The sequence below is a fragment of the Sinohyriopsis cumingii genome, chromosome 9 (assembly GCF_028554795.1).
Source record: "Sinohyriopsis cumingii isolate HCF-2022 chromosome 9, ASM2855479v2, whole genome shotgun sequence".
Taxonomy (NCBI): Eukaryota; Metazoa; Mollusca; class Bivalvia; order Unionida; family Unionidae; genus Sinohyriopsis; species Sinohyriopsis cumingii.
In genome coordinates, this window is record NC_142969.1 from 47,235,998 (window position 1) to 47,357,893 (window position 121,896).

General features: G+C 36.7%; 1 protein-coding gene across 3 annotated transcripts; it reads left to right on the forward strand.

Moving 5' to 3' along the window:
* The first annotated feature begins 61,104 nt into the window (after window positions 1-61,104).
* Window positions 61,105-120,416, forward strand: LOC149791752 (solute carrier family 23 member 2-like). Of its 3 annotated transcripts, none has more exons than XM_089970246.1 (10): window positions 61,105-61,615; window positions 72,185-72,342; window positions 79,879-80,062; window positions 80,606-80,787; window positions 85,865-85,985; window positions 94,854-95,010; window positions 99,184-99,437; window positions 101,818-102,091; window positions 112,412-112,507; window positions 119,631-120,416. In XM_089970246.1, the coding sequence occupies exons 1-10, from the start codon at window positions 61,361-61,363 to the stop codon at window positions 119,906-119,908; spliced, it is 1,959 nt and encodes a 652-aa protein (XP_089826372.1). In that variant the 5' UTR covers window positions 61,105-61,360; the 3' UTR covers window positions 119,909-120,416. The 3 variants fall into 3 exon arrangements, with proteins under 3 accessions (XP_089826372.1, XP_089826374.1, XP_089826373.1); XM_089970248.1 differs by lacking the exon at window positions 61,105-61,615 and adding an exon at window positions 66,294-66,422; XM_089970247.1 differs by lacking the exon at window positions 61,105-61,615 and adding an exon at window positions 70,665-71,273.
* Window positions 120,417-121,896: the final 1,480 nt, after the last annotated feature.

The following is a 121,896-nucleotide window of genomic DNA, read 5'->3' on the forward strand; positions in this document are numbered from 1 at the left end:
TTAAAATAGGTAATAAAAAAAGTGAGAAGCAACATGATTTGTAAAATTCAACAAATAATTTGTTTCCCAGCAATACAAAGTGACAATGTAAAAAAGGAACTTACGGTATTGCGAATTAAATCCCAAATAATCGTATAATTACAGACACAAGTCCTAATAATTGACATTCTGAATAAACTTAAAAAATGTGGTGGAAATCAAACGCTGAAGGTGATGATGCCAACATTCTTTTTATGGATCACAATAATACAATACAAGAATTAAATCCCTACTTGAAACTTCACTACAAATTCAAGTATTTGTTTCCAAGAATGTTATCTTTGAAGAGCACTATATATTTCCAGAAAAGAATCACTTGAAATAAATAATCTGAACAAGTAAAATTCCAAAAGAACTACTGAAATCAACAATAATACAATTGATTCTGCTTCAAGATCTTAATCACGAATGTGTAATTTTCAAATAAGCAAGATTATATTTTAAACTAAGACATAAAAAGAGACTGCGGATATGGGTCAATATTACATTGTTCTAGAATGATCATAGTTATAATTAGAAAGTCCTTTATGAAAACCACAATAAAATGTTCGACAATCATCACCTATAAAAAAAGTCCTTGACTCAACATAAGATAGTGATGCTCACTCAGAGAGGAAAAAACAATTTTTCTTACCAAAACTGTTATTAATTTTGAACCAGGACAGTTACACGATACACTGTTTCATTACCCTCAGCATATAATGTAATACACAATAAACAACCTGATTAACAAACAATGCAAATTAAATGTGTAAAACAACATTTAAAGATGCATCTTCATATAACATTGTTATATACAAGGAACATGTTTTGTTGGTTTTGAAGAATACGACAGATCAACAAAGAGCTGGTTCCTGGCCTTATATCAATGTTGCAACAAGAAGCAATCATTTAGTTCTTTGAGATTTGTACTAATATCAAAACATTTCACAACGATGTATTAAGACTCGTACTTCCTAGGTTAGATTCAATCAATATCATCTTGAGGGACTCAAAGTTGTGTTGTAATGGCTGGCGAGTTTCACTTAAAATATATAATGTACATACATAAATGCATGCATACATACATACATACATACAGACAGACAGACAAACAGACATACACACACACATACATACATACATACATACATGCATACATACATACATACATATGTACATACATACATACATACATACATACATACATACATACATACAAGACCTTTAAGTTAAAGTTCGTTTTCATATTATGCGTCACTCGAAATAATAATAATGCAGGAAAGGCATATGCGAAGACAGCACTGAGTGATCAATTCAAAGACAGATGTATGGTTTTGCTTATACTTATAACACTTGTTCTCAAGTTTGCTTACGTATTTCATCTATATTTAAAGACCACCTATCCAAAAAGGCAACGTTGAATAGCAGCTATAAGTGCCAACATCGGTGTTAAGTTCAATTTCCGGAAGGAAATAATTTCTAGTTTGATAGTGTGGTTCAGAGTCTTTTCCTGGAAACTCTACGCATATTAAATCATCAACTAGAGGCACATTGCAGCTGACAACATTTCCATTGGAGCTGGTGGTTTATAAAATGTGAATCGTAATTTTAAACATGTATTTTATCATTGAAAATGACCTAGAGAAATGTCTTTATTTCAGCTAGTAAAAGAGCTATAGCGTACAAAGTCGTTATTTTCACCTTCTGATTTGCTGACAATATGTGAGTATACAAATGAACTTAAAAGATCTTTTAAAGAATACGTTTTCTATTATTATATGTGTCATTATTACCCAGCATTGTATATCAAATATGTATAGTGTATATGTTGATTGAACAATTGAACAAATATTGACAATACATGCATTCAATCATTTGTTGTGATTTTGGCATGCTTTTTCAGTTTGTTATTTCCAAACTACCTGTTTTCTGATTTTAGAATCAATGATATAGAATTTTTTTTTGAGCTGACATAGGCTTCATTCTTCTTTATAGCGATCCGCTTTTGCCACCGTAAGAGTAAAACATCTAAGTGACGGTCTTATCGATGCAACAAAAAGACGGAGGTCATTTAATATTAGGTATTATGTTTCTTTCAACACAATGTAAATATGTTTGTTAAACATGCACAATACTGATAATAATTTACATTAGCTCCATGCTGATGGAAGCGTAAATCCTTCTTTCCTTAAAGAAAAATACTTGTTTCTTGTTGATTGCAAATGTCTTATTCCTGTTGTGACCGTGGGTTCACATCTTGTTATGAACTCTAAGAAATGAGAATCGATTGATTCTTTTTGCTCCTTTGTATATGGCTACAGCTGTAATTAGTTCTTTTCGTTAACCCATAATCTTGGCCAGAAGGCACCATTAATTGGCACTGCCATCGAAAGGAAAAAGAACTGTACGTTAATTACCCAGTGGATGATTTTGAACTTTAAAGCAACAGAATAAATTGTTGCTGATTTAATTTGTTTTATTGTAAATATTGGACTAAACAGGTTAGGATACAAATATAATAAATCAGTTCAAGCTATATCTTTCCCACCATAAAATGTTATCAAAGAACAGAGCGCGGTTTGTATTGCTGTTGAAAAGACAATTCGTTTCTGTCAACAATATGTTGTAATCCACATAGGTCAATCCATGGCTGTGCAAATTGTAACATAGTGGGAACAACCCAACTCATTAAGGACGTTTTCTACTTTTCACAGACTTTGCAGACATTAACTTTATCTGCACGCAGTCACGGGCATGTATATCACTGCTATTGGCATGTTCTCATGAACGTATTTTCCTATGTCGCAGATAATTTACATTTATGTTACCGGAACGCTTATGGAAAAATGAAAAATCAGAATGTTGATATTACATCTGAATGTTTACCATAAATATCGCATTGTGTGGATTAAAAACTAAATGAACAAGCTCATTTCTCAAAACTCCTTATTTTGTTTAAATATTTGCAAGCATTTTCTCTAAAAAAGAGAGTTGAACATTACTGTATATAAACATAAACCACATGAGATGGCAGGCAGCGAAAACTAAATTCTCGAAATATTACCTTTTATTAACCAAACAAGAAAAGTAAGAATTTTCTGCGAATTCAAACCTACAGTAGAACACAATAATGCATATACAAGGTATGGGGAGATCAATGATGAAAGAGTGAAGTCCCAAAATACTACTTTTTGAAATATGTTTACAGAAATGTCCCAAAACAATTGGCTACAGGAAAAATGTTAAACATCAGTGAGCATCTACATCAACCATGTATCCAGGTTTCAAGGTGTCAATATAATCTTCTTTCAATGTTAGACGAGAAAAAATCACACTTTTAGTCACTGACATACAGATTGCCCTATGAGGACACACTAAATTATTCCTCCGTTTGCATAAGGGGTGGGTGGGTAATAACTGTCATTTTCAAGCAGTAGAGGTTTTGATTTCTTTGTCTCTTTAAATAAGTAACTGTCAATATATCATGTAGAAATCAGAACTAAAAATATGTATGCTTATATCTAATTAGGACACCAGTTGGATAGGTTTTGTCAATGTTTTTGTTTCCACCACAAAATGCTATGTTGAATAAAAAAAGACCAATGGCTGAAAATCGAAACGCACGTCGTAAAGTTTACTATACGCTTCAAGTGAATGCTAATGCAAACGATGCTCATCGCAAATATATATTATTATTCCATCATCAATTTATGGAAATAATCTACCTGTCATTCATTGGTAAAGTAAGAAATGTATTGCGTTCCAACAAAGTAAGCTATACACATGTACACAGGACTGGATTATGCAAAATCTTAGGGGGTCCCAAATTTCAAAAACGGGCCCTGACTTTCCTCGAAAGGACACCAAAGCAAACGTCTATGTGCATATTTCCTCAAAATGTGCATAATACCAATAAACGTTCGCAAGAATATTGCGTGTGTCAAATTTAAGTGACAAGTGCTTGTTTCTTTATGTGTGTACGTTGTTTCAAGCCTGTGGTAGTCCTGAAAATAAAAACCTAAGTCCCCTTAGGGGTGGGGAGTTCTTCCACTTTAATGGACAATGGTAATTTTTCAATCACATGCACCGTTACTGGAGAAACACTTATGCCATGTATTCAAGTGATAGAATTTCTTAAGTTCCATTTAAAATGAGATTTGTATGCCATTGTAGACATTTTTGTGTTGATTTTACTTGTACGGCATAGGTGGAGATTTTCGAACAGAAAAAAGGTATGAAAGCTGAAGTATGGAATAAAATGTTTACTGTTTTCAGCATCTTGGCTTGTGCTTAAGACGATAATGCATAAAGGTGCGATTCAGTTGATTCCGAAAGGTCACTTGCCTAAAATAGGGCAGTCTCTCTACATCAGCACATATAACTAGCACACCTGCTTTCATTAAAAAAATGTAACACTATGAAGGAAATATTTAAGAAACAGAATAAATGTTGTAATTCCTTATGGATGTGGGGTGCCAATATGTATGAGCAAATATCTCAGGATGGTGTGTAATTTGATCTGCCGCAGTAGGTAAAATAGCTATCCTATGAGAATGAAAATTGCAATGAAACGTGTGTAAAACAGTATGCTCTAAATCTAAGATTATTTTATTATAAGAGCTAAATACGAATTTAATTATTCGTCAGGTTCCCGCGATCACCTCCGGGGAACTCGTGCAGCAGTTCATGTATCTGGGCGGTGAGTTCTATTACATGGCATATATCAAGTATGGTGTTGGACATACAGTGCGCTATTTCCCAATAATTGAAATAAGAACCAGATATATTATTCCACAACTGAGAAGGAATGTTTGGGTTTGATATTGGCACTGCAATACTTTGAAGTCTATATTAGTCAGCCCCTTCTCCGATTATTGTTTAGTGATCACAATACTTTATTTTCATTGGCAAGATGAAAAACAAAAATCAGAGATTATTAAAGTGGAAGTTGATGCTGCAGGAATAAAATATAGACAATAATGCACGTTAAGGTAAAATAACGCACTTTCAAGTGTATAGAAATAGTGCATTGTTTCATGTATACTTTGTGTCATTTCATAAGATTTCATCTGATGTAATTTTGTATAACATGTATATTTGACTAATATTAAGAAGAAAGCTTTGTTGTGTAACTCTTTCTTTTTCAATATGAGGGGAAGTGTTATATATATATATATATATATATATATATATATATATATATATATATATATATATATATATATATATATATATATATATATATATATATATATATATATATATATATATATATATACGCCTATATTTGCGTTGTTTGTTAGTGTTTGGGGGTATTTCATTATATGCTATTGTAAAGTAACATTTTATGTTGGACTTTACCTTGTCCAGAATCAAGCGTATTTTCGACCGGACCTGAATTATTGATTTTGCTTTTGTACACAACTAAAACATAGCTAAATTAAGCTCTATTTGTATAGATTTAATATTACTAATATTATTAATAGAAGTAAACATGTTTAAATGGGTCTGGATCTAGGCTATTGTGATTTCCTTGGCGTACCTGACATACTCTAGGTTATCTATTACAATTTTAGTGACAGACGTTCTAATTATAACTAACATTTGATTCTGTAAACATTAAGAAGTTTGCAAAATGTTATTTTTCTTTCGGTAAAGATTTTTGTTTACAAACAAAATGTAAATTGTGACCTATGGCCAAGTAGAAGTAGAGGACTAAATAATAACTGGAAGAATTATTAATTCGAGCTTCAATACGGCAGTATGAATATTGTATTATTGCAGTGCCCAAACGTTAATTTGTGCTGAAATTTCTTTCTTCTAGTTACTTAAAACTTTGATTTTTTTTTCTGGAAATGCAGAGTGCTCATAAAAAAAATGGACATAGACATTGACTGGGATTTATAGTGAATTCGAACCTGGAATTATATCACTGTGTTTCAACAAAAGAGTTTCGGCACAACAACACAATACAGGCCGGCACATATACTTCCACACCTTCAGCATTGGACTTAATTTGGATTTTCACTAAAGTTTATTTAGAAATTTTATTATTAGGACTTATGTCTGTTATTCAAGTATTATTTTATGATTTAATTCGCAATACTCAAGGTTATTTCATATTTCATTCTCATCCTGTGATCTAGGGAAATAAATTATTTCTTGAATTTGACAAAGCTGCTTGCTTTCCACTCTTTTCTGTTACTTTTATTAAGAGTATAGACTCGTAACAATGTTAATAACAAAACAATGTGGGTATAAAAAATAATCATTGTAAATTCTAATTAATTTATATTTGTATGACGTATTATTGTTTAAAATTTACAACAAAAACAATTTTAAAAAGTAAATATCTAGTCATTCGAAGACAGTCAATTTTAAAATATTCTGCTTAAATTGAGAAAAAACTGTATTTTTATTAAAACAATTACATGGACTAAATTGCTAAGTAGTTTCCATGTATAAATCTGAAACGCGAGCATAAGGCATACAAAAATGAGACCGGTGAAAATATTCCAATATACATTGATTTTTATTAAATAAATGTAACAGGCCAGAAAGCTTGATGTATGATAAATATGACAATTCCAAAGGATTCTACTTCGACCAGAGCTATAACTCTTCAAATCATCAAATGTTTACAATTCAATGTATTCACTTATTGATTTCAAGTTTACTATTTTCTTTGAAAATGTTCTTGCCTTTTGATTGTAGTATATATTCAAACCAGGTATAAATTAAGAGTTATTAAAAACGTGCATCAGCAACATAATTAGATATGTTTATTCCGACTTTTTTAATTTAGTATATCATATATAACATATTTTTAGTAGATAGTATATACCTAATAGGAGATAAATCGAGTCAAGATGATCATTACGTTTTTCAAAGTGGTATCTCTTCATCGGGGCCATCATCGTCATCTGCAACCAGTAGTGGGCGCGTTTGATAATGAATATTCGTCTTTTCAAGGGACGGTACCTGTACCTTGTTCCAGTTTTGTTCTTGCAATTGACTCACATTCATTTGTTGTGAGCTTATTTAAGTAGGAATACCCTTCGGACGCATTCTTTTGCGTACTACACTGTTTCACATGATTCACTTTTCTGTCTTTTTTTACTCATCACACGTAGGGAAACTTTCCAGGATGGTTGAATAATCGCCTGGTAAATCTTTAATGTCATCATAAACTTCTTCTATCGTTCCATAGTTTTCCTTTTTTCACTCCATTTCTTGCAAATGATCGTAAGCCATTTATCTTTTGTCATTTTTGTACTGAGCCCTGCAATGAAAGGTAAAATGACTCATTGTGGAGTGATATCAGTTTTATATCACACTCCAGCAATAGTACAGAAGCACATTGACTTCTATTAGTGAATAAAAGAAGTTGTGTGAATACAAAATGGAAAATTCTAACTGACAATAGGCATTGCCAATAATTACACTCACCCTTTCATCTTGGTGTTTACTGTTTTCTTCTGGGTTTTTACATGTAAACACGTCACGGGCACAGGCAAAAACTTGAGACAAAGGATAAACCGGCTCGAAATAAGTTTGCTTCATCCCTGTGAATACGGTATTATCTTACAAGTTGAAATCTTTAAAAGGAATCACAACCACAAGAAGTTAGTTGGAAAATTAAGCCTTGGGTTAGAAGTCCATGTTTCATTTTTATTTAAATACAAGCAAATCCGAAATATTTGGGATGAGATTATACCATATCACCTATCGATGTTCACAAAACAATATAATGATTCTGTTGGAAATAGTAATGGGAAATCGTAGAATGAATTGATCCTTTTAAGTGTATCATTAAAAAAAATGTAACAACCGTGTAATAAAAAGAGTTAATATGTTGTTGACAAAGGGTAATTATTGTTATAAAATTCGAATGGACAAGGAGAATGTGTTCATGGAGAATGAAAATAACGCAAATTAGAGGATTTGAAAGGTGGGATATTTATAATCGTTAATTACGAGACGGAACATTGTATCAATAGTAATATCGGAGTTGAAATGCTGCAACATTTAGAGTTTTTAGAATATAAGTTAAGGTTAAAGTTCTCAAAAGAAACTGTCGCAGGGAAAAATAGCCCAATATGCAGTTTAAGGAAGAGAAAGGAATCAAGTAGTCATTCTTTAGGATTGTTAAAAGAGCTGTGTAAACGTTTCTCCTGCGAACGCGTATGATCAAGGATAAGGAAACAATTAGAACTTACAACTAAAAAAAAAATTTAAGAAATGTAGGTGACGTGGCAAGGGAACGTGACACCGACGAAAACCGTTGGAGAGGAGAACAATGAAGAATGTATATATAAAATCAAAGCTCTCTTAGGGTACTCTCTAAAAGATATTTAGGCCGACATGGATGTAGTTTATTGATGCAATTATTCGCTATATGCTACAAATGCCTAGTCATCCAGTTGTACCTGACTCAGGAAGTGTTCTTGGATATTTGTACGCCTCCAAGATGTTTCCAAAAGTTGGTGAATACTACCAAACCATCCGTCCTTACCACGATATGAGATATCCATCAGCCCGTGACAACTTTCCGGTGCATTCATTCACAGCACAGGGAAACGTTCACGAAAAGAAAATATCCAAACTCTGCCACATTCTCCATGCAGCCCTGATTCAGCTATAACTTATTATAGAGCTGAGTTTGGTAATAAACGATTCGCTGACACACAAACAATTAAGAAGACTCTGTGCAGTTGGAAATGCGGTTTTCGAAGGTGTATGTGTATCGTGCGAAAATGCGAATGCAAAAAGGCATTACATAATAGCTTAATCAGACGGAGAACGTGTATGGAGCTTGGATTTTGCTCACTAACAAAGAATTTTCTTCTACAGCATTCTAACATTCAGAATTTGTTTTTATCCATCGTCATATAATTTGTAATTTCTAAATCTGCCTGATTAGTAAAATTATACATTTATCTTGGATTAATTTCTAGCAAGATACTACGCTAGAGGGGCTCCGAGTGGCCGGGTGGTCTAAAGCGCTCACGGTTCCGGATCACTGCCATCTCACTTCTGTCTGCGTGGGTTGGAGTCCAAGGCACGGCTAGCGTGGATACGTTGAAAAGCATGCCAATAGCTTCTCGTGGGTCGGTGGTTCTTCCCTGGGTTTTCCAGGGTTCTTCCTCCACCAGTTATACTGGCCGCCATGTATAGCCTATCTTGTGCTCAAAAATGGCGTTAAACCCTAGAACAACAACATCAATACTACGCTAGACTTTGACCGCTGATAGAGACATCTGAATTCGTAATATCTGCGCATATTTTAAAACGTTTCATGAGCGGCAATATTTGAATTATTAATATGCAAATCATGACCTAGTGACCCACCCACAAAGAAGAAAGTAAAAATTTCGCAAAACTTATTTAACCATTGCGTTTCACATTCATGCAATTACGCTCCTTCAACGTTCACCTTACGTTAAATCCCTCTTCAATAAAATCCCCACATAAGGCATCAACTACTAACAAGTTGATATTATTTCCAAATATCTCTCTGATGTTACCAACGGCGACCCTGTATCCTATAGCTAGTGTGTCAAGATCATCGAGGAACTGTATCGACCTCTTGTACCTGATATCTACAATATGACATGATACTTCTGCGGAATTTATCCACTCTGCTTCAAGGATAATGGAACTATCGTCATGGAATCTTGCCTCATTTTCCATTACCTAATATCAGACAATTCAAAGGCTTATATAATTATTAAAAAAAATTAAATGAAACTGATACGAGTTCGACAAATGCCATAGATGACCATTTCAAAACATATATGCTATCGTAAATTTATATCTTATATGCATGAATATGGGACATTAACATTTTGTCATTCGTTGGAAGTTTGAAAAGTCTCGTGTTTACCGTAAGATTATCTCAGTATAGCACTAGTTTCCTTCAAGACACAAATGAAACCATACACACACAAACACACACACATATATGTAAGAAGAGATGACTTGTCAACTGTATTATCTAACAACAGTAAACAGGACTGCAAGTATTGGTTTGATACAGATAGGATTGCCATAGCAAAACCAATTCTTTTCCACAGACCTGCTACCAAAATTCCCATCCAGTGTCCAAGCAATATGGTTGATTCGCAACGGCTGATTCCAATCAGATACTGGATTTAAGAATTCTGCTTCGGCTATTTGCATAGGTATGTGTCCTATCTCGATGATAAATCATTTACAAATGTGTGAGCACTTTGTACTGCTGATTAGGTCTCCCACAGAAATAGTCTGACAACAACATCTCCCTAACCCAGACACTTCGTGTTTGACTTTGACCTGAAAAATTGAAAGACGGCAGGACAGACTCTGGGACTGGGAAGTTTTCTCCAAGAACTGAGACGGGGTCACAACTTGTTTTGTGCAGATCGCTGACACCTATGTTTGGAATGCCGTATATTTTAGGTGATTTAGTCATGTCGACAGAGCAATCCACACTTCTATATCCTTTGTAGCAATGGCACTGACCTACCCATAATAAAATGGAATAAACATCATCACATTTGATATGATATTAGTCTTTTCGTTTTATTTCCTTTAGCTCCATCTGTCCATCGACACTTAAATGGCGTAAATGACTGCAGGTATTGGTTTATTTTTTTTAATTTCCAGAGACTATAAATTCATGTAATAAGAATAATATGGGTGTGTGTGTAATGTGTAAGTTTACCTTCCAATGCAAAGATTTCAATCTATTCATAACTTTATAAGTGACGAGATTAACACTCAACCCTTATGATGCTTACACCAGTTATATGTTTTGCCCTAATCCATTATTTTCAAGTTTCCATATTCTTAATGATACAATTCCAGTCCACAGCATTGTAATTTGTACATTGCTAAATTTGTACTCAGCGATAGCAAAACAGTTTATTTTAATCATGAGAAATCCGCAGTTAGAGATAAAATGATATATATCATTTTAGTCCGAATTGGTCTTACCTGCATTTAGTCTGTTCCCGATGATGCATTAACCTCGCTTAATATAATAATTAGGATTTTAATTCCAAACAATTTACGCGTTGTCAATACCCGGTTTTAGTGTATCCCATTTTCAACATGTTCTGAATATATCGATCTAATTAAATTTTCCACTATTTTGTCGGCAGAAAGGCAGGTCTAAGTTCTTTTAATCGCCTTAATATTTAGAATAATTGGTTTCGTAAAACTGGAACTAAGAACACTTTTGATCGCTAACAAACTTGACTAAAACAGAATAGTAATAATTCTGACCAAGAAGTTGCGATACAATTAATAGCTAGACACATACAGTATTTTCGTTTCGATACGTTAAAGACCCCTTCGTAACGAACGGCATAACTTTAGGTAAGATGGCAGGCCTGTGAGAACATTGATTTTGAGACAACTGTAGGCCGTGATGTTTTCTCAACTCAAAGAAATGAATGCAACTCTCAGTTAAGATAACGCTTCCAAGCTTTTATGTGGCGTTTGGGAATAGTTATTAGATATTTCGTATATTTTTATAATATGCAATGTTTCCATTGATTTAATACCAATAAGGAATACAATGGTCACATAACACCTGTCATAGTTACACGCGTGCTTTCATCAATACCTTAATATTACTGTTTGCATTATTTGAAATCTTTTCGGGCCGTTACAAAGCTTTACTTTATAAAACGTTTATGGTTAGGTATTTGTTTATAGCCCGAGGGACACAAGACTGGGGAGACATATTTGAATCAAGAAAGAGACTGCAAGTTGAGCGTTGTTAGAATTCAAAAATATGAGAAGAAATAATAACATACGCCATGATTGTTGCTGCTGGCCACTTTTAGTGACTTCGGTATATATTATACATAGAAATAAAGCATAATTCAAGTCAAATGGTATAAAAACGTACGTCTAAGTTACTGCTATAATGGCATAGCTTCTATATGCACTATTCATACATTATTTAGCCTTACTTTACATACATAATGAAGCCTGAGTGCTTGAAATTTTGGTCTCCGACCGCCCAAGACATAGTGCAACCATTTATGACCACAACATAAATATCACAATGAAAGAACAATAATGAAATACTAGTCAGCCAGGTGATTACATTAATGTACTGGTGAGTTATTTGACCTTTATAGGGATAGCAGCTGTGATCTGAGTGGATTCACTTACAAATTTGGCTTGGTTTTGACATGGCAGTGCCGACTGACTCGGGACATTTATAAGTAGCAGTACCTATCAGTGTTTCTCCAACCAACTCTGACATTGCCATCTCCCTGGCCTCGTCCACCACCTCAAGATTCCGCTGTTGTGACGTAGATGCTGCAAGTGACGGATTATCAGCTGGTTGATGTATATGTTGCATTGTGCTGAAAATGTTGGCCAATCGGTCATCCACGTGGGCCTTGATGGTGTCATTTGCCTCTCTTGTTGTCTTTTATCTCCTCAGCATCAAGGGATGAACAAGTGCCAGGAGCAGGAGCTGAGGAAGTTCTTCTATGCCTGACATGCCTGGTGTCCACCACCCGCTGTACCCAATTCGAAGCTTTTCGTCGCGTATGCGCTCTTTTGCGAGCAGTATTCATAGAGCCTACCATTTGTACCCCCTTGGAGGCTTTTCTCAGTGGAGTCATTCTGAAAATAAAAAGGGGAACAGAACGCAGCATTTCCCTATTGTGGGAGTAGGAGTGAAATTGTTACATGGTTTACAAACTGCATAAGTCATGGTGACTAACACCCTACAAAACTGTTGTCAACACGACCAACTAGATACGAGTTAGGAGACACACCATGTGCGTAGAATTTGTAGCACTGAGACTGAAGCCAGTTGCCAAAATTGAGAACTGAATCGCCCAGTAGATGCAAATGGAAAGAAATGAATATTAATGATACGATGCAGATGGAAAGACTAAAGTGGTCAGGAGCGACTTGATAACTGACAGAGTCAAGGAGAAGGACCCTCTTGGTAAGAAGTAACATTAGCATGTATAGTTGAGGTGGTTGACTCAAGTGATCACTGATCAACTTGATAACTGGTAGAGTGAAGTGGAAATGTCTACTTCATAACTTGTAAAAATAGATTTAAGTGATATATGATCCCCTTGACAACTGGTAACTTGAAAACTGGTATCCACCTGATAATTTGTATTAATAGAGTCAAGTTTCCTGCAGACAGCACTGCATGATCATATTCATTCAAAAGCAGACTAATAGCAATGTAGTAGATTTTAGGTCCTCGATAATTCCATTGTTCTTCATTATGAATAAAAGTAGAGATGGTGAAGTAATTAGGTTTAAAAGTTTGAAAAATATTTCTATAAAGACCCAACAAAACCATAAATAAGTTTTCAGAACATTCAGATAGAATTTTCAGCGGAATGTCCATTTTTGAACTCATTTGTTAAAAACCAATGGTATAAAAAACGAAAGAATTCTGTCTGGGGCAGTCAAAGCGCATTACGTATAGGATAAATGCCTTAGACACTGACATACTAGAGATTGGTATGATCGCTTTTGTAACAAAATAATAATCAAATGGTATAAATAAATTAACTAAATCTGTATTATCTGTGAATTTATCTTCAGGGACTTAATTAAACTTGAAACTGAATTTATTTACATCGGCATTTTAACTAACCAAGTCATTTACAGTGTCTGGTGTATACTGAACATGTCTGTGTTTCAATAAATAATTTAATACTCTGATTTCAAACGTAAAATTACCATTGTAATTTCTGACTGTTTTTGTAGGATTGATGGAAATATAAAAGGCAAATGTTAAAATGTCTTGAGGTAGAACAGTGCAGACAGATAAACAATAATCTATATATTTGAATCAGTTCTGAAACAAAGTCCTGATTTTTTTAAATATTTCTTTTAAAGTTTTCTTCTGGCCTTTGGAGCTAAACATTTTAACGTTCAACTAAAATGCAATTCTTCTGACTTTTTAAACAATGGAATAATATTTTCCTGGACGTAAGCAACATGAAGATAATTATCATTGGTGCATCAGTGTCTGGGGCAGGTCTTTTGGACCATATGTTTACACAATCTAACCACGAAAGTACTATTCCCTTACTAGCAATGTTAGAGAATATGCATGCTATATTTCATTGATCTTAGTCTAGATCACAATCTAGTTTATTTAAAATACAAGAGTAATCTGAAATGTGTTACAGAGGAAAACAATTTAAAACATATATTATATGATCCTCAAAGTACAATTTCTTTCACAGATACCAAACAATTATCTGGAACAAAGCAATCGTGATAAGAAGAAGCTAAAATACCTTGAACTGAAATTGTTAAGCAGAACAATATACATATGAAATAACCACGTTAGCGACAAATAATTTCCATGTTGAAAGTCACTTGGATGATAAGTGGTAAACATAAATCGTTGGCATGCGTGCATGATAATCAGTTAACAATGGATACAATTATATCTTGACTTTAAAATATATTTTGTCAAAATACGCTATAAAGGTGACAACTAAAATTGAGATGATATACATGATGATTGTTTATAAATATTTAATGAGCGAAAACCGGAAAAAAACACAGTTTAATGAATGGAAGTATTTTACAATCGAAAGAAAAAGGAGTTACTGAAGCAATACAAAAGTACACTGTTTATCATACCCACACAAAAGCCTGTGTTGAAAAGATGTGATAGAACTATAAAGATGAGAATTCGTTGCTCAAAGTTAAACCAAAAAGTGCATGCTATATTGCCTACCCATAATGAGGAATACAGTTAAATTGTCGCGGATGAAATGATATGCTACCAATCAACTCCATTTATTCTAAAAAAAAGTAAGTTGATACTATCAATTAACCTGTTTGGTTGGCTGGAAAATGATACCTATGGAACGCATATGCTAGCTAGGTTTGAAAGCTAGGATCTAAAATTGTACATCTTATTTGAAAACGACTGCCTTCTTAATTTCACGAAAGAAATATTATAATGAGGCAAGTAATTTTAGGTGATCCTACTATATATAAGGTTCCAAGATAACCACTGATACGTTAAGAAAATTTTAGATGATAATAATATTTCAATTATGTCCACAAATATTGGAATTTATACTTAGATATTAGCAAGTAGTCTTTGATTAACTGGGGAAACAACATTATACATACTTTGAGAACATAAACGCATTTCACAAGTTTACATTTTACAAATTTATTTTTAATTTAAACAAAATAACGGAAGCTCTAAAAATTATTGACGGTGATTATAAAATAATAAAAGCAATGACAGATACAGCTGTAAATATAAATCGATGAGAATAGTAGATGTAACAAATGTGTCAAAATAAGATTATTCTCCGACTGAAATGGTATATTGCATCTCAGTACATAATAGGTAAATAGGTGTAAAAATTGTGCAAATTATACTAAATCAAATTTCAGGTATCCAGAAGGAAATGAATCCGAGAATAATTCAAAAGAAATATTATGACGACAAAGTCGCAAAAATCATTTTTGGGTTCGTCCATCGAGTCGACAAGGACCACTTTCGCCATCCATTGTTTGAGGGGGATCGATTGGTCTGTGCTCCTGAATGATCTATGGCAGTGTGGATAGAAGATGGCAGCAACGCAGATCTTGGGGCAAATGGCTCAAAACTTCCTGGCCTGCCTCCGTTGTTCTGTTGCTGTTGTCCTGTTAACCTCGCAAGCTGCAGCACCTTTTCCGATGGAGGAGCACCGCACGCTCGTGTCATGTGCAGTCTATTCCCACGTGTCAGTGCTTGTCAAAGTCCTTCAACGACGTCTTCATGGTGTCCCTGTAGCGTTTCCTCTGGCCTCCTTTGGAGTGTTTTCCTTGCTCAAGCTCGCCAAAAGAGTTTTTCTGAAGCCGGTGGTCAGACATGAGAGCTATATGGCCTCTCCATGGCAACTATGATTGAATACTAGTCAGCCAGGTGATTACATTAATGTACTGGTGAGTTATTTGACCTTTATAGGGATAGCAGCTGTGATCTGAGTGGATTCACTTATAAATTTGGCTTGGTTTTGACATGGCAGTGCCGACTGACTCGGGACATTTATAAGTAGCAGTACCTATCAGTGTTTCTCCAACCAACTCTGACATTGCCATCTCCCTGGCCTCGTCCACCACCTCAAGATTCCGCTGTTGTGACGTAGATGCTGCAAGTGACGGATTATCAGCTGGTTGATGTATATGTTGCATTGTGCTGAAAATGTTGGCCAATCGGTCATCCACGTGGGCCTTGATGGTGTCATTTGCCTCTCTTGTTGTCTTTTATCTCCTCAGCATCAAGGGATGAACAAGTGCCAGGAGCAGGAGCTGAGGAAGTTCTTCTATGCCTGACATGCCTGGTGTCCACCACCCGCTGTACCCAATTCGAAGCTTTTCGTCGCGTATGCGCTCTTTTGCGAGCAGTATTCATAGAGCCTACCATTTGTACCCCCTTGGAGGCTTTTCTCAGTGGAGTCATTCTGAAAATAAAAAGGGGAACAGAACGCAGCATTTCCCTATTGTGGGAGTAGGAGTGAAATTGTTACATGGTTTACAAACTGCATAAGTCATGGTGACTAACACCCTACAAAACTGTTGTCAACACGACCAACTAGATACGAGTTAGGAGACACACCATGTGCGTAGAATTTGTAGCACTGAGACTGAAGCCAGTTGCCAAAATTGAGAACTGAATCGCCCAGTAGATGCAAATGGAAAGAAATGAATATTAATGATACGATGCAGATGGAAAGACTAAAGTGGTCAGGAGCGACTTGATAACTGACAGAGTCAAGGAGAAGGACCCTCTTGGTAAGAAGTAACATTAGCATGTATAGTTGAGGTGGTTGACTCAAGTGATCACTGATCAACTTGATAACTGGTAGAGTGAAGTGGAAATGTCTACTTCATAACTTGTAAAAATAGATTTAAGTGATATATGATCCCCTTGACAACTGGTAACTTGAAAACTGGTATCCACCTGATAATTTGTATTAATAGAGTCAAGTTTCCTGCAGACAGCACTGCATGATCATATTCATTCAAAAGCAGACTAATAGCATTGTAGTAGATTTTAGGTCCTCGATAATTCCATTGTTCTTCATTATGAATAAAAGTAGAGATGGTGAAGTAATTAGGTTTAAAAGTTTGAAAAATATTTCTATAAAGACCCAACAAAACCATAAATAAGTTTTCAGAACATTCAGATAGAATTTTCAGCGGAATGTCCATTTTTGAACTCATTTGTTAAAAACCAATGGTATAAAAAACGAAAGAATTCTGTCTGGGGCAGTCAAAGCGCATTACGTATAGGATAAATGCCTTAGACACTGACATACTAGAGATTGGTATGATCGCTTTTGTAACAAAATAATAATCAAATGGTATAAATAAATTAACTAAATCTGTATTATCTGTGAATTTATCTTCAGGGACTTAATTAAACTTGAAACTGAATTTATTTACATCGGCATTTTAACTAACCAAGTCATTTACAGTGTCTGGTGTATACTGAACATGTCTGTGTTTCAATAAATAATTTAATACTCTGATTTCAAACGTAAAATTACCATTGTAATTTCTGACTGTTTTTGTAGGATTGATGGAAATATAAAAGGCAAATGTTAAAATGTCTTGAGGTAGAACAGTGCAGACAGATAAACAATAATCTATATATTTGAATCAGTTCTGAAACAAAGTCCTGATTTTTTAAATATTTCTTTTAAAGTTTTCTTCTGGCCTTTGGAGCTAAACATTTTAACGTTCAACTAAAATGCAATTCTTCTGACTTTTTAAACAATGGAATAATATTTTCCTGGACGTAAGCAACATGAAGATAATTATCATTGGTGCATCAGTGTCTGGGGCAGGTCTTTTGGACCATATGTTTACACAATCTAACCACGAAAGTACTATTCCCTTACTAGCAATGTTAGAGAATATGCATGCTATATTTCATTGATCTTAGTCTAGATCACAATCTAGTTTATTTAAAATACAAGAGTAATCTGAAATGTGTTACAGAGGAAAACAATTTAAAACATATATTATATGATCCTCAAAGTACAATTTCTTTCACAGATACCAAACAATTATCTGGAACAAAGCAATCGTGATAAGAAGAAGCTAAAATACCTTGAACTGAAATTGTTAAGCAGAACAATATACATATAAAATAACCACGTTAGCGACAAATAATTTCCATGTTGAAAGTCACTTGGATGATAAGTGGTAAACATAAATCGTTGGCATGCGTGCATGATAATCAGTTAACAATGGATACAATTATATCTTGACTTTAAAATATATTTTGTCAAAATACGCTATAAAGGTGACAACTAAAATTGAGATGATATACATGATGATTGTTTATAAATATTTAATGAGCGAAAACCGGAAAAAAACACAGTTTAATGAATGGAAGTATTTTACAATCGAAAGAAAAAGGAGTTACTGAAGCAATACAAAAGTACACTGTTTATCATACCCACACAAAAGCCTGTGTTGAAAAGATGTGATAGAACTATAAAGATGAGAATTCGTTGCTCAAAGTTAAACCAAAAAGTGCATGCTATATTGCCTACCCATAATGAGGAATACAGTTAAATTGTCGCGGATGAAATGATATGCTACCAATCAACTCCATTTATTCTAAAAAAAAGTAAGTTGATACTATCAATTAACCTGTTTGGTTGGCTGGAAAATGATACCTATGGAACGCATATGCTAGCTAGGTTTGAAAGCTAGGATCTAAAATTGTACATCTTATTTGAAAACGACTGCCTTCTTAATTTCACGAAAGAAATATTATAATGAGGCAAGTAATTTTAGGTGATCCTACTATATATAAGGTTCCAAGATAACCACTGATACGTTAAGAAAATTTTAGATGATAATAATATTTCAATTATGTCCACAAATATTGGAATTTATACTTAGATATTAGCAAGTAGTCTTTGATTAACTGGGGAAACAACATTATACATACTTTGAGAACATAAACGCATTTCACAAGTTTACATTTTACAAATTTATTTTTAATTTAAACAAAATAACGGAAGCTCTAAAAATTATTGACGGTGATTATAAAATAATAAAAGCAATGACAGATACAGCTGTAAATATAAATCGATGAGAATAGTAGATGTAACAAATGTGTCAAAATAAGATTATTCTCCGACTGAAATGGTATATTGCATCTCAGTACATAATAGGTAAATAGGTGTAAAAATTGTGCAAATTATACTAAATCAAATTTCAGGTATCCAGAAGGAAATGAATCCGAGAATAATTCAAAAGAAATATTATGACGACAAAGTCGCAAAAATCATTTTTGGGTTCGTCCATCGAGTCGACAAGGACCACTTTCGCCATCCATTGTTTGAGGGGGATCGATTGGTCTGTGCTCCTGAATGATCTATGGCAGTGTGGATAGAAGATGGCAGCAACGCAGATCTTGGGGCAACTGGCTCAAAACTTCCTGGCCTGCCTCCGTTGTTCTGTTGCTGTTGTCCTGTTAACCTCGCAAGCTGCAGCACCTTTTCCGATGGAGGAGCACCGCACGCTCGTGTCATGTGCAGTCTATTCCCACGTGTCAGTGCTTGTCAAAGTCCTTCAACGACGTCTTCATGGTGTCCCTGTAGCGTTTCCTCTGGCCTCCTTTGGAGTGTTTTCCTTGCTCAAGCTCGCCAAAAGAGTTTTTCTGAAGCCGGTGGTCAGACATGAGAGCTATATGGCCTCTCCATGGCAACTATGATTGAATACTAGTCAGCCAGGTGATTACATTAATGTACTGGTGAGTTATTTGACCTTTATAGGGATAGCAGCTGTGATCTGAGTGGATTCACTTATAAATTTGGCTTGGTTTTGACATGGCAGTGCCGACTGACTCGGGACATTTATAAGTAGCAGTACCTATCAGTGTTTCTCCAACCAACTCTGACATTGCCATCTCCCTGGCCTCGTCCACCACCTCAAGATTCCGCTGTTGTGACGTAGATGCTGCAAGTGACGGATTATCAGCTGGTTGATGTATATGTTGCATTGTGCTGAAAATGTTGGCCAATCGGTCATCCACGTGGGCCTTGATGGTGTCATTTGCCTCTCTTGTTGTCTTTTATCTCCTCAGCATCAAGGGATGAACAAGTGCCAGGAGCAGGAGCTGAGGAAGTTCTTCTATGCCTGACATGCCTGGTGTCCACCACCCGCTGTACCCAATTCGAAGCTTTTCGTCGCGTATGCGCTCTTTTGCGAGCAGTATTCATAGAGCCTACCATTTGTACCCCCTTGGAGGCTTTTCTCAGTGGAGTCATTCTGAAAATAAAAAGGGGAACAGAACGCAGCATTTCCCTATTGTGGGAGTAGGAGTGAAATTGTTACATGGTTTACAAACTGCATAAGTCATGGTGACTAACACCCTACAAAACTGTTGTCAACACGACCAACTAGATACGAGTTAGGAGACACACCATGTGCGTAGAATTTGTAGCACTGAGACTGAAGCCAGTTGCCAAAATTGAGAACTGAATCGCCCAGTAGATGCAAATGGAAAGAAATGAATATTAATGATACGATGCAGATGGAAAGACTAAAGTGGTCAGGAGCGACTTGATAACTGACAGAGTCAAGGAGAAGGACCCTCTTGGTAAGAAGTAACATTAGCATGTATAGTTGAGGTGGTTGACTCAAGTGATCACTGATCAACTTGATAACTGGTAGAGTGAAGTGGAAATGTCTACTTCATAACTTGTAAAAATAGATTTAAGTGATATATGATCCCCTTGACAACTGGTAACTTGAAAACTGGTATCCACCTGATAATTTGTATTAATAGAGTCAAGTTTCCTGCAGACAGCACTGCATGATCATATTCATTCAAAAGCAGACTAATAGCATTGTAGTAGATTTTAGGTCCTCGATAATTCCATTGTTCTTCATTATGAATAAAAGTAGAGATGGTGAAGTAATTAGGTTTAAAAGTTTGAAAAATATTTCTATAAAGACCCAACAAAACCATAAATAAGTTTTCAGAACATTCAGATAGAATTTTCAGCGGAATGTCCATTTTTGAACTCATTTGTTAAAAACCAATGGTATAAAAAACGAAAGAATTCTGTCTGGGGCAGTCAAAGCGCATTACGTATAGGATAAATGCCTTAGACACTGACATACTAGAGATTGGTATGATCGCTTTTGTAACAAAATAATAATCAAATGGTATAAATAAATTAACTAAATCTGTATTATCTGTGAATTTATCTTCAGGGACTTAATTAAACTTGAAACTGAATTTATTTACATCGGCATTTTAACTAACCAAGTCATTTACAGTGTCTGGTGTATACTGAACATGTCTGTGTTTCAATAAATAATTTAATACTCTGATTTCAAACGTAAAATTACCATTGTAATTTCTGACTGTTTTTGTAGGATTGATGGAAATATAAAAGGCAAATGTTAAAATGTCTTGAGGTAGAACAGTACAGACAGATAAACAATAATCTATATATTTGAATCAGTTCTGAAACAAAGTCCTGATTTTTTTAAATATTTCTTTTAAAGTTTTCTTCTGGCCTTTGGAGCTAAACATTTTAACGTTCAACTAAAATGCAATTCTTCTGACTTTTTAAACAATGGAATAATATTTTCCTGGACGTAAGCAACATGAAGATAATTATCATTGGTGCATCAGTGTCTGGGGCAGGTCTTTTGGACCATATGTTTACACAATCTAACCACGAAAGTACTATTCCCTTACTAGCAATGTTAGAGAATATGCATGCTATATTTCATTGATCTTAGTCTAGATCACAATCTAGTTTATTTAAAATACAAGAGTAATCTGAAATGTGTTACAGAGGAAAACAATTTAAAACATATATTATATGATCCTCAAAGTACAATTTCTTTCACAGATACCAAACAATTATCTGGAACAAAGCAATCGTGATAAGAAGAAGCTAAAATACCTTGAACTGAAATTGTTAAGCAGAACAATATACATATAAAATAACCACGTTAGCGACAAATAATTTCCATGTTGAAAGTCACTTGGATGATAAGTGGTAAACATAAATCGTTGGCATGCGTGCATGATAATCAGTTAACAATGGATACAATTATATCTTGACTTTAAAATATATTTTGTCAAAATACGCTATAAAGGTGACAACTAAAATTGAGATGATATACATGATGATTGTTTATAAATATTTAATGAGCGAAAACCGGAAAAAAACACAGTTTAATGAATGGAAGTATTTTACAATCGAAAGAAAAAGGAGTTACTGAAGCAATACAAAAGTACACTGTTTATCATACCCACACAAAAGCCTGTGTTGAAAAGATGTGATAGAACTATAAAGATGAGAATTCGTTGCTCAAAGTTAAACCAAAAAGTGCATGCTATATTGCCTACCCATAATGAGGAATACAGTTAAATTGTCGCGGATGAAATGATATGCTACCAATCAACTCCATTTATTCTAAAAAAAAGTAAGTTGATACTATCAATTAACCTGTTTGGTTGGCTGGAAAATGATACCTATGGAACGCATATGCTAGCTAGGTTTGAAAGCTAGGATCTAAAATTGTACATCTTATTTGAAAACGACTGCCTTCTTAATTTCACGAAAGAAATATTATAATGAGGCAAGTAATTTTAGGTGATCCTACTATATATAAGGTTCCAAGATAACCACTGATACGTTAAGAAAATTTTAGATGATAATAATATTTCAATTATGTCCACAAATATTGGAATTTATACTTAGATATTAGCAAGTAGTCTTTGATTAACTGGGGAAACAACATTATACATACTTTGAGAACATAAACGCATTTCACAAGTTTACATTTTACAAATTTATTTTTAATTTAAACAAAATAACGGAAGCTCTAAAAATTATTGACGGTGATTATAAAATAATAAAAGCAATGACAGATACAGCTGTAAATATAAATCGATGAGAATAGTAGATGTAACAAATGTGTCAAAATAAGATTATTCTCCGACTGAAATGGTATATTGCATCTCAGTACATAATAGGTAAATAGGTGTAAAAATTGTGCAAATTATACTAAATCAAATTTCAGGTATCCAGAAGGAAATGAATCCGAGAATAATTCAAAAGAAATATTATGACGACAAAGTCGCAAAAATCATTTTTGGGTTCGTCCATCGAGTCGACAAGGACCACTTTCGCCATCCATTGTTTGAGGGGGATCGCTTGGTCTGTGCTCCTGAATGATCTATGGCAGTGTGGATAGAAGATGGCAGCAACGCAGATCTTGGGGCAACTGGCTCAAAACTTCCTGGCCTGCCTCCGTTGTTCTGTTGCTGTTGTCCTGTTAACCTCGCAAGCTGCAGCACCTTTTCCGATGGAGGAGCACCGCACGCTCTTGTCATGTGCAGTCTATTCCCACGTGTCAGTGCTTGTCAAAGTCCTTCAACGACGTCTTCATGGTGTCCCTGTAGCGTTTCCTCTGGCCTCCTTTGGAGTGTTTTCCTTGCTCAAGCTCGCCAAAAGAGTTTTTCTGAAGCCGGTGGTCAGACATGAGAGCTATATGGCCTCTCCATGGCAACTATGATTGAATCAAGATGGTGAAGATACTGGGCATGCTTTCTTGGGCAATGACTTCAGTATCCGGGATCCTGTCTTACCACCTAAGGTTGAGGAGTCTTCTGTGGCTAGTTGTGGGGAAATGGTTCCTTCTTACAGGCTTCTTACTCGATGTATGTGTTTATGCAGTCAGACTTTACTCTACAAGAACCTTGGTTATGGTGACGTTAACGGCCAGAGAGACCTTTAGGTGATCGGTTTTCTCACTGCAAGTACTTTTCACCTGCAGCGTTGGGTGAACCCAGCTCAGTTCTTTAAAAAAAACTAACGGCAATAGTAAACGACCATCGGGTCATGCTATAGGAAGGAAAGGTATCCCGTGTCCATAGGTTCATAAATAATGTAATTATATTAAGTAAACAATTCCTGAAATAACGTTAATAGTGATCTTATTTCTGGCATCGTATTACCAAAATCGTTGTGTTGTTTGTCAAGCACTGACTGTACTTGTTAAAAGTAGAATCGCTATATTAGCATTTGCTAGTATGGATGGAAATATTTGTGATTAATCTTATCTTTGAATCACCTTTACAAAATATTACTCAATGTATTTGTATGCTTCTTTTCTCGTGGATAATGTGAGAGCTGTTAACTCTGATATCATGACAGTATGTATGTGCTATGCCTTACTCATTATTTGAACCGAAAGCCGTCTTGTGCAATATATTAATACCATTTACACCAAAAAACATGATGCATTATGTTACTGTGTTCTTCTTTCACAATGAGCTTGGTACCAAAATGGCACATAATAAGCAGAGAGACATCAGCGTCTCTGAAATTGTCATCTTTAACTTTATTCTCAAGTGTGTAAGTGTAGAAATGAACACATGTTATTTACAATATAAACTATCAATTGCACTAAAATAATCCCTGTAATGCTATAGCAACAACTTTGAGACATTTTCGTCAGATAAAAAGCTAGACGTTGCAAACTTGAAATTTCTTATTTGCAAATGCCATTCCTTAAAGGTTTATGCAATACATAAAACATGAAACGTCAACAGAACTTGATGGAATGGGTGCTTGAGGTTAGATTTTCAAATTGATATAGACCCTATTAATGAAACACTTTTTCAATTATAAACTATGAAATCAAAATTGGTTCATTTCCAAAAATATGGAAATCAACAAAAGTCGCTCGTCTTAAAATTGATTAAGATGTAATGTAGTAAATATCAAATCCATAATGCACTGAAGCTCATACAAACATAAGTTGCTTGTAATAACCGTCATTAATTTATTGGTTGATAAACTCAGGATTACTATATGTATCGAAAGTTAACAGTAAATCATAATAATGCAAGAATGGCATAATTTTAGTAAAGCAAAACCTGCATAGACTCAGGATTAGTCAGCTGTGCACCATAATGGGGTTGGGGTGGATATTTACTACTGCATGTTAATTCTCCATATGTTATTAGAGATGTTTCTTTTAAGATATTAATGTTAATGTTTAGCTCATTGGACCTTGGGCAGTGCAAGAGCATCTAGTTGCGGTAAATGTGTTGCTTTGTGGTTACATGAATTTTAACGTATAACTTCTCCCTATTTTCGATAATCCGCCACTTTATAGGCATGTTCTCAGACTTCCTGCGGTCAATGGAGTCAATTTATACTGAATTACTAGTTGGTTAATCCCATAGATATTATGCCTGTAGGAAATCTCTGTCATTAAGTTTCAGCTATTACCATGTTGATCATTATATTACACTTAGCTTATCAGGGTTTGACCTTTTACATTCAGCACCGTTTCATGCACAAATTACATGCCTTACCTCATTTAATACCAAATGTGTTTCTCCATCACGTGGTTGTTTGATGGGAACATCACGACACGTGTATTAAACATGAAGTTTCAGGTTGTTCGTGTTTCGCGGTAAACGAACTTTTCAACGATCGAGTCATGTTCTTATGGACGCCTTTTTTGTTCGTTTGTGACCCATGACCTCGATGGTTCGATATTACAGGTATGTGATTCACATACATTTACACTCAGATGAAGTCACAGTGAACTTATTGCCGAAAGTAATATCTGAAATATGCTGACTTTATATAACAACTGTTCGATTTTTTTTTTGAGTAATGAAATCTGTTTTGTGCATAGTTGCAACCACCCTGGCAACCGCAATTCTTTTAGTATCATTATACCCTGTCATTGGTTTGCCACAGTGTATCCATTCGAGAACTGTTATTCTGCTACTGAAAACTATATAGACAAATTAGGATATAGAGTTTTTGTCTCAGAGTTTTGTACAGAATAAGATATAAAATGTGAGAATGTTCTATATGCTGCAATATATTTAACCTTATTCATGTGTGGCTGATATCGCAAGATTTGCACTGGACTGAGGTTTGTCAGTTTGCCACATCTGATTCGCTGGCGGATTTCTTTGTCTGTTTAAATCGATAACTCGCTATAAGTCATGTAGAAATCAAAATTAAAACCTGCATGCATATATCTACTTTAAAAATCAAATAAGTGGGTTTTGTGAAACTTTTATTTTCCACCACAAAATGCTATATTGAATACAAAGATCAAAGTAAAAGTCTATGTAACTATTTCTTCAAATTGTGCATCATACCCAATAATCGTGCTCAATAATAAAACGAAAGTCAAATTTTAAGTGCCGAGTGACTGTACTTTTATGTGTGTACTTTGTTTAGCATGGGGGAGTCCGTAAACTACGACCCCACTCTACCCCCGATCCAGCCATGGGTATATAACTTTATCCACCAATGGCAAGGTATTCGCAATAACCTCCGCATTAATTAACTTCCCTAAATATTAATGCTTCTCACTGAGTGTGTATGTATTACAGGTAATGTAATTTTTAAGTTCTGCAAATGAACAAAGCCCTACGAGTCAAAGGATCTGTGTTAAAATTCCCCTTTAAACTCTTTGCATGCAGCAATAAAACAAGTGTGATGACAAGCTTGATGATAGTCTTGCATAGATGTGCATGTGAGACAATCATTGGCAGATAAAACAAGTCAACCACAAAGCTGGAAAGTACCATTAAACCTTACATATGAAAGCACGATCATGAACAATCAATACGAATAAATCCACGTTATTATTGTAGGACGCCAAAGAATGTGTCTGTCGAACGATTTAGACCACACCCATATTGTGAGCATCGCCAGCTAATGAACCATGAACCTTAAAGTGCGACATATAGGCATCTATGCCCAAGATGCATACAGTAATTTCAATGTTTCATTCTAAATAAAATCATCTATTCTTTATTAAGACTGTCATTAATCTGCATGACTTCCATTCACATGTAGAAATATTATCTCCGATTGTTAACGTTAATCTCAGATCTTTATTTCCATAGTTAGCTTTAATTCATTATTTCTTATTCTGCTCCTTACTCTCTCTCTCTCTCTCTCTCAACCAATCTTTTCAAGCCTGGGCTAAATTAATTTAGTCAGTGTGGCACCATACTAAAAGAACTACGAATAAATCAATATAGGATTCAAGTATTAACTTGTTCAAGCTATTTGTCCAAAATGAATCTTTCTAATTTTTATAATTGAACACACATCAACTGATGTTGTTCAATATTCAGTCAACAATACAGTGTGGGCTGCCTTCTACACTCTAGATAAACAGACACATTTTAGGACACACGTTTGTGTAAATATAGTAATAAAATTGTTTAGGAATTCAGTATACCTCTTAACACATCTAAAATACGTTGGAACAATCGAGCATTGAGTTCAAAACCATCTGAAAATCTAAATTTTAGTGGAGCTTATATATATATATATATATATATATATATATATATATATATATATATATATATATATAATAATAATAATAATAATAATAATAATGATGATGAGGACTTTGTATAGCGGGTAATCTTTAGAAGCTCTGAGGGCTTTACAACTTTAGACAACACCTATAAGATAAGAAACATAATAATATTATTACAAAAACAAACAATATGAAATTAGAAAAACATTATTAAAAATAAAAAAATAAAAAAAATAAAATAAAAAAACATGCTGAGAATATTTCAGGTAGGAAACATTATTAGGTCTTTAAGTTTGATCTTGCAGTCGAAATAAGTGAGTTCTGAGAGCCCTCTTGAATGTGATCACTGTGTCTTTGTGCCTAAGTTCAGTGGGCAATTCATTCCACGTTGCTGGGCCCTGGTATGCAAAAGAACGCTGTCAATATGACTTTGTTTTCATACGTGGAATAATGAGTATACGATTGTCAGAAGAGGAGCGTCAGTATCTTGCTGGTGTGTACATATGGGTGAGGTCAGATAGGTATGTTGGTCTAGAATCCGACAGTGAAATGTTGCACGAAGAACAAATATTGTGTTTGATTCTGGATCGAGTGGATAGCCAGTGTAGGGTACAGAGAAGCGGGGAGGTGTGCTCTGATCGTGGTACTCTAAGTATGATCCGAGTAGCTGTGTTTTGAACTTTTTGAAGTTTCTGGAGTAGATATTGAGATGAACCAGACAGAATTGAGTTACAATAGTCCAGTCTAGAAAGTACTAATGAACACACAAGTGTTTTAGTGGCATCAACTGAAAGATATTTGAGAATTGCGCTGATGCGTCTCAGCTCAAGATATGCAGCCTTGCATATGTTCATGACATGTTGGTGCAATGTGAGAGTACTGTCCAGAATAACACCTAGGTTTCGTACTGATTGTGTGAATTTAATGTTGGCGTTGCTGATATTTATTGTTTTAGGTAAAGGATGTGAATGAGAAAGTCTTTGAAATTGTGATCAGAATGGCCTCAGTTTTATCATCATTCATCTGCAGCTTGTTACAAGTCAGCCATGATTTCACATTAGAAATGCACCTCTCTACACCTTGGATGGTAGCATCAACTTCAGTTGGGTGGCTAGATTTGTATATTTGGGTGTCTTCAGCGTACAATTGGTGAGACACTGGATGATGATCTATGACACTTGAGAGCGACTGTGTGTACAGAATGAAGAGAACAGGTCCAAGAACAGACCTCCGTGGAACACCACAACATACAATTTGTGTCCTGTTGACCAAGTAGGACTTGAACCACAGTAAGGCTGTATCATGAATGCCAAATACATGCTGCAGACGGTGAAGTAATATATCAGGGTATATTGTGTCAAATGCTGCAAGACAAATCAAGGAGGGTGAGGACTGTAATCTTTCCGCTATCCAACGCAGAGAGAATGTCATTAACTACTTTTAGAAGAGTTGTTTCAGTACTTTGGCAAGGGCGATATGCAGATTGTACATTGCTAAAAAGACTATTTGAATTTAGATGAGATACAAGCTGGGATAGAACAAACTTTTCTAAGATTTTTTAAATGAATGGGAGATTAGAAACTGGGCGGTAGTTCTTTAAATTGCTATGGTCTAGTGTTGGTTTCTTCAGCAGAGGCTTTACAATGACAGTTTTGAAAAATGATGGGAATTCCCCAGATGAGAGAGAGGTATTAATAACATCAGTTAGTGATGGCAATACTGGATCTAAGCACTCAAGCAGCAGTGATATTGGAATTGGATCAACAAGTTCACGTGACTTTGGTGCACTCTTCGTCACGATTGTACGTACGAAATCTATAGAGACAGGTTCAAATGCTGCTAATGGTTGCCGCTCAAATTCTGTATCCCAACTGTATGGTGACGACGAGTCAATTGAAATTGTGGTGTCAAGCTTATTTCTAATGGTTTGTACTTTGTCACGGAAAAATTTTGCAAACATGTCCGGAAGGTCGACTGGAGAGAAGGTAGTTGGAAGCGGTGTAGATTTGTTCCTTGACATTAGCTTCTTAGTAATCTCGAAGAGATCTTTGCAGCTGAAACCTTCCACGATCTTAGTAGTGTAGTGGGCTGATTTCGCTGCATGAACTATATTTGTGACATTCTTCTTAGCGACTTCATAGATTTGCTTATGAATAATGAGTCTGGTGGAAAGCCAGAGCCTCTCAGCTTTACGCCGGTCTCTTTTAGCAGTGCGAAGCTGGTCCCTAACCATGGAGAACACTTTTTAATTGATACTTTGCACTTGGTAGCTGGGGCATGTTGGTCAAGTAATGAACGCAGACAGTTATCGAGTTGTTCTGCGGTAGGAGGTAAGCAAGTTGTTAGGTTAGCTTGGATGTCGTGCATTAATTTGGTTCTATTTATCATACGGAGGTTTCTCTTAGTAGCAGATAAAGGTGGAGGGTTAGGGACTGATACGTCAAGATAGCATATAATGCTGAGGTGATCTGATGCAAAGTCATGGGATACCAGGGAGGACCGTCGAATGTTATCATCAGGTCTATGAAGAATCCAGTCTAAAATGTGACCATGTTTATGGATGGGTTTGTTAACTGACTGTTTGAGGCTGAAAACGTTAATGGAATCTATGAGTTTTGATGTATTTGGGTTTCCGGGACAGTCAAAGTGAAAGTTGAAATCTCCAAGAATAACCAGGTTGCCACATATGGAATTTCCATAGTCCAGGAGATTCGAAAACTGCTCCAAAAAGAGAGAGTCAGCCAGCTTGTTTCTTCTACTAGGAGGAGGGCTGTATAGGCAGAAAAAATGGACTGACCTTTGCTCCAGTGTGAGTGTGGTTTGGACTAGTTCAAACTATGTGTGGTCCAAATTGAATGTTGTGGTGTAGTCAAGACGTTTTATCATGGAATTCTTTTTGATGACAGCAATTCCACCTCCGCGAGAATTACGGAGGAACGACTTGATGGAGTAGCCAGCCAATACATAATGAACACAATAACATTTAAAGCAATTAATGAGGGTCCATCGTAGCATAAACGGGTTGACAGGCGAGTATCACATGATGGCGGTTTGTTCAAAAACAGTGGAGCAAGACAGCTGAGAAAAAGACTAATTATTCTCGTTTCCAAAACAAGGAGATGAAGAAACACATACGAATTTAACAGCCAATACATAATGAACACAATAACGAAGATGAAAACAGGCAACAAGCACAAATATCTTGAAAACGGCACTAAAAAACGGAACAGCTGCTTCAAGCCGGTTAAGCGATAGCGGACATCTTATATATATATATATATATATATATATATATATATATATATATATATATATATATATATATATATATATATATATATATATATATATATATATATATATCTGTCTGTGTGTGTGTGTATATATATATGTGTGTGTGTGTATACATATATATATATATATATATATATATATATATATATATATATATATATATATATATATATAACGGGTGGGGTGTTCCTCAATTTGATGGGTCATTGATAAATTTTCAGGCACATGTACCATTATTGGAGTAACACTTATACTATTCTAACATAAATTATGAACTGTCACATTTAATAAACAGTTGTTAGGGAAAAGAGTTTGTCTTGTCAGAAGCCACTGGGAGCTATTATAGAGCAGACATTGAGGTTACTGGTCTGCTTAATTGTAAGGAATGCGTTAATTGTTCTGCTCTGAAGGAGCCAACGTTTAGAGTCACGAATTTAAACAGTGATAATATATTCTGATAATTGAACATCAATATACAAATGAATTCATGATACGCTACTGGATTCTGAATTGTGCATAATGATGATAAAGCCCCTAATAGCTTGGTATTTTGTTCTCCTATCCAACCCATGGATCTAAAAGTATTTCACCTATGATGTTTTCCAGTGATACACTTTCTTCAGGTCAATTGATTGTAAGCTTTTATATATATATATATATATATATATATATATATATATATATATATATATATATATATATATATATATATATATATATATATATATATATATATATATATATAATTGCAAACATTTTGGATTTATTTTGATTCCACCTAAAAGCATTAAAGCCTAAGCATGGCATAAAATGGTTACAGAATCATCTTGGCTTTTGTATAGGATATGCTTAAGACGATAATGCAAACAGGTGCGACAGTTGATTCTGGAATGGTCACTTGCCTCACATAGGGCTGTCCCTTTGCATCGGAAGCTACAAGTAATACACAGGATTTCATTATGAAACGTAAACTATCAAGGAATTAATATAAGGAACTAAATTACTTTTGTAATCCCTTATGGATGGTAGCTGCCAGTATGTCTGAGCATTCCGCTACATTTAGTAAATAATGCTATTAAACATGTAACGGTCAAAGCAATTCTCTAAAAATGTGATTTTTGTTATTATAATGGCTGGATAATTATTTAATTATTCGTCAAGTTCCCTGAGGATAAAGATGTAAATATGGTAGATTATACTTACGATGTTCATCAAGGTAAGTCTACTCAGAAGGATTACCTGTTGTTGATTAAAGAAGGTACTAGAGAGCAAATGATTACCTGTTGTGTGTATAATACCTTTCTGAGAGTTTACGAAAAAGGAACACTACTGTGAGTGGGAACTAGTTGACTCGATCCTTTAAAATAAGTTTTTAAAATGAAGGTTCTTTAATGTAATTACGCTTTTGTGTTTTATAATTGTCTCGTCTGTGTAATCGTCGTATATGTAGCTTTGGGCTGGATGCGCACCAATTTTTTAGTTGTTATTTATCAGTTTCTGTTTCATATATGCGACATTTCTTTCTCGAAACGAACTTTACGATCCTGTGCAGTCTAGAAAGGCAATTGTCTCTCTCTCTCTCTCTCTCTCTCTCTCTCTCTCTCTCATACAATTACCCATTGCATCTAATGAAATAAAAAATAACAAATAATAAAAATTAAATATACATTACAATATATGTGTGTGTGTGTGTGTGTGCGTCTGTGTGTGTGTGTGGGGGGGGTATGTAGGTATAGCTGTGAGAGATGAAAGGCAATGAAAATATGTTTGAGAAACAACAGTATTTGAAATTCGAACGCAGTAACAAATGAAAATAAGTGGAAATCTTTCTAATTAACAATTTGATTGTCCGAAGAAGAAGGGTGGTGAAAAAACATTTTCAACGGGAAATAAGTTACCTTTTAAAACAATACCATTATACCTATGTTAAGTCTTCATACATTTTTGTATTATATTGCCCCTCGTGAAAACATGGGTTTCATTTTCAGCATTTTACTGAATGCGGTTTAGAAACTACCACACATTGAAACGCTTTTCCAAGGGAGTATATCCCAGTTCAAAATTTAAAACCAGGAACGAAAACAAGAAAAGAGATAGTTCGGTCGAATTCAGAGCACATTTCAAAGATCTCCTAAACTTTCCAAGCTCAATCTACGACGATTGGACTGAAACAAAGTTCGATTAGAAAGAGCATATGGTGACTCAGTATATGAAATAGCTGTTTTGAATGAACCATAGAAATGGCAAAATTTCACACAAATCATTTATACATTTCTAATAATTTAAGACATATTTCAGAATACTGTAAAGAAACGTTCGTTGGTTGTCCTGTTGGATAGTTGATATAGCCTGACGAAAATTTGTCAAGTGTAACATATTATCGGGATTGTTTTCAAACCGGTTGGAATCGCAAGGAAAGAAGATTATTTAAGGCATCTTTACTTCGATCCAGATAATAATGTTGCTTAGACAAATATCAATCAATTCTGTGATAAACAAAAGGGAAGAGAAAACAAAACAAACTACGCTGACATGAAAGAATGGTTAACTAAACAACCTATTTAGACATTACATAGGCATTTTACAATAAAACTATACATTACACAAGCATACGATAGCATTATTCCGCTTCATAAAAGTTTATGTTTCTCAAGCGTATGCAAAGCGTGTTGTTCCATACAAAACATTTTGACTGTGAGAAATTAAATCTATAAAAACATTCAGATTGAGGAAGTAAAAGCGAAAAAATGAAATGGTAAACGGTGTCATTTTAGAGAAATCGTCAAAGAGAGAAAGCCTGAAAATATGCAGATTGATGGACGAGAAGAATATCACAAGAATAAAGGTTTGGATCTGTTGGAAAAGAAACCATTGTGTAAGTTTCAACTTACTCAGAAAAGAAAGTACATGTAGTGGAAAGGCTTAACTGAACTGTAAAGACTAGAACAAGGACGTATTGTAGCTAAATTGATACCATACGATGGGTTCATACGGGTTTACAAAGTAAATACTTCAATAGGTGTGAACTTGCAAAACTTACATCCAATATTTGAAAAGCAGATTTAGAAACAATCTTAAAAGAAATTGCATTAAATGTAATGAATATCATTTTAACTTTTCATATTTACCAGCAGATAAACAAATAATTTCACAATACTATGCCATATGCATAGTAAATTAGTGAAAAATTTACCTAGTAGGGAAATATTTTAAAGGAACATGTTTGAACTGGGTGTGCTGAATATACAACGGTAAAATAACTTATAAATATATTGCAATTGCTTACCAAGCATTATTATCCAATTATGAATTTGAAGGTTCGGGCATAGCATTGTTAAACTCAGTTAAGGATGTTGGAGTTTTTGAAGATGCATTACATTTAGCTAAACATTGTCAAATAATTCATATTAAAATTGTGGCCGGGGCCGTTAGCAAATTGTTATTTGATATTGTACCATTTAGTTTCTTGTGTCCCTATAGCAAGCCGTGCTCAGCAGCTGGGAAAATTAGCTAACTATTGTGTGACTCTTCCTCAATTCATCACGGTAAAAGCACAGTATCTCCGTTTCTTTTCTCCACCACATGGTACAGTGCGCGAATGCGAAGCTAATAGCCGATCACTGCAATCTGTGATGTGGAGAAGGGTATGGTGCCAAACTGTGAAGTATAGGTGTTTAACGATTGGGAACATCGTTCGACTATTTCCGTCGGGTAATGAAATAGCCTCAGAAATAGTTGTCGGAATACACATTAACTGTACGTGCTTCGTGATTCGCATCTGACGGAGCACAACGCATAAGTTGCGACAGAATTATTTTTCTTCCTCCACCAAATTGTCCCATGTGAACGAAAGTATTGCAGAATATATTCTCAATGGCGACGAATTACATCGAAGGCTTTTTCTCTCTCACATTGACTTAAAAGGCCAAAGATGTTCCAATTAAAGTGAACAACAGATGCACTGCCTATGCCCAGTTGTCCGCATCAAGACTAGATTTTATTGTTACACTGCTAATCGCAAGTGTGATTTATTTTCTTGGTTGCATTTCTTTAATGACTTTAAACCAAAAACGATTGCAGAAATCAGAAACATGAAAATCATTAAAGAAATACTCTAATAGTTACTAAATTAAAAACTAAACTATATTTAAAATGAGAGCAAGAATATGCAACAGAAGTTTCCATGGTCTAAAAGTTTTCTGTAACACACGATGATAAGACATGTCTATTTTTCCTGAGGGAAAATTTGGCGAGTTTTAGAACATGACAGCATTAACCTAATCAGATCCTCTGCCCTATCCCAGTGTTGACCTAGCGTACATTCTCATATAGATATCACTATACAGCTCCATCGCTTTGTATCGCTATCTGATTTCACCCAAAACAATATTGGCGAGAAGTATAGATTGGAAATGTTGTGTAGATTTGAGATACTGACTCCCAGAACCCACATCAATCTACGTCTAATTTAATGAGATTCAGAGCAGTGATACAGAGTATCATGTTTTCATAATCAGATACGTTCTTAACATTTGTACATTTCAATCAATAACTGTTTGTCAGATATAAATAAAAACAGTCTAGGTGCAAGGACCAGTGACAAAAGACAAAATAGATATTCTTACTAGCTAGACTGTGATGTTGCACTGCATTTTGATGGTTTTAATGATAGTTTTAGTGTTGCAAGCTAAGCTTTAGATGTAACTCTTCAGTACAGCCGTTAAAACGGATTTTTTGGAAAATTTGGCACGTTGAAGACTATGTGTTTACAGAAAATACCATAAATAATTAGGAGAGTTTTATCACTTTTAAAGGTTTTAATCTTTAAAATATAAAAATAGTAACAGATATTCTTGCCATATTTGTTTCGTTTTATTTTTATTTCAGCCTCACTGCTAGTGATATATGATTATGCATGTTCATTCAATGTGCGGAGTCTTTACAAGACACCCAGCTATCTTCCACCACAGTAGTATCCTGGTTGATGATCCGCATTACATAAATAGGAGCGGCAGCGCTACTGTTTGCTATTTAAAATTATAATACTGTCTAAAATCACAGCACTGTATAATTTCATAATCCCAACTTGCAATTTATATAGCTCAAAATTCAGGAAAAATAACACGTTTATCTCACACTTTTTCAATAATATCAGTGATATAGTAATACATGCTGCCCATCTGCTTGTCCATTACCATCTCTTATACTTAAATACTGAGTAGAAATTCACACAAGTATATCCCATATGCTAACAATGTGCAATGTGGGGATTAAATTGGTTACCTTCCGTATGGTTACCAGGGGAAAATCAGGAGTCAGATTTTGTTAATAACAAACGTAAATCACAGTTTCATTTTCACGGATTTTTCAAATCACATTTTATGTATTTCCCTCATAGTATAAAGACGCATATCCTTTTGTTTCTAGCATCAGTGTCAGCTGTGGAGATAACATAATAAATTCAGTATGAAAAGTGTGAAACTTGCATTGGTAAGTTATGACAATGGCTTTAGCTCTTATATGGTTTGAAACAAAATTGAATTGTATATACTCTTTAACATCGAATCAAATGGAATTACAATAATTTAGAAGCGAGAACAATTCAAATGGATTCCAAGGCTCACAACACCAGATCACCATGTTTTTGTTTACATATTCGCCACTCCACCCACAGAACCCAGTTCCACAAAAATGTCTCCCACCCATCCTGTATCTCCAAACTTCACTCAGGGGTAAGGAACGCTAAATCCTTTAGAATATTGTTTCTTGGAACTAACTTCGTGTTTAAAGTTTCTAAAAAACAGAAATGACGTGAACTGAATATGAAATTTAACTATGATGTCCCATCAGGCGAAAGTATCGACTTCTTGAGGGAATGACGTTTATATGAAAAATGTTGCGGGTATACTGTAGATCCATTGTCTTAGTGCTTACTACAACTGTGCTTCTGATATTTTTAAAACGATGGTGTAAGTCTTAGCTTAATTTACGTAAGGTTTTTATTTTTCACACCTTATGGGCAGAGTAGTGTTTTCTCTATAACAATTTTTTTAATCTCTCCCACGAAAACTGAAAATCTATCTTTATGAAAATTCCACAGCAAGGATTTCTCCCTCAATAAGAAATGTCTGGAGTAAACACTTGGTATTCAACAAGAAGGTGATAATGTGATGATCAATAATGATCCCAACCAGCTATATCGATTTGTTCTGGCTTTTAAAAACAAATGCACAGTTACTTAAACAGATGCTATGTGCATGGATTAACAGTCACTTAAGAGTTTGATTGTTTTATACATCTCCTGAATACACAGTAGAAACGAATAGGCCATGTGCAGGGGTTACAAGATGGATGGTGTGTGTTGTGATGGGATTTACCTTTAACAATATTTCTGTCATATAGCTATGATGTCTACAGTGTGGCAGTTTATAGTGATGTTTAGCACTGGAGCATCATACCTCAGACACGTAGCATGATCTCCAACCTAGTCACATTATCCTGACATCAGGCCGACGGGTCCTAACACTAACCTCTAAATGATGAACGCCAAGCGAGGCAGCTGTTAGTACCATTTTTATAAGTCTTTAGTATGACTCGGCCGGGGATCGAACCCACGATCGAACGCTCTAATCACTAGGCCACTGGAGCGGTCACGATGGGTGAATCTGGTTTACTATGAATTTTGGTTGCCAGTGGACTAGCTTAAGTTATCATGACTCGTTCTTCTTTTATCATCACAGATTACCTTGAAGATAAAACCGTAGTTACTTGTATATAAGTCAAGTCTAATTGCACACAACATATATGTCGCTTTACTGTCGCATAATGCGCCTGCAGATCTGCTGATTACTCCTCATAAAAAATGCATAGATCCAGATCTTCCGGACGTATTATGCGACGGCATATTTGGGTTGATCCGGTTTGCAGCTGGATCTGACTTACAGGCTAGAACAGCTGGTACAAGAAGAAGACTGATTTTTGATAAGTCATAAAAATAATGGAAATTTGTAACGATTTTTTTATGCTAAAGAGCCGTCTCTTACCAAGATAATTGAAGATAGGTTAGCGCAGGTGTCTCTACTGGCTGCTCATTTGGATACCATCTGATTTTGATGTTCGATGCAGTGTCCAAATGTCCTTCAAGTCAAACCCATTCTCATTAGCATTAGAAAAAAACTATTGTGTAATACCTGTAAACATCATGAACAACTGTAACATATTTTGAAAACATCCAGATCTGCGAAAATTCTGACCGATGATAACTAATATATTCCAGTTCGTTTTAGCAGTTCCAAGATCATGATGGGCATACGTCATGCAATATTAACTTCTCTAGCCATGGCGCAATACTGCGCACCACACACGCCCTCACTGAAAAGACAGGTAATGATATATTACATACCAATTAGTCTGCCTCCTTAGAGCAACATATAGTGATGTTTTACGTTTTTGATAAATACTATATCGTTATGAATATCTATATTGTGTTTGTAAGTTTTGTTTATGATTGTAGATTGTAACCCACCATCCACATGCACGCACACACACACACACACACATACATACATACATACATACATACATACATACATACATACATACTTATATATTAAAGGATCAGTATACATAAAGAAAGTTGGGCTATTATCATATTTGACAGCAATTTTACTGTCGTAAGCAAATTATATCTCCACACTACTACGGTATAGTTCAGACGTCTTAGGGCCTAATTTCGTGAAGGTAAAGCAAATAGAACAGTGGTATGAAAGATATGGTCAAGGACAAAAAAGAAGTATAAAAAACGAACTCTCAGTTTCTTTGTCAGGTTTGACCTTTTTAGTCTATGTTCTACCACAATATATGTGTGCATACTAAATTGTATTTTCTTTCAACAATAATCTACGCGACATGTGAAATCGATACTGATTTATTCGTTGCAAGACATTCTCTTTCTCAAAAAATAGTATAGTTATTGCTAAACTGAGGATATATCTGAGCTATTGTAGGGAAGAAAAGGAGATAACATTTATACAACCCCAAAAATAAGTTACGTTAGCGATTGGCAGTGAATATATACCAAAACTGAGAGGACAGTTTTAGAAGTTGAGAAGCCTCATTGCCTAAAATATTCCATCTCCATATCTTCTCTTTATATCTAAGTTAATCGACATCTATAAAAGTTTTTTACATAACACAAAGGCCATTTTGAAACCGTCTTTTTACAACTATGCCTTATGGGCACTAGTGTTACAGAATATGCATGTACCGAAACCAATCAATAAATAAAGCAAACCCATGGAAACAATATAAAAGATAGGAAAAATCAAATCATGTATCTCACCTTACTGTTGTCGTAAATTTCTGGATATGGAATAGAGCCAGACATGCAACGTTCAGGCCAAGAAATAAAAACCGGAAATGCCACAGAATCACGCACAAACGCGATTGTCAGTTGCTTAACAATGCTTGTCACAGGAGGTGTACATTTTAGTATAAATTATATGCTGACTACGGCTCAACATATTAATATTTATCTTTTCTATACATTAAGCTTCGCAGGATTTAACAACGTAAGTAGTTAATAGGGATACATTACGTACAATGGGAATTAGCATTACAGACCCCCCCCCCCGGTCAGATTACGTACAATGGAAATTTAACATGGCGAAAAATCGTGGGTCAGATTACGTACAAGGGGAATTAACATGGGAATAAATCGTGGGTCACTTTACGTACAAGGGGAATTTAACATGGAATTTTTTTGCTAATATGGGATTTTTTTTAAAAAAAAAAATTATAAATTTAAATTTAAATTTAAATTTAAAAAAGGGGTAGGCAATTGAAAAAGTCATTCTCTTTTCGAGAAATATGCGTGGCCCTGAAAAGGGCCTTTGGGTTTGTGTTAATGTATCCATTAACATAAAGGGCACCGCATTGGTCTTCTTCTTGTCCTTAGGCTGCGTCTCACTGTTGGCCCGTAAATCAGCACTCTTTTGAGGCATCCTTGTCTTTCTACGTAGATCCTACGTATCCACAGACTGGTGTTTGTCCTGTGGACAACGGTCCACTTGGACCGGACATACATGAGCATGTCCGTCCTAAACATCATGGAAGACACAAGGGTGGATGATTCGACTGTGGTCCACATCTTGAAGCGACGAGAACAGGTGAATCAATGCAGTGAACTGCGCTTATTTATAGGTAGAGGAAGGATTGAAACGGATTGAGTTCATTCACCAATCCGAACACGCGTTACAAAATTCAGTCAGCTCGCATCCAATCCGAAGAGAGCAGTCTGTGACGTCACGTGGTCTATATAGATTCGTTAGCGCTTGTGTGTAGTCAATCTATGCGACAGTGATTCAACATGACGGAAACTCAGAAAACGATCCATTGGGGTGCACCAGCAGGGGAGACCGCCCAAGGGAACCCGGACTTACTTTCAGAAGAGGGGAATTGGGATTTTGTGGATTTTCTTACCTCGCAAGAATTTGTTCCGGAACCTTCGTTACCTTCTTCATTATCGCAAGTGGAAAATTTTAGACAGAGACAGAAAGAAGAATTGGAGAAATTTATACAACGACAAAAGGAAGCGGAACAAGCTTTTCTCCTACAGCAGCAAGAAGAAGAGGTAAGAAAAAAACAACAGCAACAACATCAAGAAGAAGTAGCAGCAAAGAAACAAGAGGGTGAAAATCAAACGGTCACGGTACTGTTGGACATTTTAGCGGAGTTAAGAAGTCTGAAACAAATGTATCAGACTTCTTTATTACGGCCGAAGAGAATACGACCTTCCCGAGCTAAACACGTTAACCCTGTGACTAAGCCTACCGTACTACCCTTAGTGATTTCAACCCAATCATCATCATCATTACGCAGTCCAGAAGTAGGCCTTGGCCGTGGCAAAGGCTTAAGGCAGTTAAAGTTGATTGCTTAAACTCACCCCTGCACCAAAATAAAAAGGCCCTTTTCAGGGCCACCCACATTTCTCGAAAAGAAATACAATTTCAATTGTCAATAACTCAAAAAAAAAGTTAACAGCCCATTTTACCCCTATAGTACGTGTCTTTGTATGAGTGCGTGAGTGTACGTTCTTATTTTAAAATCAAAACTCAAAGACACTTACCTTATATCATTAATTTATTTTTTTCTCCATTGTTACAATCCAATTCACAATTCACAACAGAACACTTTAATATAAAGTTCATTAACTTCTTCTGTCTCATTGTTTACTCTCTCTGTTTTTTAAATTTCTTCACCGTCTTTTCCTCTTCTTCCTTCTCACTTTCTTCCCTTCTTCTTTTCTTCTCCTGTTTCTTTGCCTCTTGTAAATAGAATTGTCTTCTTTCTTCCTCTTCTTCCTATGAAGAATCCCTCTCTTCTTCCGAAGAATCCCTCTCTTCTTATGAAGAATTCTTCTTTTCTTCTGACTCCTCTTGTTTCTTTTTCGGGCAATCTGGAGACCAATGTCCTTTTTCTTGACAATAATAACAGGTATCTTTACTTCTGTCTTTTTTAGCCCCTGTTTTTTTTTTCCTTTTTGACGGTCTGGACACTCTGAAGACCAATGCCCTTTCTTCTGACAGATATAGCAAGTATCTTGACTTTTATCTCGAAAGGAAGGAGAGTAGTCCGTGGGCTGGTCTGAAGAGAATTTTCTAATGACCCCTCGCAAAGCTCTGATGAAACGTTCGATTTGGTTAGTCTCTTCCATCGTTGTGCTCGGCTTGAGAGTGAAATGAATAGTGAAAAGGACAAGACACACACCCTTTTATATACGCTGGTCTGCCATGACTATAAATTAGTCTATGGTGTTTAAACTTGAGTCATTTGACGTTTTTCACTCAAGATGAAACGATCCTATTCATTCGAGAAGAAAGAAGAAGAAGAAAAAGAAAGTAAGAGGCAGAAACGTGATCTATCGCCTCGTACCAGAGCTGAAATCTTGGCACAAATTCATGCCAGTGATTTTGAAGAGGACATGAGTGAACCAGAATTTGAAACCTCTAAACCAAGTTCACCACCCTTAGTCAACCCTGAAAAATACTATTCCATTCGAGAGACGGAAAAGCGCTCCTCTAGAAAATTTAGAACCACGGCTTACAAATACACGGTGAAGTTTAAAGATTTCAAGGCTGAAGTGCCGTTAGAGAAAGCAGAAGTGTTCATCACTGGGGTGTGGGATTCTTTGCTCACCTCACTCAAGCGACAATGTCAACCCAAAGAAGACGATCGCTTGAGACTTTCCATACAACACGACGGTTTGAAATCCCCTGTTTGGATCGAGTTTAGCACCCCTGCAGAATTGACCGCTTCCAAAGTCATGGACAAGATTCAACACGTACAACAATCTAATGATCAGTTTGACATCACCGATGGTAAAGCCACACTGGACATGACCCACGTCTCTCCTCCTTAAGGGACTGGACGCATAAAGATGTTATTGGTGGACGACCTTCGCAACACCAAAAAGAGTCTCGTTCGAATTAACAACCCTCATGACCAGATGTGTTTAGCCCGTGCCATCGTGGTGGGACGAACCTATGCCAACAAGAACGACACGGTAGAATGGAAAAGAACCTGGAACACTATTCAACGTTCCTATCGAGCCAAACAACGAAACGAAGCAGAACTCCTGTTGCAACAAGCTGGCCTGTCCAAAGACACACCCTGTGGCATTCCTGAGATGCAAAAATTGCAAGATGTCCTAGCTCCACGCTACACCTTGAAAGTGCACCCTCAAGAAATGCGCGGGCCTCTGTTGTTTCGAGGCCAAGATTTTAAGGACGGAAAATACATTCACGTTTATTATCACGATGACCATTTTGATACCATTGCCACCATCACCGGATTCCTGGGATACGGTTATTATTGTGAGAAATGTGATTATGGTTATAACAATCGAGAGCAACACAAGCATTGTGGAATGAAATGCCCAGGATGTTTGGCCTCTCCACCCTGTCTAAGCGAAGAACCAGTGCCTTGTTCAACTTGTCTGCGCACGTTTGTCAGCCCTACCTGTTACCAACAACATTTGAAAACACAAGGTTTACAGAAGAAATGTGCTTGTCAACTCCTGAGATTGTGCCCTACCTGTGGACAAGGCATATGTACCAATACTGCCAAGGCACACGTACGTCGAGGAAAGAAAAAATGTCACATTTGTCACCACATCGTGGACTTTGAATACCAATGCTACGTGCAAAAATACCAACCCCCACCAGAGAAAGAGGACGGTCACAAGAAGAAAGGCAATTTCATCTTTTTCGATTACGAATGCATGCAAGAGACCGGCATTCACATCCCTAATTTCTGCGTGGCTCATCGAGCGTGCGAGAAGTGCATTCATGAACCTATCTTCAGTCATTGCCCTCACTGCAGCAAGATTCCTGGAGGGCGTGAAAAAATCTTTCGGGGACCGAACACGTTAGCCGATTTTGCCCAATGGGTTTTAGACCCCATCGACAAGACGTGGAGCCAAGAGGACATCGAACGTTACGGAGATTGTCATCGTCATGCCACGGTGATGGCTCACAATTTTTCCGGATACGATGGACAGTTTCTTCTCAGATACTATACGGAACAAGGTACCGAGCGTCCTAAAGTGACTTTGAACGGAGCCAAAATCATTTTCATGCAAGTGGGACAAGTACAGTTTAAAGATTCGATGAGTTACTTGGCCATGCCTTTGAGTCGAATGCCTAAAACGTTTGGAATGACAGAAATGGCTAAAGGTTATTTTCCTCACTTTTTCAATACGGAAGCCAATCAACATGCCGTTCTACACCATTTGCCTGAGGCTCACTATTACGACCCCGACAACATGCGTACTGAACAACGAGAAGCTTTCTACGCTTGGTACCAGGCTCACGCCTCGGACCCTTTCGACTTTCAGGAAGAAATGTTAAAGTATTGTCGTTCCGACGTGGACATTTTACGACGTTGCTGTGGAAAATTTCGAGAACTTCATGGAACACGGAGGGGTCGATCCTTTGAAAGAAGCTTGCACCATTGCCAAAGCGTGTTCCTTAGTGTATCGACAACGATTCATGCCTGAAAACACCGTTTCTGTCATCAGCCCTCAAACGACCCACTTTGTAAAACGTCAATACTCGGTCAAAGCCCTACGTTGGTTACATTACTTGTGCGACAAGGAAGACAAGTGGATTCAGCATGCCCGCAACGGAGGAGGCGAAAAGACCATCGGAATGTATTCGGTCGATGGCTGGGACTTAGAAAACCCCAAGATCGTGTACGAGTTTAACGGTTGCTTATTTCACGGATGTCCCGTCTGTTACCCTGATCGTAGCACTAAAAATCAGTTTTTACAATGGACCATGGAATACTTGTACCAGGCCACTTGTCAGCGACGCCTAAAGTTGGAACAGGAAGGATACCAAGTGGTGGAAATGTGGGAACACGAGTACGATCACCGTATGAAAACCGATCCCGAGTTTAAACGCCTCGTGGAAAGTTACCAGTTCATGGACCCGCTGAACCCGAGGGATAGTTTGTACGGCGGAAGGACCAATGCCACCTGTTTGCTGTACCAAGCCGACGAAGAGAAAGGAGAAGAAATCAAATACTTGGATGTGTGTTCGCTGTATCCCTACGTGTGCAAATATTGTCGCTTTCCTGTAGGGCACCCGCAATTGTTGACGGAACACATCGACCTGGTCAACATTCGACAATACGAAGGCTTGATCAAGTGCAAAGTTTTGCCTCCCACGAACCTATACCATCCCGTCTTACCTCACCATTGTCAAGGCAAACTGATGTTTCCCTTGTGCCGTACTTGTGCCGAAACGTGCAACCAAGACCATCCTTGTCAGCACACCCAGGAAGAACGTGCCTTGACGGGAACCTGGGTCAGCGTAGAATTGTTCAAAGCTCTGGACATGGGATACCAACTGTTAGAAGTGTACGAAATTTGCCACTTTCCAAAGACACAACAATACCACAAGGGTGATCCCAGTCAGAAAGGCATTTTCGTCCACTACGTGGATGCCTTTTTGAAACTGAAACAAGAAGCCAGCGGCTATCCTTCCTGGTGTCACACTCCCGAAGACCAAATACAATTCAAAGAGAAATACTATGAACAAGAAGGCATCACTTTAGACCACATCGAGAAAAACGAAGGCAGGCGATCGTTTGCCAAAGTGATGTTAAATTGCTTGTGGGGTAAAATGGCACAACGACCGTGTTTACCCAAGACGGAGTATTGGACAGAACCTTCCCGCTACTTCCAGATGATTCACGACAAAACCAAATACATGAAACACGTGGACGTCGTTCGCAAGGATTTGATTTTGGTCAATTACGAAGAAGATCTGGACTTTGTACAAGACGATCCTTTTGGAAATGTCATCATTGCGGCTTACGTGACAGCCCATGCTCGCTTAAAATTGTACGAAGGTTTAGAACTGTTAGGGGAACGCGTCCTGTACTTTGACACAGACAGTTGCATTTACATCCATCACCCGAGTCAACAGCACCCTAACATCGAAGGAGACCGTTTAGGAGCCTGGACAGACGAGCATCCCGACGACAAGATTCTAAGTTTTGTCAGTGGCGGTCCCAAAAATTACGGCTACGAATACCGGGACAAACAAGGAGAAGTGCACACGACGTGCAAAGTGAAAGGACTGACTCTGAATCATCGTACCATTCGAGTGGTCAACTTTGGGGTATTGAAAGAAGCCTTGCAATCGGGAGAGGATGAACACTTTAAAGTGACCACCTATCAACCCAACAAGATTGTACGTTTACCCACTCATCACATCGTCAGTCGGCCCTTGGAAAAAGTCTATCAAATCGTGTACCAGAAGCGAGTTCGACTTCCCAATCATTTCACCTTACCGTATGGACACGTTGGTATTGGTCTGTATATAAAAAGGAGCCCGAGGCAAGATCGATAGTTCATTGTGACTACCAAGACCAAGCGAACAAGATGAATACTTTGAAAGAGACATCGTTCCAGTTTGGGGAATGTAAAAAAGTTGTATCTTCCTCTAGTGTGACTAATATTGGATGGATAAGACCCATGCATTGCGACGGAAAATGTCCGGAGGGAAACTGCGATTGTCCATGTGGTTACCATTGTAATTGCGTAACGGAGTTTGCAGACGAGTGCGATTGTGAGCCTTGCGATGGGAACGATGCTGTACGCTGTGACCTTAGCGATGCCGTAAAGCATCATGAGAACTTTGTTCTCACTACCCCTATCATGGAAAGTGATGCTGTGCGTGTCAAACCTGAGGGATGCGAAAGTGATGCCGCTCGTCCTCTTGGACATTTTACTGGGTTTCGTTTTAAATGGGAATGTCGACCTTCACGTCTACCCCCCTACGGATGTCATCCAGCCCTGAGCAAACTCCTGTTCATGTCACCCAACCCTCATCGAAACGAACCTCTGAAAGACGAATATTCGTTCCCTGTGCGTTTGTCGGAATACTGCGACTTTGAAAATCGTCTTCAATCGTTCAAAGGAAAATGGCCTAAGTATCTGGGAGGACCGACCCCTGAAGAATTAGCCAGAGCCGGATTTTTCTACTTGGGCGAAGGAGATAAAGTCAAGTGCTTCAGTTGCGGTGTGTCACTTCACCACTGGGAACCGCAAGATTCGGCCTACGTAGAACATGCTCGATGGTCACCGAATTGTCATTACTTACCCTTAGTGGGACCGAGACATTGAAGTAACTTACCATAATCTGTTCATGGATACTTTACAAGAGAACATTCGTGCTTTGCCTGTGGAGTTGAGAGAACGCATTTACCGAGAGCTGGTCAAAATACAAGTGAAACGTAAAGAACAATTGCATCCGTTACGTCACCGGTATTTGAACCACTGGTACCTGAAGGCTATACAAGGACTGATTCAATTGAAAGTGTTCCATTGGACAGACATTGATCAACGATCCCCTGGTTTTAAAAAGGATTGGTTTGTTATGGACGATTCTATCTACTACATCATTGTAAACGTACTGCATCGAATTCCAGAGGAAGAGTTAACGAATTACCAACATCTTGAACACAATGTCAACTTAGTGAAAGAGGAAACTTCTGAACGAATTGTAATGTGTAGATTAGTGACTCAACGATTTAAATTCGACACTGAAGTAAAACCATGTTTGTGCAAAGAGTACATTTCTTGTGTCAGACCAAAGAGGATTTAGTATGACCTATTCATGGATACTTTGCTAGAGAACATTCGTGCTTTGCCTGTGGAGTTGAGAGAACGCATTTACCAAGAACTGATCAAAATACAAGTGAAACGCAAACGCAAAGTTATTCAACCGTTTTTAAATTACGCTCTGTTCCAAAGTACAAGAAGACTGATTATGAGTGGATATTACATTAGGCACAAAGTTAAACGAGGCTATTGGCCACCACCCAACGATTCCAAAAACAGTGTATATACTTATGGATACTTTACAAGAGAACATTTTGGGTTTGCCTGAGGAGTTGAGAGAAAGGATTTACCGAGAGCTGGTGAAAATACAAGTCAAACGTAAAGAACAATTGCATCCGTTACGTCATCAGATCTTTAACCACTGGTACCTGAATGGTATAAGAGGACTGATTCGTCAGAAATTTTTTCAGTGGTCAGACCTTGTTGAACACTTTCAGTTTGTGAATGATGATGAACTAGACGTTCGTAATTTTGGTTACTTCGAGATTCACTTACTGCAACGTATTGAGGAAGACGAGTTAAAGGATTACCGACACTTGTTACATGGAATCTGCTTAGAAAAAGACGAAACATCTAGACAAACTCTGACGTTTCAGTTACAGTATGTAACATTTAAATTCCCTACTGGAGAACGAACATGTTTAGTTAGAAATTACCTTTATTGCTTCCGAAACAAAGACACTATAAAATCAAGTTGCCATGCCACGGATTATGTCACATATCATTGAACAGATTCCGTGGAAGGAACTCAATGACCATATTCAAACCGTGGATCATTACCATCGATTATTACAAGAACTGTATCCATTCAATTGGGGTCGACAAGTGGTGTGTGTCTTAGTGACTTGTTTTCTGGGATTTCGTTTACCAGCCGATTCTTTGTGGACTCTTTACGATCAGTACTTACCACCTCAATGGCCTTAAATGGTCACGAAAAACTCCTTTTGCTCAAAGCCTTGCGGTTTCATCTGGATACTTCTCGACCTCAACAGGAAAAAAAGATTCGTCAACTTTTAGCTACCCAAGACGTGTATGACGATGTGTGTGTAGCTTGTGACTTACATCCCCATTGGACAGATGTCCGTGCCTGGAAAGAATGGGGTTTTGAGGCTTGGACCCAAGAAGTGGCCCAGTATGCACGAGAGTTGTTCAAGGAAAAAAGTTACTTTTCAATCCGTGTTAGTGACGGTGCCAGAAGAACCTGTCACCCAGGACGGGACTGTCGTGGACAGGCCTGAAAGACCCTTTCGGGAGGACACTTGTGTGACCTTACCCCCTACTATAGAACTGGTTAGAACATTACCCAAAACATGTTGTTGTACAGACACTTGTGTTTATTCCACGTTAATGGTTATCATGTGCCTTTTATTCTTGTACTTAAGCCTTTGGCTTTTATGTATTTTTGTCTTTCGTATTCATGTTTGAAAAAAACATTCAATAAACGTGTTCTGAAAAAGTATATAAACTCTTGTCTTGTTTGTTTTCGTGTCCCAAGTGACATTTCTCACACAATGGCTACCTCTGCTGTCTCTGCTCCCTCTTCCTCTACTGTCAAAGTCATCGACGAACACTTAGATCGTGCCAGTTGGGAGGCTTTGTATCTTCGCCATCCCTTTAAAATGCTCATTGCTGGACCTAGCGGTTCAGGCAAAACCGAATTCGTCAAACGTTTGATCGAACATAAACATCATTTGATCGATCGGTCACCTCAGCGGATCGTGTGGTGTTACAAAGAGTGGCAATCGGCGTACAGCCTCTTGCGAGAAAGTCAAGGCGATTATATCGTGTTTGTGGAAGGCATTCCTAAAGAAGACGACGGCATCGTCTCTGACACCGGTCAAACCCATTTGGTCATTTTCGACGACATGTTAGGAGAAGACGAAGACAAAATTAAACTGTGGTTCACGCGCAAAGGGCATCACCGTAATGCCAGTGTCGTTTACATCACCCAAAATTTGTTTCAACAAAGTAAAGCCCATCGCACCATCAGTCTCAATGCGCATTACGTGGTCTTGTTTAAAAGCCCTCGAGATAAATCGCAAGTGCAAGTCTTAGCCAAACAGTTAGGAACGCCTTGGCTGACTCAGGCGTACGACGATGCCACTCAAACGCCACACGCCTATTTACTCGTCGATTTGAAACCTACCACCCCCGAGGATTTGCGATTTCGTACCCACTTGTTTCACCACTGGTGCCAAGACGGAGGGCCTGTCCTGTACACGTCTCCGTCCTCGACTTCATTTCACTCCCCATAAAAAAATCTATAAAAACCTCAGACCTTTTTTCGTCTGTCTCACACAACGTCAACATGACGTCCCTTCAGTCGCATCTTCAAGTCAAATTGATTAGTGCCTTGTATGGCATCAGTCGAGAAAAAAATCCACAAACACGAGCTCGTGTCTTAGAAGCTAGTCTCAAAGAAGTCTTACGATGGTTCACGGTGACGGCACGTCAAATACTCCAAGGAATCATTCAGATTCCTCATCAAACCAAACGCTTTTTCGATCGAAACAAAGTCGCTTTGGTCCAACTGGCCGATCCCCGCATCGACACTCAAACGAAAAAACAAATCATTTTGAAGCCTGGAGGGAGCGGTACTCTAGGAGGGGTCATCATTCGCTCTCTCTTAAGATGGGATCCTAATGCCCCCAAAGTTATACCCAAGAAAAAAGTCCAACGAAGCCCCAAGAAGAAAAAGACCAGGTCCCCAAGGAGAACTTCTCCAGTGGCGGGACCCTCCTGTGATCAGACACCACCACCCCGGAAAAAGAAAAGAAGCCCACAAAAAAAGAAACAGGGAAAAAGTCCCCAGAAAAAGAAAAGCCCACAGAAGAAAACTAGTCGCAAGAGAGGCACTTCGGCCAGGACGCAACCTTACACTCGCAAACCACGACCTGCCACAGCGGTGACTGCGTCTCCGGCAGCCTCACGTTTATCCACTTCTCCGTTGATGTCACCAGGAACTGAAGAGTACTTGGAGACGTTGATCACACCAAGAACTTCTCCGTTGATGACCCCCAAAAGAACTTCCCCAGTGGCAGGACCCTCCAATTTAGTGGCAGTGGCTGCTGCTCACAAGTTACCTTCTCCCAAAATCAAAGTCCAAGAAAGATCGGGCATGTTACAAAGTTTACTGGATTTGTCCAAGCAAGAACTGGCTCGATTTAGTCCGTTACGTACCCCTGCACGACGTGTCATGCCTGTCCTCAAACTAATACGACGTAAAGACAATCAGTGGCGACGCGTTCCAGTATTAAAAAGGCCTGTGACCAAGTCGGGGTATCAGTGTTTTTTTTGGTGCTCCTGAAGACTCAAAGATATCACCTTCCAGAAAACCCCAAGGAAAGAAAAGGAAAGGACTACCACCACGTTTAGTCAAACATGGGGACATGTTATCTCTCCTGTCCAAAGCTTCTCCACCTCTACGAAAAAAACTCATTCAATCGGCCTCCAAAGAGGTCATCGATACCGTGTGCGAATGTTGTTTGAACGTTTTGAAAGGCACGATCCCTTTGTCCAAACACCAGAAACAATGCTTAGGCAAACATCGTCACGTTCTTCGCCAAATGGTTCAAAAGAAAATTCCCATTCGTCAAAAGAAGAAGATGTTGGTCCAACGTGGAGGTATTTTACCCCTCTTGTTAGGTCCCATACTGAAAGGAGTCTTGGGAACCATGTTGGGAGGACTGGTGGGAGCAAGATAAAAAGGCCCTCGGAAGTCCCAAGATCTCAGAATCGACCCCTGACAACCCATGGAAGGACGAAAACTAGCTTTAGTGCCTTACAAACGATGGATGGAATACCATCGGTGGCAAGAACAACGCACCCCGCATTTACCTCCCAATCCCAATTTGAGCGAGATGTCCCAGTTACAACACGAATTGCAATCCTTGATGGATCGCCAAGATTTGTCCGAAACAGAAAAATCGCAAAAGTACGGTCAACTCTTGCAACGACTGCAACTCTTTCACCAGAAAGCTTTAGACGAAACAGCTCTACCCACTTTGAAAGATTTTAAGACCTTGATGAAAAGTCCAGCACCATCATCACTACCGCCACCACCACCACCACCACTACTACCATCCCCAGGGGTCACCAGAGATGCTACCCCACGAAGACCTGAGGAAGAAGAGATGCGAGAAGTGTTTCAAACACCGTCAGCAGCTCCCATTTCAAGTAAGATTGCAGCATCCTTGTTGACCCCGTCCCCCACACCCCAACGAGAAGAAATGAAAGCTTGGGTTAAAAAGATGATGTCCACGCCTCCTTCGACAGAAGTGAAAAAGAAAGAAGGGAAACCAGAAGTGAAAAAAGAAAAGAAGACCAAAGCCATTCCATTGCCACCTCCACCACTACCTTCGACTTCTACTCCCGTAGCCCATCGGACACGTAAATCCGTTTCCAAACCACCCTTTCGACCCACCCAAAGTAGCATCACCGAAGAGTTGGTGACTTATTAACACACAAAAAAATGGAAAAAGTCTTAGACAGCATTTACTACGATCCCTCCCATCCTGCAGGTTACGCAGGAGTTCAAAAATTGTATCGTGCTGCCAAAACTCGACTGAAAAGTCTCCGTTTACCTCAAGTGCAACGATGGTTACAAGAACAAGCTACCTACACTTTACACAAACCCATTCGACGCAAGTTTGCCAGAAGTCGCACCCGAGTGGAAGGCATCGATCATCAATGGCAAGCCGATTTAGCCGATGTCTCTCATTTGGCCAGCTACAATCGTGGCTACAAATATTTGTTTTGTGTCATCGACGTCTTTTCCAAATTTGCCTGGGTCGTGCCCTTGACTTCCAAATCGAGCAGCGAGTTAGTGCGAGCCCTGCAACGAGTGTTGAAACAAAGCGGTCGTCACCCTCTTCGATGGCAAACGGACAAAGGCACCGAATTTCTGAACCAAGCTTTCCAAAAAGAATTAAAGAAACGTGACTTTCATTTTTTTACCACCGAGAATCCCGAAACCAAAGCCAGCATCGTGGAACGTTTTCAACGCACTTTGAAAGAACGCATGTGGAAATATTTTACGCATCACCACACTCTGAAGTACATCGACATCTTACCGTACCTGGTGCAAGCGTACAACCAATCTTACCATCGAAGCATCGGACGTGCCCCGCAAGACGTGACTCCCGACAACGAAGTGCTGGTGTTTGAGCGTCTGTTTGGTACGTCCCCGACGAGGGCTGTCCCCAAGAAAAGTGGAATGTTGGCCGTAGGAGATTGGGTGCGCATTGGCAAAACCAAACGCACTTTTGACAAAGGTTACTTACCTAACTGGACGACCGAATTGTTTCGCGTCACTGGACGAGTGCATGGCCGTCATCCTGCCGTCTATAAATTGGAAGACATAAATGGAGAAATGCTCAAAGGAACGTTTTATTTGCCCGAGTTACAACGTGTCACCAAAAAAGAAGACGACGTGTACGACATCGAAAGCATTCTCGAACGCAGAACCCGTAAAGTGGGCAAACGACGTGTCAAAGAAGTGAAAGTACGTTGGAAAGGATATCCACCCAGTTTTGATTCTTGGATCGACGCTTCGCAAGTCATCGACTATAAAAAGAAGTGACCATCATGCTCTTTCACACAGCAGACGCAGCTACGTCGACCACTCCTCCTTCACCTAGTTCTTCTGTGCAAGATTTACAAAAACAACCCTTGTGGGTGTGGTGTGGAGAACGTGTGCCTAAAACGCAAATCGTCTTTTTCTGCCAAATCTTCGTGGTGTATTGTGTCATCGGGGCAGCCATCGCCAATTTGAGTTTGCAACAAGGAAACAAACAATTGTGGACCATTTTATTGAGCAGTTGCATCGGTTACCTGCTTCCCAATCCCTCCCTGAAATTCTCTTTCAACGGGAACCACGGGAACCTTGTGTCCAGTGCCAGTGTCAGTCACCACTCCAATAACAATCAGAACCCCATTTTGGGCGGAGACACGCCTCTGACGTCCACTAACCTCTCGGAGAGCCACAGAACTCTGGAATTATGAGTCACGAAAACCAATTTTACTTAACCTTACCCAGTGACAGTTCCATGGAAGTGTTTCCCAACAATACGTTTTGCTGTTACACGGCCAAATTACCTCAGGTCATCCCCTTAGATCACGAAGCCCATTGGGAAGTGGCTTTAGTAGAAATGATTCACCCGACCCAAGTTCTCAATGTCCTTCCCAATCAAAATAAATTTGATGTGGAAATTCATGACGAACAATTGCAACAATCGATGGATAACCATGGCAAATATGACAAGAAAACCTCTGGCACAAAAAATCAAAGGTACACCACCTATCACTTGTTCATTCCCCCAGGCTATTATTTTAGTGGTCAACATTTGGTTAACACCATAGCCACCAGGTTTAATGGCGTGTTTGGGAAAGCTTTGGAGGATGCCAAAAGAGGTGTCGTCACCCTGGAGTACCACAAAACAGCTCGTCGCTTCCTGATGAAATTTCCTGAGGGGCGTAAAATGATGTCTTTCTTATTTTGTCCTGAATTGTTTGACATGTTGGGCGGAGACATGGAGATGAGAAAGAAATTTGAGCAAAAAGGTGAGCTAGCAGTGATTTACGACAACGAGTCTTTTAGCAAGTTCTTTCGTACCCCAGTAGAACTGAATCAAGGACTGAATTTGATGTTCGTGTATTCCGATGTGGTGGAGTATAACGTGGTGGGACACACCTCCGTACCGTTACTGCGTGTCATTCCTTTCAAAGTGGATTCTGCCGCGAACGCTGACGAGGAAGGTGGAAACACTTACCACGTCCACCGCGAATTTGTCCATCCTCACTATTTGCCGGTCAGCAAGTCGTATTTGGATACGGTCAACATTACTATAAAAGGAGATTTGGGACAAAATATTCCATTCACCAAAGGAAAAGTCACGGTGAAACTCCATTTTCGAAAACGGTTCTCTCACGACTCGTAAGTAAGTCATGTATCCAGTGTACCGAGGGGTTGCTCGACAGCGAGGACACGGTTTAGGAGATATGCTGAAATCAGCCTTTCGTTCGGTGGCCCCGGTGTTGAAACCGATGGTGACACGCGGATTGCACGCCTTGAAAGATGCGGCACTGACGCAAGGCAAAGAATTTCTCCAAAATGTCATCATCGACAAACAAAACCCTAAAGAAGCCTTCATGAGGGCAGGCAAAAATGTCTTGCTGCAAACGGGCAAAGACATTTTAGGCCGACGAGACACACCTATAAATGCCCTGCACGCTAACGAGTCAGGCATTCAGCAAGGACAAGGCAGAAAGAGACGACGAAGAAAACACCCTTTCACCAGACTTCAAGCTAGAAAGGCCAAGAAAAGAAGAACCGTTCGAGACTTAGACGTTTTCGATTATTGAGAAAAGAGACAAAAAAAATGATGCACCGAGAGTCATGTGCTTGTTCCAAGTCGGAACTGGATCTGTTTGCCATGCCCCCCACCATGATGACGATGCAAGAATCCCAATGGGTGGAATTTCACCCCGTCTCCTCATTGACAGCCTCAGCTCCCATCGAGTTTGAAATCAAAGGACAGCCCGAAGATTACATCGATCTGAATAGCAGTTACTTGTACTTGAAAGTCAAAGTTGTCGATGAGGACAATTCGTCCCTAGATGGCGATGAGGTAATAGCTCCCGTCAACAATTTCATGCATTCCTTGTTTAGCGGAGTGGACTTGTACTTGAACAACAAACTAGTCAGTAGCAGCATGGATACTTACCCTTATCGAGCGTACCTGGAGAATCTCTTGACGTACGGAATAGATGCCAAGAACACTCATCTCAATGCCTGTGTGGTATGGGAAGCTGACGATGCAGGCCAGTTTGAAGAATTCGAAATTGATACAAAGAAAGAACACAATGCGGGATTTGTAGAACGAAGAGACAGAATCATAGGAGTCAACAAAAGTTTAGAACGGATGGATCGTTTGCATTTGGACATGTGGTTGCAAGAGAAATATTTGCTGAACGGAGTGAATGTTCGCCTGAGACTGAATCGTAGCAGTGCCACTTTCCATTTGATAGGTAGTACCGCTTGCAAAACTGTCATCGAGGAAGCCAGGCTCTACATACGACGCGTAGAAGTGTTACCTAAAGTGGATAACGACATCAGTCAGACGTTGAGCAGAACGACCGCCAAGTATCCCATACGACGCGTGGAAGTGAAAACGTTCACCATTCCCAAGGGACAGCGATCCATGATCGAAGATCATCTGTTCCAAGGACAGTTTTCCAAACGTTTAATCCTTGGTATCGTCTTTAATACAGCCTTCAACGGAGATCTGGCTAAAAATCCTTTCTACTTTCAACACTTTGGCGTGTCCAAGATCGAAGTCAGTCGCGATGGCAAAACCTTGTGTACCCGACCTTTCGAACCCGACTTTCACAAGAAGAATTACTTGAGATCGTACTTGTCCCTGTACGAAGCCACCGGTCAGTTAGGAACCAACACCAGTCACGGCATTACGTACGATGATTACGCAGGAGGCTATGCTTTGTGGGCTTTCGATTTCACTCCAGACCAAGGCAGCGACGAGGGACATTTCCACCCTATAAAATCTGGCCAGATTCGTGTGAAAATTCAGTTTAAAGACCGGGTCCCTGATGAAACGGTGAACGTCATTCTGTATGCCGAATTCGATAATACCATAGAAATCAACAGTTTGAGAGAAGTCATTCTAGATTACTAGAAACCATGGAAGACTGTTATCCCTCTTTACCTAGTGGAGAAACTTTGGAGATGGAATGTGAGGAAACTGTGGAAGAAGAAGTGATCATGATGAAGTCGAGATGGCCAGAACAAGAAGCCCATTTAGTCTCCTGTTTTGTCAAACACTTGGTGGAAAAAATGACGGAATTGATCAAGAAAAATTGCTATGGATGTCAAAACGATCATCCCAGTCAAATTCAACACGATAAATGCCTGATGTTGAGTCAAGAAGAAAAATTGGACGAGTATCTGGACGAAGCTTGGAGTCTCATCTCGGACAAAGACGTTTTGCACCAGTGGTATAAAGACTTGCGTGAACATTCTTGTCCACCATTAACCACTCAAGAGATCCATCGTATCGAAGCTCTCCTGAATCAGAGTGAGGAGACGAAACGAAGAAACGGTTATTTGTCAGACATTTTCAAGCAAAAAGTCAGGATCGAATTGACGACTTATTATTATCTGTGAAGAAGAAAAAAACATGGATACCTGGGAACTTTATTACCTTTTGAACCACAGTTCGTATACGGCTTCTTGGAATCCTGTCGTCTGTGCTAAAGATGAACTCCCTCATCGCAAACCTAAAGACCATCAAGCTTACGTGATCAACACGGACGACAGTCATCTCCCAGGAACCCACTGGGTAGCCGTTTACTTTCCTCAAGAAGGATGTGTGGAATATTTCGATTCGTACGGATTGCCCCCTTTGGAAGACGATATTATTGACTTTATGAGAAGAAATGCTCAAACCACCCGATTCAATAATGTGAAATTACAAGGCACAGATTCCTTGGTGTGTGGACAGTACTGTGTGTATTTTCTGCATCATCGCAGCCTGGGCTATTCCTTAGAACATTTAGTGACTCATTTTGATCCTCGTTCTTCTACTAGAAACGATGTGAAAATAGATCGATGGTTTTGTGACCATTATGCTTATCTTTTGTCTCAAGCTAGGAAACGTAGTGTCCATCAATGGCCTAATGATTTCCAACAGTGGAAATCACAATTTCATTCACAACGTTGTCAGCCCTGTTTAAAGTAGACTGTATTTGAAGAAAAATGTTTCATGTTATCATGTTGGATTATTGTTTAAAATATGTTAGAGTTGTTGTTGGTTAGTGTTAAGTGATTATTGAATAAAAAATGTTGTTTTGAAAAAAATGCCTTTGTCTTTTGTTTAGCTATAAGAATGTTGGATTGATGCTCTTTCACTTCTTACTATCCCTCTCATGACACTCACTGAACGCTGCGGCTCGAAAACCGTGTGGGGATGTTTTCCTTCACGTCCGCGCTTTGACTATAAGAACCGGGGTTGTTTGCAGTCTAACCATCCATTGTCGACTCATCCTCCTACGAAGATGTGCTCCAAACTAGCTAAGCTCAACGAAGCCTACGTGAATTTGCAACGGGTCAGACACAGTCTGATACCGAAGCCAGAAGAAATAGAAAATGTGAGAATGCTAAAAGTCACTGAAGACCTGATAGAAGAGCTCTTCAGAGAAGAAGTGAACAGGGAGAAAGAAGAATGGACAGAGAAGTACAGACTTCAGAGACAGCAGCAACAACAACAACAGCAGCAACAACAACAACAGCAGCAGCAGCAGCAACCTGAACCTGACAGAGGCTTTGTAGATTGTCGTATCGACACCAAAGAATTCTTCTTCTCTTTCCGAAGAAGCAGACCTATCGCCAGAAAGTCTATCCTCAGAGGACATCGCATTCTTAGAAACTAAAAAAAGATTGCCATAGCAAACAAAAAAACAGCCCTTTTCAGGGCTACCCAATACCCTAGAAAAGAAATAACCATCCATTTGCCAATGTGTAGGTAGAGTAGTGTGAATATAAACACTAACTCTTTTTTTAAAAATGTGAGGGTATGTGTTTGTGTGTTTGTAAGTGATCAAGTACGTTGGTGAGGATAGTAGATTAAAATGATGTCTTTTTTGGTGTTTGAGGTGTATATTTTGGGTTAGATTGGATTGCTTTGAGTATGTGAATAGTCTATTGAAGTGATTGATGAAAAAAAATTTAGAATAGGAATGGGTAGCATAAAAAAGTGAGTGAGTGTTTCTTTTAGGTCCGCGCATTGTTTTGGTCATGATCTAGGTAAGATCAATTTTATCTTTTTAGGGGGATGTTTTCCTTCACGTCCGCGCTTTCACTATAAATTGAAACTCGCTGGGCAGTCTAGCTACCCTTGTTGATTGATCAACACAAGAATGAATAGCAGAATAAGCAAACTTCTTGAACTCCAGATACATCTGGAATATGTCAGGCGCCTGTTAAATGAACTGGCCGCGGAGGCTATAGTAGAAGAGGAAAGAATAAAGAAGGAAGAGGAGGAGAGAAGACAGAGGGAAGAGGAGGAAAAGAAAATAGGAGAGAGGATGTCGTACAATATTCCCGAGACAGAGGATTGGGGTGCTGAAGCGAATCATCCTCCCTCTGCGCTCCCCAGAAGAAAGGTGAAAGGAGACTGGGGAAGAAGATGCGTGTGTGGCGCCAGGCCAGGAAGGTGCCATCATTAGATATGTGCATCTGGAGTTTAAAAAACCAACAGCCCTTTTCAGGGCTACCCAATACTCAAGAAAAGAAATAACCATCCATTTGCCAATGTGTGTAGGTAGAGTAGTGTGAATATAAACACTAACTCTTTTTTCATAGTGTGAGTGTATGTGTGTTTGTGTTAGTGTTTGTAACTGCTCACGTAAGTTTGTGTGAATAGTACATTATGGGTTTCTTTATTGTTTCTTAGCGTATGTGAAGAGTATAGTTTGGGTTTTATTATAAGAAATGAGAAAGTAGGGGGATGTTTTCCTTCACGTTCGCGCGTTGTTGGGTCATGATCTAGGTAAGATTAATTTTATGTTTTAAGGGATGTTTTCCGTCACGTCCGCGCTTTTCGTATAAGAACCCACAGTATTCGTCGTTCAAACCATTCTACAAAGAAGATGGCTTCGAACCAACTGGACAAAATGGAAAAACTACAAGAGGTTTTAGACAATTTAGGAATGATGGAGCAGATGTTAGTAAGACTCAATGAAGACCACTATTCCTATAGTCCCCATCGTGTAAAGATGGAAATTAATAACGTAAGAAAAGTAAAGGACATAATAAGTGGTGTCATGAAAGAGATAAAGGAGGAGAAGGAGGATGAAGAGGAAAGGATAAGAATAAGAAAATGGAATGAAAAAATTGAAAAAGAAGAAGAAAATGAGAAGAGGAAGAAAGAAGAGGAGGAAGAGAAGAAGAAAGAAGAGGAGGAGAAAAAAAAAAGAAAGAAAAGAAGAGAAAGAGTGTAGGAGAGAAAATAAGAAGTTGGTTGAGAAAAAGAAGAAATTAGAAGCAGAAGAAGAAGAAAAACCAAAGGCCCTTTTCAGGGCCAGCCATATTTCTCGAAAAGAGAATGACTTTTCAATTGCCTACCCCTTTTTTAAATTTTAATTTAAATTTAAATTTAAAAAAAATTTAAAAAAAAAAAATCCCATATTCAATTCCCCTTGTCCCTAAACAAGCCCAAACTCTATTCCCCATGTTAAATTCCCCTTGTACGTAAAGTGACCCACGATTTATTCCCATGTTAATTCCCCTTGTACGTAATCTGACCCACGATTTTTCGCCATGTTAAATTTCCATTGTACGTAATCTGACCCGGGGGGGGGGGGGTCTGTAATGCTAATTCCCATTGTACGTAATGTATCCCTATTAACTACTAACGTAGAAATCATGTGGCCGCACAGCTGCATAGCAGTAAAGCAACAGAACTACGAAACATCTATGAAAGCATTGAAATAGCTGTCAATAGTTTATTTGTGCGTTTGAAATATAATATTCTACAATTTTCGGTGAAATCTATTTCATTCAGATTTCATTGATTCAGATTGCGTGGAATCTAAAAAAAAAAAACAGCTATTGGGAATACATGTTTCGTTAAACCGAATTCCGCATTAATGAAGGATGGGAAGAAGAGCGTCTGCAGCAACGGGCATTCTTGGCATCTGGCCTTGAGATACCGGTACAATTTCATTTTATTAGTCCGATAAGCGCACAAACTCTGTAGACTACTGTGTAAATTTCAGAGGAGAGTCCTATTTTTAAAAAAATCCGACTGCAATTTAAGTAGTGTCGTGACTCTGGATTATTTACTATTTGTATTACACTTCTTTTCTTACTAGGTCCTATGCTATAGCATTTTTGTATTAATTTTTCTGAATGAAATGAAATAATATGAGTAGTCTTTTGTCTCGTAAAAGCCTAACCTATTATCTTTTTTTTGAGTTGTAACTTTTTAACTTTATTTCGTTCCGATGTCTGCATTTTTATTATTATTATTATTACTAGTAGTAGTAGTAGTAGTAGTAGTATTTGCGTGTTTGTTTGCGCTCACGTATTCGTTCTTCTTCGCACAGTAAATTATGTCCCTTTGGTTTATTTCATACGTACTTTGTTTTTTAAATACATAATTGTATATTTGTACGTCTGTTTATTGATAACATTTCTTACCTAACACTTAATGGCATCTTAAAGTAACATGCTGCCACGATTTCCTTTCATGCACTGACTGATGTACAAAAAAACGGAAAACGATAGAGGACGGGGGGAGGGGGAATCATTCGCCGGTTGAAGGAAGATTTTCATTTAATTTCAAAATAATATCGGGTTTATACAGTCATTACTATTATTATTTATTAAGTTATTATGAACGTAAAATTGAAATGACTACTATTATTTCTAAATGAATTGAACGAATAATAATAATAATAATAATAATAGTAATAATAATAATAACAACAACAACATTAATAATAATAATAATAATAATAATAATAATAATAATCATGTAATCATGAGAAGAAGATAACTCAGAGTATTTGATCCAACTTTGAACTGGTTCGAACAATTTCTCAGCCAACACTTTTTCAGCTCGTTTGGTTTTCTGGTTTTTGAGGTTGTTGTGTTGTTGTTGTTGTTTGTATCTTTTTTTATATTTTTTTTTTTGTCGTTGTCGTTGTTCCGAAATGTTACAACAATTTTAGGACAATAACTTCGAGCAAATTTATCTCTTTCATACAATACTTCAAATTGTTTTCATACGAAAATGAAATCGTTTACACAATTCTTGCGCAGGTTGATGCAGTGGAGATTCTTGTAGTCTAATTCGGTAACAGCCGTTGCACCAAAATTTCGATAATCATTTAAGTTTGGTTTTCAATCGAAACTCATTTATTGTCGATTTCTCCTCCATCATTTTCAAACGCAATTATGATTGTTGAGTTAAAATTGCTACTTAAACATCTTTTTTTATATACTATATTCAATTGTTGTTTTGTTGTTATTTTAAATACCTTTACTATGTGTCGTTATCCACTTGTTAAATTCATTTGTCTTTCCCACGCGCCTTTAAGAATCCAGTAGTTTGTTCCTTTGAGTTCTAATTTCAGATAAATAAAAGGGTGATTGTTTAACATATTGACACTATTCCCAGAGTTACTTCCCTTACCATAGCAAAGCGTGCAACGATCTGTACTACCAACAGAAGTATTCTAGCACTAGTTTTTACGCTCTTATAGATGCCTTGATTTCTGTAGATTTACGTAAACAACCGAGGAGAATACAGCCTAATATGCAGACATTGTAATGAGCATATTTGACAACTGTAACATAAACAGGCAGATCGTTTAACGAACATGCTGTACTTGTCCTGTTATTTGTAGGTTGAAAAACACAACCTGCAACAGACACCGGGGCAGATTCCGGCCAGTGCAAAAATGCAGGCGTGTCACGGGAGTGGTATAAAAAATGGGAAACTTTTGGAAAAGAATACGGCAAAAGACGTGACAGTGCAAATAATCGGAACGTGTGGAAAATCTCTAACAGTGAATTTGGCCAGCGACAGAAGAACGGACGATGACGTATTAAAAGAAGAAATGGAAATATATACAAAAAGCGGGCACAGTTTTGATATGATTTATGGAATAGAAGATAACCCACCCATACATTTGTGTTTCTTGTTTGGACTGCAGGTAAGAGAGGGTGGTGTGTGTTGGTGTGGGAGCGTAGGACAGGACGATATACACGTTACATGTTGTTGTGTTCCTTTCACGTTAACATTTCACTGTATGCCTACTGGCGGAGGGGGGGGGGGGTATAAATGGATGATGTAAACAGTGTAATTTGTTCGTTCCACTTAAACATTGATTTCAGTTTGACCGGTATGTTGCTATTTACGACAGGCGTGGTGGTGTATGAAGATACACAACTCACACGTTATAGTACTTTTACATATCAATGTGGCCTGTCTGCTAGAGTTTACGACGGGCAAGCAAAGAAATTTCAAAGACTTCGTACTATAAATAGTCCATTTGAGTATGATATTTTATTGAAAAGCAGCACTTCTGTTTTCACCAGAGCACTGGTTTGATTAATTGGAGCTGTCAATTATCACGAAACCCTCTAGATGAGGACAGTGACCCTCTAGTGAGTGAGAAAAATAATGTTTCACCTAGTCTGAATTGCAGTCTGGTAAATATATTTGTGTGTTTGTTTTAGCATCTGGTTGAAGATAATACAGGTTTCTTGTGTTTGTTTCTTCTGTTGGTAAGATTACTTTTATGCTTTTAGATTTATGGTCGCATTTTGCGCACGTGATGAGCATATTACACTCGTAGTTCGCACTTTTCGTGCGTGAAAATTGACATTTCTGAATGAAATACACGTGGTTGCGAGTTATAGAGAACCCTCACATATTATTAATCTGCTTTATTTCAGATTTTGGGGGAAAATCTACACTCATTATGAAACTATGATATGTGTCAACAAAATCCTTTTTAAAGCTTTGTTGTTGTTGTGGGGTTGAACGCCATTTTTCAGCACACGATAGGCTATACATGGCGGCCAGTATTAATGGTGGAGGAAGAACCCGGGAAAACCCCAGAAAGAACCACCGACCCACGAGAAGCTACTGGCAAGCTTTCTCACATACCCACATTGACTGAATCTGAGACTCGAACCGGCGCAGACAGAGGTGAGATGGCAGTGATCCGTAACGGAAAGCGCTTTAGATCACTCGGCCACTCAGGGCCACCTTTATAAAGCTTATCGTTAAACCTACGCTGCTTCAGTGCACGTGGTTCCGAGTTATAAAGAACTCGGTACTATTTTCAAAATCTGCTTTGTTTCAGAACGTTGGGGAAATACAATCATTTTAATATTTTTTCCATATATCTATACAGTTTCTTTAGTGTTGCGTTTCGGGTTCTGACACCAATATGTTCGTTTCTAATTTTAAATAACAACCCATCACGTTAATACAATTCCGTGGAGATCGACTATAGTTTAAAAATTATGGTTCCGTTCAAGTAAGCTGATAACTTAAAAATTTTAAGTAATTTGCCATCTTAAAAGTACTGAGCGTTTTATTTACCAGAGTAACTACATGAGAAGCTCATAAATGACACGTGCGGAAATGAAACGGAGATAAATTGTTTCAGTGATTGTGCGTTGAATTGTCTAGATACCTCACGAGTAGATGCAGACGAGTATTATGGTCAATTACATGATACACAGCAATGTTTTATATACACACATGTATATATAAACTTAACGAGATCAAAGTACTGAGAATACTGATGTCCCATGAGCCCTCGGAGCAAGTACCAGTATCCCCGTAGAAACGTCATATGAAGTTTAAATGTATTTTTCTTCACTTTATCTCTTAACGGATCATTGATTAAATACTCATAAGAATTTTGATAGAAAATATTTCAGCAGTTACTGTTATAAGCATTTCAAAAGCAGAAGTGGTCGAACTAAATCAGTGGAGTTAATCATTCTCAGTATAATCAAATCGATTTTACATTTAAATACATATGTCCCTTTTTTGACTGATGGACTTTTTTATAGGTCAAATGGCCAGTTAATTATTGACAATACTCGAATATTAGACTAGTCATAGTAGCTTAGAGTAGAAAGTGTGCCTTGGGCTTGAAGGGGACATAGCCCCACATGCAAAACTTACGAATCGAAGAATGTGGGGTAAAAAGAAAGTAATAACTATAAAAACTGGGTTTTTTTTCTTCTCTCAGCAATATGTTCACTTAACCAATTCATGCAATGCTGCCCTATTTTTTCTCCTTTTTGCACTTAGATTGGCATCACAGATTCCAGTTTTACAAGTTCGCTGAGATACGTTGAGCCTGGTTGGTGGTCCAGGTAAACAGATACTGATTGGAAGTTTAGGTGTTATCTATTTGGATAAAGCACTTGCAGAATATTTACATATAAATCCTTCAAATGCCCACAACTGTCACTCTTCATGACAATTTTCACCACTTATAACAACTGTCACTCTTAGTGCCTCATAACAATTGTCACTCTTCATGACAACTGTCACCACTTATAGTAAGTGTTAATAACTGTCACTCTTCATGACGACTGTAACTCTTCGTAACAGCTGCCACAATTCTTTACAACTCATTCTTCTCAACTAATGTTACTCTGCATGACAACTGTTACTCTTCTTAACAACTGTCACTCTTCATGACAATTGTCACTCTTCTTAACAACGATTACTCTTCATGACAGCTGTCACTCTTCTTAACAACTGTCACTCTTCAAGACCACCGTCACTCTTACTGAAAAAGCTCATTTTTCCCTGACTTATATAATGTGAGGTTCACTCAAAGGTTTTCCGATTACACTTTGCATTAGTTACCACCAAGGGTATTTCACCGCCGGTTCTAAAAACCTATGAAGATTCATGTTTGCCTGAAGTCATATATCTAAGTAATGTAACGATTCATCATGGACATTTAGACAAGGCAGTTTTATATCTATGTCCTTAGTTAGCTTCAATATACTGATGTGAGACATGTCATATATATATATATATATATATATATATATATATATATATATATATATATATATATATATATATATATGTATGTATGTATGTATGTATGTATGTATGTAACTACAGTAGTATAGGCCGGTAAATCTATCTGCCTGATATTTATGCCTCGGTGGTGTTATCTTGGTCTAGAATACACACGCGTGTTAAGGATAGCTTTGCCAGGGTAAATTTATTCTTTGAGGACAAACATGCCCTCTAGGCATCTGATCTCGAACTTTCTTTGATAGCACGAAATGTAACATTCTGTTTGATTTATGATACAATTTCTTATTAAGGAACAATTTGAAAATTACAAGGTTGCTACCATTCACGTAATACAGGAGTTTCACGTTTGTCTTCTTAGAAACAGCGTACAATGAATAAAGATTATTCACTACGGACGGAGATTTCTACGGTTTAAAATTGTTCCTTCACATCGTATTATGTGCGTGTTAGCTTTAAATCACCAAATAAAATAATGTGGGTGTTCTTGATAAAAGATAGCTAAAGAGAATTAGATATAAATCAACAAGTTTTTATCTCTTTAGTGATAATAATGCAGAAATGGATCAGAAAAGCAATAAAGCACCTTGTTCTAAAAAATATTTGGAGTAGAAATAAAACCGCGATATCATATTTAACTTGGCTGCATCCCTGCCCAGGACATTAGTGTTTATCATGTATATACGAGGTGTAGATATAAGATCGGTTAACAATAACATACCATTCTCTGTAATTTCAATCTGATTTAAAAAAGGCTTCAAGACTAGGAAAGTATTGCACGGAGCCGGATTAATAGAATTTGTATTGGAGCTTGGACTGAGACATACACTCTCTATCTTTTTACAAACACTCATCATGAATTCCTGGAAATTCTTTTCGCCGAGTAGAATGTCAGTTCTTTCGAGAGATTCCTGTTTTTGCTTAAGTAAAACAGTATTTTATTATTGAGCTGACGTTATTTGAAGCCTGAGGCGCTCGCCGTTACAAATAAGTGACATATCCCCTCCGTCCGCGTGGCTTCGAGTCGTGGCTTTACCGTCGTGGATATGAGAAAGCTTGCCAGTAACTTCTCGTGGGTCGATGGTTCTGTCCGTGTTCTATCTCCACCAAACATACTAACTGCATTGTTTAACCTACCATGTGCTGAAAAATGTCGTTAAACCCACAAAAACATTATAAAAAAAACCCCAAAAGCATTGTCAGTAGCTATAAAGGAAGGTTGACATTAATTAACAGAACGGCATACCCGGCACGTACGATAATAGAATGATGCCAGACAGCACTGGACTGTCTTTCCCACTTTGATGCGATAAAAAAGTATGTTATGAGATTAAAATGGTGTCCAGGACTTTCCAGATGTGAAAATAGCTGCGTAGAGGACAAAACCAGCAACCTGACCCAACAGCCTTGGATGTATATCAGCATATTAATTTACAAATTAATCATACATGTTGTTCGCCATAGATTTATTGCAAAACAGAATTACCAATCTATTTGACCACCTATGCTCATCAGCGATTTGATTTTCTGTATGGTTGACAGAAGAGATGCAAATGAATATCTTATTTAGTTCATTCACAAATTCTCGGCCAGTGCTTTGTTGAGTAAATAACCGAAGTGGTCCGAACGGTAGCTAATGGCAGCTATTGCACTCTTTAACGCAGCCCCTAACTAAGCGCCTCTGGTGATTTATTATCCATTTTTGGATATTATCCCTACGCCGACCAGTTTGACAGACACGTCTATATATTATGCATTGAACAAAATAGTTCCAAATGTTTGCCAATGTATTCCGTAGTGATGACTTGCTTCCGTCAGCGTAATCTTTGTCTTGATTTTAAACTTAGTTCTCATGGGTTTGTGCACATTGTAAAATAGCCTATGCTTGTTGGCTCACTTCCGTTATGAGGTATTAAGTTTGGAGGTCCTTAGAGGTACGTAGTTTTTGCACGTTATCAAGTTCTTAAATTTCGAGGCTAGGTAAATCTTGCAAGTAGTCCGCACTCGCATAATGTCTATATGGAAGTGATCTGTTTTGAAAAACATCCTAATTTAATTATATTCGGCAGATATCGACATACATTCGAAGCATAATCAGTAGGACCGACTTCGATATCTGATATATATCGATGACATCGTGTCCCATTTTGACTTCGTGATTGATCTTATTTGCTTCATGGACATTCTTTTTAATTTAGACATGGATTTTATTGTGTACGCAAAAACATCGGGCACTTTATTGGGTCGGCTCAAAAGCAGATTATAGAAAGTTACATTATTAATGTTCGCAGCTACAATAAGGGGCGACACTGGAAATAGCACTACTGTATAACTTTACATTAATTTTACTTTACATTTGTTCTTTGTAATGTTTTTGCCTTGTTTTTTCTTGGTCGTTTTGTTTTGGTTTTTGTTAGGCGGGTGTTGTTTTTGTTTTTGTTTGGTACTGTTTTTATTTATTTATTATTATTTTATTTTTGTACTTGCAAGTGAGATCTCGCTGAATGGAAAAATTTCATCTCATTGGTTAAAAGAAAATGACATCCTGTATTTATTCATAACTTATTTTCAGTTGGCCAATGAGAAGGTAGTATTCCATTCAGCACATTGTTCTTGCATATTAAGCGGGCGCGATCAGGGCCATGTCGAGCGATAATGTGGGAAAATGATTTGGCATTCTTTAATGGTATGAGATTAAGTCACATTTTTGATAGGGTTACACAATTGCTAAATATCGGTACCAAATTTATTAAGCTATACAAAGCGTAGCTTGAAATATCAGCGTTTATTCTTAAATAGGTCGCGCAAGCAAGTAGACAAGTGTCTTCCCTTATGGTTAGCATATAGTATATGTCTGACAGGTCAGTTGTAAGCAACGATACGAGTCCCTGTGATGTAAAGTACGTGGAAATCACGCCCAATTAAATAATGATACAGATGAAGGGAGTAGCCAACTGTATGTATTATGTAGCACTTAGTACAGCTTTCATTGCGTCATCAAGTATGTTGCAGCATAGCATTTGTTACCTCAGTCTTGATCCATTGTACAAACGAGCTTTTGAAGAGCTGATGAAGATTATTATACCGGTTGGGTTAGTGGTGTGTTACCTAATACAGCTGTTTCCCTGTCAGCGTGCACGAGTACATCTAGCTTTTCTGTACAGTTGTTGTGACGTGGCCTTGTGTTTTGTTATTGTTACGCATTAGTTGAAAATCTGGCCTGGCGTGCTTTTTTTTTATACAGCAGTAAGGGATGTGGTCTTCTAAGGCCCCTTCATAGGTTAAGAGATGCCCGGACCACTTCGAGTTTCAGATCTGTAGGCGCTGGTTCTATTGAAATTTGGAATGCCCAAACAATCCCGTTAATTTACTAGCGATTTAAAAGACAACTAAGTACACAGTGAAGTATATCTATTATTTTCAGAACTGTTTATTTAAAAATGCTGTTCGAGGACCCTTGTGGGTTGAGGCTCGGGTCAAATGCCTTCCACCTGTCCGATTGGGTCTGGGTCTGGTTAGATTTCATTTCAGTGGCTGAGAATGTGGCTTCACGTGGCTTTATTTGTACAGGGTACGGAGCACAAGAACATATGGGTTGGTTTGTATTCCGTCGTCGTTCCCTCCGTTCGCACAAGATTGCTATCGCTACACTTCTGCTTACCTGGGAGATTGCCATGAAACTTTACAAACACATTTAGCCCATGAATTTTTTGCTCTTGACTGAAAATGATGCCGCTCAGGCATATTGTATGACCGACGCTGCATTCATCTTGTCAATTGTTGTCGCTAATCTTCCTAAATGGATAGAGATATAAGACCTGAGTATTCACGCAAGACTTCATTCGATGTTTAGCTAAAGGAAAATAATCTGACAGCCAATTTGGATGCTACTGCAGCCATCTGGGAATCTTGTTGTAGCTACTCATTCTAAATGGAAAGACGTATTGACGTAGGGTTTTCACGAGAAGACTTCTTATGATGTCTGATGTGGCAGACAAGGCGTCTATCTTCAAAATATTGATATTACTACTTCTCCTGAATGGCTGGCCATATCAACATATGGTTTTTACCAGTCGAGTTCCAATGTTATCTAGTTAGTCATCAATGAAAATGGAGCTGATCTGCGGTCATCTTGAATTTTTTCTATTTATCACTATTCCTAAATGGATGATCATCTCATCATAGGGTTTTCACTCAAAGACTTAATGTCATGTTTAGTTGATCTAATGTCTAATATGACCTCCACGGCGGCCATCTTGAAACTGTTGTTATTGCCACTCATCCTGAATAGTTGGACGTATCAAAATGGGCTTCACTGAACGATTTTTTTATTATGTCTAGCTGGTCTGTAGTTAAAATTGTGTTAATGTGATGGCCACACGGCTATTGTCATTTTGAAAATGTTGTCATCGCCGCTCCTTCTGAATGAAAAGTTATATTGCCATATAGTTTTCACCTGTGGGTTTTAAATGAAAAGGATGCCGCTTGAGCATCCATTTTGGCGGCCACATAAGCCATCTTGAAAATTGCTATCGAAAGACCGTCTTAATGTTTGGGCGTTTATAACATGAGGGTTTTACTAAATAAGTTATTACGATGCTGGTCCTAAACGACAATGGTGCTTCTCAGACATTCAATACGGCCGCCATAGTGGCCATCTTGAAAATCTTGTTATCACATAATCCTGATTGTCGTTCGAGTCTGGTGTTTTCATTGAAGCACTTTTTATGATTTGTGTTTGGTCGTAATGAAAATTTTACCAATCTCTCCAAATGGCTGTTCATAGCGATATTATGTTTTCAACAAAAGATGTGTCTAGTTGGTCCTAGTTATGCCAATCTGATTTCCAATATGGCCACCATGAACCATCATGTCAGTTCGATGTTGTTACTTCTCCAAAAGCCTAAATTCGTATTAACATGGCGTTTAAACAGAAAGACATTTTGAAATGTTAGTGTTGGTTCTAACTGATTTTTTTTTTTGGGGGGGGGGGTCCTACAAGCAAAAAGGTGCCAATCTGGCAGCCACATCAGCTATTTTGTTGTTATTATCGAGGTATATCAGAAATAGTTTCCACTCTCATACGTTAAAGGTAAGGAATCGGCTTTGTCACGTTTCCAGAGCCCCAGTTCGTGATTCGTGTATAAACTAAGGTATTAATACAAGCTATGTTTTGATGTCATGATATTGCCGCAGGCTAGAGTTAATCTGTTACGCAAGGTTACCGTGACCAGAGAGAAGATCCGGCATCTTCGATCGGCATTATCGTTAAATCGAGCGACTTCCTACCTATGTGTTACAACTTTGTCCTAAGACCAGAGGGACCCGCGAGGGAACAGGGCGTATTCTAAATCCGTCCCCACGTGGACAGACAGCGAGAAGGACATTGTCCGCTAAATTTGATTGGATTGGGTCAAAGCGACATCCAATCGAAACTGAGACTGCGGGTGTGATAACAATTTCGATCCGAATTATAACGTCTAACTAGCAAGCAAAAATGTTGTCTTGCCTAGGATGATTGCTGAGCAAATATATGGTTACTCCGAGAGAGACACTCGTTGTTGTTGTGGGGTTTAACGCCATTTTTCAGCACACGATAGGCTATACATGGCGGCCAGTATTAATGGTGGAGGAAGAACCCGGAAAACCCCAGAAAGAACCACCGACCCACGAGAAGCTACTGGCAAGCTTTCTCACATGCCCACATTGGCTGAATCTTAGACTCGAACCGCCGCAGACAGAGGTGAGATGGCAGTGATCTGTAACGAAGAGCGCTTGAGACCACTCGGCCACTCGGGGCCCCCGAGACACTCGTAATTTGGCGGTAAAACTTAAAGAGAGGAGATTCTAAGGAAGACAAAACTTCGTAAAGGTCAGTAAGTTATTTGCTAAATTTTTGCAACATATTACGGCATTGTAATTGTAATTATATGTAGTATGTATACTTAATTACTATGATCGTTTATTACGTAAAATGACCTTTGTAGTCTTTAATTTACTTGCGTATTTGAGAAATGAGCTTGAGTAATATGTAGAGAATTATGTAGATTGTTAGCTTGTGGTCAGAATTAATTTTGTAATTCGCTAATAGGTTACTTCGTAGTAAACTAGTGCATTTATTCATGTGATATGTTAGAATTTACACATGCTTGAATTGTGAATTTGGAAGTGTGCAAGATCAGTTAATATGGATGCATGGACATTTGAATATTTGTGTACTTTATATGAATTGTAATATAAAGAAATGCGTCTGACTGTTGTAATATTGTTGAGTTTCATTGGATTAGGAATATGTACGGATGTGACGCAATTTATTGACGTATGTATGAGAAGTATATGATACCGTGCATTTATTACGACGTTGTTTTACCATACAAGGACGTACGAGTATTCCGATGTGAATGAATGCGTGACCGAAGAAATTTAATAGCCGTTATCTGATGATAGGCAGGGAGTAGTGTGAGATGAGAGGACTTAGGAAAATATTGTACCGTCCTTATGTTTTCGCAGAAAGCTTTTTGGGGGATATAACTTCCGGATAAGTTAAGTCCCGAGTCTCTAAGAGGGGAGACGGAAGTGAGACTAGCAGAGCAGTCAGAGTCGACAAATCTAGTCGTAATAGAGAGTCGATCGGAAGGAGGAAAGGAGTCGAGGAGGAGAAAGTGAAGAAGGAGGAAGATTGTAGAGAAGTCGAGAGGAGATGGAATTTGGAGAAAGTCGGGAGGAAGAGAATGAATAGGAGGAATAGGAGAGAAGAACAAACAGAAAGTAGAATACAAGGACAGGTGGAAATATATATATATATATATATATATATATATATATATATATATATATATATATATATATATATATATATATATATATATATATATATATATATCAGACTACTAATCCAATGATGCAATATGCTATCACAGGATCGAGCGGAAGGAGAGTACTTGGGAAATTGTAATCATTTGACTATTGAATTGTCATTAAATTGTTATACGTTGAATTTCACTTTTTTATATATTCTATCATTTAACCGTCGGCATAGCTGACTGGGGCCTTGGAGCTTTACATGTATCTTCCACTAATTTAACTTCAAACAAAAATCTAGCCTGGGTGTGACTTCTTTAATAATTTAATTAGTATATTGGGAGCACACTACCCAATACCTACCACAGTGACTGCATAACAAGCCGTCACGCCAGTTCTTTTCGAACATCAGATTATCAGTCCCAAAGATGGACTCTTCTTTTGTATGCAGTAGAAAGGGTAGTTATTCTGTGTTATTTTGTTGGAGGTTTGTTGTTTTATTTGGGTGGTTTGGGTTGGTACAGTAGTGAGGGACATGGTCTTGTGTTTTTTATGTAGTACAAAGAGAGTGGTATCGTGTTTTATGTAATACTAAGTGACTGGTCTTGTATTTCTTTTCTCTTATTTTGGGGGGTGGGGTGGGGGTTGTTTTGTTTTGGGTCTTTTACAGTAGGAAGGGAAATGGGCTAGTGTTTGCTTTTCAAACAGTGATGCCTAATGTTGTCAGTCTTTACCATTGAATTTCACTAGATTCACATAGTCATACATTCATATTGTGTTGCTTTATACGCCAGACCTCTTCCATAATGTTACGTACTTAATTAAGATATATTCCTTGCTCATTTGGGTACGAAAATGTTTTATAAATTTCTTATTCTTTGAACTCTTTCTTCAGCAAGTTTTGTTGAGCATCAGTTCGACAGTTTCTATACCCCTGATTGTCTGTGCCAAAATTTGCGCTGATGACCTGGACCTCGTCAAATCAGAGGTTATGTCCACGTTCCTTTTCATGTGCGGAATTTGTACAATTCTTCAGGATACGTTCGGTGTACGGTAAGGTTTGGTGAATTCATTAATCTTTATTTTTCATTGCAAGCATTTTAACTCTTCATTTACAGTTGTAACTACGTGTAGCAAAAACATAATATTGAATTTTTCTTACCTTTACACCAAAATAATTTCTTTTGAATGGTCTAACTGTCCTTTGGTTAACAGTACTATAGTGATTTTGTAATTCTTGCCGCTTTCTATCGCGGTTAATATAATTAACGCTTGGATTCAAATTTCATTTCAAATATCTTCAAATCATTAGCAGTAACTATATAGCATTCAGTCACACGAAGTGGAAACGCGTCTGTGTGTGTGTGTGCATGTGTGTTTGTGTCCGAGAGAGGGAGAGAGCGATTGTTTGTGTGTGTGCGAGAGATTAGTGCGTGTGAGAGAAGTGTGAAGTGTGTGTGTGTGTGTGCGCGCGCGCTTGTGTGGGAGACAGGATTTACTGCTTTGTAAGAACTGTAAATTTTGAGCATATTGAACCAATTAGAAATTTAATGAATAAAAGATGTAGATCACAAGCTTATTAAGGAAATCTCATCCGATTTTGTTTCAAATAATTGTTTGTTTTGTTTTGCGTTGTTTTACTTTTGTTAAACTGCGTCACTATAGAACCAACAAAAGTGATCAATACGATAATATCAAACTACTTGATCAGACAGATGATAAAGGCAATTAACAAAACAGCTTGTATTGAGCGGAATGCAGCGAGCACCAAGTATCGTCTGCTAGCAAACATGTAAGTTTATACTAGTAGTAGTTGATGCCGTTTGGTCTGCTGGTAACACAAATGATTACAGCTATTTACAGTGTAGAAACATTATATATAAATTTAAGTATAGCATTAACATAATCGGCAGCACAGGTAATGGTAATTATAAATAAATAGTTCTGAAAAATCGTAGTGGTCTGGAGGGCTTGCCACATGTCGGGTCGCAGGGCTCTGTTTTCTCAAGTTAGGCGTTCTGGCTAACTTCCGTTGTGGATATGACCTCAGTAGTCAAAGGCAATTCAAATGGTCACGGGTGATACTACCTCTGAAACCGTTCACACTTGTGACTGGGCGAGAAACTAAAGTTATGATTAACATTTATGTTCTTTGATTGGTTGGGAACTCGGATATTAAGCAAGGCTGGCATCTGGTCTCCAAGCTGGGCTTTTGCAAAATCTTATGCCAAAGAAAGTCGATAAATATGTATTGAAATATTTCAATTTAAATCAAAATTGTCCCTTTGATTCTTGATGTTCCAGTGCAAAATAACCTGTAAAAAAACACAAATACCATCTTCTTTAATACGTCTTCCAAATACAAAACAGTTAAAGAGTATGAAGACGTTACTAGTTCAACAGAATCACAACCAAATGTCTTAAACATTTATTTATATATTGTCCTTTCTTCAGTTCAGATGTTCCATGATGTGGACATCATTTATTTCAAACGGATATTATTTTTTTCTGTGTAGATAACGATTGGTTATAAATTATTCCCTTTAAATCCTCTCAAATTCAGTCTTGAACTTTGTGAACAACAGGATTCCCTAAAATTAATTATCAAATGTTAATATTTCTTTGGTAAAATTTGAAAGTTAGATCATTTTTAAACAAGTTCTTTCTTTTAAAATTCGTTTATGTTTCTCCGATTTTAACATTGGACTTGTCAAGTTACCAAATATTTTCTTATCGTTTGCTTATACAGAGCTCATGTCTACTGGCCTGTGATAGATGTTAATGTACCCTTTTATCGTTTTGTTTTAGCGAAAAAAATTTCTGCATTCAGGCTTTTAGGGTTTCGGTAAACTTTTCGCTACATTTGAATTTTGTCTCAGTAAGTTGAAAAGATTTCGTCGTTTGCCTTTTCTTGCAAATCATTGACATTTTTGTTGTAATATTATTTACCTTCACACCAAATTAAATTACGAATACTACTTGCGCAAAGATGGCAACGAAGAAATGACGGTAAGGTCAATAGGTCAAGAACATACATTACGTTCCATGACGACAGCAATATTAATGGTGGGGATTGTCAGTAATATGTGCCATTTAAAACCTTTAGTTGGGAAACAGATGAACAATTTAGATAAATATAAGAAATATATTGTAGAGACCAGATGACAGCGTTAATGGTTTTACAAGTGGATTTAGGGATTAAACTACATTTGCACAAAAATCTCAAAGGAACTACGTGTTCCATTGAAACGATTTCCAAAACAGGATGATTTATCAAAGATATAGAAAAAAATAAAAATGATTACAAAAGTACAAACCCAAATGTATCCACTTTATTATATGCGTTGAAAAACAAAGAGAAATGCGTTAGAAGCTACAGAACATTAAAGCTTCGATTTAAAACTGAAAATGGCACGTTCAGTACGAGGACAATTATCAGGTAATGAACTTACTGATATTACGGCATGTATGACATCAAACAAGTAAAATTGTTTTGGCAGTGTATGACGAAAGAGAAGCGTTTGGTGTTTGTTCTCTTTTTCTTTCTTTGACAACATAGTTACATAAGCATATGATTCAAAGATTGTTCCTTTTGTTCTGTTCCGAACTTATTTACAATTTCTTGTTTCATTTAATCTGCAATAACATGGCTGACTTAAAATAAAGTTTCACTTTCCTTTTTGTTCCTTCTCTGCCTCAACTAAAATATCTGTGTTTCCTCTGTATGTGTGACTGTTGCTCTTTTGACCTTCACCCGCACTATCGTTTCAGAATATCTACTACTCAAAGTTAGTTTGGATATGCCAGTTTCTTTAGATTTTATATTATCTATATCCAGACTGTCATCAATCAGCTTTTGTTCCTGGTACATATCAACCAGGAATTATGTCACTAATCAGATAAATTATCAGAACCATACCCTTTAATCTTTGAGTGTCTATTTTTCTGTTTGCAAATACTACTGGAGAGAAAAGTTGTAAAGATGACAACTATGTAATCGAAATGTTAATGTTTTCAGTCTCTATCGGATTTGCTGTCAGCACTGTTAAACACTGTCACTACACAAAATATCTTGTTAAATGGATCCTTACGTACAAGGCGATCACTGTATTTGTTCATAAAATGCGTAAAATGTCAATGAAAATTTGATTGCTTTGAATATTTACCTGATCATCAGTGCGAGAAACTATGCATTTTGTGAACGTCTAGATTTCTTTTCTGTTCATCTCTGTTTGAATGTTAGCTAATCTGTGTTCACTGCCATCCAAAACTGTTATCCAGTTTACTACATAAATCAATCCAGATTGATAAATTATTATCAGTGTAGAAATGTTTAACACTTGTAATATTATTTCTGTTTCCTTTTGCAGTCCGTCCTTGCTAATGCAAATTATATGTAAAATGAAAGTTCTGTGGAAATTGCATAATCAAAATTAGCATATCCCTACACTTTGAAATGGTCAATTGATTTTACTTCATCCATATGGCGTAAAAGTTCATCCAAACTGATTTTGGTTGAGTTTGTCGCCATTCTTTGTAATGGAAAGTTTTATAGATGTGTTGAATTTGTTCACTGTAATAGTTCTGTTCCACAAATTCCATGGATTATTGTATAGTTCATATACATCCTTTGAATAAAATTTGAGATGCATAAATGTCTCCATTATTGTATCAACATTTATGTGATTTTCCTTATGCTTTTTTTAATTTAAAATCTGATTGACTAGCTTGTACATTGTAACTGTAATTAAGCTTTGTTCCGATTTCATTACAATTAACTTCATTTTTTTTTAAAGTTACCTCATTTAATTTATTTTGTCTTCTCAGTTTACTCTACTAGGAAATAGTGTATGACTATAGCCATATCACGACTTTAGTGTGTACATTTTGTTAGTTGCTGATAATATTTTTGGATGTACTTTTTTCTCAGGATTTTGAGTTCAGGATAAATTCATGTATCATGCATGTTGTATGCCCTTTATTTTCTAATCCACAGTTTGTTTGTTTTTCCCCCTATGTAACTCTTTGAAACATCTTTCTTTAAGACTAAATTTTCATTCTTACTAATACTTCCCTGTATATACTCTGCTTCTTGCTCCTCCACTTAACTCCATGACTTGGATGTCATTTTTTCAGAGGCATGTTTTGTTTTTAAATATCTCATTCCTAACTGTGAAATGATTCATCATAGCTTTTCAATTTAACAAGCATCTACCTTTTGACATTCCATTTTTTAAAAATCCTTTCAACTTTGTATGTGTCATCTTGTTTGCCATCACGAGAAAACTGTTGTTCATAAACCATGCCCTCTGTAGTTTCTAACTTCAGGTTTTCCAGTTGTAATCAGCTGGATCACCAAAACTAGCTTCACAGTTTTTAAATATTTCATTGATAATGTCAGGAAGGTAGCTTTTGTTTTTTAATTATTATTTTCTATTTCTAAAGTTCAATTTACACTGATTTTAAATGTATATATCCTAATTATATCTGTTGCTAAGTAATTAATGTATGCTTTGATCTTTGGCCATGATGTTCTTTTGATGTGACATCTTTTGATCAGTGACAATTGTTAAAGAATCCCTCAGTTTGTAGAATGTCAACCCTTTTACTAGCTTCATATTTGTAAAATTCTTCTACATTTCTTTCATTAACGTTGTTTTAAACCATTCCACTTTACAGCTGCATTTTTTGATTGGAAAGTATCTAATATTTTCCTTTTCCAGTTAAACAGTTAACATTTTTGTTTTACAGTTCTTTTTGTTTATGAAAATGTATATTTTCAGGTTTGTACCCATTTAGGATTTCTCTAAATGCATCATGTATGCTTGTGTATCGACAGTGTGTGTCTGCCACTGGTCATCTACACATATAATATAGATCCAGACATACAGAAGTCTTCTTCTCTCTTGCTTCTTTAATGCATAGGTATACTATTCAATCAACCATTCTTTCAGTTTAGTATGCCGTATTTCCTTTCTATCCTGCTTAATTTGCTCCCACATATTACTGTTTTTGTGTAATCAACTTGACTTTCAGGTTCATAGTAAAGATGTCTTAAATGCTAATCTTTTTTAGTTATTCAACAGCATAAAAATACAGATAAAAAGTAATAGCTTTTAGGCATTATCAAGATGTCAGCAGGATGACAGTATAAAATAGTTGCTTTTATTTTCAGACGTTTGTAGTTTTTCTTCAATCCTTTCATGCATATGGATGAGTTCAAATTGTTGAGACAGTAGCTGACCATATGGTTGAACCTAATACAGCTACATGATAACGAGTCACTCTGTACTAAATTGAATCAAACTTTATTACCCAAAAAGTATATCTGTTTTCATCAGTTCAGTGAAGATTTACCTCATAAAATCTAATAAGATCTTGAAGTTGTAATATTCATTAGACCGAATGGAGAATAACTAATTGTCTCAATAGTATGTCTGGTGTTGTAATAATAGTGTCTGGTCTTGTAATATTAATGTCATTGTAATATTAGTGTCTGGTCTTGTAATATTAGAGTCTGGTCTTGTAATATTCATGTCTGGTATATTAATATTTGTGTCTTGTCTGGTCTTGTAATATCATTGTCTGGTTTAGTAATTTTAGAGTCTGGTTTAGTAATATTAGTCCCTTGTTTAGTAATTTTAGTATCTGGTATAGTAATATTATTCTCTGGTTTTAAATTAGTAATATTAGCATCTTGTCTAGTAATATTAGTTTCTGATATAATAATATTAGTATCTGGTCTAGTTATATTAGTGTCTGGTCTTGTAATATTAGTGTCTGGTCTTGTAATATTAGTTTCTAGTCTTGTAATATTAGTGTCTGGTCTAATAATATTAATGACTGGTCTAGTAATATTAGTGTCTGGTCTAGTAATATTAGTGTCTGGTCTAGTAATATTAGTGTCTGGTCTAATAATAGTAGTGCCTGATCTTGTAATATTAGTGTCTGGTCTTGTAAAATTAGTTTCTGATCTTGTAATATTAGTGTCTGGTCTGATAATAGTATTGCCTGGTCTAATAATATTAGTGTCTGGTCTTGTAATATTCATGTCTGGTATATTAATATTTGTGTCTTGTCTGGTCTTATAATATTAGTGTCTGGTCTTGTAAAATTAGTGTCTGGTCTTGTAATAGTAGTGTCTGGTCTTATAATATTCATTTCTGGTATATTAATATTTGTGTCTTGTCTGGTCTTGTAATAATATTGTCTGGTTTAGTAATGTTAGAGTCTGGTATATTATTATTAGTCCCTTGTTTAGTAATTTTAGTATCTGGTTTAGTAATATTAGGGTCTGGTCTAGTAATATTAGTTTCTGGTCTTATAATATTCATATATGGTCTAATAATATTAGCGTCTGGTTGTAATATTAGTGTCTGGTCTTGTAATATTAGTGTCTGGTCTTGTAATATTAGTGTCTGGTCTAGTAATATTCATATCTGGTCTAGTAATATTAGTGTCTGGTCTAGTAATATTCATATCTGGTCTAGTAATATTAGTGTCTGGTCTAGTAATATTCATGTCTGGTATATTAATATTTGTGTCTTGTCTGGTCTTGTAATATTAGTGTCTGGTCTTGTAATATTAGTATTTGGTCTTGTAATATTAGTGTCTGGTCTAGTAATATTAGTGTCTGGTTTTGTAATATTAGTTTTTGGTCTAATAATATTTGTATCTGGTCTAATAACATTAGTGCCTGGTCGAATAATATTAGTGCCTGGTCTAATAATATTAGTGCCTGGTTTTGTAATATTAGTGTCTGGTTTAGTAATATTAGTGTCTGGTCTTGTCATATCAGTGTCTGGTCTAGTAATATTAGTGCCTGGACAAATAATATTGGTGCCTGGTTTTGTAAATTAGTGTCTGGTTTAGTAATATTAATGTTTTGTAATATTAGTGTTTTGTCTTGTAATATTAGTCTCTGGTTTAGTAATATTACCATCAGATCTAGTAACATTAGTGTCTGGTCTAGTAATATTGGTCTCTCGCATTGTAATATTAGTGTCTGGCCTTGTAATTTTAGTGTCTGGTCTAGAGATATTAATGTAGATATGAACACTGGTTGGTAATTTTTTTTGTTTGGTTTTTGGGAGGTTGGGTGGTGTTGTTGTAATATAGATTGTGAACACTTCATTTATTTTTAATTTTTTCTTGGAAAGAGTTATTAACTTAATATTTTATCCACAGACAAAAGTTGAAAAATACTCAGTCAATTTTGTAATTTACAGTGTTCATTTAATTATTTACTAATTGGTCGCATAAGTTTAAAATATGTGATTTTGTTATTTTGTATTGAGTTTTAAATGTGCATGATTGAGTATTACTGCTTGTCTCAATGATTTGACCAATGAGATAAAGTCAGTCTAATTTTGTCTTTTGAAGGTTGCAAACGAGGTAAAGTCAGTTTCATTTTGTCTATAGAAGGTTGCCCATGAGGTAAAGTCAGTCTAATTTTGTCTTTTGAAGGTTGCCTATGAGGTAAAAGTCAGTTTCATTTTGTTTATTGGAGGTTGTGAGGTAAAGTCAGCTTAATTTTGTCTATTGAAGGTTGCCTATGAGGTAAAGACAGTTTAATTTGTCTATTGAAAGGTTGCCTATTATACAAGGAGGATGTCACAAATTCATCCCTGCTGTTACGTCGCTAATGTTACTTCCAGTATGGCAGTGCCCGGACTTCACTGCCATGCAGGCAGCAGCAGAAAATGCAACATCAAACATCACTTTTGACATGGATGCTTATCGAGCTGAAGTATGGCAAAGCAGAATGAGAGTGGTATGTCTTTCACTCAAACTAATTATTTATTTAAGAAATGAAACATACTGTGTGGGTTCAAAGTGGTTTAAATTAGGTACAGAAATCATATAAATCCTTTGCAATTATCAAACAAATCAAATCACTGAATAGTTCCTATTAACACAATTTGTTTTTAAAATATTTATACACATTGTATACATGTAATTTTTAATGTTTACTCTGTCCATTGGACTGTATATATTTGCCAATAATTACAGTATTTTACCAATCCTTTGTAACAATGACTGTCTCTCAAGATAAAGACATTTTCACTACACTTATAGATATAGTGTGCACACATTAATTTAAACATAAGAAAATATTTGTCCAACCAAAATTAAAAGTTTGGCTTTCTCAGCATTATTGAATATGGTTTCAGTATTCTGCATTTTAAATGAAGAAACAGTTTTATCTTGGATTCCTGAAAGTTCTTTTATTTCAGAAGAGCATCAGTCCCATTGAGGGACTCTTTATTTTATTGAAATGTAAATCTACAAAATGTACTTCCATTTTAAATTTCAGATCCAAGGTGGTATCATTTTGGCGTCACTTACACAAGTTGTGATTGGCTGTACCGGTATACTTGGGCTTCTTATCCAGTTTATTGGACCAATCACCGTCGTTCCTACAATAACTCTGGTTGGCTTGTCCTTAGTTGACGTAGCGATGAAATTTTGTCAAGTACACTGGGGTATCTCAGCCTTGTACGTGTAGTAAGCATTTTTACCTGTTTTTTTTGTATGTGCTTCTTTTCCGCATACTCTATTACAGCGTTGGATCAATATATTAAAAGATGATATCACTTTTGAAGTCCAGTCAGACAAGTAAATTTTAAGGCAGCAGAACATGTATCAAGCTGTGACTCTAATTATAACACTTACAATTAAAATGTATACATCATGTAGTTTTAAGACAATAGACAAAAAGAAATATTGCCTTGGGGTTTTACCAGAAGACTTCTTATGATGTCTAGTTGGTTGTAAATTACAGCTGTACCAGTTTGTTGTCCAATATGGCCTCCACAATAGCTATCTTGAAAATCTTGTTATTACTACTCCTTCTGGCTGGCAGTCAATATTGCCATGGGGTTTTACCAGAAGACTTATTATGATGTCTTGTTATTATTAAATGAATATGGTGCCAGTCTGATGTCCAATATGGCCACTACGGTAGAAAATATTGATATAGCTACTCCTCCTGAATGGATAATAATGTCAACATTGGGTTTAATTAAATATCATGCATGTTTGCAGCATGTTTGACAGACTTGACACATCATCTCAAGGTTAAAAAAAACCTCATTGGACCAAACTGTGTATTAAATTAACAGTTGTAGGTGGAATCATTACAGAGGTTGTATAAGCTTACACAATCAAAGTACATACAATTGCTGTTTATAAAATTATACATTAGAAGGCTGATGTATGAAATAAGATACTGCCATCCAGTCTTACCAGAAGACTTTTGACAATGTCAAATTGTTATTAAATGAATTTAATGCCAGTCTGATTTCTAACATAGATTCTTTGTAGAAAATATTTATATCACTACTCTCCTGAATGGATGGTCGTGTCAACGTGCCGACATTTTTGTCTGACCATGCTTCAGAAAGAAGGAGAAATGTTAAAATGTGGTGCTTATATAAGTTATGTTAACACTAAATACAAACTTCCATAAAAATTGGACCAGATGTTTTCAAAAATGAAACTAGACACAGCAAGCTTTGAGATTAAAAAATCATATTGCCCATACATTTGAATCTGATTGTAAATAGTAAGCCTTCAGGATATAAATTTACAGACATATTGATTGCATACTAACCACATAAAGCAAATATTGATGTATATGAGACTATTGGTATACGTAAGGATATCCAGACATAAATTAGACATTGCATGCATGACTATTTTATATAACCAATATCTACATATATATACTACATCTGTAATTAGTTGTGTTCCCATTCCATTCACTTAGAAGATTCTGGAATAAGTCTAAAGGTGAACCCCACCCCATATGGTGATTAGGCACTGGGTCCTAAAGCATGAATGCATGACATCAGAAAGAATGCCCTCCATATCAGAACTTGAGTGATAAACAAATTGAGTAATCTCAGAATAGACAGAGGATCTCAAACTTCACAGGATATCTGTCAAGCTTATTCAAATAATGGTTCAAACTTCACAGGAATATCTGTCAAGCTTATTCAAATAATATTTCAAACTTCACAGGAATATCTGTCAAGCTTATTCAAATAATATTTCAAACTTCACAGGAATATCTGTCAAGCTTATTCAAAAAATGGTTCAAACATCACAGGAATATCTGTCAAGCTTATTCAAATAATGGTTCAAACTTCACAGGAATATCTGTCAAGCTTATTCAAATAATGGTTCAAACTTCACAGGAATATCTGTCAAGCTTATTCAAATAATATTTCAAACTTCACAGGAATATGTCAAGCTTATTCAAATAATATTTCAAACTTTGTGCTCAAAGAATTTAAACAAACATCAGTTGATAATTTTTCATGGTCTTTTTATTTATATATTAATCTTGTTTTCTGATTTACTACAATTAATACAGAATGTGTAGTAGACATATGTATTTTAATAAGCTGGTATGGGATGATTATTTTGGGTAAAGCTTTATATTCAGTTGTTTCTTTTTACCCATTCATTAGCAGTTTTCATTCATCAGAGAATAATATCAAGTAACCAGACATTTGTGTTATGTATTATAATAACATTTTGTGCCACAGACATTTATCCTTCTAAGAAATGATTATCATTAGAAGCCCATGATCATTATTGACATCTAAAGCTGATGAAAATAAATCATAGTCATACACCGTCAAATAATTAATTCATTATGCTAAATCATTGAATGTTTTAATTACATTTAATTGCATAATAATGTATATTTTTCAGAGAGTTTGGGTCATTTTCTAATCAATTTTACATCAACTTTATTGTGTATTGCTCACTGTTGTTACATTTATAAAATACAATTTTAACAATCATCAGTATATTGTTTCATGCATCCCCAATGTTATTCCCAGCATGAGTACATCATCTGCTGATACTAAGAATGCCTTATTTTAATCATCTTTTTGAGCGTTTCATGTCAGATGATACTAAAAGTAAAATCCTCATTTTTATTGGACCTGCTAGGTTTGTAATATATGTAATATTGTGAAACTGATATCAGTAAGAGAAAAATGCTTTTCTCAGAGTCATTACCATTTTTATCACCACAGATGCAAGATCACTTTTGGAACTATTTTCTTTTTCCCATTTAGGAAATAATTCAGCCCTTTGTATGTTATTCAAACCTATATTTCCATCTTTAGGCCTATTTAATTTTCTCTCTCTCCCTCTCTGTCTGTCTGTCTCTCTCTCTCTCTCTCTCTCTCTCTCTCTCTTGATGAACAGATCTTGAAATCTGTCAAAACTGTAAATTAATGTAAGCAAGGAGGAGATGCCATAAAAAGTTTTAAACAATTTCCAAACAACAAGGAGTAGGTTTTCAGTGTCAAGTTTCAACATGAATCATGCAAATTCTCACTGAATGAATGGCCAAGGCCCATTTCTGTTTTTGATTCATTGTCGTCCATACATTATCTGTTACCTGTTATAATCTCTGACAAACAGCCTTTACAGAAATATTCTTGATTAAATATATTACTTAAATTGTTTGATTAGCAATTTTAATTCTCATTGCAAACATAATCATGTTGGAGAACAGTGGAGAAATTGGAGATAGATAAGTGTTGACTGCAAACTGAAATTAAGTGACGATCAAAATCTTGGCAGCGTCTGTCACTGAACTAGATTACAAGCTTATCAAGGTGAGAATTGTCACATGTGAATGCAGACATAAACAAATTAAGACCAAAATCATTATAGATAAATTCACAATCATTAAATTGTTTTGTCACTTGCTTGTCAGATAGGACATTTCTAAAGAACCTTCACAATAACAATTTTCACCGTATCAATACATGTAAGAAATGCATTATAAAAAATCAAAATGTCTTCATTTTCATAAAAAATTAATTAATTTGACAAAATACACAATTTGATTGTTTTTATTTGGAAAATTTGTACAAAGTCACTGTCTTAAATTATTGGAAAATTTCAGAACTTCTTTCCATTAATCACTTTGGCACAGAAAAGAAAAAATATCCTTTCAAAATCAATGACTTTTTTGCCTTCAAGGCTTCAACAATATATAATAAAAAGAAAATCTGTTTTTGAGTAGATATAAAGAAATATTTCACTTGTGAAGTACAATGTTTAAATATATATCACAAAAAGAAATATTTTACTCTTAAAGTACAATGTCAAAAATGTATATTAAAAAGAAAATCTATGTTTTTTGAGTAGGTATAAGGAAATATATTCTTATGTTACGTGTTTATGCTCAAATAAACAGTAACACATGAAAGAGTGATAACAACAAACTTTGAAAAATATAATGATTTATTTCCCTGAAAAAATACTGTAAAAATCAAAATAATATGAACTTACAGTTTTAAAAATTAAATCCAACAATAATCCAAGAATAATCCATGAATTAAATTTTAGAAGTCCTAATAATAAAATGTTCTAATGATTTCAAGTTTGAGTCCCAATGAAGAATCCAAACAGGGTGTCACTTCTAAGTTCTAACCAGTCACATATGCTGGGATGGAGCTAAGAAGTGTCAACAGCAAGATGGAAGACGATGATGTATGTTGTAACCTGTAGAGTTGAAGTCTACATTTCCTTGTACAAAAAAAGAAATATCACTCCGGTTTTGGAAATCTGAATAAACTTTTAAAAGAGCTCTCTTTGTTCAAGTATCTGATATGAGCACATATATTTTCCAGGAAAAAAGAACTAATCTTTTTGAATCCAAATAATTTTAAATAACTCCAAATGGCACAACAGTCACTCTCCAGTGTAATAGCCCAATTGTGTTTACTTCTCTAATAAGATTATTTAAAACTTGAATTTTACGCCCTGGATAAGGATGACGTGGTCATATTTACATTTATATAAAAATTCATGTAGCCCCTGTATGTCCTTGATAAGACCCAATCATTTTACCCATGTATGTCCTTGATAAGACCCAATTATTTTACTCTAAGAAATAAAATTAAAAAATTGTTTACATCTTAAATCACATAGTCCCATCATGACCTTGACAAAAACCAATAATTTTAAAATAAAAATAGAACTTATTTATCTCGTTGCTGCTAATTTTGAATCAAGGTCAGGATCTAGGTCAACACCTGGTGTTTACTAAAATGAACAGTCAAGGTTAAACTATGTCCAAAATAAAGTATAAGTTCCTAACAAACAGAACTACATTATTTTGACATATAATGAAATTTTAAAAAAAAATGATTTTAAAACTCACAAACAATTAGATATAACAAAATTAAATATACATAACAATATCACTCATTAAGTACATTGTTTCCACTCCTGACAATACAATTTTTCCACTTTGTTCATGAAATACTTCCTTTAAATCCACTCTAAAACCAGATATCTTCTCTGCCCCACACATACACACAAATATATATACACACACACACACACACACACACACACATATATATATATATATATATATATATATATATATATATATATATATATATATACACACACACACACACACACACACACACACACACACATAATTGTAATAATTCATAGATATGATACAAATGTGAAGATCTATTTTCAGGTACATTCAGTGTCATGTTTAAAACTCGTGTCTTTTCAGAACGGTTTCTCTTGTGTTTCTGTTTGCACTATATCTTCGAAATATCCAGGTTCCATTTTGTGGATGGTCATCTGAGAGGAGATGTCACACTGTCCGATACCCAATATTCAAGCTACTTCCGGTAATTATATTCATTCACTTTGTTTTTTCTGTTTTACTTAAAGCAATTCAAATGGTCTGTCTGTTGTTTTAAAACATCTTGATTTCTTTTAGATAAGGTCACAATGACCTATAAACAGTCTTGTGACCTTTATAAATATAAATTTTCATTGTTTTATTCTGCCTTAACCTATCATTAATATTTATGCTTAATATCATTTAACAATTTGACCATCATAATAATGGCTATGGGCGCAGTTTTTTATGTTTTGCATAAATAACTTAACTCAGTAGATCTATAAAGCAGTGATGTCCTTCTATGCACATTGCCCCCATATAACATTCATCTTACAATTGCAGACTATAATCTCCATTAACATCCATCCAATTCTGTCAACATCAGACACAAATTTTGAAAATTCGATATGCAAGTAAATATTTTGCAGATAAACTGTCTTTTAATAAACATCAGCATACACTCTTTTGTATAATTTGTTTCCCAGGAATCTGTCTTTCAGAATGATTTCCTTTTGGTTATCAAATTGTTGCCTTTAAGCAAGAATTTGATTTCAACACACATAACAGAACTGATCCAACAGTAAAAAGTTCACACTTGTATATGCCTTTCTCATTACTATGGTTACCTAAGTACAAATCATATACTACTATATATACTCCCTTATAGGTCAAGTCCAAATTTAGTCTGCACTGACCCAGATCTGACACCATATGATGTGCTTAAAGATCTGGGTCTATACATGTTTGTTAGAAGAAATCAGTGGAGTAAACAACATGGATCCTGACCTGCTGGCATGTTTTATGCAACAGCATATCAGGGTATGTGTTGTTTTCAGTTGGACTCGATGTAAATGCGAGTATATATGGCATGAATGACATTTAGGAATTGCTTCAAAGCATTTGCATAAAACACACAGTCATTATTATGAGATAGGGTCCATGTTCACTGTAAAAATTAGGATACTATAGTAGATAAATCATGTGATGAGACCACCAGTTAAATTGACAATAGTTTGGCTATTGGGCAGAGCAAAAGAAAAACAACGAACAACATGATTAATTCAAATTGCTACTTTATCATGACCTGACATGTACATCTACCCCCAAAATGTAGAAGCATGAGGCCACCTACGTTACTGCCAAATGAGGTCACCTACGTTACTGCCAAATAAAAGCAAAACAACACCATACCATGTAAACAACAAGAAGACACCATTGTCCGAGGGTCACCTATCTTAGTACTTCATAAAAACACCAGTGAGTATAAGGCCAATTCCTCAACTTCTCAAGTTTAAAAAAATGTGGGACATCACCAGCTGATCTCTTCTTACCAAAAAAACACAATGAAATATTACTATTACCTTAAATGGAATTCATAAAATACTATAATTGTGATAATTCAAAATCAAAACACTGAGTGTATTGAAATTCACTGTAAAAAAAAAATATTTGATGGAGCAAATCTACATTGTTATCAACTCAGCTGTTTGAAGAGATGTGATGTAGATATGACTTCAATGACTTTTGCATACCGCCGGTAAATGAAACAATCTTGGTATTAAGAGGCACTGTTTACAAGTTTGCAAGATTGGATGGGACTAAAGTGTAGTCAGATAAGGTTGTGACACAAAACATCATTAAAGAGAATATAAATGTTGTTGTATATTTCAAACATCAAGAAAGATGTACAGTAATACCTCGTGCATTCGTGTTTCTGGATTCGCGAATTCACGGATTCGTGAAATTTTCATTGGTACCCTCTACATACATGTTTTCTTTATTTTATTGAATTGTACCTTCGTTATATGACTTCTGTGACATATGAAGTTTACCTAGTTTACCTTCTGACAAAGACAAAGAAAACGTCAGTCATTAAGTTTACAGTCCCATTCGTTACTTGGCTTTACTTTACTGTGAGTGCAAAAGAAAACGGCAGCCAATGAATTAGTATAGGGGTAATATTAGTATACATGTACCGTACTGTAAATGCGCTAGTGTGGCAAATACCCATTAGGCGATACTGTGCTCTGTTTTTACGTCAACCATTTATTTCTCTTTTTAAGGGTAATGTATTAAGCTAACTTTTAAATGAAATTAAAGTGCTTTGGGAGCATGATTTGGGTCATATTTAGGTTTTAAACCCTAGAAATAAGCATTTATTAGCATTTTTAGTGACTCGTACCAAACATTCGCGATTCCTCCTGATCCGCGACTGGTTCTGGAACCTAACCTCGTGAATGTTTGAGGTATTACTGTACTGCAATGTTTCAGGAAAGATTCTAATCTACAGATTGCATTACATAGTGAAAATGCTGAGGTAAACGTCATCAATCCAGAGTCAGATTATCTAAAATGTCAAGAGAGGTTAAATGACGTATTTGAAAGTGACAAATACACAGATTTGCATTTGGTTAAATTTTATACGCAACTTAAAGATCTTCTCAACTCTGCCAGATCAATATACAACAGTTCATTAAAAATTAATTTATGGAAACAAATGAAGATTCAAAAGAATACAATCATAGTGACTCAGTGTATGAAGTAGCTCTTTTGAATAATTCTTTCAAATCCCGAAATTTCATGTCAATCTGAAATGATTCATATGTTTGAAAGGATTGAAAGAAAAATGTTTCTAGTTGTTGAATATAAGAGTATGAGTGGTAGAGGGATGTTTTGTTGGAGTGTTGATCACACCAAAAGACTCTCTGGGTACATTTATACTTTCTCAGATGGCTAACGGGTGACAAAGAACAGCATGTAAGAAACCTATACTATGATCCTGAATGTTCATTTGATTACACAAAAGAAATAGTTTGACCTTGACTGTTCATTTTAGTAAACACCAGGTGTTGACCTAGATCCTGACCTTGATTCAAAATTAGTAGTAACAAGATAAATAAGTTCTATTTTTATTTTAAAATTATTGGTTGTTGTCAGGGTCATGATGGGACTATGTGATTTAAGATGTAAACAATTTTTTTTAAATTTTATTTCTTAGAGTAAAATGATTGGGTCTTACCAAGGACATACGGGGGAAAAAACATTTAAACATTAAACATCAGAAAGTTGAATAACATATGCCTGACAGAAGAATGGTTAACTGAATAAATACCAATTGCATAAATATTTTAAAATGAACGTTTCTCTAATGAATGAACTGTGATACAAGGATGACTAGTGGTACACAGACATTGTTTTATGCAGGCATCTCAAACATATGATGGATACAAATACTTCTTGGTAATGATGGATGCATTTTCGAAATAAACATTGGCTGAAAACAAAATGGGTGAGATGATACATACGACACTTTCATAGTCATATTTAGGCAAAGAAATCTGAAAAGTTATTTGGATTGGGGAAGGGGTTTTATTTGGATTGGGGAAGGGGTTTTATAACTAAATGGTTTTCAGCACACTCATTCTAAAAATTATTGTGTCACTATTTGAAACTTTAAACAGAACCCTGAAGTCTATTATATGGAAACATTTCATATTACATGTAAATGGATCCAAGAAATGGGATGAAATTTCAACAAAACTGATCGAGGGATACAATAGCACTTATCACACTTCAATAGACAGGACTCAGATTGAAGCAATCATGGGGCAAATAAAAAACGGTCAAAAGTATGGATTAATTTGATCATTGGAAAATTCATATATCTGGAAGACCTAGATTCAAAATGACTGAAACAATCAGAATTTTAAAATAAAAAACCATATTTGCCAAAGGATAACTCCATAACTTCACAAAGAAATATAGGTGATCCTGTTGTTTACAAACTCAAAGCCATGAAAAGAGAGGTTATAGAGGACAATATGCTTTATCAGCAATAATTATCTCTGTGTGATAAACAGGATGACATGTACAAATTATCTCTGTGTGATAAACAGGATGACATGTACAAATTATCTCTGTGTGATAAACAGGGTGACATGTACAAATTATCTCTGTGTGATAAACAGGGTGACATGTACAAATTATCTCTGTGTGATAAACAGGATGACATGTACAAATTATCTCTGTGTGATAAACAGGATGACATGTACAAATTATCTCTGTGTGATAAACAGGATGACATGTACAAATTATCTCTGTGTGATAAACAGGATGACATGTACAAATTATCTCTGTGTGATAAACAGGATGACATGTACAAATTATCTCTGTGTGATAAACAGGATGACATGTACAAATTATCTCTGTGTGATAAACAGGGTGACATGTACAAATTGAAGGCATTTTGAATCAGCCTAGAGACAGCAGATGAAAGGTATGTGCTTGTGAAATGGAAGGAACATGACAAATTGTTTTACAGTTGGAAACTAGCTAAAAGTATTGTTCCATGAACATAGATGGTGGAATTGCAATGAAGCAGCATGAGTTTCTGAAGATAAAGAGTTTCTAGGCTGTGACAGTTGTTGTAAAACAGTGCATTAGAAATGAGGGAGTTGCATTAATTACACATTATGTGAATTTTTTTTTATCACAATACCTGATACCAAAAACAAACTACAGCCAAAAACATGGCAGTTAAACAAGATAATGGTAAATATGAAAAATGTGATAAGGAGTCTGCAATTTAGGCATTATCCTACCTGGATATTACACATCGCCACAAACAATATGAAACAAGGCTACATTCCAAACTACAAATTTGACTGGAACAATATTTCATAGCAGCAGAAAAACAAATAAAATTTAAAAGACTCTTGGTTGGTCTAAAGGACTGTGAACCAAATAAAGACAAGGGAAAACATATAGGTATTAATACAATCTTTAGGCTATTTAAACTGCTCACAAATTTTATACAAGGAAGGTACAGAAGCAAGTCAAACAATTACTCAGTCAGAAATACATTTGTGTCCTGGATGAAAGTTTTACATAAACAATTTGACAGGATCCATGAAACATTTGACCACAAATGTTACCATAACAGTTACCAAATTCAATTTATAGGAGAGGAATTTGTTCGTCACCAGTACATTTTTATGCAAATATAAAGAAAATCACTTTTTATTGAAATTGAGTAGTAATTGAAATTTAGCTGCTGAAATTACATGGATGAATTAGTTGTAACTATAGCTGTTGAGCTTTGTCTTGTCGTATATGCTGATGCAGGGTGGAAGTACTTGTCCAATCATGACAACAATGTTAAGTGTTTGGATGACCCTGTATAGAGACGGAATTATTGTGGAACCTAAGCTGATGGAGAAAACAGACAAGATCATGATGCAGCTGGAAACAACATGGTAAATGTCAAATTGCACATAGGAGATTCAGTGGTGTTATTAGAGTATGTTATTGGAGATGGTACTCTTATTACCGAATGACATGATTATCGAAAAGTGTAATATCCTTGGCCGCACCAACAGTTTAGAAAAATTAAGTACATAAAACTTGTTTGTACTGGGGTTAAACCCTAGCAGTCATAGGCAGATAAGCAAGGTAGGTATTTGAGAGGCTAAAATCTATCTGTAACAATACGATATAACAACGGCAGAGTACAAAAAAGATGACAAGGTGCCAGGTACAAATCAGGTAGAGAACGAGGATCATGATGAGAATATTTCTTTGAAATACTTCTCCTCTGATAGTGCTACTGTAATTTCTGTTAATAATTTTATAATAGTCTCTGATCAGATGACACATGGCAAGTTAGAAACTAAACACAAAATATAATTGACCACGAAAGAATGTATTTTGATGTACATATTTTACAAACCTTGTACCCTTCTAGTTGCTTTGCTCAAACTTATGATTAACAAACCTGCTTATGCCAAGACAAGTAAAAAATATGTTCAAAGAGTAATAAAAACAAATTGCCAAGCTCTCATGAATAACCAGGGTATCACTGCCATTGATTTTAGACAGTGCTGTAGCTGGTTCTTTTTTTGCGCCAACTCAAACAAATCAGCCATAGTTATGTCTTGCGTGATATGGACATTACAGTTGTTCATGCTATAACGGCTTAACCTTTCATCTAATGGCTGTGGGAGGTCGTGGGTTCAGTCTCCGGCCGAGTCATTCCAAAAACTTATAAAAATGGTACTAACAACTGCCTCACTTGGCACTCAGCATTAAGAGATTATTGTTAAGACTGGTTGGCCTGGTGTCAGGATAATGTGACCAGGTGGGACATCATGCTACATGTCTGCGGCATGATGCCCCAGTGCTAGACATCACTATAAACTGCCACACTGCATGAAAACAGAGATACATCTGAAAAATTAGTTATTAATGTGATACTCAGTTATATATGCAAACTATTATATATATGCAAAATATTTTGATGGAAGCAAGACATCATCCATCAGCTTTTGTTTTCAAAATCTAAAGATTATACAATTGACCTGATTTAGTTACTATTTACATAATTTCTAATCTATATGAAGGGGCCCTGAGTGGCTGAGTGGTCTAAAGCGTTCTCCGTTAAGGGTCACTGATATCTCACCTCTGTCTGTGTGGGTTTTGGTCCCGGATTCGGCTAATGTGGGTATGTGAGAAAGCGTGCCAGTAGCTTCTTGTGGGTCGGTGGTTCTTACCGGGGTTTTCTTGGGTTCTTCCTCCACCATTAATGCTGGCCGCCATGTGTAGCCAACAACAACAACAACTAATCTATATAAAGATTATTTTTCTCTTAATGTTTTTTCATTATATATAAATCAGTGCTGATTTCATTTCTCACCCTATCAGTGTATGTGCTTGTAGAAAACATTTATATCTTTCTGCCTGTATTGCAGTATCTCTGTGTATCTTAATGTATCACTTATCATTGTTTGTTTTTGACAAATACTGCCTACCTGTCTCTGTATTCTGTATGAGAATATCACCCTTTATCCCAGTTTTTATGATGTTGACGTCATCATTAAGCCATCAAGCTGAGGATTTTCAATTACATATATATGACACATTGCTGAAACCTCTTCACCTGACCTTGATGAAAAGACCCAGACAAATGAATGAGATAACAGACCTGAGACAAGAAAAGCAGAGATCACAATTTTACAAGATTCATATTGTGCAAAAATCACACTGGTTGATTCACATAACACTTTGCCATCCTTCAGCAACTGGGGCCCAGAGTGGCCAAGTGGTCTAAAGCACTCTCCGTTATGGATCACTGCCATCTCACCTCTGTCTGCGTGGGCTCGAGTCCTGGATTCGGCCAATGTGGATATGTGAGAAAACTTGCCAGTAGCTTCTCATGGGTCAGTGGTTCTTCCTGGGGTTTCCCTGGTTCTTACTCCACCATTAATACTGGCCGCCATGCATAGCCTATCGTGTGCTAAAAAATGGCATTAAACCCCACAACAACAACAACCTTCAGTGACCTGCCCTTGCTGTTTGCCAAAAAAAACAACACATTCTCACATGTTCTTGATGGTTCCTGAGTGTGTTTCCCCAAACATCTCAAATAAGTGATTTAAAAAAGCATCAGAACTGTGAAGTCTTTCTTGGCATATTGTGACATCTTTATTTTTGTCTATTCCCACCCCAGTAGTTGTGAAGGTTCTCAACCCTAAAATGAAGTTCTTGACATTTCTCTAAGATTCTTGGTGCAAGAGCAAGAAGAACGACAAAGAACTTTCCACTTGGGTTCAGTTCTCGTGGGTCGGTGGTTCTTTCTTGGGGTTTTCCCGGGTTCTTCCTCCATCACTAATAGTGGCCGCCATGTAAAGCCTATCGTGTGCTGAATAATGGTGTTAAACCCAACAACAACAACAACAACAACAACAACTTGGGTTCAAAAACTTTTTCTCCTGTCTTGCCAAAAAACACCATTTGATAGTGAACACACCTGCACTCAGACAATCCACTTGCAGCGGATGGTGACTTTGCACAGTACTTTTGCAAAGTTTTAGGCTTTACCATGTCATGCAAGAAATACCGTTAGGTGTATATTTCATAGTGATGTGGGAGACGTATTTATCTTCATGACAAGTTTTAAAAAACATTCTCGGACAAAACCTAATCAAGAAGTTATGTATAATGGTTTTTATAGTACATGTATATCTAAAACTCTATTGTAGTTTGTAAATAACCCACATGTAGATTGTTTGGCTGATTTTTTAGGCCCGGTTGTACCGCTGATAAGAACATAACACTTGTAAAGAAGTTTTTAATATAAAAAACGTTGAAAGGAAAGTTGTGTTAGTCCGCTTGAACAAGTCCTGTCTTGTATACATACACTGTATATAAATTAGATTTGTTTCTGACAGTGTTGTCATGCGCTCCTAATGCATTTCAAAATATTTCTCTTGAAGCATATGCATATATATATATATATATATATATATATATATATATATATATATATATATATATATATATATATATATATTGATTGATGTCCTGTTTTAGGATAAAGTCATACCCTAATGTCCATATTTTCATGTATAACTTGGTTTTGCAAACATTGATGTTTAAAGGCAAATTAGCATTGTTGCTAATCTTATATGCCAATCAGCAGGGTACAAGAATATCAAACAATATTATTTTACTCCATGTTGTGTACCTGTGCAGGTATGCATTATTTTTGTGTGTGCTTTTCTTTGTTTCATGTACTTTCTTGTTCAACGCATACCAGTCATTATTTATCATTATCTTCAGGGTGAAATTCACTACTAGGTATCTACCCAACACATAGGCGGCACTTTTAAATTTGGATGGTCAATCACATTCAAACTTGTCTTCATTGGGAGTGAAGAGATGAAGAATAGACCTGATTTTTTTAAAATGCAGATCTCATAAATGTTGGCCATTTCACTTTTTTGAATTATATTTAATACTTAAGTTTTTGTTTTGCGTAAATAGTGTTGAAGATTACTGATGCAAATTTTCTAATGTTGCTGTATAATTACGTCAGGTTATTCTGGCTGTCCTTATAGCCTGGGGGGTAGCAGGGATTCTAACTGCTACAAATACCCTGTCTCCAGATCCTAAAAGTGTTAATTACTTTGCTCGGACAGACGCACGAACAGGCGCAATTAGCAGAGCCAGCTGGTTTTTCTTCCCCTATCCATGTAAGTGAGATATTATTGTTACTTTATGAAAATCATTTTTAAGCATTATAAAGACCATAGATAATGGTGACTGTAGTACACAGCATTATCCTTGTAAATTAGAAGAAAATAAAATTATTATGCCGCATACAGAATTAATGTTTTGTGCAATGTTTCTAACTAATAGGGTTACACCTTCCTCCATAGTTGGGAGCTAAGTAAAAATGTACTGCCTATCCAGGGCCTGGTTATAGCACACTAAGCAGCTGCTTAGGGCACCTGCCCAACAGGGGCACCAGAAAAAAAATCTAATTAATTGTTGATGATAAAACTGAATGAATTATATATCACAATTTCAGTCTATATGTAAGAGTCTTTTGATTTATAACGATGGCAATACTGTTTTTTCCCCACCTTTTTAGCCTTAAATATTGGGGGTTTTGTATTGTTTTTTTAGTTTCACATTGTGTAGGAAAGGGGGGTGCCATAATATTTTCAGTGCTTAGGGCCCTGTGCCTATCTCTGCATTGCTGCAACTGTAGGATGGAGAAAAAGAATCGTAAGATTTGGAGATGCTTGGTTGCATGCTGGTTTGCATGCATAGTTGCTGGTTAATTTGTTGGTGTTCTAAGACCTTGTGCATGACAAAACATTTATAATTCTTGTCGAGGTACCAGTATGCATTTTTATGATGTGCTTGTGAGGGGAAGATTTTGAATCATGATGATGCATTTCTTTTTTTAACAGAAAAAATATTTCTGGTTTTAAACATACAGCAAGATGTCTGGTCAGAGTTACTCCCCTTCTGTGTGCAGACAATTATGAGTTTACACTTCCCAGTTTACGTTCTAACCCTTTTTTTTTACACATTCAGGTCAATTTACTGAATTCATTTCTCCATGCTTTGATACATGGGTCTGTAAACAGCTATATAGCTATCAAAACTGCTGGTACATCTATTTTTTAGAAATATAATAATTTGTTATCTTATAGTAAAATTGAAAAATATATTGAAATGATTAACCAGATTGTATGTTACAATGTACTAGTGAGCTATGATAATCTTAAGAAACACGTAACTTAAGTTTTGGAAGACAGTAAGAATTTTCTCTCTTCCTTTGACTTTTCCAGTTTTCCTGAATATCTTCTATGCTATATCTTATGCATCAGCACGAGGTGCCTCCATTTCTCTTGCAACCATCTCTTGGTGTATATTTAGATATATATGCAGTTTATATGTCGAAGCTTTTACCCCTTCACCAACATTTGGAGGCTGTATAATTATTTTGCCCATTCATTCGTGTGTTCGTTACTTTGTTATGTCAATATCTTTAAACTAATTTCACCGTCGCTCATTAAAATAGGTATGTTAATGTATCTTATAAATAGTAACTCAGTTACCTTAAAACTATGTCATTGTGACATAATTATCATGTTTGAGTTATTTTTTTCATTTACAGTCATTCGTTTGTTGCATGCTTAGTGTGTTGGATTTGTTTATTCAACATTTACGAAAATTATGTGTGGATGCAATATCTCAGCAAAACTATCTCAGCCATACTGAAACTAGGTTACTGACCTGATTTTCATACTTGAGTGAATTTTGTATTTCAGCCATTCATTATCTCACCAATACTTATAAAAAAATAGTATGTAAATGCATTTGGTCAAAAATAACTTGACCATACAGTTTGGTGAATTTTGTAAAACAACCAAAAATTGATATCAAAATAAGTGTCACTGCAACCTAACTTATATGCTGTAATGACTTTATATTTTCAGCTATTTGTTCCTTATGCCCTTCATTTGCTTGGAATCTATTTAACCTACATTCATCAACAATTTATTTTTGATGTGTCACACAAAGAATAATAAACGCGATACAAGAACTGTTTTACTGTAATCTAACTTTCATACTTGTGTGACTTGTAGATCTTTAGCTATTCATTTATTCACCCTCAATATACTGGACTCTGTTTCACCTACACTAACTAAAATCAGTATATGACTGCATCCATGTTACATCTAGGTCACCAAGACCTTATTTTCTGGCTTAAGTAACTGTTCTATTTTCAGTCATTTATCATGCCCTTAATATATTGGACCCATTTCACCTACACTAATTAAAATCAGCATATGGCTGCATCCTTGACCGTGTTACATCTAGGTCACCAAGACCTCATTTTCTGGCTTAAGTAACTGTTCTATTTTCAGTCGTTCATTATGCCCTTAATATATTGGAACCATTTCACCTACACTAATTAAAATCAGCATATGGCTGCATCCTTGACTGTGTTACATCTAGGTCACCAAGACCTCATTTTCTGGCTTAAGTAACTGTTCTATTTTCAGTCGTTCATTATGCCCTTAATATATTGGAACCATTTCACCTACACTAATTAAAATCAGCATATGGCTGCATCCTTGACCGTGTTACATCTAGGTCACCAAGACCTCATTTTCTGGCTTAAGTAACTGTTCTATTTTCAGTCGTTCATTATGCCCTTAATATATTGGAACCATTTCACCTACACTAATTAAAATCAGCATATGGCTGCATCCTTGACTGTGTTACATCTAGGTCACCAAGACCTCATTTTCTGGCTTAAGTAACTGTTCTATTTTCAGTCGTTCATTATGCCCTTAATATATTGGAACCATTTCACCTACACTAATTAAAATCAGCATATGGCTGCATCCTTGACTGTGTTACATCTAGGTCACCAAGACCTCATTTTCTGGCTTAAGTAACTGTTCTATTTTCAGTCATTCATTATGCCCTTAATATATTGGAACCATTTCACCTACACTAATTAAAATCAGCATATGGCTGCATCCTTGACCGTGTTACATCTAGGTCACCAAGACCTCATTTTCTGGCTTAAGTAACTGTTCTATTTTCAGTCGTTCATTATGCCCTTAATATATTGGACCCATTTCACCTACACTAATTAAAATCAGCATATGGCTGCATCCTTGACCGTGTAACTGAACCGTGTTACATCTAGGTCACCAAGACCTCATTTTCTGGCTTAAGTAACTGTTCTATTTTCAGTCGTTCATCATGCCCTTAAGATATTGGACCTACACTCATTACAATTGGACCATTTCAAAAGTAGTTTACACTAGCTTCAGTTCCATACTTGTGTTTTTACAGCTATTCATTCCTAAATCCCTAATAAAGTGGATCCCATTTCACCTTCTTGATACAAACTACATGGAACCATCTCAGAAAGAGTTACCCAACCTACCCAAAAGGTTGCCATGTCTTAATTTCCATGCTTGCAGGATTTTTATATTTCAGCTATCCATTCATCACACCCTCAAATATGTTAGATTCTATTTTGTCAAAATCCGTGAAAATTATCATTTGGATGCATCTAACTGAAAGTAGTTCGGCCATAGTAAACTGGGTTATTGTGACCTTAGTTTCATGCTTGAGTGACGTTTCTAATTTCAGCCATATAGTGTTTACATTTTCTGTGCCTTATACTAATAATATTTAAACTATTCAAATTTGTCTCAACCCTAAAATTATGAAACATTGTATATTTGTGAATCCTAGTGAGTACTATATTTCCTTAATACTTCCTTCTTCACATGCTTGCTTGGACTCACAACCAGTTCATAGCATTTCTAACAACAGACAGACCAGCCTGAATCAGATGCCGTCACTTTTGCAAGGCTCTTAACTCCCACTGCCATTCATCAATCATTCATACTAGTCAAGATTTTGTTGTTTACTCTGAATATGCACCTATTGGCAAGGGATTCAGATTCATGCTTATGTATAATCACCTTGTTTATTTTTGTTTTAGAAACTCAAAAGACAATACATGTAAAAAGTGAGAAGTATCGTAAATGTGCATGATTCACCATTTAGATAAATGTGCACCAAGACTCTTCCACTAATTCTTTCTTCTCACATTTGAATTGTGTCCAAAGAGTGCGTTCTAGAAAAATCTTCTGATGTACTTTAATTTTTAAGGCATGTAATTGTTATGCAAAAAGGAATTTATATGGTATTAGATTTTGTAAGGATAGATCGATTAAACATATTTAAAGGTTTAAGGGGTGGGGTGGAAATCAAATGTCTTTCCTTCTGGATTAAAGTATTCATATGTATTCCTGAAAACATTTTTAACTTCAGAAATCCTGTCTGCTTCTCGGTCAGTAGTTTCAGATTATTTGCAGGTCAATGGGGATTACCGACAGTCAGTCTAGCGAGCTTTATGGCTATGCTCGCTGCCACTCTTGCCTCTATAATTGAGTCCGTTGGGGATTATTATGCATGCGCTAGGATATCATGTGCACCTTCACCACCTGCACATGCCATAAACAGGGGAATCGCCATAGAGGGGTTCGGCAGTATCATTTCCGGTCTTGTAGGGTCTGGTGGTGCAACGACGTCATATAGCCAAAATGTGGGCGCCATAGGGTTCACGAAGGTAAGTCAGCACAAGTATTAGCATCCCAAACATTTTGAATGCTATGTTATATTCAGATGAATGCATGGTTTGGAAAGAAAGCAACATAAAAAAATGAAACAGTGGCAAGGGGCAGGAGTCATAACTTTTTCATGCAGCAAGATTGGACATCAGGCCCACATATCGTCCATCAGGATCAACACAGATTGGGGGTGGGGGCTGATTTATCTGACTAGGCCAATAGACCAAGACAGGTTAAAATGTGGTCCTGACTCCAGTGTGTGTCATCGGTCATCAGTTTTTATTTTAATAGTTTTACCAGTCTTGGCAGAGAGGAACTTAGCATGAGCAATTTTAAATTTACACAAATAATGATAACTCATCGTCAAATATAACCACTGTTACAGGAGACAGATTAATTTTTAGACAACTCATTGTCTGCAGAAGAGAATTTGAGTAAATTCGACAGAAAGTACTGTTGCCTTAAGGTCTTTAAGTTACTTTACGAATAATGTCGCTCATTCAGCCGTCAATTATAGCTATTTTTACAACAAAATAAATGTACCACATAATCTTTCATGACTTCTAAAATAAAAAGTGGATTAGTGTTATAACGAATTTGACAAAGAGCATCCTGGCATGAAGGCTTTTCAAGTTTCTACAAGGTTACTGAGTCATCTTCAAATATTACTGATAGTAGAACAACCTATAAATCACTTCTTTTTTTAAAAACGGTTAGCATCCTTTGGCCATCTGGGCATAAAACCTTCAGAATTGTTAAAAAAGACAATTTGAAAACTTTTACTGACATCTTCACAAAACCGCTGAACAAACTTTGATCAAATTTGTCAGAAAGCATTGTCACAGAAAGGTCTTTCAGATTTGAAAAAAATGATGCCAATAAGCTGTTGAGTAAGGTCAATTTGTTTAGAATAGAAAACAAAACATTGAATGACCTCTTTTCAAAATATGCTCAACAGAATTTGGCAAAATTTTACATTAAAAAAAAAACAAAACTAATCAAAACCCTTATTTCAAACTGATACAAATGATGTAAGTTCATTATCAAATATGGCCGCCTTTATTAAAAAATTATAACCTTTTTCAATGACTTATTCTTAAAACCTGCTAAACAAATTTGGGCCATGTTCAATGAAGAGCATTATCATATAAAATTCTTTCATATATTTATACAAAGGACATTTAATCCATTATCAAATGATACTGCTGTTACAAACATCGAGGGGACCCCGAGTGGCCGAGTGGTCTAAAGCGCTCTCCGTTACGGATCACTGCCAACTCACCTCTGTCTGTGTAGGTTCGAGTCTCAGATTAGGCCAATGTGGGTATGTGAGAAAGCTTGCCAGTAGCTTCTCGTGGGTCGGTGGTTCTTTCCGTGGTTTTCACGGGTTCTTCCTCCACCATTAATACTGGCTGCCATGTATAGCCTATCGTGTGCTGAAAAATGGCGTTAAACCCTACAACAACAACAACAAACATCGAGGAATCTTTAAGCAAACTTTCTCAAAATCAGTGGAACAGAACGTATCAACAGTTTACATAAAGAATCCTTAAATGAAAGCCTTTTTAATTTTGTACAAATGTGTAGATATCTCGTAGAGTTTGGCTACAGTTCTCTTAACAGAATTTTGCCACATCTGACAAATCACACACTGGCTTAAAGTCCTTTAGATTTTGTACAAAATAATGCAGCGCCTCTATCAGATGTTGACACCTTCTTTTGAAAAACCAAGTTTCAGAATTGGACCAAATTTTCCAAAGACTTAAGAACACAAAAGTGTTGCAGTTTTATACAAATAATGTGGATCCGCTATTACAAAATGGCATTCTCCCCCATAAGACCATTAAGTGACATCTGCATATAGGGTACTTAACAGAACTTTACCAATTTTTTAACAACATCATCTTCACAAAAAAATTATATCATTGTCACAAATAATATATCTATTTGAGAAACAATTAAACAAGCTTTTCTCAGAACCCATTCAACAAAATATGACAAGATTGGATAGTAAGGGGAAAGCATTTTTTCACAATGTCTTTCCTGTTTACGCATATGATGTCTATTCGACATCCAATATGACTGCCCGTACTAAGAAAAAAGAAAAATCTTTAAATGTCACAAACATCATTCTATGTGGACAACAACACCTGTACTTAGCGTACAGGTAAAAGTCAGATGAATGATCTTATGCCCAGCTGGGTCTATTATTATTATTATTATTAGCATCATCATTAGCATCATCATCATCATTATTATCATCATCATCATTAACATGATAATGATAATAATAACAATAGTAATGATAAAATTATTGTTATTATTGCTATTATTGTTATTATTATTATTATTATTGTGCTTTTTTTTGTTTCCATAAAGGTTGCAAGCCGGCGAGTTTTCCAAGCAGCTGGACTAATATTTCTTGTAAGTGGTCTAGTCGGAAAATTTGGTGCCATTTTAACTATGCTACCAGATCCAGTGCTGGGTGGTGTCATCTTGATCAGTTTTGGTATGGTGACATCAGTGGGACTTTCCACACTACAGTTTGTCGATCTTTCGTCTGGAAGAAACCTCTGTATCATAGGTTCGTCCATGCTGATTGGATTGATGGTGCCTAATTATATGGCACGGAATCCAGGTTGCATTAAAACTGGTAGGTAATTGTTTTAAGTCAGAAATAAGTGTCTTGCACATTACTATGTTCCTAGAATAAAGGAATGTGGCCGGGAACTATATATTCATTTACTGACGGAAATTTTGCTTTGATACAGATCATCAAATAAATTTATTATGTTTTAGGATTTTAAAGATTAATTATATAAACATACTTAATGATTAGAAAGAATGATTTAACACCATATTTGTAACCCCCATTAAATTTCACTAATACTTATCCTGCAATTAGATTTGCATCAGGTATTTTAAGAAAATATGCATACAATAATATGCTTTTATATTTCCTCGAAGATTGTAAATCAAATCAAAGAATTATATTTTTTTAAACTTGATTATACCAGGCTATAGATGTGAACTAGCTATTTGGACCACTCCACCCCACAAACGTTCCATAATCACCCCTATCTACCTCTCACACAATCAACCATACCCACCACCACCACTAACCCCTCCCTGATAATCTATGCCCTTGGGAACAGCGGAGATTCGCTGTGCCCAGCACCTGCAGTTTAGGTCATTTGGACCAGCAAGATCTCCTGGCACCACATTCTGCATGGCCATGCCTGGATGATCTGCAGAAGGCCAGGAGATAACATACTATCCAAGCCAAAGGCATGATTACACATGGCAGAGATGCATTTGTTGTTAGCTCAGGACAGGTAATAGTGTCATTATTCTTGCTGAGGGTACATTCTCCATCATTCTTAGTGTAAGTAACCACATACATGTTCTGCCATAGTCCCACAAACCAGTGTGATATGTTGGCTATTAGCCTTCAAGGCAGTACCAGTGACAACTTAAACTTGCCCCGCCTTATGGCTAAAAGTTTCTGCAACTGTCGGATAGTATGGGGCAGCGATGTTAGTAATACGGTTTTTGCTGGCATTACTAAAACAGCCTGGACCATATAGACTCACAGTATACTGGCACTGTTTTGAATCTCAAGGGTGATTGTGCATGCCAGCATATATTAACCAGTGATAGTCTTTAATCATCTAAGATGCGTATCAAGAGTTTCTGGATGATCCATTCACGTAGTCATGCAATTTCCTATATCACCATCCACAGGAGGAGTATCGTCTTCTGTTTTGCCAAGCCTTTCTGTCTCTAGCATAATTGGGTTATCAAACTCTGGAAGCATCGAAGGTCGCAAGTCCTTTGAAGTATCGCATTTTGACCCAAGATATCTCACTTTAAGAGGCTGTCAGTTGCCTGTGCCACTGCTTCTTTGAGCAGTTAATGAGAAAAGTATAACAAGTGCTGCGTCCTGTCAGGTTGGTTCTGAAAATGAGTACCTCTTCTCCAGTGGACCATCAGACTGAACATGCCAGTAAAAGGCATGAAGGTGATAGGCTTGCTCTTCTAGGATGGGGCAACGAGTGCTTCATTCAATCTTGATAGACATTTCTACAGTCCCCTCATTATCATAGTGTCTGTGACAATTGAGTGCATTCCAGGTCAGGTCTGTGCCCAGAGACAGCTGAGATACCAACAGTGGGAACACGCCATGAAAGCAATTGTTACAGAGTCTCTTAATGACATGGGGCATCCGTCACTTGGTGTTGGTACCTTTCACACCCAACCAGTGTCCGTGTACCCAATTGTGTGCATTTAGCACAAACTGCATGAACAGATGCAGCCCTTGTGCTACGAGCCTGAAACACTGATGTATCAATATCAGACATTCTCACAACAGTCTTTATCCAGTTTTGTATTGTGCCTTTTGCAACTTTTTATATAGAGATTGTGTGCTGGTGAATAAACGTTTTTCAGAATTTCACAAAACTTTAGTCTGTTGCAAATAACATTATAAATAAGCTGCAACATTGTAAATTGATACAACAATGCAAATAACATTATAAACAAGCTACAACATACATTTTTTCATATGGATAGGATTCAAAAACAAAGGACCAAAAATAAGTTTGTGCTTGTTTTTGATTGAAGTGAAAGGAAGACCACACTCTCCATTGAGCAGACAGAGGCTTTGGAAATTTGGGCGGAGGCATAACGATGATAATTTAAAAGATGGCCCAGGTGGCAGGTGTGATGAACATGTACATATATATTGTCATGTACATGCAGCTAAATATCCAATGTGACAGGTTCATGTATACTGCCTACTAACCTGCACAAGTGCAATGTGATCTTTGATAGCTTACAGCAACACTACTCCAAAAACGTCCTGAGCAACCACAGCTGCAGCAACAGCGTATTCAACTGCAAAATTCTGACCCTTATTCAACTCACCTATATTAGCCGCCATGCCATCCTTAGCATGTGAGTCATAACATAAAAGTACAACAATATTGTCCTTGACCTCCTCGAGCAGATGTCGTTGATAGCCTTCTATTAATGTAAAGTTGAAGACTTATTTCTGGACACACTAAGAGAAAACAGTATCATTGAAGCTGAGCGTTGAGCAGAAGCCTATGTATTTCTTAGAAGTGAACGCTTTTAGCAAGCTACTCATGTGAAAAGACCACGTCAGTGTTCTACTAATCTGTACACATCACAGCAGTACAGTTTGGTAGCTTCCTTTTTTGTATGCCACAAGCCACTCCTTAAACCTTGAGACAATAAACTTTATTATGTATTAGCTACTTAATGTTACACAGTCAATCAACCATATCCAGAGCTTCATAGAACTATGGCAGTAGGTGTAAGTGAAATAGATATGGATGAGATACTGTCTGATTAAGAAACGTGCAAACTCTCTGTCACCATTCACACAATTATGTTGTATATTGTGTCAAATCAATAATAGCATGGCAGCATGATCACCTGTCCGAGTTGGTGGCTTCTAACACAGCAAATGAATACATAGATGGATCATTTACCCATGTGCACCTTACAACAGTGAGTTAGGATGACTGCTTCGCTAGGATCATCTTTTCTCTGACTGTACACTATAGGGGTTAGTCACCTTCTGTTTTTAGATAGCCGTGAATATCTTGCGAGTGACTTGAAAAAAGATTCAGTCATCCATATCTCTTTGCCAAGAACATAAGCAGCCTTCTTTACTCATTGTACAGTGCAGTACTAGCACCAATTGCAGCTGGTATGATTATCTGTAGACACGTTGATTTTGAGAAAGATAACAAAAAATTACAAGCACAACTGATGATGGATGCACCAGAAAACCTACGATGGATGCGCAACACAGCTGACTACTCAAACCATAAGTGACAGGTTACCAGGGTTAAACATTTGGGCAGAGTTGCTGCTGGTTAAAGACTTAACAGGATGATGAAAAGAAGCCAGTCAAAGACAAAAGCAGAAACCAAATACACCTACTCCGCTCTGGCAGAGAAACAATTGATGATTCCAACTTGTGTTCTATGGATGTTTGTCTTTGGTAATTGGCCTTCTTTAAATTTCATCTGGTGCAGCAAAAAAACAGAAACAAAGCAGCGTGACAGGAAAAGACAGAAGAAGCCCACAGCATCTATTAGTCGTACACCTGACCCATTTTACGTGGAATAGTAATGCATGCAAACGTAAACTTCTTGAAATCCGTCAAGATGTATAAACCACCACATGCCAAGGATATCGCAAAACCTCGTTTACCATGGAGACATGCTAGGCAGCCTTACTTGAGGGATGGGGGTATAGGATGACTGCTGAAAAAGAATTATCAAGATCAAACCAGCCAAACTGGGTTGACTTGACTTCTAAGTCAGTGTGAATGTCATAAGCTCCATAGTGTGAGCCTCTGGATGCCATTATTTTTATACTATTCAAACAGGCATCATTTGTGATAATATCATTAAGTCTGTATAATGACCACAATTGCTTTCTTGATTGACTAGGCAATCGTCAACACAATAACAATAGTACTCACTGGTGCACCCTTTTTCCTCTTCATTGATTCCATGCTGAACATACCTGCAAAAACAAGGCAATGGAAGAACTCCAACATACACTGTAGACAGGTAGAGTATGTCCATAAGTGCAATGAGCATCTCAGTTATTTAAGTGAAAGGAATCTAGTGCTGCATTACCCATGTACAGGCAGGTGACTGGCAGAACAACTGGCCAAAGCCAGCTGACTTCCACACGACATCAAATGAGCATCATAAATACAAGCTGTTGCTCATGTCGGCTATATTGACTATAAATGTACAACCTTTCCCAATATCCCCTAGTTAGCAATACAAGAGCTTGTATGAAGGCACTGTTGGCAATTCTAGCATCCGTATGAACTTGCGGTGGTTGTGACAGCTCCCGTGCCATGCTTGTTTGTGCAGTTAGTATATCATGCCTTGTCTTGCACAAATGCAAGACATAAAATGGGACAAATGAAGGAGCTTTGAGCACACATACATGGAGTCACTGCGGTAGCACACCATGGGAAAGTTCCATGCGTTCGTGATATAATACACATCGTAAAGAGCTCACTCGCGAGTTTATGTGACCCAACCTCTTGTCCCTTACCATGCAAGCACTACCCCAAGTTCCGCAAAATTGCTTAACTGCAGTGCATGATCTCGGAATCCTTTGATTTCCCTGACTGCCAAGGTGCTGTAATGGTTTCCTGGAGTACCTCATCATGGTTGGCTTGGTATGTGCTGTCTAGTTGGAACACAAACTGCTAACTTACACTTTAATAGGGGATAGCATGTCAAACTGCTGGAACTACGGAACTCTCAAACGTAGTGAATACTAAGTTTGTGACAATACTATTACCCGTGAGGTTTCTGAAGTGTGTGGCAGTGATCAAGAAAGTGGCAGAAGCCACCATAGTCTGGCTATATGGTGCCAGGACATGTCTGTATGACTATACTGCAGCTATCTCCACATAAAATCCAGAGGCTGCAGATTGATGTTTCAGCTCTAATGAGATGCACCAGGGTGACCTTTTGATTCTTCTGCATGGCAGGATTGGGCAACACGTATGAGTAAACGCTGACTGTGGTTGATGTCACCAGCTGTTATACGAATGTTGAGCCTTTGCCCACAAGGAAGCTAGGCCTACACTCTGGCATGAACCTACAAGCGGGAATCGCTAAAGTAACCAAAACCACTGTTGATTTACACCAGCCATGAGTTTATGAGCCCCATGTTGCAATTCATGGCCAGGCACTGCTGGCATATGAGGCCAGGCAAAGCGGCAACCACCGTGCACATGACAATATGGACAGTACAATCACAAGATGTTGCTTTCCTATGTCCAGCTCGAGAGCTAGACTAGAAGCTCTCATGTTAACATTACAGCCCATAGCACTGGATTGGTTCAGTTGCTACAGGCAGTTATGGTGGCCCTAAACAATGAGGTAACGTGGCTTACAGTTAAACAAATTTCACATGTCATTCTTGCTACATCTGTGTAATTAAAACAACAAAACGTCTGCAGTGTCTGGGACATGGCCTGCTCAAAAGCTAGATCTGGTAGAGTAACGCATGCCCAAAAATACACTGTTACTGCACATATATATGACAAAAGATCTCCGAGACTGGAATTCTTATTGGCTCAACAGCTTGTTGAGGTGCTTTTTCATAATGGAATGTTGCTCTTATGTGGTGTGGTACATGCTGTACATCCGAATTGTCATGATGCCTTGTGGCCCTATTCACTTTTTGATGTCCAGAAGACTAAGGATTTTCTCAACCTTGCGACAGAGAAATCTAGCTGTTTTGCAAACCTTACTTTTCTTATCTCAGTCTTGTCATCTCAGACCAGTCGTTTCAGTCAAGGTGTCCACGCGCTCAGAACTACTTTTAAAAAAAAGAAACCCTTGTTTTCTTCTGCTCTGCCTGATGTAGTTGTACTAAAATCAAACAACAACAGCAACAAATCTATAACAAAAATATAGTAACTTAAGGTAAATCCATCTTTGAGAACACACCATAAAATACATTTTGAGAGAGACAAAGACACAAACATGTCAAACTTTTTGATATTATGCTATATCGTTCCACACAGCATGGTCAGTTTTATCTATATGCAGGCCTAGCTCAGTACATTTTTCAGGTCAGTGTCATTAAATATAGCTAAAGCTACCGGACAAGTTTTAAATACTTTGTGTGAAACAAATTATATACTGTTAGCTACATTTAATGATGCTGACCTGAAAAATGACTGTACTACAGATAGGATAAAATTCTCAATGCTGTGTGAAATGAACTATAACAGAAAACGCTGATCCATGCACATAGACTATAGACCATTACACTTCATAGCCTCCCAACTCTCTTAACAACTACGGAAAACTTAGTAACAGCCATAAAAGTGTTATATAAAACATTCTTTATTCTAATTTTGTTAAGCTTCACCATTGTGTCCCGGTTGAATCAAAAATATACCTACACTATTTAATGACAAATAATACACTTACCAGCCAGAAGGAATTATTTATCCATCAACACATTAATCCATAAGCAAATTTCACTGTAGCACTTGCCATATTTCCAGGACAGAAAAATAAATGTTCAAAGAATCCGCGAACTTGAACGTTTAGGACATGGTTATCCACTAGAGTCCATTTTTGGATGGTCTATTATACACGGGGGTAATTTTACAATCAGTATTAAGGACAACACAAGTATGTCACAAACAGTTTCAACTCCTCCAAAGAAAAGAATGGTTATATATGATAGTGACACGGATCTCTAATTACCCATGAATAATCTAATGAAAGATGTTACTCTTCGTTACAGCTTGTACTAAGTATAACTACAGTAGAGCTGAGTAGCCAATATCATTTTATTATTTACAATATAACTTTTCAGAATTGGAACTGATGAAAATAAAACAGTTTCTTGTAATAAATATTAATTATTTATTGTCAATTTCATATAACATCCATATATTAAATGTGATAATACCTCATTATTATGCGACGTTTTATGTTGTTATTTTTCTTTGCTCACACGTATAAACTGTGTACTTCGGACGCAACAGTCACACCACAGCCCTCATTAACATATTTATATTCATGCGCCGATGTAAACATTGGACGTGAACACTAGTGAAGAATTCTTTTTACTCTGAAGGAAAATATTGGGTGAGAAAAGCCTCATGGGGAGACAAAAAATATAAACCCTTGACTGGGATTTCCTTGTCTCGGTCCAAACCCCAACATAGATTCTTTATGTCTTGTTGATGTGGAGGACAGTTGTTGAATGGCTCTTTTCTCTTTTGGAAACCCTGGAGGTAGAGGTAATGAATAAATATCGATCTTTATGATTTGCCTCATGATATCTTTGGCCCTTGATATCTTTGTGCCGTCTGCTATCAGTATGGAGTACATCTTGGGACAGAAGCCAGTGAACTCATTAATAGGCTACCCAAGCGCCTATCCTCAAATCTGCTTTAAAACATTTTAATGGTTTTGTAGTATCTTAAACATAGTTCCTCATGTTATGGAAGTGAGCAAATTCAGCTGTATTGAAGTAGACATTGGCAGTCTAGATGCTCAGCAGCAGACTGTCAATGTCCATGTACAGCAGTTTTGTCTTGTTCCCATAACACTTCAATCTGATCTTAATTGCCACACATAGGTGCTTGCTCTGGTGAAGGATAACCTGCACCATATAGATGAGATGGTTTAGCTTCAGGATGGAATTGTGGAACCAGATTGCCAACAAAGACCATTCCAACAGGAATGCTGCATCCTCCCCACCCTGAAGCGGTACACAATCCACTCACTTTCATTCGGTCCTCTGGAGTCTATGGATAGTCACTATGTGCATCATGAAGCTCCTCCATTTATTTTGGTGGACTTCTAGGATGTATCTGCTGTGGTCTATAGTTCAGGCCATCTAGCTGCCCATTCAAATCAACCTGTAGGCAAAAACTGACTCATGTCCTAATCACTGAGGTTGTTGAATAGATTAACATATCCAGCTTGTTGTCTTTTCATTGTCATAGTCTTAACACATTGGTTTCTTTGCTTTAGTGTCTCACCTGCTCACCATTGCAATGACACCATGGATGCCCTTCTCAAAAAACAGGTGTTTATCAATGTATGTCAGTAGCTCAAGCCTGTGACACAGAATGCCTCCTTCAGCAGGCTAGTTACAAGCTTTTCCACACTATTTATAAACTGGAGACTGTCAACAAACTTTAGCTGCCTTACCAAGAGCGTCATGTTCTTCTTCATGTTGTTTGGAAGAGTGCTGATGTTCTTCAGCAAGACTATTCAAGATCCAGTGGCCATCATAGCCATGCAGATTGTAGAGCACAAGTGTCACCTTTGTTTTCTTGAGATAAATATGCAGCCAGGGTTTACATGCTTTGTGGACTGCAACATTGTATTTGCCATTAATAGCCAGTGATTTTACACCTTACCATTACCTTGTACCCAGCCACAAATCTGAATAGTTTGTTGCTTCTTGGAAAGCATTGTGGTCATCTCCATCAACATTCGTCTCAGATGGATTTTGATATACCCCTCAGATTTCCTCAAGTTCATGCTTGAGGCTCAGATTTAATGTTGTGACTACCTCCTTCCCTTGGTATAACACTCCTTGGACACTCCGTTACAGCTAACAACTGTGTAGCAAAAACTAGATGAGACCTGGTCAGCCACTTTCTATGTGCAGCTTTAGTTCATATTATTGGCAGGGTTTTCAACTGGCATGTTCATTGTCTTGAAATTAACATAGATATATGTAAGATGCATCTGGTGGGGTTGGTTTTGAAAGGCTTGGATGTTCTTGCCTGGGTCTGGTAAGGATACATGCTGCTACATTTGCCTATATTTCAGCAGCCTTTTGTATGGGTTTCCAATAGGTCAGCTCAGTAGATGTGCAGACACCAGTGACATTCTTCTTCTCACTGTCCTTACTGGGCTGCTGCACAAACCTGCATAGGTCTTTGTTCCAGACATTATGGCTTTTTTACTGTCTGTGAGAGACAATAGATCTATTAGATGTTGCCCGACTTCCTTACTCAGACTTGCCAATATCGCTAACCTTCACAGGAAAGTTGATGCCAGCAACTTTTCATTTGCCAAGGTGCTGATATTGCTTGCCTGGTCAATCAATATGATCATTAGCTGTGTTCAAAGCAGATAGTAGGACTTACTCAAGGTGTAGAGTGTCTACATTCTTTAAGTCGATAACAGCTTTCTTGGGTTCTGTGGTTGATAGTGTTGGAATGTAACTCTGGCCACAAAATGGGCAGTACTGCACCATCCTGAGGGTAAGCAATTAAACAGTGAGCAAATGACATCCAGAACAATTGCACATGTATTTAATGTGCCTTAATATGGTGTTGTTATCTTGGGCAAACAACCAATCATTTTCATCAGTGTGCAGCATGGCTTTGGCGGCATTCTGGAAAATAGGCCATAACTTGTATGCTGTCAGTAGCATTGAAAAATACTGATGCATCAGCTTCAAGGCTGTGCTTTTCTGGAAAAGTGGCATGATTGTCTTTAACAATCTCGCTGGCTTTACCTTGATGTTCTACAAAGGTGGGTAGCTTTATTTGGAGCTTGGCCATTCTATTCATTTTTGTCAGCATAGGGACATTATCCTGCCTTTTGACTAGCATGGAGTCTGAACCATACACCTGGAAGCTATATCTGGTGATGGAGTTGAAACAAGTGGCTCAACCTTGAGTCTAGGAACCAGAAGTAGCCATAAGGCTGGAACTGGATGGTGAATCAGTGCATACATCTTACTAACTTTCTACTGTTTGTCTCCTTCTGAGCATCTCATTTAAATGTGTGATAGTAGTCACTGTGGTAGATAACTTGTTATCCAGTATATATAATTACAAGTGGCTTCAGACACTGCAAGGACCTTGATGTACTGCTTTGTTGCCTTAATTTCTGTTCATTTCAAGTTTATTACTGTGGTAGTACCACCCAAACATGGGCAGATCTGATGATAGACCTCTTCGAAAATGACAGGATTTGGCACTTCCACCAATGGCACAATACATATTCACAGTATTTCTGGACAGCTTCAGTCAAGTGCACTTGTCTTTGGTTAGGTGGGATGTAGCTCCAAGCTATACAACCTACCAGAAGCAATATATATGATGCTGTAGTTATATTTTTCTGAATAGGGTTGTTGGTGGAGTTGGCTTGGGGTGGATGGAGTGTGATGGGTTGGTGGTACAAAACACCTAGTTCACATTTACACATGCAGTCCATATATATCTTATTTACACAGGTGAAAACGGAAGACTTGATTCCACTAGTATACTTCCTTCCTTTCAATGAACCACCTTTCTTAATGCGTTGGTAATTAGTGCAAACATTTACCTGAAATTAGTATTAATTTCTTTGCTGATGGTTATGGATAGATTTGTTTGATTTTGAGGGCAGTATATCTATTGCAGGAGTTAGTGAACTTGACCAGGTTCTCACTGTCCTTCTCAGCACTGCAATGTTTCTGGGTGGCATTATAGGTTTTGTCCTTGACAATACAGTTCCTGGTAAGTTGTCTATATCAGGTCAGCTTACTTAAGGCAAACTATGACAGTATGTTTCTAGTCAAACGTGATATTTGTTAGTGGAATAAATGCACAAATGAATTCATTCAATCAAAATGTTAAGATTTTTTCTTGCTTCTCTCAATTCATAGACTTTATTACATCATTCGTCCATCCTCTAACTGGTATGAAAGAACGATTAGTTAAGCATGTGTTCAGGTCAACAAATTCTGAGTATAGCAGATATGTACCTTTGGATGATACACATGTGGTATAGATTAAGAAATGACCCAAATTAATGAGGTTAAGATAAGTGAAATTATTCTATATTTTCCTCATTTTGGTGTCAGAGTGCAAAATAATTGACAGTCAGTCCAAAGCCAATTATTTGATGTCCATAAGGAAATATCAGGTTTCTGGTTCTTCCATACAAATAATTTTTGATATGCATAAATTTGTAATTGTATTGTATTCACTTTAAACTCTTTTATGTGTATCAATCTGAGTTCCAAACTAATATTTCCTTGCAAAGACCTAACTAGAAACATAAAACTGTCATGCCTACTATCTTTAGCATATTAATTTTCAAATGGTATTTGATTATGTATATATTAAACTATTTCACCAATCAGAAAAGAACTGTATACAGTAAAAGTTGTTTATTACTTTCTTCAGTAGAACACTTTCTCTTTTAGAACATTTGAGTTTAATAACCTTGTCCAAATTTCAAATTATTATGTATTCTAAAGGCTTTATCATTATGTTCCTTTCTTACAATGTTGGACTGGTTCTAGGGTTTGATTTGTGTGAACTGCCTGAGAAAATTATGAAGGTTTTGTTAGGTACTGCAATAAGGCCAGATAAACAATTATGGTGGTTATTTAAAAAATATACATGTGACACCAAAGGCTCCAGGTAACAAAAGCCTCATAACACAACATAATTCATAATTGGTAAATAACAAAGGCACCTGGTAACAAAGGCATGATAATCACATATCATTCATAACTGGTAAATAACAAAGGCACCTGGTAACAAAGGCATGATAATCACATATCATTCATAACTGTTAAATAACTAAGGTACCTGGTAACAAAGGCATGATAATCACATTTCATTCATGATTGGTTAATAACAAAGGCACCTGGTAACAAAGGCATGATAATCACATATCATTCATAACTGGTAAATAACAAAAGCATATTGTACCAAAGGCATGATAATCACATATCATTCATAACTGTTAAATAACCAAGGCACCTGGTAACAAAGGCACGATAATCACATTTCATTTATAATTGGTTAATAACAAAGGCAACTGGTAACAAAGGCATGATAATCACATATCATTCATAACTGATAAATAACTAAGGCACCTGGTAACAAAGGTATGATAATCACATTTCATTCATAATTGGTAAATAACAAAGGCACCTGGTAACAAAGGTATGATAATCACATTTCATTCATAATTGGTAAATAACAAAGGCACCTGGTAACAAAGGTATGATAATCAGATTTCATTCATAACTGGTAAATAACAAAGGCACCTGGTAACAAAGGCATGATAATCATGCATCATTCATAATCAGTACTTTAGAACCACAGGCTGCTGGCTCAGTGCATATAAAGCATAAAAAGAAATGGTTTGGTTTTGTACATTTTTGAGTAAATAATTTTGAAATATTCCTTTGGCTTAAATTTGACGTCAAGGTACTGACAACCAAAGATACCTCACGAGTCTTGAGAAACATATTCAGTGTGAAATAAATCTATTATATGCAATCAGTATGATTTATATTGCATGGCATGATGTTTCCACAGATTGTGTTATGAACTATTTTGTCACAGCAGAAAGCAAAAGATATCATTACCAATGATAGTGATGCTGATGATGATGATGTTTCCCATGCTGTGGTAGATAACTCGATCATTACACCTACATGAGCCTGGTAACAAGAATGTTGATTTCTTGAGTTATGTTAATTATGATGTTGATACTGTCACATCTGTGATACCAATAATTGAGGATATTGTTTGTTAAATTATTGGTCACTAGGAAGCAACTGATGTTTCTGCTGCAAAAAGTGATGAGGATGACAAGATTCTATTATACCAGTAGTTGTACCCAAAGCGAACAAGGTTCTAGTTGGCACAATATAGACTTTACATAGAAGCTGAGTGTGACATTAAGGATATTAGACTGTATCATCAACTCAGAGTGACATATCAGATGTTAGACTGTGCCTACAAAAGTTCAGTGTGACATTTTGAACATTAGACTTTACATAGAAGCTTAGTGTACATTTCAGACATTAGACTGTACCATGAACACAGAGTGACATATATCAGATGTTAGACTGTGCCTACAAGTTCAGTGTGACACTTCAGACATTAGACTGTACCTACAAGCTCAGTGTGACATTTCGTACATTAGACTATACCATCAACTCAGAGTGACATATCAGACGTTAGACTGTACTTACATGCTCAATGTTTTATGCCTGATCTTCTTTGAGTATTTGCATATCATTAAAAAACATAAAAACTCAGATAAATAAAAAATGACAATTTTCTTCAATCCATATAAATAAAGGACTGATTTTACAAAATTTACTAGTGGTTAAATTTATTGAACACAAAAGTTTGCACATAAAAGTGATTTTTATGATTCACTGGCTGAAACATGTACATGTATGCTGACACTTACAGGATACCAAAATGTAATACTGGTTTATCTCTTTTTCCCTATTATCATGCAGTTATGCAAATCTATGTCGTTTGAACATTTTATTACCATTACATACAAGTTCAAAACATTACTCAAACAAGTATCAGTTGTTTGCTAATTTTATGTCCAGTGTCATCAAAATGGTCAAGAATCAATAATCTATTTAACATGTTGCTTTGTTTTTGATGCCATTCATTGTTTGAAACTAACCAAATATTCCTAATTTTAACCAGGTTCAGTAACTTCAAAAGCTACTGGTCATGTAGATAATTCACTGCTTCAGTTATTTAACACAACCAAATGAACCTGACCAGTGCCACAGTACATAAAAGTTAGTAATGAAAACTAAAATTACCCACAGTATAAAATATACATGAAGAAAACATTTTCTGCTTAAAATGCGTTTTGGTCAGTTGACAAATAAATATTATTTTTGATAATGTTTTGTAAAACAAGTTGATCATCTGCATGAATTATGACTCACATGTAAATGTGTGTTAATATCAACAGCAGTAAAAGGGTCTAAGATAACTGAGATATTGTTCAACAGTAAAAGCGTCTAAGATACATGTAAGGTGCCATACAGCAGTAAAAGGATCTAAGATAAATGAGGTGTTGTTCAGCAGTAACAGGGTCTAAGATCAATGTGACACATTCTTCAACCGTAAAAGCGTGTCAGATAAATGTAAGATGCCATACAGCAATAAAAGGGTCTAAGATTAATGTGAGATATTGTTCAGCAGTAAAAGGATCTAAGATAAATGTGAGATATTGTTCAGCAGTAAAAGGATCTAAGATAAATGTGAGATGTTGTTCAGCAGTAACAGGTTCTAAGATCAATGTGACACATTTTTAACAGTAAAAGGGTCTAAGATAAATGTGAAGTATTCTACAGTAGTAAAAGGGGCTATAATCAATATGAGGTGTTCTACAGCAGTAATAGGGTCTGAGATCAATGTGACACATTCTTCAACAGTAAAAGGGTCTAAGATAAATGTGAGATGTTGTTCAGCTGTAACAGGGTCTAAGATCAATGTGACACATTCTTCAACAGTAAAAGGATCTAAGATAAATGTAAGGTGTTGTTCAGCAGTAAAAGGGTCTAAGATAAATGTGAGATGTTGTTCAGCAGTAAAACGGTCCAAGATCAATGTGAGGTGTTCCACAGTAGTTAAAGGGTCTGAGATCAATGTGAGGTATTCTACAACAGTAAAAGGGTCTAAGTTCAATATTCGGTGTTTTTCAGCAGTTAAAGTGTTTCAGATCAATATGAGGTATCCTGTGGCAGTAAAAGGGTTTACGATCAATATAAGGTATTCTACAACAGTAAAAGGGTCTAATATCAATGTGAGGTGTTCCCAGCAGTTAAACGGCCTGAAATCAGTATGAAGTATTCCACAACAGTAAAAGGGTCTAATATCAATGTGAGGTGTTCCCAGCAGTTAAACGGCCTGAAATCAGTATGAAGTATTCCACAACAGTAAAAGGGTCTAATATCAACGTGAGGTATTCCCAGCAGTTAAACGGTCTGAGATCAGTATGAAGTATTCCACAACAGTAAAAGGGTCTAAGATCAGTATGAGGTATTCTACAGCAGTTATAGGGTCTATAATCAATATGAGGTGTTCTACAGCAGTAATAGGGTCCAAGATGAATGTGAGGTGTTCAACAGCAGTAAAAGGGTCCAAGATGAATGTGAGGTGTTCAACAGCAGTAAAAGGGTCCAAGATGAATGTGAGGTGTTCTACAGCAGTAATAGGGTCCAAGTTCAATGTGAGGTGTTCTACAGCAGTAATAGGGTCCAAGTTCATTGTGAGGTGTTCAACAGCAGTAGGGGCCCCGAGTGGCTGAGTGGTCTAAAGCGCTCTCCGTCATGGATCACTGCCATCTCACCTCTGTCTGCATGGGTTTGAGTCTCGGGCTCGGCCAATGTGGATATGTGAGAAAGCTTGCCGGTAGCTTCTCATGGGTCGGTGGTTCTTTCCGGGGTTTTCCCGGGTTCTTCCTCCACCATTAATACTGGCCACCATGTATAGCCTATCTTGTGCTGAAAAATGGCATTAAACCCTATAATAACAACAACATCAACAGCAGTAATAGGGTCCAAGATCAATGTGAGGTATTCCACAGCAGTAAAAGGGTCTAAGATAGTAAGATAGATGTGAAGTGTTCTACAGCAGTGCAGTAAATGGTCTGAGATAAATGTGAGGCATTCTTCAGCAGTAAATGGGTCTGTAGTCTAACATCAGTGCGATCAAGGTATTCTATAGCAGCAAAAGGGTCAAAGATAAATGTGTGGTGTTCTACAGCAGTTAAAGGGTCTGAGATCAATGACAGGTGGTCCATGGCAGTTAAGGGGTCTGAGATTAGTGTGAGGTGTTCTACAGTAGTAAAAGGGTCTAAGGAAAATGTAAGGTGTTCTACAGTAGTAAAAGGGTCTGAGATCAGTGTGAGGTGTTCTACAGTAGTAAAAGGGTCTAAGATAAATGTGGGGTGTTTTAAAAGGGTGTAAGATAAATGAGTGATCTTTTACAGGAGTAAATGTTCTAAGATAAATATTAGGTGTTCTAAAGCACCTGGGTTCAAAATTAGGATAATTTTTCACTAACCCACAGGATCATCAAAATTAATTTTACTGATCCTCGCTGAATTTCACTGATCCTGCTTAAATAAACAGAAGCCAGTTCAGTTTTTAATTCAACATTTATTATTCATTAACATATAAACTCAAAACAATAACAACTATATTGAACCAAGAAGAGTCATGAAAACTTGAAGGTTCATGTTCATTTTCTGTCGTTTTTGTCATCCGATCTAGATGCCACAATTAGATCTATTATTGATGAAACAAGTTTTTGTTTTGATTTCAGGTATCCCTCTGCCATTATGTGTAGGAATTTGCTTGCATTGAGTGATAACAGGGACGTTTTATGAAACGTTTTATACCCACAAACTAATGAAGTAACTGATGCACTTTAACATTTCAAAGAAAGGCAGTACATCACAACCTACCGTGGGTCATATTTCATTTGTATTCATTCTTGCAGCATTTAGGTACTTGGTCTCTTTTTGTGACCAGATTTACAACTTTGCTCATTCCTCATCATCATCTTATCTCTTCCTCTTCTAGGGTGGTAGCATACCTTTCAAAAATACATCCACATCTTGACAGTGTATTGAATCTTTATTATATATTGTTTGGCATAATTCTGCAATGTTCATTTAGCTGGCAAAAACAACCCCTTCTGATTGGTCAATACTAGCCTGAGACCCTTTCTGATTGGTCAATACTAGCCTGAGACCCTTTCTGAATGGTCAATACTAGCCTGAGCCTCTATTTTTGTAATCGTCTGATAGGTCAATACTTGCCCGAAAGAGATCCTTTCTGATTGTTCAATATTAGCCTGAGACCCTTTACTTTTTGTAATAATCCAATTGGTCAATACTAGCCTGAGACCCTATACCTTTTGTGATCATCCAATTGGTCAATACTAGCCTGTGACCCTTTCTGAATGGTCAATACTAGCCTGAGCCTCTATTTTTGTAATTGTCCGATAGGTCAATACTTGCCCGAGATCCTTTCTGATTGGTCAATATCAGCCTGAGACCCTTTACCTTTTGTAATAATCCAATTGGTCATTACTAGCCTGAGACCCTATACCTTTTGTAATAATCAATAATGAAATCAGTGCTTGGGTGCAGTAAATCAGTCTAGTTCCTTGTGTGTGAAGACTGTTTTGGGAAGAATAACACTAATCTACTTGATGAAACGTTATCTAATTGTTCTTAACTATGACTACACATTATAATGTCACTTCTACTGCAATGAATTATAGTTTGTTCCTTCATTTGGTACCTGGCATTCTACTGTTTTAACAAAGTCTTTTATGAATATGAAAAAATTGTGCATTGAGGCAAAGTCATAGATTAGAGAAAATGAATCTCCTTGGCATGAAGTGATGATGTAGTCCGAGTCACCTTCTTCCCAAACCCTTATTTTACATTTCAAGAGATGGCAATTTAATCTGAAATTGAATAATAACATTATAGCATTATGGGTTATGGGCCATTTAATCTGAAGTTGAATAATAACATTATAGCATTATGGGTTATGGGCCATTTAATCTGAAGTTGAATAATAACATTATAGCATTATGGGTTATGGGCCATTTAATCTGAAGTTGAATAATAACATTATAGCATTATGGGTTATGGGCCATTTAATCTGAAGTTGAATAATAACATTATAGCATTATGGGTTATGGGCCATTTAATCTGAAGTTGAATAATAACATTATAGCATTATGGGTTATGAGAAAATGTTAAGTGACACACAGATATTATTATCAAGCTCGGTGTTTAACTTCTTTGCTATTTTCACTATTGTAATTGTAGGTACTGCCGAGGAAAGAGGCATTTTGAAGTGGAGAGAGTCCTTGAATGTACAGCACAATTCTGGACAGTCTGACAGTGATAGAGACTCTACAGTATATGACTTGCCTTTGATAATGTCATGCTTGAGGCGTTTTAAGTGTTTTACCCACATCCCTTTCCTTCCCGTCTTTCACACATCACCAACATGGATTTGCTTGTGTAAATCCAAACAGAAAACAAATGAAGGACGGGAATGTGCAGATGATGATATCTGCGAGTCATTCCAAACTCAGCTGTAGTTGCAGAAAATAGGTCTATGTTCGTATGTCATTTATGCAAAATTGATACAGCCCCACCCATGTCCAATTGTTTAAAGCTGACAGACTCAGGAATAAAAGTAAATGTGATGAGGATATATAAAAGATCTCATATGTGAAGAACGTTGGTAAAATTAGCAAATTTCAAAATCTGAGTTTAGTTTAAATGTGAAATTTAGTACCATATATACTTGCTTATAAGTCGAGTAAAACTGCAAAACAACAAAGATCCTGATCTGGCATAGCATAATGCACCTGCAGATCAGGATCTGTTTTGTTTGTTCTACTGATTACTCCTAATAAACTACATAGACACAGATCTGCCAGTACATTATGCAACAGCAGAAATGGGTTGATGCAGTTTGCAGCTGGCCTCACCTTATAAGCGAGTACATGTGGTAGTTCAGGTATAGGAAGAGAGACAGTTCATTTGAATTAATAAAGTTTAATTAGTTCCAGTCCTATTTTATAGTGTGCTCCTTAAGCAAAATCCTCATTAAAGAGTATATCAAATTGTTTTGTGACCAAGAAAGATTGTAAACTCTGCACTGAAGTAGCTACAAAAATCAGCCAGTGTGTACTAAATGGCATCTGAGGAGACTATGAAAGCCCCCAAAACGTTTTGGTGCCACAGGACCTCTGGTGCACATGGTTTTGGTGCCCCAAGACCTCTGGTGCTTGGGGCAACCACCTTGTTCCCACCCACCCCAGTTAGTACACTACTGAACGTAGTAAACCGTTATTTATAATTATGGATCACAAAATCCATTACCTGCCTTGCTTCCATGACTACTGACACGTATAGCTGGATATAATTTTGCAATTAATGACCACATTTCTGTTTGTCAGCCATCAGAAATGCGTTCATATCAGTGCCCAGTTCAAAAGTGGAGAGATATTTATAGTATTGCTGATGAATGGAATATGTATCCAATATTTTTATTCCAACTCAGAGGGTATAATCACACAGGACACTATAAGCCTTTCAGAGACTGCTCTTTTTTACCTGCCTAACTATAATAGCATCCTCTTCGAACCTTGGTGGCCCTGGGTGGCCAAGGGATCTAAGGCACTTGCCTTTTCAGATCATTGACATCTCTCCTCTGAACACTTATTGTGGCTCTCAGAATATTATTGACCTTTGAAATGATATGACAGAATGTGGCATATATATCAACTGTATACAAGTTTTTAATTGAAAAAAAATCACTCTAAAGATTTAATACTACTGCAGTGGTTGCCACATTTTCCAGTATATTTACACATGTACCTTCACCTGAGAATTCCTGCTTGTATTGACAATTAGCTTTCAGAAACATGTTTTGGGTCAAGTTGCTCATTTTTGATGGCAATGGTTCTGATTAAATATATAGCCAGTGTATAATGGTGTTAGCGTTATATTTCTATAACTGTTGGAAGGATTGTTACAAAAAGTTGGAAGTTCACGTTTTTCCATCCTGACTACCAGATGCTCCATCAAAATCTATTTCACAAGTGCTCCATCTGTACAATGAAAACTGACCTAATGAGATTTGGCTTGCTGAACATCAGACCCTTCTTGACTCTTGACAAAACATAAGGCAAAGTGGCATTTAAAGTTAAACCTAATATGCACTTATAATTGTAGAAGATTCAGAGGTGAAAGTATATGTATGTCGAAACTGCTCCAGTGGCCTAGTGGTTAGAGCATCTGCCTTGGATGCAGGAGGTCGCAGGTTCAAATCCCTGCCAAAACATACCAAAGACTTATGAAAATGCTACTAACAAATTCCTTGCTAGTTGCTCAGCATTAAGAGGTTAGTGTTAGGACTGGTCGTCCTAGTGTCAGGATAATGTGACTGGTTGGGACATGATGCTACATGTCTGTGGCATGATGCCCCAGTGCTAGACATCACTATAAACTGCCACACTGCAGACAGCATAGCAGTATGACTGAAATTTTTTTAAAGCTGCATTAAAAATCCAAATCA

What these genes read in the sequence shown, in the direction of transcription:
- LOC149791752 (XM_089970246.1), top strand. Translation starts at nt 61,361, where the DNA reads ATGCAGGCGTGTCACGGGAGTGGTATAAAAAATGGGAAACTTTTGGAA. An exon ending in TCCAGGTTGCATTAAAACTG is followed by an intron (nt 102,092 to 112,411) that starts GTAGGTAATTGT and finishes TATCTATTGCAG; the next exon opens with GAGTTAGTGAACTTGACCAG. An exon ending in CCTTGACAATACAGTTCCTG is followed by an intron (nt 112,508 to 119,630) that starts GTAAGTTGTCTA and finishes TTGTAATTGTAG; the next exon opens with GTACTGCCGAGGAAAGAGGC.